We start from the raw sequence: 144,179 nt of genomic DNA, 5'->3' as shown, positions 1-144,179 counted from the left end.
AAGTGATTCTTCCCATGGGATAGGTGAGGAAATGAGAGTTTCAGAGGGCATCACATTTGCTATGATGCAGTCATAGCAAAGGCCTCATTGATGCTCTTGGTAGCCTTGGAGCTGGTGTGGCCCTGCAGAGATGTTCCTAACTGGAGTTAGGAATCCAGGCCTTTGTTTCACTGCCAGCATCAGCCATCAGATGTGGGCCACCCTTGGGAGGACGTGTCTGTGTGTGAAGGGTCTCATCAGCAGCTGAGTGCCTAGGGGCAGTTCTGCAGAGAGCAGAGTAGCAACTCCCAGCAACCGTTTGCAGAGTGCTTCTGCCCTGGGGTGCACCAGGGCGACCTCTAAGAGAGCTTGAGCATCCATCAGGTTGACTCCAGGCCAGAGTATCCCTTGCTCATTCATTGTGGCCTTGGGAGGTCAAGAGGACCAAGGACTTCTAACCCTGGGCCCTAAATCCTGGCAGAGTACCAGTTAGCTTTTCTCAACCCTTTTAACCTGAGAAGTCACAAGTCGGCAACACCAAGATGTGTGTCGTGTACACGCTATAACACTAAAATATCTTTAATTAGTTGCTGTCTTTCTAAAATAAGGAGATCTCACACAAAGTTCTGAATTTCTAGTTTTCATGGAAACACTGGGCCATCTTGCAGCTCTGGCACCTTCCCGCTGTGCCACTGGGGGCTGGTACTGGGCAGTGGGGGCGCGTTTACAGAGTGGGTGGTCTTGCGACTCTAGTGCCACATACTTGCCCATGAGCCCTGGTCACTCATCTGGGTCATGATTCTTATGCCCCACGCAGGCTGCTGTTGGAGCCGACTCCTGCATAAACTGACTTCTGGGTTTTTCTCTCCTTAGCCTCCTGCCCTTGCAGACTCATCCCTGGGTTTCTATGACCTCAGGGCCCTTCCCTTTGCCCATTTCCCACTGTGGCTTTAAAAATATCCCCCAAATCACAGAGAAAGCTTCGCAGTGAAAGCCAACAGGAACAAATCCGTCCTTTGTTCTGGGACAGCCCCGCCCTTCTGGCTGGCTTGCAGGCTGCAGGCAGGAAGCAGGTCCGTGCTTAATCACACCTCTGCCTGTTTGAGTACATTTTTGGTTTTCTTAGACTACTCCATTGTTATGAGCCAGCCCGACCATGGGGCGAGGACGGTTGACAGGTTTCTGAATGCGTTTGCGATCGTGCAAGGTAACAGCTTCATTACTCAGTGATGAGTGACCCATATTTCCTAACATGATTTCCCTGCTGTAACTCAAATTGAGTTCATGTTATTCTAATGATATCAGTTGACCTTGAGAATTAGACCAAGAAGCCTGGGGTTATTCTTCCAAGTTCCACTGCAGATTCTTGTGATGTGTTTGGAAACACAATCTGCTCCACATTGCCCTAAAGTGGGCAGGGGGAAAAAATAGAAAACAAAGATCCCGAACTGCTCTGATTTTTTGAAAATGCATCTGGGTAATTTCAGAGCATGGGAAGCTCCTCTCTTTGTCCTGCTCCTGCTGCAGCATGCAGCTGGTGTTTTCTCTGTGCCCATGTGCTGCCAGCTAAAGACCTGGCCTGGGCTCCCTCCACCCCTGCCTCTTTGCCAGGCCCCTGGATCTTCCCTCCCGGAAGAGCCCTCAGTTATGTCCTGTGGGGCCTCCTGTCCCAGCCTCTCCCCAGCCTGCCAGGTAATCTCCCAATATTAGAGTAGTGTCCTGCTTTCTCCAACTCCCTCACTAGCTCCCCACTGCCTGCTGGTAAAGCCCTAAATCCTTAGTCTGGCATTCGAGGCCCTTAATTCCAGCCCATCCACATCCCCCGTGCCTCCTGCCGGCCCTACCCTGAGGCACAGGACAGAATGTCTGTGCCTTGATATGCACTATGTTTTTATATTTGTGTCTTTGCTTAGCCACTCTCTCCTCCTGAAATGCTCCTGACCGTCTCTCTCATTAAATCCAAATCTCATTTTCTTTGCATTTACTTGTTTACACAATCTTTCTGGAGCTCTGACTCTGTTCTGGATATTGGGATTAAGCAGGGGAGGAAAGAGAATACAAATTAAAAAAATAGCAATGAAATTTCCAACATGAGAAGGAAGTAAAGAGCATGATGTCCTAGGGAACGTGGTGGTGGGCTCCTTTCCTGAAGGGAAGGCCTGAGAGCTGCCTCTGGGAGGGAAAGGGTGAGGTTGTTTTAGGAACTGACAAGGTCAGTTTTGGTGTCATCTTAGGTGGCGAGGGCTCTGCACGAGGCCACCTGTGTCCCTGAAGGTGGGCTGGAGGGCAGACCAGGGAATGGCAAGATGCAGAGCATAGTGTTTGTAGCCTGAACTCCGGGGTTGGATGATTGCCTTCATATCCTCCCTGGGTGGCTGTGTGACCTTGGCAAGTTGTCTAATTTCTCTGGGCCTCAATTTCCTCATCTGTAAAATGGGGATACATTATAAGGTGTAAATGAGTTAATATTTATAAAGTGTTCAGTATTTGTATGTATTCGTTCACCTGAGTAGTTGAGGAAGTTTTACCTATTTTATTTAGGTTTTCATTTTTTTGAACTGTAGCAGAGCAACATATAATTGGAAACCAGTAAACACTAGTTCTTAGACCAGAACAAAATAAAGATCACAGATTTGACCTTCCTGAGCCCTGGGCTTACTCTCTGGGTGTTGGAAGGGTGAGGGGCTTCCCTGGAATGCCCCGACCTTCCACTCCAAACATCCTTCACAGGTACAGGGAAACAGCTGAAAATGTGCCCCCTTCTCAGGGGAACAGCCCAGCCCCCATTTGGAAAGGAGAGGAGAGCAGCGGCCCCAGGGCTGGTGGGGAGCGTGTGACAGGACAGGACACAGTGTGGCTGGAGTCTTTGCCTTTGTTGAGCCGGAATGTGAAATTAAGCATTCAGACCAGGAAACCCCGCATCTCCGGAGGATTCCCCTCTTGTGGAAGACAGCACCTCTCCGGTGCAAAGGAGGGGGAGGCCGTTGATGGGGCTGGAAGAAAAGCCAGTCTGGGGATGAAGGAAGATGTGTAATTGTTAGGGGGAGAGACGAAGAGACAGATATATGGGGAGAGAGGGAAAAATGGAGTCCAGGAGTGAGGTAACAAGGGGAGACAGGGAGAGACAGGGACATGAAGAGAGACAAAGAGATGCAGAGACTGGGAGACAGAGAGTGAGACAGGGGAGACAGTGTGAGAGGGACAGAGAGCCAAAGCCTGAGAGAGAGAGAGAGAGAGAGACGGAGAAACTGTAAGAAACAAAGACAGACAAGCAGAAAGGAACTGAGAATAAAAGAGCATGAGACACAGAAAGGGACAGATGGGGGGAAACTAGAGACAGAGATGGGCAAAGGGGAAAAGGCCAAGGTGTGGCTGGGATAAAGCATGCATGCCCTTCCAAGGTTGTGTTTGGAAAAAGTTCCCCCTTTTGCTGCTACATTGGTACCCCCAGCATACACGTACACATATGTGCACACACACCCACAGACACACTTACCATGTCCTGAGTCACACCCCGGCCCCCCAAACCCAGTAGCATTTCCCCCTGGGTTTCATGTCCTCCTTTGCACCATCTGTATTTGAAACTGTTTCATTCGAGTCTGAGCAGTATGTGCAGCCTCCTGCACGAGGCTTTGCATTTCCTAGTTGGATTTTGACAAACAACAAGAACTTGGGTCCTGGAGTCTGTTTTGCCTTCGCTTAGGTTTGCATGCAGCTGCATGGCTAAGACTGTCCTCCTCAGCAGGGCCCGCAGGGGCAGGCTCAGCTGCTACCGTTGCCAACATTTCTCTCCCATTTCTGGCTCCTGGAATTATTGTGGCAGATTTAGCCCGAGGCTGGTTCCATGGGGAGCCCAGAATCAGGGGTAGCACAGTGAGGCTTGGCCAGTAGGATACAGTGGAGGTTCTCATTAAGGGAAAACCTTGGAATCAGCCCTTTTCTCCTGCTTTCTTGAAATAGTGCTTCCTGGGCTCCCTGTTACCCCTTACTCACCCCCACCCCCATTCCTGAAGCTGTTGCCTGTTACATTGGAATCCAAGGGCCAGGGTGCTTTGTTAACTCCAGACTGGCCTCTACCAGACTCAGAAATGTTAGATCTGGGGGAAACTGGCTCACAATCGTGATTACCAACATCAGTAGTCCTTACTGTATGCTAAACATCCCATGGGAGCAATTTATTTGATCCTTATCATGACCCCATGGGGTGGGTACTGCTACACCCTCATTCTACAGATTCAGAAACTGAGGTTCAGAGGGTAGGGTCATTTGCCCAAAGTTACTTTGCTCTGATCCTGAAATCTATGCTTCTTAATGGTCTTTGTTAAAATGATTTTTTTTTCCATAGGGACCTTCTTTCCTCAGTGAACACTAGTGGGAAGGCCTGGGGGCCCCTCACTGAAGCGCAGCGCAGCCTCCCTGTGCTCCTGGTGCCAGCTGCTGTTTGTAAATGATGAGCTCTTTCAAAGTACATTCATGCTATTACCTTATTCCATCCCCATAAAATGCCAGTGGAGTAGGTCAGGCTTCTCTGTCCATTTGAAAGATGGAAAGACTGAGGCCCAGAGAGGGTCACCCTGGGCCTGAAAAGGACCTTCTGTGCCCAAATCTCTGGGAGATGGTTTTCTCTGTGCTGTGGCAGCTATCTGCCCTAACAAGCCACCCCTCCCCTGCCTTCTTTTATTAAAGGAACATGTTTCTAAGAATCTCCACTGGCTCATGCTGAGGCCAGGCCTTGACCCCCAGGCCAGCCATGGGCCTCCATGTGGTGGTGGTATTGCAGGAAGCATGTGGCTTCTGTGTTTGGATTGAACTAGAGCTCATTTCCTTTTCCTGTTAGGCCGCAGGCTCCATGAGGGCAGGGAACATGTACGTCTTATTCAACAGATTCTTTCCTTGGGGTTTGGCACATACTATTCTGCTGGAATCTGCCCTCCCACCCCTCCTGTTTTACCTAGTTCATTCCCTTTCCTGAGCCTTGGTCTATATCGTTTCTGCATCACCCTGATATTTTCACTCTAATGAGGATTAAGTGAATCATGTGTGTGGTCATTTGTTCAGTGTCTGGCTCTCCTGCCCAAGTATGACCCTGTGAGGTCAGGGGCCATGGTGTGTCCTGTGCAGAAACCCCACACAGGGCCTGGCCACTGGGGGTGCTTAGTAAGGACTTGCTGACTGAATGAACTACAGTCCCTCCGGCCAGAACTGTGACCTATGATAGGAGGTGGGTGGTATCAGAGTCGGAGAGAGGAAAGAGCGGGAGCCATGTGCTGGGCCCCCAGGGAGGGTGGTGAGTGTGGGGTATCTGCAGGTCTTGAGAGAAGTGTCACAGATTTCTAGCTGTGGTGCCATTTTTAAGGAAGAAGATAAAGATATTTGGTGAACTAAACTTCCACTTCTACCTTATCTAGATCTCATTTTGGGGCTACACTCAACCCTGGGCCCAGTTCTAGGATGTTCTACTTCATAAAGACCCTGGCAAAGAAATCCTCCAATCCTGTTTTCTGTGTCCTAGAACAAAATCCAGGTCCTCACCAACATCTGCCCCAACTCTACTGACAGCATCTTATAGCCCCTGATCCATGTCACTCCAGCCAGGGAAGCCTGCTTTCCGTTACTCAAATCTGCAAAGCTTGTTCCTGCCTCGGTATCTTTGCACTTGCTATTCTATCTGTCCCCAGGTATTTTCTTGGCTGCTCCTCATGTTTAGGTATTAGCTTACCTTTTACTTCCTCAGAGGGGCTTTCTCTGACCATGCAAAGTGAAGTAGCCTGTATTCTAATATTCTACTCCCCACCATGCATCCTTCCATCTTGTTTCCCCAATTATTCTTTATGCTGCTCTCTGAAACTTGGCTTGCTCATTCATTCATTCATTCATTCATTCAATTTATTCATTGACTCTCTCTCCCATGAGAACACAAGCACCATGAAGGCAGGCCTCTATCTGTGCTGCTTGCTGCTGCCTTAGGGGAGCCTAGAAAAATGTCTGGCACATGGTAGTGCTCCAAGGACATTTATAGGATGAGAATAAATTAATGAACGAACAAGATCTGATAACACAGCAAAGTGGGGAGCAAGTTTGGCCTCAGATAAGATGAATTTCACCATTACCCTTTCCTGGGGGGACCTGAAGTTCCTTCTCTGTCACTTGGCATCCCTCTTTGAGCTTCCCTTATCACCTGTGAGAAATGAATCCCTCAAGAGAAGATGGTCAGGGGCTACCAGCCATTTAGCTCAACCATCTAGTGCCCATATGGGGTCAATCACAGAGCAGATGTCTGAGCTGTGGTCCCACTCACCAGCTGGTTGGTGAGATTTCCCTGGGGGAGCCCTTCTGGGGCACTGGTGCTCAGCAGGCTATTGGCAGACTCCTCACTGGGGTTACCAGCACAAGCTGCTGGAAATGAGCTCTTTCACAAGGGCTCTGGAGTCCCAAATGGGCAGTGAGCCTGGGCTTGAGAAGTTCCCAATCTTGCAAGCTCATGTCACTGGGAACAGCCACCCAGTGGTCTGTGAGCAGCTGCTGGACATGAGGTCCTGCAGGGTGTAAAGATGGGGTTGGGGGGCAGGATTCCTGCCCTTGAGAAGCAGTTAAAAAGCAACAGGACAAAAATAAAATATCCACAAGAACAAACATATTTATAGAGAAAGGACTGATGGGAAAGACATTAAGATGTTCACATTGACAGTGCCATTTTTGCCTACTTATGTATTATTAAGTAAATATGCATTGTTTAGGCTATCTGCAAGAGGTTTTGTTTTAATATAGCACAGCCTGTGGTACAGGTCAATTTACATCCCCTCCTAAAAGACTGGCCAGACCACGTGTGCTGTGAACCAAGAGCTGAGAGGAGGGAGATGTAGGTGGGCGGCCGGGGCCTGGGAAGGCTAGAGGGACATGGGCTTGAGCAGGCTCAGCATGGGGAGGCTTTGGGTAGATGAGGAGGAAGCATCAGGAGGGCAAAAAGCAGAGCCACAGAGTATGTCTGTGTTGGGGCTCAGTGTACGTGCCAGGCTGCTCAGAGCAGGCGGCTGGAGTCAGGCAAGGCTGGGAAGCATGTTTTCTGCTGTCCATGCATCAGCCAAATTTTTATTTGCTCCAATTTCCCACTGAATGGTGAGCTCCTTGGGGAAATAACCTTGTTTTATTTGACACTGAATCCATAGTGCCAGGCACAGAGTAGGGCTGATAAAATATCCTGCCCAGATGAATGTGAAAAATAACTGACTTCCATCGAACAGCTGCTTAGCAGCTGGTTACTGACTGAGATCAACTAGTGCAACCATACCTGACTCAGTTATGAGGAAAAAGACACAATTTGGCTGGTGGTTGGTGCTGGGCAGCCTGGCACCTGGTTTGATGGAACTGATCGGATATTTTGGCATCCAGTCTGGGTTGTCCTCATGATGCCAAAGCAATCAATCACTTCGGCCGAGACAGAAAACTGAATGGCACTGTCCATGTACAGGGCTGTGTGGACTGAACAACCGCTCACTGTTTTCCCATTTTGCCTTTTGCCCAGGTGAGGCAGGTATGCTTTGCCACTGTCTTTTCTCCAGTGGAAGAGCAGAGGAGATTTCTCCTAGAAGAACCTGAGTTGGGCTGTGGGGAGTCACAGGATGCTTCTGACACCTTCCTGAGAGTTCTCCCTACAGCCTCTGTAACTATAGCCCGTTGTGCAGGGAAGGAGCCAAGAGTCAGAGAGGCTGATTACCTGACGGTGCGGCCCAGATGAGACTTGGAGCTGGTTCTTCTGACTCCAAGTTCCAGCTCCTTCCATCACAACTCAAGTCTTGGGATGCCAAATATTTAGAAGGATGGTCTGGTCAGAAAATAGTTTAAAATGATCGGGCAAGTTAAGTCTAAATGCCAATCAGTATATTCCTGACCCAGTCTTCAGATATTTTCTGTGTTCGTGCCTATGCACAGTGAAGTGACTGCGAGCAAGCCCTCTGGAGGCTGACCGCCTGACTGGAGTTCAACCCACTTAGAAGATGAGCAGCCTGGGGAAGTTTACCTAACATCCCTGTGCTTTAGTTTCCTAGTGTGTAAAAGGAGACTATTCAGGGCCTATGCCATGGATCGTTGTCAGGATTAAATGGAACAAGTCACATAGTGCTGCCTCCGGGAAGCACTCAATACTTGTAGCTTCGACCTGGAGCCAGGTATGCATGGGGCATGCAGCACCAGGGGAGCGTTTGCCTGCAAAGAGCACACATTTGGATGGGAAGGAGGACGCACACATGTGATGAGCCTTCTCCAGCCACTTGTGTATGTGGTCATGGGTGCTGGTGGTCAAGTGAGGATGCCTGGAAGCACTGTGTTATACTAATTATGATGATTGAGAGGTTGTGAGTAGCTCACTAACTCACAGGAAAAATGACTTGAAGTATGGAAAGAGTGAGGGGGACCTGAATTCATATGCTGGCTGAAAACCGAATGTTGTAGAAAATATTTTTTTTATTCACTCAGTCAGACATATGTTTAACAAGCTCCATGTATTAGTTTCCTTGTAACAGACACATTGTAAATGCCAGGATGGCATGAGAAGTGCATCATCTGAAAGGAGAGAGGGGCATTAAGCATTTAAGTAGCTTTCAGTGGGGGTGAGTGCAATACTAGATATTTGCATAGGGAACTTGGAGTATGGGGGGTGTTCAATCCAGTGTGTATGTGTGTGTGTGTGTGTGCAAGTCTGATGGTAAGGTCTTTCTAGAGAAGATGATGTATGATATTTGGTTTGAATGTTAAAAAGAAGGTAGGACCCACCCAGGGCACAGGGGGAAGGGCATTGGTGAAAACAGTCCAGATGGAGGGGCCAGCAGCAGTGGAGGCAATGGGATAAGGGTCCTGGTGTGTGAGGATAAGTAAGGGGGGGCAAGTGAGGACAGGTAGAGGCCCCACCATGGAGGCCTGTGGATCTTGGTGAGGAGTTTGGACTACGTTGTGGGCAATGGTTTATCTTGGCAGGTTAAGCAGATCAACCTGGCCACAGATACATATTTTTGATAACTGATCTCACACCACTGCCAAAATGAGCTATGGTCTGGACTGGATGACAGAGGGTGGGAGTTGAGAAGTGAGACTGGAGGGAACAGTAAAGGTTATCAGAGGTTGTGGCCATCATCCAGGGAATATTGGTTGGTGGCTAGAACCAAGAAAGTGGCAGCAGACCAAATAGGAGGGGAGGAGGGAATGGATTTAGAACATTGAATGTCCTGACTGTGATGTTCAGTTGCTAATATACCAAGGAAGAGTGAGACATTAAGGACAACTGGGGAATTAAATGGGCAAAGGAGAAAGCATGGAGCTATAGAGTGTATGTGTTGGGGGGTTGGTTTAAGGGTACCTGTGAAATATCCAAAGGGGTACACCTAGCAGATGATTGAAGTTATGAGGCCAGAGCTTGAGGGATAGATCTGGGCTGAAGACATGGAGCTGGTAGTCTTTGGAGAGATAGTGAAGCCAGGGAGACAAAAAGTAGGGCAAACAGAATCAAGGGATTGAGGAAAAGGGGGGAAGAACCTACGAGGAGGACCATCAGGAGTGATAGGTAGGAAACAAGAAGAGTGTGGTGCTATGGAAGCTGTGAGAATTCTGTATTAGTCAGGATATGTCATGTTATCCTGGAATAACAAACATCTCCCAAGGCTCAGTGCCTTTCAAAACAGAGATTCATAGTGTAGGCTATGTAACTGTCTCAGGCCAGTTACTGCCTTCTGCCAGGATGGTGTAGACTGCCCTGCTGCCTTACCAGTCTCATAGCAGAGGTAGAAGGGGACGGTGTAACCAAGCACTACCTCTTGAAACTTTTGCTCTAAAGGATTGAACCAGCCCCAAACCAAGCCTGAGGTCAACACAGCAGATTAGTAAAGGCCTCCAAGAATGGAGGCACAGATACCTTGAGCAATTATACACTTAACTATAGACATAGAGATTCAAGATGAAAGGAGAGATCAAAGTTTAAAACCCAGCTGAGGTAGCCAGAGCGATAAACACTGAAGACCACTGCCCAGGCCAGACATGGCAGTTAGCCGATGCCCACTGCCCTCACTGAGGCAGGTGAGTGGCGTAGTGCCCCTACCACAGTGGGGACTGGCAAGCAACCAAAGCAAAGATAGCAAGTGTTAGCTGCTCTTCTGAGAAGTTTGCAAAGTGAAGAAGGATTGCAGATGGAAAGAAATGCTGAGCAGAGGAGAGGGGTTTCAGTGATTCTCCTGTTTCTGTGTTTGCTCTTAAACCAGACACACACATTGTGGCAGAGCACAAAAGTGGCCATAAGTTCTTCTGGTTTTGTATCCAGGCCCATCCAAAGTGATCTTGCAGTTCTTCCCACAAAGGGAGAGTCTTTCTGTCTCCTGAATCAGGCTGGCTCTGTGACTTGCTCTCATCAGGGGAATAGAACCAACCCTGACACAGACCTTGAAAAGGGCTTGCTCTCTCTCCCTGTTTCTGGGAAGCCGAGACTGCCCATGCACGAGCCTTGGCCAGCCTGCTGGGTGATAAAAGACTGGCAGTCTAGTTGCTTCTATCCCTGCTCCCCACTGCTCCAGCCAACAGCCAGCCAACCTCCAGGAGCAAAGCCACCCCGCCGACCTGCCGCTGACCACAGATGCATCAGGGAGCCCAGCCAAGATCAGAAGACCTGCCCAGCTGAGCCAGCCCAGAGTGCCAGCTTACAGAATCATGAGCTAAATAAATTGTTGTTTTAAGCCACTAAGTTTTGGGGGTAGTTTGTTATGCAAAAGGGCTAAGTGTATGTAGGTAATTGAGATTTCTAGAGACGAGCGGAATATCTGTATGTTTGTATTAAGAGGGTTGGGTTCATGAGATTTTCCTCTTGGGATGTCTATGATTGTCACTACTTTGGGTTAGAAATTGTGTATTTGTGTATGTTTCTTTAGTCTCTGAACTAGTGCTCAGCATGTAGTAGGTGCTGAGTGTTTGTTGAAAGAATAAGTGAGTGAATTCTGTTTAAAAACACACCACCTGACTATGGGCTTTGAGACATAATCATGTGTTAATGTAGGTTCATTGATTGTAAAAATGTACCCATCTGGGTGGGGTATGGACATTGAGGAGGCTGTGCTTGTGTGGTGTCTTGCCAATGGGTTTCAGCCCTGGGCAGGTTCACTATGGATTCAGTGGCACCGAGGAATGACAACAGAACATTCTGGGGGTAAAAGGGCTTATTACCTGGCTTTATTCTCCCAGCAATAGGCTGAGCACTAGAATCATGTCTGCATCCAGTGGTCCGCAGGTCTGTAATCCTCCTCCCTCTCTGCCTCCACCCAGAACACTGGGCAGAGCTCTTTATACAGTGGCTCAGTCAACAATAGCTTATTGCCTATGGGTGTGGAAGCAGTAGCCTAGCAGCAGCCAGTTACATCATTAAGTAGTTTAGGGTCAGGTGAGGATCCTGGCCATAGGAACTTCCATTTTCCCCACATGTGGGAAGAGCGGGTATTTGGGAACTCTGCATTTTTTGCTCAATTTTTCTGGGAACTTAAAATAGCTCTAAAAATAATGTTTATTAATTAGGCATGCGCACACACACTCACTCACTCACTCACTCCACGAGAGCTTCCAGCTGGGTTTTGGAGCTGGGTGGGGTAAGTTGGGAAGTAAGGCTCTGCGTTGTATGTGGGCAAAAACAGGACCAGACCCAGGTCTTCTGCCCTAGTGCAGAGTCCCAGTCAACCTCCATCTCCATCCCAATATACAGCTTCCATCCAGTCCTCTCTGCAAGAGCACCAAGGTGGCATGCAGTCCTGTTGAAGGGACGATGGGTATGAATATATTATCTTCTCTCCTTTCTTGTCAAAACCCACAACACTGCTTTCCATAAGTCAATTTCCTTCAAGCACTCTGTTCGAGGTATGGCATGCCTTTAGGTATTTAGTCTTTGATTTGGTTGCTGGCCTGCCCTTATGAACAGCCTCACTCTCAGAGACCCTTCAGAGCAGGGACATTCTGATGGTGAGAGGGCAGCTTCCTAACTTGAGCGACTTCTCATCAACTTCATTGCTTTTACATTAAAATAATAATTTCAGCTGGGGCAGCTGGAGGCTGGAACATTAGCTGCTTAATTGCATCCACCTTTTAGCCCCCTTCTTGAAGATTGATTCCAGTGCTTTCTTAGCATAATACATGCCAGGATCTGTAAAAGCAGAAAGTGGCAGCCCTCTTAACCAGAGCAGCAAAGCCAATTGATGCGTTTCTCCTGTTAAATTTACTGGCTTTATTGAAAGGTCTTTGGGGAGTTGCTTGCTCATTAAATACACCAAATACAAAATCTCTCTTAATACAGTATTATCTTGGTAATAGAGAAGGCTTCTCCAATGTGAGCTCAGAGAGATGGAATTGTCAAGCTTTTAGGAAGCCACACTCACAAAGGTTGCACGTCCCCTCACATGCAGTTTCTCAGCACCTCTGCAATTTGGGGTATCTTACTCTGCCTAGTCTAGTCCAATTCACCACCCTCGTTTTGTCTCACCTCAGCCCCACCAGGCCAAAGTACATCTCCAAGAATTGTAGAAAATTTAACGTCAGATCTCAATGACTTTAAAACTGAGCACTGACCAATGAGTTAGAAACACGGTCCTGCAGCCAGGTATCAGTTCTGGTTTGATGTAGTGGCAGGAGGATTAATTTGGCAGTGGGAGTGGGGAAGGGGACCATAGCTGGCTCTCCCTGGGACCCCCCCAAGCTTTGTGAGAATGTGGGGCGTGCTATCCTGAGTTAGGTCCTGGCCAGGGTCAGCTGAATTCTGCTTCCCACGGGACATGGTGAGGTTAAGTGAGGACCCCTTGCTGCCAGTCCAGAGGACAGTCAGCAGGAGTGGTGAGCTCAGAGGCCCTTACCTGATGTGAGATCCTTACAAGCCACTTTATAAACTCTGACAGTTAGTTTCTTTCTGAGTAAAATCAGGTTAAAAATGACTTTCCCTCTTTACAAATTTGGTTCAAAAAAAAAAAAAGATCCCATCACTTTCCTAAAAGGATATGGGTCAGCCAGCAGCACAGGAAGTCTGGGGTAATTTTAACAGAACAGAAATAGAAGGGAAAGCCCAGAGTGCAGGGGAGGAAAGGGCGCCTGGGCTCAGTCAGAGGAGGAGTATAAGCACGAGGAGATGTATGACGGAAGGCTGGCAGGGGCTGGCTTAGTGGGCTCACACAGGTCCCTGCTCTGCGTGCAGCGTGGGCTCCTTGCCTGCTCAACTCCAGTGACCTCCCCTCCTCCCCCTTTATTTCGGAAGCCAAGTTTTACATCAAGCCCTGTGTTAGGGGTGGGGTCCTAACCTCTATTGTGCTATGGACCCCTTTGCAGTCTCAGAATAATGCTTTTAAATGTACAAAAGATATAACATTGCAAAGGAGGCAAATTATATTGAAATGTTAAAATATTTTTAAATTGTGATTTACTGATAGGCGAGTTAGCACATCACATAATACTCACGGTAGGTCTACACTGACTGCCTTTCCAGTAATGAAAATGTTAAGTGCTCTTTTCAGGCATCTGCAACAATTGTGGTGTGACTGGACAAACATCTGCTTTCTCATGGAGACAGAGTCACAAGGACTGGTCATGCTATTGTAATTTGTTGTCTACATTTGTAATTTGACGTTTGGTAGAGTTTACCTAGAGTCAGTGAAAAATAAAGATGTCATTTTTTTCTACTGAAGTTCAAAGACTCTGTGAAACTGAGCCTTTTTTCTCAGACTGAAGTGTGGGTCATAATCCTGATCTCAAGGGATGTTATGAGATTATAGAACAAACCTGACCTGATGTCTCATCTCAAAAGTCTGATATAATCTGTCCACAGTGCAGGGACCAATTCCAGGTTAAGAACCCTGATGTGGAGTTTCCCAGAAGAGTCTAATTCCTCCCCTCCCTTCTGAAGCTTGTCTCTCCAAGTTGACCGTCCCCCCGGGGGCTTTCCAAGTCCCCGTGCTCACTGCTCGGCCACATGGGCACTGCCATTGACATTCTCTAAGCTGCTCACTACCCCAGGCATGCAAGGACCTGACAGAAGGTTCGCCAGTCCTTGTGATACATTATTTGTGCCTTTGGAGAATCCCTCTAGAGTGAGGAGCAGCTTCCTGGAATTTAAGGATTGGCAGAAAGGAAACCAAGTACACACCTGCTCCTGTCACCAGATCAAGCTTTCCAGGAAGTGGAAGTGGTGCCCCTACTCGCAGGCATCCCTTGGTGTAGATACACCTAGTGGGTGATCCCAGCCATTTCCACAGATGCTGATGGGGAGGCGGCAGGTGTGGTTCCAGTCTGGTCTCCGCTGCTGACCTGCTGTGTGGCCTTGAGCACTCACTCATGTCCCCTGAGCCTGTCTCTCTCCCTGTAGAATGGGTTCCCTGTGCATGCCTGCCACCTGCCTCCTAGGTTATCAGGAGCTTACAGAGCCGGTGGTTACGGTAACTCTAGCATGTGTCTGTCTGACCATGGTCTCCACTACTTGGAGCCTCCATTTCCTCATCCATGAAATGGGCTCATGATGCAGATTTTTCAAGGGTTGTTGTGTGAATTAGACACTTATCCTTAATGTCTAATGGGCATCCAAAACGTAACCTTTCCCAAGCAAAATTCTTGATATCCCCACCCTGCCTCCATCCTAATTATGGCCCTTCTCTGTTCAGAACCTTCCGGTGGTTCCCATATTGTTCAGCAACTCACAGCATCTTGTAAGGCACCTCTCTCCTCACTCACTACTTTCCCACCCACAGTCCCTCCAGTCACATTTTCCTGGAGCTCACGGAGCTCATACCGCACAGGGCCTTTGTCCCTGCTGTCCCCTCTATGTGGAGCACCACCCGTGTGTGCCTCATGCTTCTCCCCTTCTTTATTTTTCTTCCTGGTCCTTTTTGCTAACTGAAATTACAGTGTTTGTTTTTCTATCAGTGTGTGCCTGGCCTGTGCAGCTGTGGATGTGTGCCCCCCGCAAGGGCAGGGCCTCTGTCCCTTGTTTGCTGCTATCTCGGTGCCTGCCAGGGAGCCTTGCACATAGCTGGTACCCAAAAATATTTGTTGACTTTGAAAAGGCAGAGATAATTGAGAAGAATTGGACAAACACTGGATATTAGACAATAAATGATTGTTAATTTGGTTGAGTGTGATAATGGCATTGAAGTTAATGTGTAAATAAAGAGGCCTTAACTGTTGATAAAGCTGGAGTATTTGTAGATAATATGGCATGCATGAGATTTGCTTTCAAATAGTCCAGTTTAAGAAAAGAAATGGGAGTTGATGAATGGCCAAATGTCAATAACTGTTAAAATTAGGAAATGAACACATTGGAGTTAATTATATAATTTTCTTTCTTTTGGGTGGGTTTAAACATTTTCATAGTAAAGAGTTAGACGTATTTATTGAACTCATGGGTGGGTGAATGAATAGTGTATAAGATGCACTTAGCCTAAAGCCTTTGGTATAATATATATTTACTAATATTAGCTTGTAAGATTATCAATACAAATAGATGAGGGAGCAGATCAGAAAGCACACCGGAGACAGGTCCACCCTGAACTCAGAGGGGATTATAGATGCTGCGGATATTCTAAAAGCAGCTCTCTGATGGCACCACCCACACTAGGGCCTAGACAGGCCAGGGATCACTGCATGGTGAGCCTGTGGCCAGCTCACTCCTCAGTGGTGCCAGGAATATGTTAGCCCCATCGCTGGTGCTGGGCTGAGTCCCAGGCACAGCCGAGCAGGCTTAGAGGGTAGGAAGCTCAGGAAGCTTTCAGAATGCCTGCCCAGTAGCCCATGCCACATGGACTTGCAGGCCACACAGTGGTTGTGAGTGGCATGGGGTGACAGATGGCACTGGACAGGCCCCGTCCTGGATGGGACAGACAGGGGATGGCCATTGAGGCACATGCTCATGGTGGGCCTAGGAGAGGAGGTCGATGGGCCTGGAGCAATCTCTCTGCCCACCCAAAGAGTCAGGCACCTGGGAGGCTGGTGTGTGGTGCTTGTCTGTGGTCAGACGGGCAGTGGGAGCCCCTGTGGGTTCTCAGTGGGCTCAGGGAAACCAGTGAGGGAACCATGGCCACCTAAGACTTTCTTTCTTCTTGCATGTGGGAGCCTCAGGGGCAGGATTTGTGCTCCTGTTCTCCAAGGAAGCATTCACAAGGTCAAGGGGACAGCACTCCTGGGGTGGGCTTAAGGCACCGCCCTGCCAGCTCCGAGCCAAGGTACCACCCCTGCGTGGATGCTGCGTGGCGGCATAGCTCCGCTCTCATGTCCACCGGCCCTGGATCCCTGGATAGGGATGCCACTCTGCCATGTGTTGGCTCCTCGACCTTGGGCAAGCCAATTACCTTCTCCAAGCCTGTTTCCTAGCCTGAAAAATGGGGCTAATGATAGTCCCCACTTGATGGGGCAGTGTGGGGATGAAGTGAGGTAAAAGGGTGTGTGGTGCTGAGCTTAGTGACTGGCCCTTCCTAGGGGCTCAATAGACAGTAGTTACTTATTACTGGTGGCCTGGGGGGGCCCTTCACAAATATTTGCCAAATGACCCAATTTGTTTGGCCCATGGCTCATAGGCCCCTAGAATCACAGAGGGGTGGTTTTACTTACAAAATGGGGCACCATGAAAGGATGCTGGGGTGTTACTTCCCAGTGAGTTCATCATCCTACTTCCGGCTCTGTTTGGCCAACTCCCCCTCGTGATGGACACCTGCAACTCTGCTATGCGGAACAGCAGGGTCTTCTTCTAACGACACTGCTTTCTGAGTGCTTAATCCATGCTGGCACTGGGCTAAGCACTTTCTATGTGTGACCCTATTTAAATGCTATGAATTAGTATTTCTATTATCCACATTTTAGAAATGAGGAAACAGAGGTTGCTGGATATAATCACTTTTCCTGGTAGAACCGAGACTTGACCATGAGTCTGATGATCAAGCACTGGTTCTCTCTCATCTGGGCTGAGTTACAGGGACACCTCCCACCTGTGGGCATCAGTCCTGCAGGGGCTTGGAGAGGTGAAAGCATGCCATGCTTTAGGGGGCTGAAAGGGGAACTGTTTAAGAAGATAAAAGATCACTTGCCTCGCCCTGTGGAAAATTATGTTATCCTAAGATGTGGGGACCACGGCTGAAAGCATAAACTGGTTTGTGATTAAACAGCAGGTGATCTATTTTCCTGAAGTCCTAGTGAGAGCAGTCTTATCCTTGGCATGGTTAGAGTGAGAACGGCCCATCAGGAGTACTGCACTAGCGGTTCCATGCTCAGCAGCTAGGTCTGAAGCCTCTGGAGTTCCCAGAAGCCTGCACTGCCCTGGCCCAGGGGCACTGGCATTCAGTCTCCCTCCTGCTGGTCTCAGGACTACAAGCAGCTGTAGCCACCTTGCCATCCTGAGACAAGAACCCGCCAGAGAACAAAGCCCACCAAAGAAGGAGAGCTGAGGGGTGGGAAGAGACCAGCTGGGTCTTGATGACACCACTAAGCTCCTGGATCAAGGTGTATCTGAAGGCAAACTGGCCATGGACTAGTCAGGCAGCAAGAACTAACAGCTCACCCTTTTAGCTTACTCACTTCTGGTTCTGGTTTCTGTCACTCGCAACCAAAGGATCCCTCACTGCTACAACATATTAACCCCTTGGAAGTTTGAAAGCCTATCTGTGGGGGCCAAGGGAAGCCAGTTCTCAGTCCTGAGGTAAGCACTCAGCCTATCTCCAGGCAGTGTCCAGAGGGGCTTCTAGGAAGACCTGCACTTCTAGAACAAGCTTGCCTGCACTGCCCCTGGCCTGGCTCTGCTGCCTTGTCCCTCTGCCTGTTGCCCCCATCTGCTGTGGAGAGTGGTGCTCTGATCATCCACCCATCCTGACACTGGCTTCACTCACAAGCATCTTCTTGGTGAGAGAATGAGCTTCCTGTCAAAGAGGCACAGCAGCTCTCCTTAAACAAAACAGGCCCTCCCCTCCCCACTGCCTCGCAAAGGCAAGAAAGCTCACTTAGCCACCTGCAAGCTTCCTTTCATGGTCTCCTGTCCTCATGAGAATGCTCTGATGGGGGGCCGGGTAGGAGTTGGGGAGACGCATTCCACGTTACAGTTAACTTGTTAGACACAATGACTCCCAGCCAAGGCCCCTGCCTGCTTGGGGTGCAGGGTAGGTGTGATGAAAGCCTGGGTCCACGGTTGTGTTCTACTGTGTGGCCAGATCCTGGGCTTCTCTGGTGGAGACCATCTCGCTGACCCCTTGCAGGCCTTATGAACATGCCAGTAGTGTCTCAGTGAAAGGGGTGGCCCTGGCTGCCCCCTGCATATCACCAAACGCTGAATGCCATCTGCTTGCTGCAGCATGATGAGGAGGCTAAGAGCTTAGCATTTGGCATTGGACAGCTTCCCCAGTCTCCAGCTCATCAGCTCATGCCACTTTCCTGAGCCTGGTCTGTATCTGTAAAAAGGGGCTAAGGAGGCCCACAAAGGGGGTATAGCATGTCTGGCCCCTGTGTATTAATCACTAGTAACCAGGCTTCCACCCCAGGAGTCCCAGAACAGCGTGGCAGATATTGCCACTGAGATGGTCATGAAGAAGCTTAGGGTCCTAGGGTTGTGTAAGCCGTGGGCTTGGGCCCCTCCCCTCTGCAGAGCTGCCCCCACAGTTGGGGAGGGGGCAGTCACAGAGCTGCTTGCCCAGCGGTGGGAGTGGCTGTCCCAAGCCCACCTGTCCCAGAGCCTTTAACCCACACAGACTCAGGGGATCCTGGAACTTCAGTCCTGGGAAGCCGTGTCTTCAAGATTCCTCCTTCTCTTTCCCAGCCAATGCTAGCTCCTGGGATCACTCACCCACCTTGAGATACCCAGGTTGGAGCTCTGTAGAAAGTCAGGTCCCTATAATTCCTGAAAATCTGGGGCATGTGGGGCTGGTTATAGTTTTTCGGCTGCCCCAGGCAAGTCTTACCACGCCTCTGTCCTCTTCCCTGTCACCTCCTCCAGGCAGGCCCTGAGAGGGGAAGTCATGCCCTGCCTGCTCAGTGAGGCCCCTGCCTCTCCTTCTGCCAGCCCGAAGTGCCCAGGTGGGTCCTCTCCCTTAGCTCATGTGTCCAGCTCTCTTGGTAGCTTGTAGAGAGTTGGGGCAGCTTGTAGAGGGGAAGATTTGAGGCTTCCTGCATTTCTTAGTGTCTCCAAAAAGGCCTTCCTCACATATTGCTCTCCCTTCCTCCGCCCCTTTCTGCTCTACTCCTGCGAGGATCCTGCCTGGTCTCCTTGCTCCCAGCCTCGTTCTCTCCACATGGCCAACCTGGTAAACTGTAAAAGGTGCCAAATAGATGCCATCACTCCTCTGTGTAAACCTACTGAAGGGCTCCATTTCAGAGGCGCTGCTGTGTCTCCATGGCCCACCGAATCCAGTTCCAGCAGGGTCTCCCCATCATGCCTGGCTTCCCAGGCTCTCCAGCTCCATTTTTCAGTCCCTTCACCAGGGCCTTTGCACATGCTGCTCCCTCTGCCTGGAGCTTGCTTCCCCTCATGTATTCCTCTCCATCTAACTGTCTCTTCCGGGGTGGCTTTCCCTGGCTTCCCCACCCCAGGCCCAAAGCAGGGACCTTTCTCACCCACCCTCAGCACGCCTGAGGTATCCCTCACTGGTGTGGCCTCTCTTGCTACCTGCAGTTATGTCTCCTCTGCTGCCTCCCAGCTCCTGAAGCCCACAAGGGCAGAGTGCATGGGGTGGGTGGGGGATGGTGGCTGCTTGGCTGCTGCTTGAAGCCCTGGCTTCTAGGGTGGCCCCTGGCCCAGTATCTGGGTGAACCGCCCCACTCCTTGGCATCAAGCAGTAACACCTAATAATTAACTCTCCAATTAGGCCCACAATAGAAATTTAATCTAGGGCTCCTTGATAATGAGGGTTTTCCCGGAAAGCTTTTCATCCTGGGCCCCAGGCCCACAGCTCCTCCCACCCTGGCCCTGCCCTGGCTGCACATCAGAACCTCCCTCTGCTCCCTGGCGGCTCGCCCCTCGCCTCCACCTGGCCCCTGGCTCCCTCGGCCTCCACTTGCCTCAGAGGAAGCCCGGGGGGCAAACTGGTCTGCTGGGCCTCGCTGCCTCTCTAGGAGGCTCCCACAGGCTAGGGGGAAAGGCGCCTAGCAGAAGCCCCCGCGCAACGGAAATGCACCAGTTGGCTCAGTCTGTGGAAGCCTTCAGGTCTGCTAACGTGAAGACGTAATTGCCTTACGGACACTGGAAGAATGGAGGGGCTCCTCCAGGGAGTGGTTTCTCTCCCTGTGCTTTCTTTCTACCCAACTGGGTAATGACAAAACTGGTGACTGATCAAAGGAGGAAGACAAACCCTCCTCTTGGGGCCATGGCAGGTTCCACCTGCACTTAGATCGCGTCCCCGCCCCGGTTCCACTCCTCCTTCCATGGCTTCTAGGGTGATTCTTAGTTGCATTTTCCCAGCTGGAGAGGAGACTGGAGACAAGGAGTGGGCCAGGGCCTTTCTCCTTAGTGGTCAGCCTCAGCCACTGTACCCAGTGCCCCCTTCTTGCTGGGGCACACTTGTCTTGGGGGCCTCGGGTCCCCGGTCATTTGCAGATGAGGTCAGCATGAAGAGTAAACAGGCTCCTGCCTCCTGGGTGACCTCACCTCCCTCCTTTCACTGCCCTGCTCTGCCTCTAGCTCCTCTCTCCTCCAAACTCACCCGTTTCCGTCCTTGCAAAACCCAAGACCTTTGCATGACTCACGCCTGCCAGTTGTTCGATGTTGCTCCCAACAACGCCGACTGCCTGCCCTGTAGAGCATCATGTCCACCCTTCCGAGGACTTTCTCCTGAATTTCCCTCATGCTCTTAAACATATCTTACTTATTTGTGTATTTATCAAGTGTTCATCTCCCTTCCCTGGAACACAAGCTCCCAGAGAACTGGCCTGTCTGTTCACTGCGGTCTCCTGGTGCCTAGCGCAGTGCCTGGTACATAAATATTTGCGGAAAAATAGAATAGAATTTCTCCTTGACCTACAAATTCTCTTTTAGCCCTGCAGTTCCCGCCGAAAGCCTCACCTCACCCAGAATGCACCCCTCCTAGGACTTTTTGTTGACAGTGGTGCCTTCTTGAAGTCACCTCCATTTCCAAGCTGGCCCAGTGGGGCCAGGATAACGAAGCTGCTTTAACATAAATAATTTGCCTCTGAGGTGTAAGAAATGGGGAATATTTTTAGAAGGCCTGCCCTCCTAGGGGAAGTAAATGACTTATGAAAACGGGATTTTTCAAAGTGGCCTTCAAGAGAAAAGGGAGCCTTGTGTGATGGCCAAAATGGAATTCTGTGAAATCGTGCGACTCATTATTCAGACACACACACAGGCGCACACACTCACGTGCTCACTCACTTGTCCTCCTGCCTTCCATTTCATGGTCTTAGCTCGAATCTGAAATAAAACCACTGCAGCCCTCCTCCCCCGGCCCTCAGCGGCGGCCTGTCTGATTGGATGCCTCCCACAGCCCTGAGGACCAGAGCTTCAAGGAGGAAGCTGCCGGGGACACGCTGAGCCCTCGCTTCTTAAAGTATGCGCCGTAAGTTACCTTGAAATGTTATTTTAAAAAAAAGTATTTTAGGTTCAACAGACACTTGGGTTCCTGTTAACAACTCATTTAAGGAGAAAGTAGGGGGAAAGCATTCAGTTCAAGGCTTCTTTGACAACGTGAACCTCCTTACTTTGAATCCTTACAGTGTCGATGGGATGAAAGATTTCGTGGAGACGCAGATGGGTGAATGCGCAGGTGAGAAAGGACAGATGTCAGCTGCAACGGAGACGCAGCATCTTGGGATGGGCTTTGTCTGGCCAATAATGGAGAACAGCTATTGGAAAGGGGGGAGTAAGAGACCCAGAAAATCAAGACACAAAAACCACTTTTGTGGCCATTGTGTTTCCACCAGAGTCTTGATCTAGGGAAGATGTGCTGTTTGGAGAACTAATAAGGCGACTGGCTCCTTTGATGAGGCATATTCTGAAAACCAAGGTCTAGAGGAGTCATCCATTGCTGGCTCCCTGGGGCCTTTCTCCCCTTGTCTACAGAATCTGGCCTCCAAGGGGGCATGGACGTGTCTTCTGCCTGTGCCCTTGAAGCCCCAGACAACCAGCTCTGGGCAACTTGTCTGGAAAGGTCAGGGTGGCTTCCCATTGTCCATAAGCTCAACACAAACTCCCAGTCTAGCAACCAAGGTCCACCACAAATTGGTTCTACTATGCTTTTAATTCTCAGTCCCACACCTGCCTCAGACCTCTACTCCCACCACAACCTTCTTCTCCCTTATCCCATTTTATTCTTCCTTTCTCCATGGAAGGTCCATTTCTCCAAATAGTCTCCTTTCCACTTGTCCAAGGTCTACTCACCCTGGAAGACCTGACTCCCAGGAGCCTTCTGAGACTGGGCCATCCTCTCTGAACTCCTTTTGTGAGTTCTGATGCCCTAATTATGTGCATTTGACTCACTTCATGGATTGCCGGTCTAGTCTACTTTCCCCAAAGCACTGGTAGGTTCTTAGAGACAAGGATCCTACCTTATATGTGGCAGCACATGGCACAGGGCCAACAGAGTGGGTACTGCTAGAAGCATTGGCCTCTTCCAGGACAGAGGACCTGGACTCACCACCTTCTCCTGGGGACCTTCCACCCCGAGGCTGGGGAGCAGGACTTGAGGAGCTGCTGTCACTCCATCAACCATTTCAAAACCTGCAGGACCAGAGATCTCAGGGCAAGGCCAAGACTTTCAGCTTCTCAGTGTTGCCCAAACTCTCTGTTCTATAGCAGTTCACTCAATCAATAAACAACTGTTAAGAGGCTCACTATGTGCCAGGCAGGGGGATTTGGGGGCTGAATATGCCAGATACCATTCCCATTCTCTTGCGACTTGCAGACAATGAACCAAGAGCCGCGGGAGGGATTGATGATGGCTGTGACAAATGCAGGGAAGGGTACGTGCAGCCTCTAAGGGCATTAGACAGACCTAACAATTACTTCTCAAGGGCATGTTTTACATCTGATGGGTCTGAGCAGGCTGCACGGCTGCGGTGGCGATGGGGAGTTCTGAGTTGCCTCCAGGACAGCTTGGTGGGATGCTGAGGTAGGAAGTCAATGGAGGAAGGTCAATCTGACTGGGGGTCTGGCGGCAGATGCTCTGAGCACAGGTGGAGAAGGGTCTTCAGGCAGGCGTTGCACCTCTGCTTGTTATGAATGTGGAAGGGATCAGAGCAGGAATCGCTGTCCCTGAACCAGAGGCCATTAGTCAGAGAAGTTGCAACATTCTCTGATGCTAAGTGCCTTCTCCTCTTTAAAATGAGGGCCTTCTTTTCAGTGAGCTCCCAAATCCTGTCTGTCAAGGTACCACTGCAATGGCACCCCATCACTCCCTCACTGGTTCACCCTGACGGCTGTCCCCAACCCCAGAAAGAGGCAGGGCATGGTTAGGATGGCCAGGGTCCAGTGATGGGGGGAGCTGTAAATATACCCTCCAGCCCACCCCTTGGCTCTCAGCTTGGTTCTATTTCATTTCCTTGATTTTTCTGCTAAGGAATCTAGGTTGCTGTCATTCATTAGGGCTTCTGCAACTGTTCACCCACACTGTATCACAGTGACTTCCAGGAGAATTAGAATCACGTCCAGTGCTTTGGGTAGCAAGGATCCTAGGTGACGGCAAACCCGTGGCCATGGCAGACATTATTAACTGATCCCGACACTAACATCTGCTGTGCATGGACAGGGTTTAAAAGCACCTCCTCAGAAGCGTCTTCCCTGGTTATCCTCTGAAGGAGGTCACCCGTCCCCTAGTTGTTTCTATGACCACCCATTCTTTTCTTCACAGTGCTCATTACACTTAGTAATTATGTATCTTTAAACATATTTCAGGGCTGATTCCTAAGTAACCTGTAAGCTCCATGCAGTGGGATCATGTCTCTTTTCGCTCATCACAGTATCTCTGGGGCTGAGCTGTCTTTGCCACTTAGCAAGAGCTCAGTAAATATTTGCTGCAAGTTGACTAATGCTTCAGTTCATGAATGATTTAGAGAGAGAACCCAGGTCTCCTTGTCAAAATACCCAGGTTGAGTCCTGGCTCTGCAACTGCCTAACTGGTTGCGCTTAGGCAGGCCCTGCCTCTCCACACCGGTGCCTGGAGCTGAGTGAGCTAAGTGGAGGTTTTGCCCTCCTGCCTGGGAGGTTCAGCAGATCTAGGACAAAGCCTGTACTTCCCAGGTCGGTGGTTGGGGGAATTTTATTTTGGACATGACAGCTGGTTTACTTTGGAGCTAGTGGGCTGGGATTGAGTGTGAGCCTAAGAGATGGGTGCCAGAGTGGGAGAGCTGCAGGCCCCTCCTGCCCGGGTCCTGGGTGGCAGGACCTTGCAGAGAGGGACCTTCTGCTCCCAGGTACCAGGCTCTGCAGGCAGGAGGCATGGGCTTGACTTGGGCCCCTGACTGTTGAAGGCACAGCTGTCCTATCACAGTGCATCTCAATTTCCTCCCCCTACTCCTCTGTTCCTCCCCCCTTGCCTCCCTGCCTTCACCGCAGCGAGGGAGGGAGAGTGCTGTGTGAGCCCCTTTGCTGTTTCCACAGCTGGGGCCAGACAGCTCCCTCCCCTCTGGGGATTTGAGGCCCCTCTGAGCCTGCTTCTCCACAGACTGGCCCTGCTCTGATCAGTGAAGCCTGCCTAATGCATCCTGGGGGAGGCAGACGCCTTAGGCAAAGCAGCTCCCGGCCCTGCTGGAGCTCCCAGGAGCCAGTGGGAATTCGCATGTGTGTTTGCAGGGCAAGGGGAGCCTGGGGGCTTGGGATGGCCAAGTGCACTGGTGGGGCCCTGACGGCTGTCCCCAACCCCAGAAAGAGGCAGGGCATGGTTAGGATGGCCAGGGCCCAGTGACGCGGGGGGAGCTGTAAACATACTCTCCAGGGCACCCCTTGGCTCTCAGCTGGGGGGAAGGCAGAGCCCGCAGGAGTCAGGCCTTCTCCAGAAAGGGCAGCCCACATGACTTGTGCTCCTCGAAGGCCAGTTAGCTGGGGGACATGGGTCCTTCCAGTAGAGAAACTGAAGCCATTCTCCCTTTGCAGACAGATGCTCAGATCCTGGGGGCGGGAAGCAAAGGAAGGCCTGGCAGTAGGTCACTCCCAGGCAGGCAGTGCTTGGGTGCGTTTCAAAGGGTTTCTCTGCCTCTGTCTCCTGTTCTGCTCAACAGAACCCACTCCACCCACTCCCCTCCCCCTGCCTTTGCCTGCATGCCCTTCCTCCCATTGCTGCCTGGTGAACTTCTATTTACCCTTAAGGTCCAACTCAAATGTCACCTCCTCTGAAGGCCTCTCATGACTGTTCCAGCCCAGGTTATTTGCTGCCCCTTGGATTCCTACCCTCTTGGTCATTCTTTCCATTATTCTGTGTGTCCTCAGCGGAGTCATCATTATGACATTTGTACCTTCTGTCTTCCTCTAGGCTGAGCTCAAAGGCACCATTGCTGTGCTGACTGTTATTTCTGCTTGTCTTATGTCTCGTCCCCTTCTCCCAGTGGCTCCTGTGGCAGCTGGTCCCTATGGCCCCAGGGATCCTTGACTCCTCATCTCCACACCCTTGTGTTTCCCCCCTCCAGGATGAATCTTACTGAGCTGTGTGACCCCCAGGACACTGCACTAGTGACGTGCGTGTGACTCCCGAGGTGTGAGCATAAAGGGCCCTGACGCATCTGCCTTGCTCTCTTTCGGATCACTTGATCTGAGGAAGCCAGCTGCCATGACCTCAGGGCCCCCAAGCAGCCCTGTGGAGAGGCCATGGGGAGCTACTGAGGCCTCCTCCTCATGGCCGGCCGGCACCAACCTGTCACCCACTCGAGCGAGCTGCCTTAGAAGTAGGTCCTCCAGCCGTTGCTGAGCCTTTCCATGACTGACAGCTTGGCCACAGCCCCATGAGCAATCCTAAGCCGGGTCCACCCAGTCAAGTGGCTCCTGGACTCCTGGCCTGCAGAAACTACACAAGACAATCCATCTTCACTACTTTTTGGGAAAAATTCTTACCCAGTAGTAGATAACTAATAAGTACCTCTAGTTTCCCTGGGGGGAACTGCCCTTCTCCCCCTCTGTGTGGCTTTGGTGGAACTGTCTCTGTTGTGCTCTGTCCTCCCCAGGCTGAGAGGAAGATCAGATTCTCTCCCTGGAATTTGCATCTCAGGAATGCTAGACCAGTAGGTGGTTGGGCTGACCTTAGAAACTATTTGATAGTGCACATACACACACACACACACACACACACACACATGCTATTTGTATATACATGTACACATATACATGCATGTACAGACATACGCATGCATTATATATCATGTATACACACAGACATACATGTGTATACATATAGGCATACACACGTATATATATGTACACACAAACACACATATACATGCAAGTATATACACATGCACCCACACACAGTTTCCTTTTTTACCAGAGTTGACTGTTGTTGGCAACTAAGTGCCCTGAACTGGCACAGCCACCTTCCTACCATCATGACTTCACAGCACCATTGGCCATCACACCACTCATTGCAGGCCCCCCATGTGCCAGGAACACAGAGCATTCAGTAAGCTCAACCATTGTGTGCTGGAAAAAATAATAAGATGTGAAATGAAATATGTTAGGTCTATTCATTGTGATTGAGTTTGTGTTATGTTTGCACTCTTGGAGAAGAAGTTCAAAGCCCAAGAATTCTTTATGCTTGGTTCTCTGAACTTGTCCTGCCCTCCCCTGCCTTCCCTGAGGGGAGGGGCTCTGGCTCACCTGCCAGAGGATGTTTCTGTTGCAGGGCCCCAAGCAGAGGGCTGCAGACAGCCTGCCTGCCTTGGCCTGCTAGCCTGGGCCCTTTGAGACAAGTATTGCCACGAGAAGAAAGCACAAGCCATGGGAGAGGAGGAGACATGCTTTTATTAGCAGTGCTCTGGGGGTGAGGGATGGGCCTGGGGGTAAGAGATGACCCTGGAGGTGAGGGGTGGGCCTTTAGGTGAGGGATGGGCCTACAAGTGAGGGATGGGCCTGGAGGTGAGGGATGGGCCTGCAGGTGAGGGATGGGCCTGGAGGTGAGGGGTGGGCCTGGAGGTGAAAGATGGGCCTGGAGGCGAGGGATGGCCTGAAGGTGAGGGGCAGGTGTGGAGGTGAGGGGTGGGCCTGCAGGTAGGGGGTGGGCTTGGAGGTGAGGGGTGGGCCGGAGGTGAGGGATGGCCTGGAGGTAAGGGGTAGATGTGGAAGTGAGGGGTGGGCCTGGAGGTGAGGGGTGGGTTTGGAAGTGAGGGGTGGGCCTGCAGGTTGGAGGGGGTGGGCCTGTAGGTAAGGGATGGGTCTGGAGGTGAGGGATGACCCTGGAGGTGAGAGATGACCCTGGAGGTGAGGCGTGGGCCTTTAGGTGAGGGATGGCCCTGGAGGTGAGGGGTGGGCCTGGAGGTGACAGATGGTCCTGGAGGTGAGGGGTGGGCCTGGAGGTGAGGGGTAGATCTGGAGGTGAGGGGTGGGCCTAGAGGTGACAGATGGTCCTGGGGGTGAGGGGTGGGCCTGGAGGTGAGCGATGGCGATGTGGCCTATCTCAGGAGGCAGGATTTTCTCTACGGGGCATCCCAGCAGAAATTCTTGAACCTGGTAGGTACAGACTCAGTGATGCTGCCCATCTTCAGGAACCTTTTGTTTTTTGTGGGCTGTAACCCACAGATATCAGCAGTGATCCCTGTAGACTTGATGCCAGATTCTGGGAATCCTACACACCCCGATACTCCAGGCCTCTGGGGATGTAAGAGATGGAAACCCACTGGAAATTGAAATTTCCAGCAGTTCAGCAGGGCAGGGGCACAAAACTGGATATATTGTAATGTGATTTAGGAAAATTTGCCATTTCTTTCACACACGAGTTTATGGACCAGGCTCAAAGCTACTAAGATGTTAACTCCACAGTAGAGGGAATTCTTATTTTTGGTATATTTTGTTTATCATTGTCTTACAGAGCTTAGTACTTTCACACAGCAGGCAGTCACTAAATACTAATACATAAAGGTACAAGTAGACAATATATTGGGTGACTACTAAGAGCTAGAGACTCTATGAAAACTTCCCTTAAATTCGCCTTTTCACAACCACCCTAGAAACCTGGTCTTCTCATCTGCATTTTACTCCCCTTCCCTCCCTCCCTCCTTCCTTCCCCCTTCCTGATACCGTTCCAGCTGCCTTAGTGCAGTTATACAGGCTCATAGAAGTACCGTACTGTTGATATATATGTATTTTTAGTTTGTATGAAGGTTAGTGTGTCACATCTATTTTGCCATCCACCTGCCCAAGCGTGCATGGCCTCTAGTACCAGCTACCCCTGTCAACACTGAGCAAACACCCTCAAGTACATGGCTAGTGGCAGACATTTTTGGAACACATACCCAGGAGCGACTTGCTAGTCGCTGCGCTGTCTGTTCAGCCTCACCAAGAAGGCCTGCACCGGCCCACACTACCTACCAGCAGGCTTGACGCTGCTGCCTTCAGTTCTGTATCTGGGCCAGCACTGGTATTCCCCAGCCTACTAATATTTTCCAGTATAATTAGGTGTAAAGTGATACCTCACTGTTGTTTTAAATTGCATTTCTTGCCCTCATTTTGGGGGAAGAATTGAAACTTCAGGAAAGTAACGTGCCCAGGGACCCTCAGCCTGTGTGTGAGTAGCTGGACTTTGCCCACCCGCTCTGGGCTCAGACTGGAGTCCAGCTGGCGCCCAGCTGCCCCTCTCACGGGCTGCGCGCTCTGTCAGCAGCCGGTTCAGACTTGTGTGGGTGCAGGTCTTCCGCTGTGATGGAGCGCCATCTGGTGGGTGTAAGGAGTAACGGCCGCTGTTGAGAGGCGAGGAAGGACGGCGAGGGGAGGGGAGGAGATCGAAACCACTTCACTTTTGAGGTTCATTTTTTTAAAATGTATTTTTATTGAGATACAACTGACATATAGCATCATGTTGGTTTCAGGTGTACAGCACAATTGTTTTTCTTGTGATGAGAACTTTCAAGATCCACTCTCTTAGAAATCCCCAAATATACGTCACCCCGTTATCAGCCATAGTCTTGGTGCTGTATACTACACCGCCAGGACATTTTTATCTTATAACTGAAAGTGGGCACCCCATGGCCACCCTCACCTTCCAGCTGAAGGGAACTTGAACATCCTCACTTCGAGGCTACTATTGTTTTTAGCAAAAACAAACAAACAAACAGAAAAACAAACCCAGAACTCTGTTACAAAATCTTTTAGTATACTTTTAAAAATGTGCTTTTGAAGTACAGTATACCTGTTTAAAAGGCACACATTTCACGTGTACACTGAATTTTCGCAAGTGAACACCTGTATCAGCAGCACTCCAGGGCCCCCTCACCTCTTCCAGCCACTGCACACCTCCCTCAAGGGGCTGCCACATCCTGATTCCTAACGCTATAGATCCGTTTTGCCTGGTTGACTATTGCACACACGGGACTATCCAGCTGTTCTCTTGCCTCTTGTTACTTTTGCATGATATTGTTTGTGTGGCTCATTTATGTGTATTGTTCCTTCCTGTTTTTATACAGTATTCCATTTAAAGAATATATTTCAAGTTATTCTTTCTACTGTTGATGGATATTTGGGTTGATTCCAGTATTTGGCTATATGGGATAAAGCTGCTATCGACATTCTACTAGTCTTTTGGTGCACATATGCATACAGTTCTGTTAAGTATGTATCCAGGAAAGGAAATACTGGACCATAGGGTAGGTGTATATTCAACTTTGGTAGATTCTGCCAGTTTTTCAAAGCGGTTGTGCCAATCTACTGTCCCAATGGCTGAGAATACACTTATGGTCATTCTGCATTCTCACCTGCAACTGGTATTGTCACTCTAGCCATTCTGGTGGGTGTTAGAGGTACTGCTTTGTATTTTTAACTTGCGTTCCTGATGACTAACAAAATGTCTTATGTTTGCTGGGTCACTGGGGTAACCTCTTTTGTGAAATGCCCATATAAGACTTCTGCCCATTTTTTCATAGAGTTACCTGCCTTTTTCTTATTGATTTATAGGAGTTAAAAAATATGTCATCTGGATGTGTGCACTTTGTCAGATATCTTCTCCCACTTGGATTATTTGCCTTTTCCAGTCTCTTAATGATATCTTTGAAGTCCAAGTTCTTACTTCTAAGAATTTAATATAATTTAATTATATTAAATATTTTCTTACATTGTTGGGGCTTTTGTGTTCTGTTTATTTTTATTTTTTTGCTTACTCCAAGGTCATGGAAATTGTCTTCTATGTTTCTTCTAAAAGCTTTCACAATCTGCGCCCATCTGGAACTGATTTTTGCATATGGTGGGAGGCGAGGGTCGATGTTTTTTTCCATATGGACATTTAATTGACCAGCCTGATTTATTGAAAAGACCATCTTTTCCCCCACTGCACTGCAGTGTCACCTTTGCTATAAACCAAGGGATTGTACCTGTGTGAATCTGTTCCTGACATGTGTATCTGTTTCTGTATCTGGTGATAATGCTTTTAGAAAATACAATCAAACTGGACTAATTATGAGTTTATAAAATACCAGTGCACAGAGGGCTGCAGGTGGTGCTGTCTGCCAGTGGGCCCTGGCTTGTGGTTGCTGACAAACATGCCTTTCTCAACATTATGTGTGAGTCTTGGGGCTTATTGGGCCAGAACGTCTGGAAGCTGAAGCGCAGGCTCCTTGTGCCTCTCTAGATCCCAAGAGAGCCCCCATGGGGCCCCTTGTTGGGTGAGGCAAGGTCCCTTCCCTGCATTCATTCCTCCTCTCTTTTCCAGTCCATGATGAGCTTCAGGGAAACATACATCTGGGATCTTCAGGAGTGTCTCTGGTCTTAGAGGTGGGGTTCCCATAGCAGTGCCCCTACTGGGGTCTGAGAGCTCCACACAGCCCCTTGAGGATGTGGAATTTGGTTCTCCACAGAACCACGTCCTGTGTGGAATAGTTGCGGGGGTTTGGGGGGCAAGATCTTGGTGTGTGTGTGTCACCAACCAGCCGCGCAACACTTTGTTCCTTCTGGAGGACCTCTGGGGGCTCTGGGGTGCCATTTCATACTCCTTCTAAGACTTCCTTTCTAAGGAGTCTTCTAGTAGGGAGAAAGTCCTGTTTCTCCTAAGTTGGTTCTGACTTGAATGACAAGGACAAATGCTACATCTGCACCATGATCCATGCAGTTTAGACTTGTTATCTAATCACTACTGTCCAAAAGGGAGGCACCAGGTCTGGAGGGCCAGGTGTGGTATGCCAGAGACAGCACCTGGTGGCTAAGAGTCCAACAGCACAGAAACATGAGGTGGCCAGGAAGGGGAGGTATTTAGAGGGCGATGTTGGGGTTTTGGCCAAATACCTTCTCAGTGTCTATCTCTTCGACCATGTGGGGATGGATGTCCACGTTCATTCCTGCATCTTTGCACAGCTTAAGCAAGGTTCGAATGTTGTTCTTGGACAACCTCAGGTATCTGTGTGAGACAAGGCCAAAGAGGTCCGTTGAGGGTAGAGTCACTGTAGCTTCGAACTTTATTGAAAAGGGTTTAGATTTAAGCAGCCACCAGGATGGGACCTTTAAAAGGGGCTGGCTCTCTAGATGGTTTAGGAGCTGACAGAGATCTTGTAACAGAGTGGAACACCCCAGAGTTGGTGGGAGTTTCTATTGGTATTACTCTTCTGGAAATTAATTTGAGAACATATGTGCCTAACACCGCCCTTGTCCCACCCTACCCCAAAATGTTCATTATCTTTGACTCAGTAACTCTACTGAGCCCTTCAACTAATGTAAGAGGAGGAGTAAATGGGAAGAGAAGCTATATAAATAAAAGTGTTCATTTGGAAGTCACCAACAGCAGGAATATAGGAAATTCCATCAACAGAAGAATGGTTAAGCAAATAATGGCATATCCATTTCAAGGGCTCTTCTGCTAGCATTAAAATGTCACCGGGAAAAAGGTAAATATGGCTGCGACATTATGCTATGGAAAAACCCAGGTGCAAATCGTGAAGTGTTCCTCTCCTCACTGCTATGGGTATGTGATCTGAGTGACGCCAGGGGCTTGGGGGAATGCCAGGACAGTGGAGATAAAGGCTGAACAAAGTCGTGGGAAAGGCAATTATTTTCTTTAAAATATTCAAACAGTTAAAACATTAAGCCACTCACTTAAAATACTAGCTAGAGCCCCACAGTTCTTATACTGAAGAATGGAACCGATTCTGTCTGTACTTTGGGATCTAGAGAGTATCTCTACCATCACATCCCGAGAGCTCTTCATTCCAACATCAACCCTGCTCCCAGCTTTGGTATAAGGAGGTAGGCCCCCTACTCAGGTCACCTGCTGGCTGATTATTTTGCTACAGATGGTGAGGATGAGCTGCATACTCATATAAACTGGACTTTCTACCCACTGAGAATAGCATCCCTTCTCCAAGATCTTCCCAGAGCTAACAGCCAGCTCAGAGCCACTCACCAGCCCTGCACCTGGACTACCTTTCTCTGATGGCTCCAGCCACAGTCTCCCCTTCCCTCCCAGCCGAAGAGGGTTCCACACATGTATATGTGTGGTACATGGACTCATTTAGATCCCGTTTGGACAATTTCATCCTTCCCTTGGATGTTTTTCTAATGGCTGGTTGGATGCCATCTCTCCAAGTGTTCCCCTTCCTCCTTGGTAGGGGAGGGAGTCCTTTGGGCTCCTTCCTGTCAAGATCTCTTTTCTCCCCACCAAGGATCCCAGGTAAGCGGTCTGTGGGCTGGAGTCAACTGAACCACCCCATCAAACTTAAAGACATCGCCAACGTCATCCAACTGTGGAAGCATCAGGCATGCTTGAAGCCCCTTCCGGCAGGGAGGCTGCCTCTGGCCAGTCAGCCATTCTGCCCATCTATCTGTCAGCCAGTCAGTGAGCAGAACAGGACTTCCTGATGGGGCCACTGGATGCCAGGCATCTGAGGCCATCTTTAACCTGCAGATGAGTTTTCTGCTGTCAACTCTATAAGGACAACTACATTATTCTCTTGTCCTACTTTCTCCTCTACTGAAGTTTCTGAGCCCTGTCAGTCACATCTGTACTGTAAAGGAGAACACTGGGCTAGGGAGGGATACTTGAATTTTTGGGTGGAAATCAAGCTGTTTGGTGTTCCTAAAAACCAAATGGTAAATAACACAAAGAACAAGCCAGAAGGGAGACCTTTGGCAAGAAGACCAAATGGTTTCACACTCTGTTCATGGCCCCCTTGGGAGTCTAAAGCCCCAAACACACAGCAGGTAACCACTGCGGAGGGTGGCTGCTACCTCCAGCAATTCAACCCCGTTGTGTAAAGCCTGTCAGGGGAATTTCCTGTTAAAACAAGGCCACAGACAACTCATCCTTTCCTTTTTGAATAATATTCTTGGCTTCTAATTGTGAAACAAATGGAAATATTGGAAAGGTTGTGTAAGTGTTCAAAGGCACGGCATTACAATGGTGGCACCTAGATGTCATGTCCATCCAGGAGGTGGCCCCCTGGCTGGTGAGGCTGCTTGGAGACCCAGTAGCTTCAGTCCCAGGGCAGTCCTTTGGGACTCAAAGACAGCACAGTGATACTGCGGCTGCCCTCCTGCATCTCCAGGGTCAGCCCAGTCTGCGAACAAGAGGCTCCCAGGCGCTGAGCTCCCAGCCCTGAGCTCACCGGCACCTCAACACCTCTTCTGGCTTCGGCATGTTCACCATCTGCATCTTGGGCTCGGTGCCCTTCTCCATGAGGCTCTTCAGCTTGCGCTCGTGGCTGCTCTTTGATAACTTGCCTAACCAGTCTCTCAAGAGCGTGGACCTCCGCCGGGCAAAGGGGCTGTCCTGTAACGTGGGTTCTGTAATGCTTTGTCGCCGGTATGACGTTGGCCACTGGGTGGGCTCTAGAGTGACTGTGTCTATTTCTGAAATTTAGACAGACACCCCAGGGAGTTAGATCTTGCAACAGCTGAGAGGGAGGATTGGCAGGAAGGGGGTGAGGCCTGAAAGACTGCAATGGCTTCAAACAAACCAGTACTGAGGTATGAGGTCTTATCAAGGTTTGGGAAGGTTCTCCTTCTTCATTTGTTTAATCTTTATTCATCTTTTCCTCCCTCCTTCCTCCCTGCCTCCCCAACTCCCTCCCTTCCCTCCTTTCCTTTATCCCCTTCTCTCAATCTTGTCTCCTCGCCAGAGGAAGTTCATCTAAACAGAACTTTATCCATTTAGCCTAGAAGAGTGGGGGAAGGTATCAGAGGTCACTTTGAACTTGTTTTTTACAAGACAAATAGTTTAATGAATGAAAAAGGGAGACAAGTACTGCAGGCAGGAGGAACAGCATGAGCAGGCAGGAGGCCTGCACAAAGGCAAAAATATATGAAATTAAATGGTAAATGTCTGATGTTACAAAAATCAAATATGGGTTTTGTACTGAATGATATACTTGTTGGGGCTATAACTTGGAGACCTTAATTTTTTTCTTCTCATTAAATTTACTCGAGTATTTTGCAGATTTTTACTTATGAGAGTAGAATATTGTCCTCCCATTTCTGTTTCTAACTGGTGTGACTACTGCCAAAAAAAGGCTATTGTTTAAAAATATATGTATTTTTGCTCAGTACACCAACGACCAAACCAACTTTCATTAATTTTTGACTAGAATTTCTTGAATTTTATAGATATGCAATTATATCAGAGGAAAAATGAAATATCTGCCTTCTAATATTTATAGAAATTGTATACTCTTCTTGATATACTGCATTTGCTAGACTCTCCCCAACAAAGTCGCCAATGATGACAGCAGTCATGCCTCATTTTGTTCCTGATTTTAATTAAAATTATCCTAGCATTTCATCATTTCAAATGATATTTGCTGCTATTTTTGGTATATGTTTCCTAATTTCCAACTGTTAAATTGAGTATTTTTTATTTTAATTTTATTTCTAATTATTGCTGTAGGATAAAGTAGGTGGCTCTAAAATCTGTGCTTTTTTGAATGTTAATGCTTCCTTTGTGGTGAATGTACAGATGATTTTTGTAAATATCCTTTGGCCATATAAAAATATGTGTTCTCTATTCAAATATGAAGTTATCATTTCTAATTGCCTTTTTAGGTTCTTCTGTGTACTTCCTGTTTCTGTCTATTTGTTCCACCTACCTTGTTCTGAAAGAAGTATATTAAAATCTTCCTCTATAACTGTATTTTTATCAGCTTTTTTTTGCATTTATAAATATTTATCTACTTAGCTATTATGTTCTTTGGTGCATATAGGTTTATAGTTATTTTTATTCTTTTTAATATTTAAAAATATCCCTCTTTTACTCTAAATGTTTTTTTTAGCCTTAATCCCACATCATCCATTTGCATTTCTTGTTATTTACTTGCCTACCCCTTAATTTTCAATCTTTCTATATTACCTGGTTTTCAGTGTGTATCTAGATTTTGATTTTTAAATCAGTTATTTTCTGGTTTGGTGTCTTTGCTCTTTTCTAGAGCATTTTCTGCAGATGAAGGGATACATGGCTGAGAAAGTCCCTAAATATTTATAAATCTACAAATATCATTCATGCACCTCAACAGTAATTTATGTGTGCGTTGGGGATGGGGTATGGAGTTGTAGGTCTTTAAGATCAGTAATCTGTAGGTGCCACTTCACTTTCATGTTGATGCTAATCTGATTCTTTTTCCTTTGTAAGTAAATTGTTCTTCCCGTAAACTTGCAAGATTTCATCAATAAAGTTCAGGAATTTTACTCGGATATGTCTGGGGGAATGGGTCTAGACCTCTTGCAATCACATAAATGGAGGGACAGCAGCCTGGAGAGAGGCTGTGATTTTGTTATGGTCTTGTTATGCTATAAGGTCTTGTTATAAGTTTGTGGCTGAGTTGGGATTCTTTATGCACAGTATGGTACACTGGACTGACAGCTAATAGAGTGTTAGCATCAGGTGGCTTTAGCAGTTCCTGTTTGTACATGGTGGAAATTGGTGCTAAGTTACAGGAAAATTATGAGCTGCACATCCTTACTGACACACATGGGAAATCCCCTAGAGAAAGGTGATAGCCTTTCCTGAGATACCTGATCCTCTTCTGGTCATGATAGGTCGGAAAGGTAGGAAAGAATAGTAGTAATATAAATAGTGATGATAATTATACATATTAGCTAACATTTGTTGAATGACTTATGTACCAGGCAGTGTTCAAGTAGTTTTCTAGGAATGAGGGCACTATTGTCTCACAACCATATCATGCCCAGTTAACAAATGAGAAAGTTGAGGGTCAGAGAGTTTAAGTCATGTGCCCAAAATACTAAAGATAATTAGTGGTGGATCCAGGAAAATATGCCCTCAGTTATCAGTGCCTTTTTTTGGGCTCCTGTATCCTCTGGACATAAACGATCCATATCCTTGAGTGTGTGGCTAAACAGATAAGCTATGTTTCTAGTGGGCCATGTTTGGGATTCCAGGGGTTGACTCAGGACTCATCGAGACAGAGGGCAGTATTGCTCCCCAGCCTTCTGCATTATGAATGCACCCCTTCCCTGGCACCTATAGAATGATAGGTGCCCTGGGAAAGAAAGTCAAATGATTCCAATTTTCCTACTCTAGCTGCTTAGATTTTGCCAAGATTAATGTTGGAACTATACTCCAATTACTTTGGATCTTTTACTGGCCCATAGCTAGAGTTATCTTTAAAAAATTCAAATCCAAGTTTGTAGCTTCCTTCTTAAGATTTTTTAGAATGACTTCCCATTGCATTCAATCAGTTTTATGTTTTGGAAAGGACAATCTTGAGATTTCTACTTTCAGTCAAGATGGGGTAACAGGGACTATTTTTATCCTTTCATCTTAAGCAATGAAGAAACAGGGCCTGTTACATGAAACAACATCAGTTTTCAGACATAAGGCAACAAGCAACACAAGGCAGTGATCTTTGAAAGAGATGAAACAAGTGAGGTGAGCACCATAATGGAGCCAGCTGACCGGTGGAAGATGCCTTCAGTTTGCAGCATGGACAGATGGCAACCTAGACAGAGTCCAGTAGTTTTCCGAGTTGGGGAGAGAGAATAGACAATTTAGATGGGCAAGGCAGTTGAATTTACAGGGCAGAGAAACAGGAGAAAGTTTCATGGAAAGCTGGGAAGATCTGTAAAGGCTCCTTTCAGCTGAGGTTTAATCAGCACATGCAGAGAGGAAACCTCAAAGAACTGGTAGACAAGACCACTAAAACAGCTACTGTAAATACAGTCTGTATGTTCATCAACATTTGAGCATTCTACAGAAAGAGACATAATATTAAAAATGATCCAAATCGAAGTTCTAGAGATGGAAACTACAATGTCTGAAATGAAAAATACATTGGATGGGATTAACATCTGACTAGGCACTGCAGAAAAAAAATTAGTGAACTTGAAGACACAGCAACATAAACTAGAAAATTAAACAAAAAACACTGGGGAAAAAACTCCAGTGAGTTGTGAGGATTCAAGTATGTGTGATTGTAGCATCTGGGAAACAGGGAAGAAAGTGGAGTACTGAAAAAAATATTTGAAGAAATAATGGCCAAAGTTTTTCCAAATTTGATGGAAACTATAAACCAAGAATATCAATAACTTCCAAACACAAACACAAGAAACTTGAAGCAAATGACATCAAAGTGCATCATGATCAAATTGCTTAAAAAGTAAATCTTCAAAGAAGGCAGAGGAAAAATGTGCCTTACATAGGAACATAAATAAAGATGAAGGCCAACTGCTCATTGGAAATGGTCCAAGCTATATGACAGAACAGTGAATCTTTGAGGTACTGAAAGAAAATAAAAGTCTGTCAATCTATAGTTTTATACTCAGCAAAATTATTGTGCAGAAACAAAGATGAAATAAAGACATTTTCAGACATACAAAAGCTGAAAGGATATATCACTAACAAACCCACACCATAAGAAATGTTAAGGGAAGACCAGAAAATAGTTACAGGCTATTTGGACCTATGTAAAGAAATAAAGGGCACTGGAAATAATATGTGGGAAAACTTAAAAATCTCTTTAACAGATAGGTGCTTGAAGCAAAAACAATAATGACATATTGTGAGGTTTACAACATTTGGAGAAATAGAATGTGTGAATAATAGCATTAAGGCTAGGAGAGGAGAAATGGAATTATGGTTTTGTAAGTTCCTTATGTTTAACACAAAATGATATACACTACATGTAGAGATATAGGCCTCATGTAGTCTATGACGAGTGAAAGATGTAGATTGTAAACCCTAAGAAGCCAGTAAGATAACACAGCAAAAGGTTATATAGCACATAAGTCAAGAGAAGATAAAATGAAATCATAAAACATACTCAGCCCAAAAGAAAGCAGAAAAAAAAGGGGAACAAAGAATAGATGGAACAAACTTGGAACAAATACCAAGATGGTAAATTAAAACCCAACCATATCAATGGTCATATTCAGTATAAATGGTCTAAACATCCCAATGGGAAGATTGAAATTGCCAGATTGGATTTAAAAAAGTGGGACCCATTCATAGGCTGCCTATAAGAAACTTACTTTAAATGTAAAAACTCAAATAAGTTAGAAGGGCCAATGTGGTAGTCAGAGAAGGGGAAGCTGTTGGGAGGTTTTTGTAGTGGAAGAGCATCAAGGTTAAACTGGAATGACAGTAGTAGAAATGGGATGAGAGAAAATGTGAAAGAGGTGGAATCTCTCAAGACCCTGTATCTGGTCCTGAAGGGTGGCAGGGAGAAATGACTTCTGACTTGGGCCACTGTGCTGGGCCAGTGCTAGTCCCTGAGGTGGTTATCTTAACTAATCAGGTCATCTGGAACTCATGAGGTTTCTGTCACCAAATGGCTTCAGGAACCAAGGGTGGCTTCCTGAGAAGAGAGCACCGGGTGTGAGAGAAGCCTTGACATCCACTCGTCTCTTATCCAGGTCACACCCAGCTTTCAGTGTGATCCTTAAAGAGACTTGTGGGGCTCTTGTGCCCACAATGGTCAAATTGATGTGGATGCCGTCACCCGAAGAGTGGTGTGAGCTTTTAGTCCCTCTCAGAGGAGGGCAGGTGGGCAGGACAATCCCGGCCCCCAGGACAAAGGTGCCTCCCTTACCAGATTTCCTGTGGCCGTCCCTGGCATAGTTGCTGGGGACCATGCTGAGGCGTTTTCCCTTTGCCTCCACTCCATAGAGCATTTGGTATGTGACAGGGTCTCCGTCCCTCTGGTGGCTTTGCCCCAAGGCCTTGGAGGAGAGCAGGAGAGAAGTTACACGCGGGGGAACGGTATCTAGCTTGGCCTCTTCCACCTGTAAAAGGGGCCATTCCAAGGGTTTGCTGCAAGGTAGGCAAAGGGGCCAAAGGAGAGATGCGCCCTGGGCCCTGGGCAGGCTGGGGATGGGAGGGATGGTGCACCAGTGCCCGCTTGCCAGCTCCTCACCTCCATTCCCTGTGTCTCAGGGGCGCAGTGAATGGCCACAGAATCCACTGCCCTAGGGGCAGTTAGGGCTGGGAGTTCCCATCCTTCCAATGGCATTCCTGAGTGGCCTTGGCGAGGGGTGTGAGGAGGAGGGCCTGGCACCCGGGAAGCTGAAACGACTACAGGAGTGTGGGTGGGACGGTGTGATGGGCTGGAGCTGATGTGTGAACAGGCACACAGGGTGGGGCTCCTTGAGGTGGTAGTGTGGGGCAGTGGGTTTCAGAGTCTTAAATAAATAGCCAGGCACTGCAGGAGTGGAGTGGGTACCCCTTCTCAATGCGGGGAGCCTAGCGAGGTGGGCGTGGGGAGTGGTGGGGTTACCGGCTCAGTGAATGCCACCTGGCGGGTCCCTTCCTGCTGTTTCAGGATGCTTCTGGCTTTGGCTTTCTTTTCTTCCTTCCCAGTTGCTTTAGGGTCTGTCATCACTTTGGGTTTGCACTTCTGAAAGGAAGGGAGGAGAGCGCTGTGACCGCCCTGGTGGGCATGGATCACCCTGTGCCCGCAGGGGAACAGCTCTTTGTTGAGTGGGCCACACCTCCGCTCCCCTGGCTCCCGTGCTCCGTCCCTGCCTCCTGTCCTGCCTGCAGGCACGTCCTGGCATCCATGTCACCCTGCCCCCAGGACAGCCTTCTAAACCCCAAGTGTATGTGTCCCTGCCCACCTCAAAATTCAGCACTGGCTTTGTATCACTCAGCATGCAAGGGATGCCCTTTAGCCTTCCATCCCCCAATGGCCTTTCTAGCTGTGACTTCCCAACACAGCCTACAGTCTGGAACCACTGGAAGACCTCCCTGTCTTTCATCCAGCCAGGACTCTCCCTCTGTCCCCAGAGGCCCCCAACTTCTCACCCTACCCACCCCGTTTTCCCAGAGCTGTCATCACAATCCATCCCATCTTTCTCTTTTCCCAGGTGTTCCTCTTAACCCCTTGAGGGCCAAGCATATGGGCCTTGAGTGGACTTGCTTGTGCGTGCACCTGGCCTTCTACTCCTGCAGGGCAAGCAGGGAGCCCAGGGTCCAGCAGGGGAGGGGCCCACGGAGGCGCCTCCAGGCCAGTCTACAGGGAGTGGGAGGTGCTGAGGCATCTCAGGGAAAGCCGAGCCGACTGGGTCTCCTGTCGGTTGTGCTGTTTGTGGGTGTGGTGAGGCCGTGGCTGCATGCCAGCTCATCATCCGGGTTAGAGTCCTCCTTTGTTGCTGAGTGGCTGAGGGGCTTCTGTTATCTGTGTGGCTCAGTTCCCTTATCTGAAGATGGGGATGATTGTAGGCTCTACCTCCTAGAGTTGTGAGAAATAAATGAATCGCTGTGTGGACATATCAGGTCCTCTGTGAATGTTGGCACTGTTTTGTGGGATGGAAGGAGGGTTTTGATAAGCCAGCTGGGGATGTGGAAGGAGCTGTCCAAGGGCATGCTTAAGGCCATCTAACTAGGAGATTTAGTTGACTTCAGGGTTTTGTTTGGCACAGAGGGAGATGGGGTGTAAGTTAGGTCAAGGGCTAAATTTTCAGGTTGAGAGGGAAGGCTGAGGCCAGCTTCTCCAGAGGCGGCTCTGCTCCCACTCCCCCTGCGACCTGCAGTGTCTGCTCAGGAGTCACCGAGTAGCTCCCTGCCCTCATTCTGGGAGGAAGCTTAGTGGAATTGATGTGGTGATAACACAGACCAAACTAACTTCTGCTGACTCAGTGTCCCCTGTGGCTGACACCTCAGACCTCAGTCCCCTTTGACGACAAATGGATCAGCAGGGCACAATGCACTGGGCAGCGCCATAAGCTAGGCTTAAATGGAGCAAGGCCTGGACTGCCAGAAGAAGGGTGTGGACGCCGCAGACAACCTCCCTCCAGCCATCTTCACTAAAGGGTCCTCCCGCCATCTCTGCTGTCTGAGGCCTGCCACGGAAGCATCCCCCTTTTTCAGGAGCTTCTTTCAAACCCCAAATACTTTTGGGAAGGACAATGATGCTTGCAGATTTAATTGTTTTTTCAATTTAAATTTGTTCCCTCCCTGGGTCTAAAATTATTTCCAATTAAAGCCACATAAAGGGTAAATTGTGAACACATTATTAGAATATAATCTTTGTGAGGAGAGATGGGACCAAACACATTAATCCTAGCAGTGAATATAACTTCTGGGATTGACACTGAGTTCTGAGCAACCTGGGAGTTAAACTTCTACCACACCCTGAAATATGGGGGTGGGGAGTGGATAGGCCATCTGTAAATCATTAGCACCTCAATGTAAAATATGTTTTTCACTAATATGTTATCAGGTAAAATCAGTTATGTGTTAAAATGTCTGATGAAACTGGCACTCCAGAACTTTCTGACTATAAATGATTAGTAAGCACATAAACAGAATGGGAGCTTTCGTGAAAGGCAAAGGGTATTGAACTGTGTGAAGCAGAGAGAGTGGAAGGAGTGTGAAGGAGTTAGCCTGATGAAGCCCAGGAGCTTGGGAACTGGGTAAGTCTGAATTTGAGCCCCAGCTTGGCCCTTCATTATCTAAGTGAGCACAAGAAAATTACTTTCCACTTTTCTCAGCTTCCTTATGCTTCAGCTGGGGAGTAAGAGTGGTTTCTACTTTGTAGTCTTGTTGGGGACAGTTGACAAGATAACTCATGTGCATGCTAAGCACAGGGCCTGCCACATGAGAAATGCCTAACAAGTTAGCATTATCATTAGTAATGGCATTTTTTGCCCATTTTTCTCTGGAGGCTGGGAAATTCAAGATCAGGTGGCATCCTCTGCTGAGAAGAGCAATTTCCAAGGATATGGCTTGATTTTATGTAGATGATAGGCCCAGGGTGGGGCACTCGGGGGGTGGGGCAAAGAAACTGAAGCAAAACTAGCTGTTATAGTTCCTGGAGAAAGAGAGAAGATGGTGCTATAGACTGAGTGTTTCCCGCCAAATTCTTATTCTGAAATCCTAACTCCCAATGTGATGGTATAAGGAGGTAAGGCCTTTGGGAGATGGCTAGGTCATGAGGATGGAACCCTTGTGAATGGGACTAGCGCCTTATAAAAGCGGCCCCAGAATGATCCCTCACCCCTGCCACCACATGAGATACAGTGAGAAATCAGCCATCTGTGAGCCAGGAAGCAGGCTTTGCTCAGACACCAATCTGCTAGTGCCTGGATCTTGGATTTTCCAGTCTCTAGAACTGGGAGAAATTAATCTCTGTCATTTATAAACCACCCAGTGAATGGTATTCTGCTATAGCAACCCACATAGACTAAGATAGGAGGGTTAGAACTAGTTCTGATGCAGGCTAGAGAAGAGTTGTGTTAGTAGGAGTCTCGGCAGGGCATAGTGGCAGCAGAGCGCAAATGCCTTTTGACTCTGGAGCCACCACAAGGATGGAAGTGCTTGGGGACACTGGAAAGGATCCATTCTGCCAAGATCACAATCTATTGCCCTAAACCCTTCTCAAAACTGACCAAGACAGCTTGAATAGCCTTCTGTTCCCCTCACTTTGATGAATAGATGGGTTTCTTCCTGACTCACAGGCCAGACCTCCCTTTTTTCCTTTAGTTAACTTGCACTTGTAAATTCTTTCTCTCTCTCTTTGACATGAAAATCTTCTCCTGGCCTCTTGCCATTTTTCAATCCAGGAATGTTTTTCACAAGGTATAGGGGCTTTTGAAATGTCATTCTCAAGAAAAACAGCACCCCTGCCTTGCAGTCTCTGTGGAAGGGTAGGAGCCTAACTATGTGAGTGACACAGATGGTCTAATCACAGGGACAACCTTCCCCAGGCATCCTCTAGTGCTTTTCTGCTAATTCCGCACAGTGCTTAAAACTTTTAACTCTTGCCCTTTGTTTTTTGTAAGTTGAGTTCAGTCTCTCCCTATTGCAATTGTCTTAAGTCTTCCTTGCGATTTTTCTCTGACAGTACATACCTGGAATGGTGGCTTCTTCTTGCCTTGCCTCCGCTCCTGCCACTGCAACACCCACGTGAGGTCAGACATTCGCCTCTCCTCTGCAGTCCTCCATGTGGACTTCCTTTCTGTGGGCATCAAACCCTTCAGGTCCTCTGATTTCTCTGACATTATGGTTGTGCTTTGGGTGGGAAGGTGGTACCCTCTCATTTCACTGGTCCCTCTGTGTCTAGCTGCTGGAGTCGATGACTCAGACTGTAAGGTATAGTCTCTGCATGGGAACATATAGGGCAGAGTTAGGCCAGCAGCTGGGATATTGGTCTTAAGAGGTGGGATGTCTAGAGGGTGATTATGAGGTCACTGTGAGGCTGGCCCCTAGGGTCATAGTAGAGAGGGGTGCTGGCTTCTCTATGTGGCCACTGCCCCTCTTAAGTCAAGTTCTTCCCCTTGATTCCAACATGGTTTTCTTTATGGCCTCTCCACTCCACTTCCATAGAGATCTTACTAAAACAAAGGTCAGTTCATGTGTCTTCCTTTCTCAAAAAACTTCATTGTCTCCCTGTAGCCTATAAAAAATTTTAATTCCTTGGTTTGGCATTGACTTTCCACACTGTACTCTAATTTGAACAAAAAATTTTATAGGCTCAATTACTGTCATATTCATTGAACAGATAGTTACCAGGTTCCTACTGTGTGCCAGGAGTGGTGCTGGGAATATAATGCAAGATGAAAACATAATCAGACATCCTGAAACACATGGGCTAGTGGGAAAGACAAGACAGCAGTTAAATATTCTCTGAATCCATACTGACAAATGAAGATGATGTTCTGAAGGAAAGGAATATAATTCTATGAACTAGACAAAAGAACTAGACTTGGTTGGGTGGTAGGTGGGTCACCACTCTCCCGAGCTTCTAGCCATAGGGTAAGTAGGCCTCAAAGGGCTCTGGGTCAGAGGGATGAATGTGAGGAAGGCCCTGTGACAGGATGGAAGCAGGGCACACCTGAAGGCCAAAGTGGCAAGAGTAACAGGAAATGAGAAGTGATGCTGGCAGAGCCCAGATCAAGACTTTAGAGGTCACAGTTTTGCTCAGACTGGGAAGGAAAGGGAAAACAATAAAGGGATTTAAACAGAGGGGAGGGAATGACATGATCAAGCTTCCTTTTTGTTTTAGTAAACTTTTATGGAAGAAAATTTTATTTATAGAAATGTGCCAGAACCACAAATGAAGACTCTGTGGAATTAGTACCCCAGAATTCCCCTTTCTGGCCCCTGCTAGTCACTACTTCCCTTCAAGGGTAAACACTTTCCTAATTTCATAGATTTGTTCTGTCTGTTTGAGCTTTCTATAAATGGAATCATACATATGTAGTCTCTTGTATCTGGCTTTATTCATTTTATAATGCATTTGCAGGATGTTAGCAATGAATGCTTTTAGTCTTCGTGTGTGTGGCAATGTCTTTACGTTCATTTTTTGAAGAAAGATTTGATGGATAATAGAATTCTTGATTAACAGTTTTTTCAGCACTTTGTATATATCATTTCACTGCTTTCTGTGCTCTATTGTTTTACATGGAAATCAGCTGTTAATCATATTGTTGCTCCCCTGTACATATGAGTCATTTTTCTCTTGCTGATTTTTCTGTTTTTGTCTTTCAAACATTTGCTATATATGTCTAGTGTGGATCTCTTTGTATTTATTCTACTCCTGGTTTGTTGAACTTTTAGGATACATATTTAATATTGTTCATCAGAGTCTCAAAGATCTTAGCCATTGTTTCTTCCATTATTTTTTCTGTCCCTTTCTCTTTCTATTTCTGGGACTCCCATTATACATCTGTTGACATATTTCAAGTTGTCCCACTGGTCGCTAAAACTTAGTTGATTTTTCTTTGATCATTGTTTTCTCTGTTCTTCAGATTGGATGATTTCTATCAATCTATCTTCAAATGTACTGATTCTTTCCCCTGCCACGCTGAGGCCACCCTCGGCTCCCTGTAACATGTGCCTCTCCATAAGGAAGATCACGACATGACAGATGCTTCATCAGAAGAGCAAGACAGAACCAGCAAGAGAATGAGATATAATCTGCTGTTGAGTCTTTCTAGTAGAATTTTAATTTCAATTTTACTTTTCAACCATGGAATTTTCCTTTTTTTAAAAAAAAATTTCCATCTTCTTACTTAGAATCTTTTCTAATAAGAGATTCATTGTCATATTTTCACTTAAAATTTTGAACATGATTCAAAATTTTAGTTCTTTGACCGTATTTATAATAATCATTTGAAGGTTTTATCTGCTAAGTCCAACATCTGGGAATACTGAGACACTTTTTATTGATAGCTGTTTTCCTGAGTATGTGCCACATTTTCCCATTTCTTTGCATGCCTGGTAATTTTGTGTTGAAAACTGAACATTAAAGACATATTGTAACAGCTTTGGATTCAGATCCCTCCCCAGGAGTTATTGTTGCTGTTTTTTTCATGGTTTTATTGTTTAATAACTTATCCAGGCTCTATGAATCAGAGAATCCTTATCTGGGAATCCTATCTTCACAATGGTGTGAAGATGCTGAAGTTTCTGATTAAATTTTTGTATTCTTGTTTTTATATTTAATTCTAACTTCCTAAGCATTGTCTCTGTGTCTGCATGTCAGATTGTACAGAGACTGTGCTCAAACACCTCAAACCCATAAATTATCTTTCATCCACTGATGAATCTGTTTGTGGATAGGGGTGCTGTGTCCATTATCTTATTGCTACATGAAAAATCATTCCAAAGGAAAAATGGCTTACAACAACAAAACATTATTGTCACACAGTTTCTGTGGGTCAGCATTCTGGGTGTGCTTTAGCTGGGCCCTTAGACTCAGGCTAAGATCAGGGTGTTGGGGCGGTTACAGTCACCTGAAGGCTTGACTGGGGAAGGATCTGCTTCAAAGCCCCTCATCTGGTTGTTGGCAGGATTGGGATCTTGGTAGGTCACTGAACCGAGTTCTTTCTTTGCTGAATGTTGGCAGAAGGCAACCTTCAGTTCCTTATAACATGTACTTCTCCATAGGAAAGCTCATAACATGGCAGCTTGCTTCATAAGAGTAGCAGGGAAGAAACCAGAGACAGAATGAGAGCAAGGCGGAGGTCAGTCTCTTATAACCTAACCTAATAACCATGTTCTATTTATTAGAGGCAATTCACTGAATGCAGCCTGCACCCAAAGGGAGATTATAAGGCACTAATCCTAAGAGGTGAGGATCATTGGGGGCCATTTTAGAAGCAAACAATCTCAGGAGAACATTTAAAGTTTCCAGGCCATTTTCATGTGTTCCCTTTTATTTTCATCTGAGCTCTTTCTTGTCTCCTTTGCACACATGCACAGCCTCAGGGTTGGCCAGGAGTGTGTGGCTAGATTGGGGTTTTTCTAGTTTCTGCAGTGCATGCATGCAGCATTAGCCAGAAATGTGTTTGCCCCAACTGCAACTGCAACCTCAATCTTGTGGAGTTATTGGTTCTCCTGCATTCCTGCTTTAGAGATTTTCACTTAGGCCAACAAGGCTGCTGAGAGTGCGTGCTGCTCTCTGCTCCAAATCCAGTGATCCCCTTTTAACCAGAACAGAGAAATTGTCCCCCACTGGTGGAATTCCCTGCTGACTGAGCTGGGAGGAGGGGATGGGAGCAATCTCAGGCTAGAATGCCACAGATTCTCAATGTTGTTTTCCAAATTTCCACAGTTTTCAAGCACAAATGTTGCTCCAATTGTTGTATCACTTTGGTTGAGGTCTAGAGTGCTGTAGGGTTGTTTTGATCAATTTTGTCCAGCTCTATAAATTCTTTTTGGGGAGAGGATTTAGATAGCTACTCACTTAGCCAAAGGTGTAAGTCTCCTGCCATTGCACTCTTTATATAATGCATTTTGTAAGACCCCCTTTGCTATCTTGAAATAATATTCATATATAACTTAACCTATTTGCATACACATATTTAAAAAATTTTCATAATCCTTCAAGCAAATATAAAGGAGAAAAAATTTAAAATATATTCTCCCTTTGGATATATTTCAATATTTTAATGCTTGGTCACCACTAAACTAGAAGGCAGGCCCCCAGATTTTCCAAACACCTCTTAAGGATTGGAATAACCTCACTGAGAACCAATGAAGTAATCAATTATAATCAATCAAGCATGGTTGGGGTGGGTGGAGGCAGACAGTGTACAGTTGGTGGTCTGTCCATATTCATCACTAAGCAGGTGTTGTGAGTTGGAGAGGCAATGATCCAGGGGCATCAATACAGCAAGCAGGTGAGTGAATGGACAATACATAAGGCTCTCAGGCCTCTTCACCCCAGGTTTCTCTTCTCCAGATCTGCAGTAAGATCTGTAGCCACATGTTTTTAGAAGCCTTATCTGGGTGGGTGGGTTGAGGGGAGGGATTGGATTGCTAGAACTCTACTTTGTGAACATGAGCATTAGTGCTTTCCTAAAGTTGACAGCCATCATTATCGTTTTGAAAGAGACAAGAGGCCAGGCTACCTAGGCTCTTGAGGCTCATCTTGAGGGACAGGAGGGAATTCATGTTAAGGAACATTTATGGATGTATCTTGATGTCAAGTACCATGCTGAGCACTGAGGGAAGAGGATACAGAGATTAAGTAGTGTCGTGCTCATGGAGTTTACTATTTCCCTGGGGAGACACCTATGAAGCCTGTTGGGCACTGTCCTGTTGAGACATTCCCATGCTCCAACTGCCCCCCTTTGTGGTTTGGGTGAGTAACCACCAATTCTATTTGAGAGAAGGAACCAGGTTGGTCTAAGTAATCAATACACAGTCCTTCCCAGACTACTTTGGTGCAAGAGGGACACAATCAGCATGCAGCTGGGAGCTTTTGCTAGGAATGTGAGGAAACAGACTCCCACCTGTTGAATGGTGGGGCATGTGGTTGTAAAGTCTGGAATGGTGTTATTCATTTCACTCTGGTAAGGAAGAGAAGCTGCCATCAGTATGAACTCCATTCAAAGAGCAGGGTGGAACCAAGAGACTCACTGAACAACAGAGCCAGTGTCTGAGCTTTTCATACTTTTAATGTGTAACTCAGCCTGACTTGTGTTTTCTGTTACCTGCAACTGAAATCTTTGTGATACAATAACTAATACAGGGGAGATGGTAACAGTGCAATAATAATGTTACATAAAAGGGCTGTGGAACACAACAGAGAGCATGGTGAAGTCTGGTTGGGGGGATCAGAGAAGACTCCACCAAGAAGTATTTGAGCTAGGTCTTCAAGGATGCAGAGAACTTTGACAACAGGAGAATTACGTCCCAGCTGGAGGGAGCACCGGCCAAGGCATGTCAGTGTGCAGAGAGGAGGAAGTGATCTGTATCTAAAGAGTGGAGGCCTGGGGACAGGAAGTGGAGACTTAGTTCGGAGCCAGAGAATGAAGGTGCTGGGATGCTTTGCTACTCTAGAAAGCTCATTCTTTCTTTCAAAACCCAGCTCTGGAATGCTTCAGATGAGCCAGGTACCTCTAAGTGATGTGGGCAGAAATGGGAGCAGAAGGGGAGGAGAGTGGGCAGGCTGAGCTGGAGAAAGCCAGAAAGACACTGTGCATACATATAAACAGTACCAAATAGATCACCTTTGCTGGCAAGTCCAGAATTGGTATCCTAAGTCCAGAATTGGACCTATGATTAAATTGAGGATTGGGGGAAAGGAATGAAATTGGGAGATACTGGGGTGGCATGGAGGATAATGTTTCACCCACCCCCACCACCAAATGGTATTTACTGAAACAAATTGCAAGGCATGATGTTTATTATAGCTTTGATAAAAAGATGTTAGGAGTAATGGTGCAAAAAAAAAGAAATAGAAAGTGTGATTGGGGAAGGTGGATTTTTCCATGCTTTTCTGTCACCAGGGCCGACATGCAGCCCTACTCCTGGCTGGCCCACCCCCAGACTTGCTTCTCTTGGCTCTAGAGCCTGGCTCTGTCATGGGATCGTGGGGTAGGTGGGTTAGAGAGATGGAGACTCGGTGAACCATCTGTATACCGGGAACCTTGAGCAGCTTCCCTCCTCCTTTCCTTAACAAATATGATGGCAGAACTGAGGCAGCCAAGAGGCTTTCGGCCACTGAAGAGTCCACACTGCAAGACCAGACCACGGAGGCATTCTCAGGCTCAGAGCCGGAAATGGAGGCCCCTTACTCATCCTCGTTTCACAGATGGGGAGGACAACAAAGCCCAGAGAGTCCAAGAGACCTCAGAGCTAAATAGTGGGGCCCAGAAATTCCATTAATAATAATGGGGTCTGGAATCTGTACACTACCCCCCAAAGACTTTTTATATCTATTGCACTAAATCAGGGGTCTTGAAATCAAGTGCAAGGCAGGTAACATAAAGGAGTGGAGCTGAGTACAAGGCAGTGGGAATGTGTGGAGTGGGGTGACCTGGCAAGTGTCACTCAGCTTCAGCCAATTGTGGCCATGTGGGAAGGTCAGCTCCGTGTAGCCAGATCTTCTGATTTTTCAAATGATGCTAGAAATCAGATGTTTATGTGAAATTAGAATCAAACTTAAAAAGGAATGCTGACTGGACACAACCCATGTGGCCTTGCTCAGGCCTAGGAATATCCGTTTGTTGTTTCTGTCTCATTGAGCCCTCATGACAGCTGGGAGGGATGTCAGGCCAAGTGACAGCAGAAGACATTGAGGTAGAGTGGGCAGGTGGCTTGCAAAAGTCCACTTGGCTGAGAATAAGTACATCCAGGACTGGAAACCCGGTCTTCTGACCGCCAGCCCATGAGAATGCAGTGGGGTTCCAAGAGAGAAGAGTCTGAGAAACAGGGCCCAAGCAGCAGCCAGCCCTCAGTAGTGGAGAAGGCCTCAAGTATTGGGAAAGGTTTGAGCCACCTCCAGTGGTCCTGGCTCAGGCTGGAGGATATGAGGGCAGACCCACTGGGGTTTTTCACATGGTGCTGTGTGGTTCCTGAAGAGCCTGTTGAAGTATCCTTTATGCTTCGTCCTCCTTTCTGGCATTTTAATAACCAGGATCATTTCAATACTCAAAGGCCATTTAAAATATATATAGTCTTACTAGTAAAGGCTGTTTGCATATGGCTGGTCCAAGTTCCAGAGAACAGCCACCAGTCCCCAGACCCAGCAGGGGATCCGTGGCAGGCGGCTCTGACTCTCAGAACGCCACATCTGCCCTAGTTTTCCAGGACACTCCAAGCAAATGTCCCAATTAGGCTGCAGAATGGATGTGCTGTGGAGTGGGCTGTGATTTACATATTCAGGTCCCTGTATTCTCCTCTGTTCCTGGAACTGTCCTCTTACTCTGCAGGGCTTCGGTAAGCTGCCAGCTTTCCACAGGCACAGGCTTCGGGCTGGAGGGCTCTGAGGGTGAGGCAAAACATACAGCGGCATGGAGCTGGGTCGAGCGGGCTGACCCGGGAGCCAGAGGCCTAGTATGAGGCGTGCCTGGCTCCGCCCCCTTTGGCTGTGTGACCTGGGACTTGCTCTCTGGCCTCGTTAGTTTTGCAGTGAACAGGACTCAGGTGTTGCAAACCAGTGCAAGTGATATTTGGCCCACAGATGTATTTTGTTCAGCCTGTGAAGTGTTTAGAAATCAGGCTTTTTCATTAAAACAAATTCAGATTTCTGATTTATTTAATAAACGAGTGATCTGGTATGACTGGGCTGGCATCTTCCCTCTTGAGAATTCCCACTTGCCCATCTAGTGTAGCCACAGCCCCTACCTGGCCCACTTTACCCATCTGTGTGACCTGCATGTCCCCTGAAGACATTTGAGTTCAAGACCTCCAGACTGGGCAATAATTGTAACCACTTTAAAAGTTACAAGGACAGTTATGTCCTCCTATCTTTACTTTGGAGAAGTGGAGATTCTTACCCCATTTTATAGGTTTGGAGCTCAAGGTTCAAACACATGGAGTCAGCCAGGCCATAGGGTATCTGGTTACTGTGTGGCAGGGCTGGACTCACACCTGTCTGACCCCCAAGCCCACCCTCCTTCCCGGTCTACATCAAGCAGGGGATTAATCCCCAAGGCCTACCAGGGCTGACTGAGCCTAAGGATCCTCCCAGGCCTTATTGCCAATGCAGCCTGGGCATCTTATGCTCTTCCACTGGGAGGAGAGAAGGGAAGGCTGAGGGATTTGGAGCACGTGGCAAGTTCTCCGACACACTGTTCTTGCCTTCCCCTGGGGACTAGAAGGGAGTGGAGACCTCTGTGATGACATATTTACGGAGAGGCACTATCTCAGTGTTCACGTGTATTTTCTCATCTAATTCTCCCAATGAACCAGCAACAGAGATATCATTACCCCATGTTATAGTTGGAGAAATCCAGGCCCCAAGAACTCAAGTTGCTTTTGAAGTCCCCACCCCTTGCAGGCAGTGGAGCACATGTCCCTCCTGCTGCTCAGGAAAGTGGGACCTGCTCTCAGTTAGGAGAGATGAGGGACCGAGGCTAACGGAGGCAGGCCACAGTCCCACAGTGAGGCGCTGGCTGGTCAGGACTTGAGCAAGCCCTTAGCCTGGGAGTCCACTGCCTTTTTCCAGTGAGCAGAGCCGGGAGAGGTTCATGGTGGAACCTCTGGCCCCTCCTTGAAAAGCTTCCCATGACTGCCCCCTCCATTTCCTGTTCCCGGAAGCAGCTCCTGCAAGGCAGCCCCACAAGGGGCTCTGGCAGGAGCCTGTGGGTGGAACAGGCAGGAGTCTGGACTCAGGGAACAGACCACTGTGGTATGAATCCTGGCTCTGCCATTTTGGCATCTTCGGCAAGTAAACAAACAACAAAACCCGCCAGTGCCTCTCTGTCCTCATCTGTAAAATGGGACAAAATCATACTATGCATCTCATAAATTCCTGTGAAGAGTTTTTAAATCTGGCCATACACTTGAAGTGCTTACCTCAGTGCCTGGCACAGGGAAGTGTCAGCTGCTATTATTCTGGTGCACATAAGCAGCTACGTGGGACGGCGGGTTGAACACGGGGCTGGCACTCACCCTGGAGCCCCTTCCCTCTCTGGGTCTGGTTTCCTTGCCTTTGTCCAGTTTCTTAACACTATTCATGTCTGGTTCCAAGCCCTGGATTTGGGGGTGCCAGAGGAGACCCTCGGCAGCCCAACCCCTCACGTGCAGCAGTGAACACACCAATGCACGAGTCTCCTGCTGTCGCACATGGAGCCTGTATCCGTCGGCTCCTCCCTGCATCCTCATGGCCCCACTTCCTTCCTTCCTCACCCTTGCTTCTGCCCTCAAAGCATCACGGGAATCTCACCAGGTTTTGGACCCTGTACCAGGGGACATGACACTCCCCATGCCTCAACATCTATCTCAGGGGCTCTCGCGGGGGTGGCTTTTGCCCCTGCAGTAGACATTTAGCAATGTCTGGAGATGTTTTTGATTATAACACCTGGGGGAAGGGTTAATACTGACATCAAGGGAGTGGAGGCCACTGAGGCTGCTCAGTACCTACAACACACATGTCACCCCACTGTGAGGAACTACCCAGCTCCAAATGTCAATACTGCTAGAGCTGGAAATCTTGGTCTATTGGACAACATGGGCATGTGGCCAAATGGTTAAAATTAAGTGTGATAAGGCTGTAGTAGGAGTAGGGTAAGGATTACTTGGAGGTCCAAGGGTGAAAGAGAATAACTGAACCACACAGAAGCCAGGGAAGTCCCTTTTTGGAGAAGTAACAGCATCACTATCTCATCTAAGTTTCATATAAGCTCCCTGTATGCAATTGACTGGCTCAGGATGCAAGTGTTGGTCTTCGGGTAGGTCAGGGCCCATTTGCTCTGGCAATTTCATTTGTATCCCTGGATCCAGCCATGCCTGAGATCTCATACTCTCTGGTTATGTGACACCTATAGGTTTCTTTATTTCTTACACTTGCTTGAGTTGAGTTACTTCTAATAGATGGATAAACATCCCAGCCACGTTTGCACACCCACAGACCTTGTGCAGACCTCTCCTCTTATTCTTACACACCTAATGGCCCCCAACTGATCCTGCCTTCTTTTCTCCTTCCTGTGGCTGGCGGCTTCAGTCAACTGCTATAGTGGCAGCTGTCACCCCACAGCATCATAATATCCAAGCATCAATTGAGTGATTGAAATGCTATCAGCCCAGATTTGGGGAGCTGTGATCAGATATGGTTCATGGAACAGCTGCCTGTGCAGGGCTGGCAGTTAATTAAAAGCCCGTGAACTTAGTGATTAACTAATCACAGCACGAGGGCAGTCGGCGACGACGCGACGCGGTAACTCCTCTGCTGCAGTGAGCTGGGAGCTCCCAGCGTCTGCCTTTGGGCTGCAGTGGCAGCAGGAGGCGGGGGTGGCCCCAGGGCAGCGTCCCAAGCAGTCTGCAGGCAGACTCCCAGCTGTTTCTCCTGCTTGAGGCTTCCAGGAGAAAGAGTGAAAGGCTGCCCGGGTGAGGGTGGAGACAAACACTGGGGCATGGGGTCAGAAGGGCTGGAGAGGAAGGGAGGAAAGGCTGTCAGGATCTGGGAACCACTGAGGCAGGAACCTGACGGGCTGTCGGGGAAGGCAGGGTGGGAGAGGGCCACAGGGTCTGGGCAGAGTCCTGGGGTAGCTGGGTGGGGGGAGAGGTGATGCACCCCTCTTCACCTCAGGGCTGCTTGGTACAAGGTTAAGTACAGTTAAGACTGCCATTAAGTCAAGGCTCTGCCACTTACTGCCTACGTGGTTGTGGACATGATTTCAATCTCTCTGCCTAGTTTCCTTACCTATAAAATCTGGGATTAAAAAACCTTCTGGGGTTTTGGAGACGATTGATCCATGTGAAAAGATTCTAACACGATAAGCACATGAAAAATATTAACTAAAACCATTAGCTTGCAAAGCAGAGGGCCACTTTCTCCTAGGAAAGAAGTGAAGGGCCATAAAAGTGAAAAGGGACTTTGGTTCCTATTTACCACGTCTCCCCCCTCCCCAGGGCCTTTTCCTGGGAAGAAGCCTGGGGGCTTTGAAAGCCACAGGGCCTTGTGGCAGAGAGGGCTGAGGTGGCACTAAGACAGGTTGGCACTGCATCCACCCTGCTTAAGTGGCACTGGGAGAGGCAGCTCCAGGGACTGTGGTTTCCTGGAGAACTTCACCACTTTATCACCTCCGTCAAGCTTTCAGGCTTAATGCCCTTGCTCCTGATTCTGATCCTCCCCATTGGGCTGACCTTACATGACTGTGAGTTGCTGCAATTTTGACATCTTAACTGTTGGCCCTCAGATTCCCTATTACCCAATGGGAAAAGCTCTGACTTCTGCCCCTGGCACTCCGCGTCCCCTGCAATCTGTTCCAGCTCATCTTTCCAGTTCTCTCTTTCTTTACCTTTGCACTGCCTGAGGTCTCTGAAGCTGCCACGCTCTTGGCTGACTGTGCTTCTGCCATGGAGTGCTTTCTCCTGGGGGTGTCCAAGTTCTTGCCTTCTTTCAAGGCCAGGTTCAAGGGTGTCGTCTGCAGGGACCATCTGCTCCCACCCCACAGTCTCTCTCATTGCACTGCTTCCAGCAGGCCTGCAAGTGGCTTGGTAGAGGTAGAGTTCCAGCTCACAGTGGTCCTGGAGGGCCTCACTGAGGAGGGGCGTTGCTGGAGCTGAGACCTAAACGATGGACAAGAGAAGCCTTGTGCGAATCTGGGAAGAGGTCCTAGGTGGTGTTGGGGAGGAAGACATTTCCTCTACCCTTCAAGGTTCTTCCAGCTGTTCTAACAATCAGATTGACAGGAGAAAAAAGTAAAGCTTTATTCCATACACTTAATTATGTGAGTACGGGGGATCCATGGACACGACATTCCAAAGACAGTGAGGGCAGTGAGGTATATACGTGCTCCTGGACAGAGGAGATGGCTTAGAGAAGGAAGGCACAGCAATGTGAAAGAGTAAATGTTTGGTAAACAAATGTTTGCTGGGTCACAGAAACAATGGGACATAACTAGACACACTGCCACGTCCCTTCTGTCTACCAGCCCCAGCTCACATTATCATGTAGTTATCTATGCTGAGACCTGCCCTCCTTAAGCAGTTCCTCCATCTAAATCCTTTTATGCAGTGAGGGGAGAAGGTCAAATTTCCTTCTGAGTTTTGGACCTTGATTGTTTTCAGCTGACATAATCTGCATGTCAAAGTGGCACATTTTGGGGCTGCCTGCCCTTGCCCCCTACAATGGGAAGGGCTGGGGTGCCTGTGGAGCAGCAGCGGGTCCACAATGCTGGAGTGCAAGGGGGTAACATGAAACAGGGCAGAGAAAGGGCAGCAATGGATCAAAGTAAGTGGTGGTCATCTCTCGCTGGTGGGAGAAGGGGACCTCACCTGCCTCAGGGCCAACAGGGCTGCTGCCCAGCCAGACATCACAGCAGTCTGTGGAAGTCCAAGTGGTCAGTCGGGGTTTCCAGAAATAGACTCTGCATCCAGGACTGGTGTGGAAGTGATTCATTAGGAAGTGTCCCAGCAAAGAGATGGAGGCAGACGCAGATGCTGTCTGCCTGCTAAGCTTTGCCATCTGTGTGTCCCTCTGTGTGGGATTCCAGAGGAACATAGCTGACTGGCTGGGCTGCTCTCACATGATCACCCCCCTGCAGGGGGAAGCGGGTAGGACCCTTGACTGAGGACTCAGAGTGTATCCCATGAAGAGGGCTGGTTGCCCGAAGTAATACTGGGGTGCTAGTATCAGAAGAGGGGAGTGAGTAATGAGTAGACAAAACCACCAGATACATCCCCTCCACCCAACGAGGCCCAGGTTCTGGGAGAGGCATGTACTGTCCATGTGTGTGAGGGGAGCCAGGCCAGAGCCCCAGGATGAGGGCCCCCTCACCCCCAACCTCTGCCCAATCCCTTCCCTAAAGGACCAGGTTATAGCTGGGAAACAGCAGGTGAGGGCCCCATCAGTGTTGCTCCCAGGTCTATCCCTGAGGGTTTGAGTGTCTGGGATGGTCTCCAAATTCTGAGGAAGATGGGCCGAGCCCGTATCTCTGGCTGCTGTGTGACGCTGGGCAAGCTCTCTGCCTTCTCCAAACCTTTGTCTCCTCACTTAGAATAAGGAGATACAGTAGGTGGGAAAGCACTTTAGAAACTGTAAAGTGCCTGGACAAACCACGCATGACTGCTTTAATCTCTGGTTGCCTGGTTCTGCCTGGTCCCCATCGTTGGCACTGCACCCTCACATCCCCACGCCTCCCTCCAGCGTCCTCTCTCCTGCCTTCCCTGGGCCCTCACCCTTGGGGCTGGACCTGTGCCTGCATTCATGCAGAGGGTGCCGCTTGGGGGGCCTTTCCAATGCCTTGTAACTCCTTCACCTGGAGAGGAGATGTGACTGCAACCAGCAGAACCAGTGGATGCAGGAAGTCAGGGAGGCGAAGGGCCATGGTGGCCTCAGGTGGGGCTGGCAGTATGTGACGACAGCTGTGGAGGGCGGGAACAAGTCCTCAGCCACTTCCAGACAAGCCAGTCCCTACAGCCTTGCTCTGAAAGAGAACTTTCAGGTCACATTCCCTACAGCAAAGTCTGAGGGACCCAGTTTCTCAGCCAGAACTGCTGGAAATGAAGTCAACATCTAGAGCTTGGAGATCGTCATTGATCTTTGGGGAGCTCTTGGTTTAATGGGACTGGTCATTCACCAGACAATACTAATAGGTACCTTGTCTCAGCTCAGGCTGCATAGACTGGGTTGCTAAGACATCAGAAATTTATTTCTCATGGTTCTGGGTGCTGGGAAGTCAGAGATCAGGGTGCCAGCTTTGTGGAGTCCCAGGGAAAGCCCTCGTCCTGGTTTGCAGATCACCCTCTCCTTGCGTTGCCCTCACGTGGCAGAGGCAGAGAGAGGAAGCAAGCTTTCTGGTGTTCTTAGGAGGCCGCAATCCCATCATGACTTAATTACCTCCCTGAAGGCTTCACCTCCTAATCCATCACATTGCGGGTTAGGATTTCAACATATGAATTTGGGGTGGGACACGAACATTCTATCTGTGTCATACCTCTTATAGTTGCCAACATGTATTCATGTCTATCTTCTCATTTGGCTTTATCTGCATTTGCAGAGGAAAAACTTAAACTCAGAGAGGCCAAGAGGTTGCCCAAATTCACACAGTAGTGACTTAGCTTGATAGAAGTTTCTCTTCACAGAAGTGTGTGGGTGGGTGGTCCAGGGCTGGCCTTCAGGCCCGAATGTACTGTAGCCTGACTGGACATCATACAAATAGTGCTAGACCAAGTCAGAGGGAGTAGGGTTGGGGTTCTAGAAATAGTCCCTGCATCCAGGGCTCCTGTGAAAGTAAGTCATCAGCAAATGTTTCAGAAATGATCAGTGTGGGCTGGGGAGTGATCTAAATAGAGAGGCCTTGCCCTGTTGGAAGGAAAGCTGGGTCAGCTCATTTGTTCCATGGCTTGTGGCCTGTGGCCTCCAGGAACCTGAACCTCTCTCAGAAGCATGCAGGTGGGTGGCCCAGGGCTGCCTCAGCCCTGCCTGTGCCAGGGACCTAGCCCCTTTCTATCCTGTGCACCACTATTCTCCAGCACAGCAGCACAAGTGTCAGCCATCACACCTGCCTTTCCAGGCAAGAGGAAGGTGAGAACGAGAAAAAAGGGGTGCCACTCTGCCTAAGGTCACATCTTAAAAGCTGCACATAATGCTTCAACTTCCAGATTTGGGGCCAGATCTAAAGTCTGTTGGCACCCCTAGCTAGCAAGGGAAGCTAGGTTAGCCCGTGCCCAGCTAAATTTGGGTTCTGAGGAAGGGGAGGAGAAGATGCTGTGGGCAAGTAGCAGCCACTGTTAATAGCTAGAGTATGAACATGAACTTGACCCCAATTTGTCTACCCCACTGCCCAACAGCCCTGCCCTCTGCCTTGAGACTTCTCTGCAAGGGCAGTAGACAGCTGCAGCTGTTGGAGAGGGGTCTTCTTAAGGAGAAGGATGAGTTGGGGCTGGACCCCAGGGTCTCTGGGTCCATTGAGGTCCTTATTTGTGGGTTAAGTCTCTACCCAAGGACAGCTGACTGCAGAAGCTGACCACAGGGAGAGCTGGACCTGACTGAGTCCTTCGCTGGGACCTGGGAGCTGGGAGCTTGGCTTTTGAGTTCCTGGCTCACCTATAATTCTATAGGTGACCTGTTAACCTTTAACATCCCTCAGGCTCAGTTCCATCATCCGTAAGATGGAGACAATGGGAAGAATTCAAAGTCAGACAAGGGTGTGGTGAGAGGTACTCAACTTGGGCATGAAATTTAAGAGGGCACCAAAAAGCTCAGCCATTAAGATCAATAAAATTTTAATGCAGTATTTCTTAGTTATGGTAAAATACACAAGACATTTACCATTGTAAATATTTTGAAGTATTCAGCTCAGTGGCATTAAGAACACTCACACTGTTGTGCGACCATCACCATCCGTCTTCAGAACTTTTTCATTTCCCCCAACTGAAACTCTGTACCCAGTAAAAAAAGGTTCCTATTTCCTGCCCACCCCCTACCCCTCAGTCCCTGGTGATTTCTCTTCTACTTTCTGTCTCTTTGAATTTGACTACTCTAGGCTTCATGTAAGTGGAATTATATAATATGTGTCTTTTTGTGTCTGACATTCACTTAGCATAGTGTCCTCAAGAATCCTCCATGTTGTAGCATGTGTCAGAATTTCCTTCCTTTTTAAGGTTGAATAATTTTCCACTGCATGAATACACCACATTTTGTTTATCCATTCATCTGTCACTGGACACATGTGTTGCTGTCTTCCTTTTGGCTACCGTGAATAATGCTATTATGAAACTGGATGTACAGATGTCTGTTTAGGTCCCCACTTTCATTAAGGCAATTTTAAAAAAAATCAAAATTCATGCAAAAATGTCTATGATGAATAAACTATCAAAATATTTAATGAAGACAGGATGAGGAATAGCACTGTGCTGACTGCCTGAGAGCCTGAGGCAGAAAGGAAGGAAAGGCAGTGCTCACCTGGCACGGTCCCATTTGTGGCCCGGGTGAGCGTCTCACTGCTCAGCCTAGTCCTGGCTCTGAGGAGGACAGCATGCGCCTGGCTAAGTGCTGGGCTGGGCGCGCCCTCTGCCCTGGCCCCTCAGGGCTGATTTAGGAACTGCAGTGATGGAGCAGTCTCTAGGCTGGAAAGCTGAACCTGGAATTTCCTCTCCCCTCAGACAGATCCATCTTAATTAGCTCTTTCAGGTAACAGTCCCTTCTGAGCCGGAGGAAGCTGAATGATGGGGACAGCCACCACGTCTTCCTTCTCTGCCAAGTGACAAGCTAAGAGATGCATGTCCCTGCTCAGGGTCGGCTTGCAGAGCTGGGATCGAGGCCACTCTACTGAGACAGGAGGCGATGCTCCTGATTTATTAGCTCTTAGCCATGTGGCAGGCACCTGGCGCTGTGTGCAGGGGCTGAGATTGGGCATGAGTGTGGGCATACAGGCATGACAGCGTGCGTGTGGTGGGAGCTCTCCGGGAGGAAAAGCCATTCCTGTTCCTGGGCTCTGAGCCCCCCCAAGGATGAAGGCCCATGAAATCGCCCAAAAGGAGTATCTTCCCTTACTCACTCAAGGAACATTTAAGCACCTGCTGTGTGCTGGGCAATGAGGGATTAGGTGGAAATGAGAGTTGATAAAGAAATGGGACAGTTGTGGCCCTGACCTTAAGGAGCTTATAACTGAAAATAATTGTTTTTCATGTGTCAGCAATTGAGGTATACGGGGTTATTTGGCATATAGGAGGGCCAGGGAAGGAGTGGTGAGAGGCCATCTCAGCTCTCATCGTCAGCTGAGAGAGAGAGAGAGAGAGAGAGAGAGAGAGAGAGAGAGAGAGAGAGAGAGAGAGAGAGAGAGAGAGAGAGAGAGAGAATGTGTGTGTGTGTGTGTGTGTGTGTCTGTGTGTGTGTCTGTGACTGAGAGGGAGCAGCTCTGGCTCTGGCTGCCCCAGAGGAGGCAGAACCTCTCCGAGGCCAGGACCTTGCCTGCTATCCTGAGACTGACCAGCAGATGGCGGGGATGCTACGGGAAAGTCAGATGGCAGGGGAGGAAGAGGGGAGCGAGGGAGAGGAGAGAGACGGAGACAGAGACACAGACACTATATTAGTCTTCTCTGGCTGCCGTAACAAAATACCACAGACTGGTGGCTTGAACAGCAGAAACTTCCTTCTTACAGCTCTGGAGGCTGCGAGTCCAAGCAAGGTGGGCATACAGGCATGACAGCAAGGTAAGTTTCATTCTGAGGCCTCCTCTCTTGGCTTGTAGGCTACTGCCATCAGTGTGTGCTCCTGGCCTTTCCGTAGTGTGTGCATGTGTGCGGTGGAGGGGTGGGGAGAGGGAGAGCGTGGTCTCCCTTTTCATATAAGGCAACCCTGTAGGACTGGGACCTTAGCTTTAGGACTTCATTTAACCTTAATTAGCTCTTTAAATCTAAATAATATCTATCTCCAAATTCAGTCACATTGAGGGGTTAGGGCTTCAACATAGGAATTTTAGGGTGGCAGTTCAGAGCTTCAGTCAGTTGCAGAGAGAGAGAAGGGGAGAGGGAGAGAATGACAGAGACAAGGACAGGGGTGGGGCTGGTGGAGGCAGGAAGGGCCTGTGGCACTGGGTGGAGATCGGGATTCCTGGTGCTGGGCCAGCTTTGCCGTTCACTTTACTGTGACCCCGAGCAGGTCACTTGTCCCTGTGAGCAGCCACACCCTCCCCTCCAAAGGAGGTAGTAGCACACCCCGTCCTCCCCCACCCCTAGTACCCACTGAAGTGATGACAAACTCATAGAAGGCAGCTCTCAAGAGCTTCTCCCCCATATGCTCAGTAACTCAGGAATTCTATGAGATAGGCATTAACATTATCTCCACCTTTCAGATGAAGAGACTGAAGGTCAAGGAATGTAAGTGGCCTGCCCAAGGTCACACAGCTGGAACTCAGCTCATGTCTTCTGACCCCATGGCTACGCTAGTAGGGAGAGTGCTCTGAGGGGGGCAGAGATGCAGTACCGATATGAAGGAGACTCAGAGCTCCTCAGCTCAAGTAGACCAGTCAGTTTCCCACTGAGGTGTCTTCAGGATTCTGGAGCCTCCACAAAACTTGGGGGAAAGGACAAGCTTGGTAGAGCCCCTGCAGGAAACCAGGATCCCCAGCTAACGGCCTGGAAGCCCAGAGACCTGGGAATCCAGAAGACACTCCCTGGACACAGGTGATCAAGCAAAGCTGTCCAAGAGGTGGCTTCTGTCCTGCCTTGGTTCGCTGGATGGTGAAGCCCGTCCAGCTCTTGGCTTCCTCTGTGTGGCTCGTGCAGGGCTGTCTGCAGAGAGGAGAATCCACTCTTTTTCTCTCAGAAACTCATGAGGGATGCCTAAATCTAATAAATTAATCTGGACTCCTAGAAACAAGATTAGATTTTCAAATAAAGGCAGGCTCTGACAGCTAAGGCATAAATCTTTTATTTAAAATAGAGACTAAACCCATTCAAATGCAATCAGTGATGACAGATGCAGATAGAAACAAGCTCTGATAGAACAGACTTGGTGTGGATTTGTTCGCTCATGGTGACATATCACAAAGCGTGACCTGAAAGACAGTCTGTGAGTGTCAGCAAATAGTGGGGCCTGAGCATTTATTTCCTTGTGGTTTATTGGCCCAAGGTGGTGCCAGGTCAATGCTGAAGCAAGTGATAGTCAGCCAGCCTCAGAAGTCATGGCCCAAGTGCCATCATCCCAGCCTCCACAAGAGGACATGGAAGAGGGTCAGCGGTGTTTGGAGGTATCTGGAGCATCAGCAGGGCAGCCTGAGGAGGAGAGAATGGGGAGCTGTCAGGAGCAGGTGGGAGATGGTTGAGGCAAGAAGTAAAGGTTGGTAAGAACAGTGGGATTATTTCCTGGAGCTTCCAGAGCAAAGGGTGAAGCTCTGCAGACCCCAAACCCAGACAGAATACTGCCTTGGCTGCAAAGGGTGGGATCTGAATGCCACATACTGCTCATTCTCTACATGATCTCATTTGATCCTCACATCAAACTCTTGTCCATGTAACAGGTTGAGACTAAGAGGAGTTAAGTCCTTGCCCGAATTACACAGCCAGTTAGTGGCAGTCACATGTCTACCCAAGGCGTGCTGACTCCAGCCCCTTGCTTTTTCCACCGGACACTCCACAGCTCACAGAGATGCAGGGGGACCTTGCAAACATACTGACATCTCATTTGTCCTAATTCAGGCAAAAAAAAAAGAGACTGTTTCTCCTTAAATGCCACTCCCTTTTAAAATCTTTTAGATGCTTGCTGCCTCTTCACAGTAGCACAAAGTCACCACCACAAATATACATCCTCTGAGGACAAGGGAGTTCCCAAATGGATAATCCATGAGTCCACCTTCAAGGAAATGTTTAATATGATGCTGCAAACAAAGCAAACCCCCCTACAAGACACTGCTTGTGTTAGGCAAGCATGGGAAACATTGCCTACCAGTCACTTCTCCTGGGGAGTCATGAAACACATTTGAGTACTACAGGCTCTGAGAAGTACTGCAGAAAAGAAGCCTGTTCAATCTTGTTTAACTCAGCATTTCCCCAACTTTTTTGAATATGAAAATATTTTAGTTTGGACATCAGATCATATCAATCCATCTTCCAAGGAATCCATTTTGGAAAACTTTGATCTAAGAATATAATTTCAAATTGGTCCATATAGCTTTCTCCAGAATGTGTATTATGGTACATGAAATTTCATCATTAAATATTTGAAGCGTATGTCCAGAGAAGCACAATTGTTCTTCATCTTTTTTAGGACAGGTTCCCTTGGTAACCTGATGAAAGCTGTGGGTGTTTTTCCTGGGTAGAGAGGAGAAGCACTCACACATGTGATGTATGTGCACACAGAACGGTGAATCCAGATGTAAGAGCCCTTTGTGATAGGCTTCAGGACACGATTCATGCATGAGTTTGTCTTAAGTCACCATCAGCTAAAGTCCTTGGTGCTATTGGCAGCCAAGCAGTAGGCCCCAGGAGAGGGGCCAAACCTGCTGCGGGCAGGGACACTGGGTGGGCAGGAGTGAAGGAGCTGAGCACACTCTGGGACTTCTGACAGGAGGAGCCGGGGGTCGTGCCAGTTTCACGGGCTCCAGGGCTGGTGCCCTCCACAGAGGCCCACGGCGGGGCAGGAGTGCCAGGCAGCTTGGTGAGCAGAGACCCCTCTGCAGCTCTGAGGGATTGCTCCTTCCCACAGCCTGCAGGCAGACTCAGATCCAGGGCTCCCACACCTCTGGGGCGCCCCACGGCCTAGTGTATGAGGACCCTGTTGCTGCTTGCTCAGTGCCGCTTCCCTGTCTGGGACTGTCACTTCTTCTGGGACTAGCACCCTGGTTGTCCTGGGGGAGCCACTCCAGCCACACATTTGTGTGGTATGGATCAGACCTCACTTATATGTGTGTCTGATCAGACTTCACCCCAGATTCAGGGGGGGGCGGCTCATGGCCCAGATGTGGATGATCGGAAGATACAATCTTTTTGGTCACTGATTGGTTCAGGGATCCGCACGGGACCCAAGCCAGGAAAATCAGTGCCCAAGGGACACATCATGTGATTTTTATGGAGAGAGCAGTTCTCTTAGGGTTGCTGATAAGAAAGGATGCCTGGAGCCACCAGTGTCTACCTAACCCCCGAGGGAAGATGGCCTGAGAAACGGGTCCCCTTGTGAGGAGATCAGGTGAGAGGTGGAGAGCCGGTGTGGCCCGGTGGGCGGGGGAGCTGTTGGAGCCGGGATCCACCAGTGCCCAAAAGCCATTCCGCCCCAGCACAGTCACACAAAGACCCAAAACATTTCTTTCTTGCTGAAGACCGTGTGAGTGAATTTCTTTCACTGGCAACTCAAAGAGTTCTGACCAATTCCTCTGTGTTAAAAACACATTCCCTGGCCCTCCCTAGTTAGCTGAGTGAGAATCTCCAGGTATGTGGAGACTTCATGCTATATAGATACAGATATATCATATATAATATGGACATACCTCTATATATTACATATAATGTAAATATATATGACATATATAAAAAATATATATATTATATATGTGTTTTTCTATATTCTGGAGAATCTAATGACCTAACAGATTTACTTTGTGATAATTTCCCCTGATTTTGTACCATGGAGTATGCAAGATGCCCAGATAGTGAATCTAAGATTATCTACATGTGAAATGCATTCAGGGCAAGCCCAGGAGTTGATATTTTACACCGTTCATCCTTAGTTTATTCCCACTCTCAAGATCTCAAATGGGGCTAAGAATCAGGTGATTATGACAACTTCTCAACTTTGTACAGGAGCAAGAGACTGCTCTGTGTTCATCAAAGCTCATTTCCATATCTCTGGTACCCACACCTAGATTATACTTCCCAGCCCTGCTTGTAGGTAGGTGTGGCCATGAGCTGGGTTATAGCCAGTAGAACATGAGGAGAGGTGCTGTGCCGCCTCCAGGCCTGGCTTAGAGAAACCACCTTGGGTATTCTTAAAGATTTTTCCACCTCCGGCTTGAAGTTGATAAACACAAGGACCTTAGAAGTTATGTTGGAGGGTGGCAGAGCCACAAGGACGAGGGATCATGGATACCAGAATCACTCTTGGAGGCATGCTTTGTGACAATCAGGAATCCCTGTTTGGGGCTTTACACAAGAGAGAAATAAATGTTAAGCCACTGGGATTTGGGGGTGGTCTGTTACAATTTTTCCTTAGCAGTGAATTTTCATGAACTTCAAATAGCTTTTCTATGTACCAATTCATCTTTGCCTCACAAAAACTCTGGGTGGCAGTCTGGGAATGGCATTTAACAGATGACAATGCTTGTCCTAGCTTAAGTAGTTGGTGGGAATAGAAAATGGTCTCAAAAGATCAGTTTGAATCTGATGTGAACCAATTATGGTGATGTGCCCCTCACTGGCCCTAGCCCCCTTCCTATTAGTTCAGGCATTTCTGTAAGGAGAGCTCTCCCTGGAACTCAGCACCTATCTTCCCATTCTCTTTGCCTCCAACCCTTTCCTAGTGAAGACACTAGGGACTCCGCCTCTGTCCATGGTTCTGAATCCAGTGGTGTTTACAGAGTGGTGTAGTGTGATTCATGAACCTGGACTTAAACATTAAACAGAACTGGGTTTTAGTTCTAAACGTATGTTCCCCTGGAAAGTCTTTTAACTCCACCAGATGTTAACTTTATTATCTGCAGAATGGGAAAGTTATACTTTCTTCATGAGATTGTTGTGGAGATTACGTGGAGAAACTACTGGTGTAGTAGATGGGCCCTTTTATGTCCCCTCCCTATCAAGAGCAGCAGGTGGACTGATAATTTCATACTTATGAGTAATAGTGACTTCTAGGGCCAGACCTTTTGTTCACTGACCTTTGAGTGAATTGAAAGAAAAAATCAAACACAGTCTAGAGAGATTATCCCTCATGATTCTAGCTGCTATAAACTAGGGGGGTTAGCGAGTTTAAGGGAAATTTGAAGCTTGAGGAAATTATGGGTTTTTGTTCCCCTCATCTCTTCCTTTGGGTAGGGGGGTGGCAGACCCATGGTTTCTAATACAGCAGAACAAGGACACCCTTTTAGAATTCTTACCACTCATTGATCCTTATCTTTGCAAAGATTTTGTCAACTAAACACACTGCACTTATTAAGGAATAACAAATTCATTTCCCCAATTTTATTAATAAAAGACATTTAGAAGTGATTGTGCAATAAAAACAGTATTAAGCCTATCAGTTTAATGAGGTGGCTGATGCTTTAGTTAGTCTGTGTGGTCTCATTATCGGCTAATGTGTGGATTCCCTTAGGTTTTCTGAATTTTTGCCAAGAATTCACAGAACGCAGTGCTACTTCTGTTAACCTCAGAGCAGGAGTCATTGGTTTCAATGGGCTCTCAGGGTCCTTCCAGCTCTGACCTTATTCTGTTGAGCTCTGATGTCCCAAGAGGGGTGGGGTGGGCACAGGAGAAGAGAAAAGAAAACAGGGTTATTGTGAAGAAGCAACATTTATCTTGGGCTTTGGAACCATACAGGCATCCCCTGGTGTTTGGTTCAGTCCACCCTGTGGGATGGAATTCTTAATCTCCACCATTCCCTTCATGGTGAATGTAGCAGGAGGCATTTTGAGTGTGTGTGTGAATGAGTGTGTAACTGGAAGGTTGGTTTAAAAACAAAAAACATGCCTGCTAAAGGAAAAAGTGAGTTGGCCCCCATTCTGTCAACACACGATCTTTCAGTTGCACATGCAATGGGGAGTTAATTGAGGCTGGAAGAATGCTTGGTGGACATAAAATTAGTTAGGATGTTCATTGGATAGTTTTAATGACATTGTTTTCCAACTATGATGGCTGTTGAGGTATAACTTCCTAAAGGTTGTATTCAGGCTCTTTCCGGAATGAAGACCCTACTCTGTCTCAGACAAAGCTGGAAGCTTTACCTTTGGGCTCTGCCTGAGACTTGTGCTTGTTAGCAGGGGATGAACCTGAGATGCTAAGCTGTTTCACTTCTTACCTGCTTTCTTTGGGGCTCAAAGACAGCTGAGAGTCTATTCCTTAGTCTGTGAAAAACTTGGGTCAGCCCTCTAGCATTGGAACAGGAAAACAGCCCCTTCCTCAGACTTCTGGCTTCCTTTTGTAATACCTTATTGGTTTCAGCCCCAATGGTGCCACCCTCAAGTTAGGATGACAGCCAGACTGAATTTGAGCTGATGTCATTATTAGTGCGGAGCCCATTCTCTTGACCGCAGCCCTATAGTGCCCTTCTAAAGTGCCTTGCCCTAGAACTCTAGAGGCACAGTTTCTCCTATCCCACTCTGTTCAGAAAGCTGGTCCAGGAGCTGGGGCAGGAGGAGCCATCCCCCGAGAATCCAGCTCTGTAGGATCTCAGCACCAGAGGATTTACCCCCTTCCTGAAGCTTCGGTACTCAGCCTCTCCTGGATTATGAGCTGAGTGGGAGAAGGGCATGTTTGACCTTTTCAGTTACTTTCCCCTGTTCATCCTGTAGCTGCTACAGAGAAATGAACTTCTTTCATGTTTTTCCAACTGCCAAAAAATACAGCAGCTGCTGCTGAAAATGAGACATGTGGTCTGCTGTAAGCCGGGACCTCACCCTTCCTGATGGCTGCCACAGCCCAGAGGCTAAGGTAAGACCCTCCCCCACCCCACCCTGGGCCCAGGACTGAGGCTCCTAAGGAGAGTAGAAGCTGATGGGGCCATGGGAGGTACACAACAGCCCTGCAACTTTAAATCTCCTCCGACCCCCAGCCCACCTCCCCTCTCAACTCCAAACCCTACCCCTGGTCTTTCTGGCCAACTAGCCACACCCCATCCTATGCTGCATCCCCCCAGAGCAGGCACATCTCTCCCAGCTCTGGGCTGGCGTCAATGTCCTCACATCCTTGTGGGCCAGCCTCCACCTTCTCAAGTCCCTTTGCTCTGGATGAACTGTTCTTTGACTGGATCTGTGTTTATTTGCGGGTTTTCTTCATTAAAAAATAAAAGGTACCATTGTTCATATCTTAAGAAGTTGTAGAAATCTCTTCATCCTGTTTTTGCATTGCTGGGTGTATTTCTTGTTTCTACCCAAATGATCTGCTAAGGTGAGAGTGTTAATTTATCCAAGTGGGAGTATGTCAACATCGCCCTGAAATAAAGGTGCTGGCACTTAGAATAAAACCCACAGTCCTCATGAGTGGGCCCCACTCACCCTGACCTCACCTCCCATCTCTCCCCCGCACTCACTAAGCGCTGGCCACACAGCCTTGATTCTGATCTTCAGGTGTGCCCAGCCCACTCCTGCTTAAGCCTTTGCACACACCATCCCCTCTGCTTTGAGCATACTGTGCCTGCATCTCTGCAGGCTGGCCCTCTCCTATCAGTTGTGTCTCAGGTCAGCCTTCCCTGACCTCTCTGCCCTGCTCGATGCTCCCCAGTGCCTATCTACTGGGATATATTTTCCTTGTTGTACTTGTCAATATCAGAAATCATTTTTAAATTACAGTTTTTATTTTTGTTACATTTTTATGTTTATTTGTACTTACATTTATTTATTTTTATTACAGTTTTACTTTATTATATTTGCTCCACGTGAACTGTGATCTTGCTCATCTTGCTGGCTGCTGTATCCTTAATGCCTGAAAGAGTGCTGACTGCACAGGAAACATTTACTTCACATTTGCTGAATGAATAATGGTGAATAGTCACACATAAAGTACTCACATGTGAATGTTTGTCTTCCCCGTTCTGGGAGTTTCCACCCCAGTCCCCAGTATCTTGCCTTCAACATGAATACATGTGAATAAAATGCGTAAGGGCCCCTCACCCACTCAACAATCTGCCTTTTAAGGGGACAGAACAAATCATGTGTTCCTTTTCCTTCCCAGCACCTTGGAGAGCAGCTGCTCAGAGTGCCTGCTGAATTGAATAAAATCCTTTGAAAGTGTTGTGTCGGCAACTTTGGTAACTGAAGAAGAAGGATCTGTCTAGTCCTTCGAATGTGACTTGTTGGGAAAGCTAACACCTGGAGTACTCTCTCTCAGTCGTGGGTTCCGGATCATGCAAGTGCAAAGGCCACACCTCACACAGTAGATGTGTTGATAGAAAATGGGGAGACTGCCTAAGATGCTTAATGTCAGAGGAGTGGCACAATATCCTTCTGACACTTGAAAATTGCAAATTTGAGTTTCTTTCTCACCTGTCAGCTTTCCAGGACTACCTTGCACAGATGGAATCTGGGCTTTGCCCCCCGGCCCCCCATCCCCGGATAGATTTCCCACTGTTCCAGAGCCAGGCAGCCCCTGTCTTAGAGATTCATCACGGGCACAGCAACACAAGTGTCTTAAGCATTGGAGTTTCAGAGTGTTTCGTCAGGAACACAGTTACAAGTGATTTAAAAAAGGGAATATTTTGGCTCAAGAACTGAAAAGATGTGGGGCAGAAGTTGCTTCAGGCATGGCTAGATCCAGGGGACTCTGTTTGTCCCTGCTTAGCTTATTTTTCATACAGGCTCTCCCCAGGGGGTGGTTTTTGGGGGCAAGATGGCCCCTGGATGCCTCAGAATCATTCATTTAATTGTCCAAACATTCCACTCACTGCATTCCAGCCACTCATTTTTTTTTCTGTTTCCTAAATAAATGAGGCATACTCCTGTCATAGGATATTTGCACTCTTCCAAGTGCCAGGAAAACCCTACCTCCTGTCTGTAGCTAGAATCTCACTCCCCAACCTACAAAAGCTTTGTTCAAATTCACCTTCTCAGTGAGGCTGATTTAAAATAGGAATTCATCTTCCCAGCATCCCGGCCTTCTTGCTTTGCTGACTTCACCTCCAGAGCAATTATTACCTTCAAATTTATTCTGCTTGGTACTTACTTATCACCTGTATTGCCGTGTAGCCCACAGGAATGTCTGTTTTGTTCACTGGTGTATCCCAAGAACCCAGTAGAGTGCTATCACATAGTAGCTGCTCAATTTTTCAGATGAATGAATGAAGTGGAAAGAAATTAATTCAACATTGGAAAAATAGCAGTCAAGAAAACAAAGAAAAAAAACCCTCTGTCCCTTTGGATCTTACTTTCTGGTGAGGAAGGCAGCCAATCAATGAGTATTTAAAGAAGTATTAAATATATGGATTTTCAGGTGGCAGTAAGGGCCGGGCAGGCAAACAGAGCAGATGACCCCAGTCAAGATGAGATCTAGTTCCTTCCTGTTATGGTAAGCACCTAACAAGAATGGAGGTGATTCTTACTTCTTCTGCTCTTTTAATTTTACTCTTTTTGAAATCGAGAGAGGACAAGCACACTGCTATGACAGTAGTAAAGTTTCTCCCAGAATTTCTTTATAGGTTGGGTTTACTTTATTTTCATCCCCTTCTTGATTCAGGAGCGGACGTGGGCAGCCATCTGCCAGTCCACGTTCCCCTGTCATTTCCCACTCACATGATGTAAATGAAGAAATATGCAAACTGGCTGGAGCTGCTGATGTTTGGAAGCCCGTCTTGGAGCCAGCTTGACCCAAACCAATAAACAGGCTTTGACTTGCATTGGCATTAATGTCTTTTTGTATTGATGTAAGTATTTTATCAACACTTGCCTGGGGGGACCATCCATCTTCATATTGAGTTGAAATAGAAGATATTATAGGGTGGTTGTTCTGTCTACATAGTATAGACTTCTGCATAGAAATATAGATGTGTAATCAATATTTCATCATCAAATTATGATCTGATTTTCAATGTTTTGCAAAAAGAACCTCAAGGTGAATATTGAAGTGCAATGATAATTTTGAAATGCAAATATTTATTTACATTTTAATAAGAGTTGCAGGGCTCCTGTTGGCTACACTGTGTGGGCAGTAGGAAAAGACTCCTTTGGCAACAGGAGGGATATGGTGGAATCACTTGCAGACCAGAAGGCTGTCTTGGCTTTGCTGTTTGTTTGAGAGCTAATTGTGGGCACATGCAGGGCTGTTCATTTATCTACTTGATGGCCCACACTGCTGGCCCACACCCTGCCCTTTTTTGATCCCTTCTATTGCTTGTGTGCACCCTGCTGCTAGCTTCATTCCACTTTGCCCCCAGTGGTCAGGAGGTGCCTCTCTTGGGCTCCTGCAAGAGCTGAGAGCTTGAAGGGGTCTGGGTTTCTATAAGCCCATGGGGTGGCCCTTAGGCAGAGCTGAGGAGTGGGTTTTGAAGGCCCATCTGAGATGGGCCAATTCAGGAGCAGCAGCTTATGCTCCAGAGCTCCCTCTAGGGGATCAGGTGAAAGCTGTCCCTGGTGTGTGTTGAGGAGGCTTTGTTTAACCTTGCTCCTGTGCTTGGCTCCTCAACCCCCAACTTCCTTGCCTACTTCCATTTCCCCCTTATGAGACCCCCTGGGAGCATTTCCATAACACAACACTGGCACATGGAGCCTTGTCTCAGGTCTGCTTCTGGGAAATCTGACTTAAGACATACCATTCATTCCACTGGTAGGAGTCAGGGGTAGAGCAGTGAGAGTAGATATGGCCCATGTATCTGTATTTGGTGCTTTGGGTGAGCTACAAGACAAGGGAAATTAAACAATGACTCATGATCTCACATGGATGGGAAGGCAGAGGGCTCCAGGGCTCGCAGGTACAGCAGCTCACAGGGGTCATCAGCGCCCTGGTTCTTCCATCGCTCTGCTCAGCCGGGCATGGGGTTCGCTCCACCCTCAGGCTGGGAGCAAGTGGCTGCAGCAGTTCCAGCCATCCCCTCATGACATGACAACATTCAGAGGAAGAAGAGAGACCATCTCCACCTGTGGTTTCCTCTTTAAGACAAAGGCACTTTCCCTAGAGGCCCCTACCTCCCCAGCAGAACTGCCTTTGACTCATTAGTATGAAATGGCCCCATGCTCCTTTCTGAGCTCATCACTGGCAAGGGGTTGGGGTTACCCTTGGGACAACCAGGTCACCCCACAGGCTGGGGGTTGAGGCAGTCTCTCCTGAGGCCCAGGGTATATTTGAGACAGTGGACAACTGAATGCAATTCAGGTTCTATTAGGAAGGAATGGGGGGGCTTGGTGCTGAACGGGCCAATCCACTGCTTCCTCCATCACTCTGCCACTTGGTTTCCTCACAGCCCTTCCCTCCAGTTACTGTCCAACATGCTTTGATCTGTTTTATGAGATTTGGTCAGTCTCCTCACCACATGGAGGGCAGCAGCCTGTCTGTTGGGCTCACTGTTGTATGCCTATGGATAGCACAATAACACACATACATTTATGCTCAATCAGTATCTGACGAATAGGTGAATGGTCATAGCGAAAGAAATGAACAGGTGGATGGATGGCACGTGCAGTTTGAGGAGCAGACACGAAGAGAAGGTTAGGATGGAGTGTCCCACTCCTCTCCTGTAGGTAGTGTTCTGTGGCAATGGCAGGCACAAGGGGACCTCTCCTGCATGAAGGAGCCCAAAGATAAAAGACCTAGGCTTGTGTCTTGGCCCTGATACTGACCAGCTGTGTGACTTCAGTGTTGTCCTCTGAGTCTTATTACTTTCTCCAGTTACACACTAAAGGTTCAGTCACTGGAAAATTTGTTGAGCATCTATTATGTGAAGATGCTGAGCATGCACTCAGGAAATGTACAGGGTGCAAGGCAAGCATTTATGGGGACCCAGTTTTGGGGTTCAAGGCTGGGTCCTCAAGCTGAGGTGTGAATGAGGGGGTATAAACAGGTAACTGGGAGTGGAAATGGGGGTTGAAGCATTGCAGGCAAAGAACAAAGCAGGGTGAGAGGCCCTGAGGTGGGGCTCAGGCTTGTTTGAGGAAGACAAAGCTGGTATAGCTTAAACTTGAGATGGGGAGGGGAGCATGGCATGAAATGAGGCAGCGAGGTCAGAGGGGGCCAGCATGAGGGGGTGGCACAGTTCTGCATACTTCATTCAAGGCAGCAGGCATCACTGATGGGTTTTGGCTATTGAGTGCAGAGAGAACAGAGGGCAGGTGACCATCTGGGATGAGGTGAGGGCCTGCTGCAGTTTCCCAGCAAGAGCCAAGGTGGCTTGGACTGGTGCAGTGACAGTGGCAAAGGAGAGAAAGGTCCTTGAGAGGCAGATCTGGCAGCTAGAGTCTGAGATTCTGCCCTGGCTCGGCTTCAAGGGCATTTGTTCTCACCTGCCTCTGGAACACTGCAAACCAGGTTCTCCCCTCTAGGAGGAAGAAATCCAAGGGTATGCAGAGGGAAGCCTTCTTTCACTCTGTTACTGGGGAATGAAGGGAAGAATCAAGCATAATGCAGTTAAGAAACACTATGTCATCAATCATGCTAGTGTAAATTAAATGCAATCTCCAAACCTGTTGCCTAGCATTTTCCCACACCAAATAGAGACTGAGGTGGTTAACCAGCATATCCATATCATCACTTTTTGAAGCTGGAGAAAAGAATCCTCATTTTTTGGTGGATAGGAAGGTTGGAAAGGAAAAATAAGGCAAATACTTAGGGGTATAATTATAGAAAAACTAATGCGCTGGCCCAAATGGGATGTAATGTCACAGAAAGTGTGTGAAATTTGGAGTTGGGAGGTATGCCTTCAAATTCCAGTCATGCTACCGATTAGCTGTGTGACCTTGGCTGGGTCACTTAGCCTCTTATTCTTACTTATCTATTAGGTGGGAATGATAACAATGGCTTCAGAAGGGGACTGTGTGTATGATACGAAATAATGTTGGTGAAAATGCTTTATCAGCTACAAAGCACTAATCAGTTGTCAGCGAATATCAAGAAAGTATTTTTAAGCCAAAAAAAAAATCAAATTGTTGATATTACTGAACTGGTGTTAATTTTGAGGCTTTATGTAGGAGAATTCTTTTATACTTAAGAGATACTGAAGTGTTTATGATTGAAATGTCAAGACAACTGAAATATTCAAATGGCTCAGCAAGGTGAAAATTGTACAGCTCCATGAATTATATGTCTATTTATCTCCCTGTCTGTCTCTATCATCTATCTATCTACCTACCTATCTATCTATCTACCTATCTATCTCTATCTATCTATCTATCTATCTATCATCTATCTATCTATCTATCTATCTATCTATCTATCTATCTATCTATCTATCTATCATCTATATCTATCTATCTATCATCTATCTATCTATCATCTATCTATCTATCTATCAATCATCTATCTATCTATCTATCTATCTATCTATCTATCTATCTATCTATCTATCATCATCATCATCTATCTATAGATACATATATTGAGAAACATAAAGCAAATGCGACAAAATATTAACCACTTGGGATTCTAGCTGAAGGATATAAATGTTTATTATATTGTTTTAAACTTTTCAGTGGTTTGAAAACTTTCAAAATAAAAAGCAGCAGGGAGAAAAAATTACAGGTATACTGTAGACCTAAGTAGGGAAGGTAAAACACCTCAGAGGTAACAAAAAGCAGTATCTTCCGGACCTTGGCCTTCAGAGGGGCGCTGCAGTCACTGATAAACTGTGGCCTGGCAGGAATGAAGCAGAGGAAGAAATGGCCCGACTTCTCTCCGGCTCCCTCCCATCTCCTCCTGCGCCTCCAATGGGCTGAACCCAATCAGAAGCCAAAAGTCAAAGCGCAGTGATGAAACCCACAGAAGTCAGCCTGCAGGAGTATGAGCAGAAGCAGGGCAGAGAAGGGCAGAGGTTAGGCCTGAAGGGGTGGCCAAGAATAACCAGCAGAAAGAAGCTAAAGAGCGAGATATTAATTTTCCCATCTTCCTTAAAGCTAAGCAATAGGAAAGCGAGGCCATCCTGGCCCACCCTTCACCTGTAAAGTGGAGTCTGTGCCTGGATCTGGAAAATACTTTCCTTTTTGGCTGGAGAACAGTGTGTGAAGGGAAAGCAGTCCCTCCCTCCCTGATTTGGAAATTATTGTCTGAAGACATGAGAAAGGGACTGGTGCGGCCATGCTGCCGTGGAGGGAACACCAAGGGGACAGCAGAGAAGCCTTCTGTAATTCCGCACCCAAGTCCAGTGTTGGGTTTCTTACATTAACACGTAATTCCGTACACCAGCTGGGCGTCCTACCATTCTCAATTCTCACACTACGTCCCTGGAGACGGCAGCAGGTCCCACGCGGTAAGGCTCAGTCCTACGCACTGCCCTCCCCCACACCCACCGAAAGTCCAGGTCGTCACCTGTGCTTCTGAGCAACGCCAGAGATTGGAGGTTCCAGTGACTCCCTACTTGGGTTCTATCAATTTACTAGACATTACTTTATTAGAGTGGCTCACAGAACTCAGGAACATTTTACTTATCAGATTACTGGTTTATCGTAAAAGGAACAGCCAGCTGAAGAGCTGCAAAGGGCAAGGTAAGAACAAAGGGCAAGGAGCTTCCATGCTCTCTCCTAGTGGGCCAGGCTCCTCAATCTCCACGTGTTCACCATCCTAGAAGCTCTCTGAACCCCATCCTCTTGGGGTTTTATGGAGGCTTCATTATACAGACCTGATTGATTAAGTTATTGGCTATTGGCAGTTGAACTCAACCCCTCGCCCTTGTCCCTTCTCTGGGGGCGGGGGGCTTGGACTTTAGTCTCTGATCACATGGCTAGTTCTCCTGGAGACAAGTCCCCATCTTTAGGTGGGATCCAAAAGTCACCTTCACTTAGGAGATTTCAAGGGTGTTGGGAGCTCTGCCCAGGACAGGGGACAAAGACCCACTGCGTATTTCTTATTATAAATCACATTATCACACCCTTACTAAGAGTCCTGACATTGGTGAGCAACTGAGTCAAACCTGGACCACCTGCTGCCAGACTTCTTCTGAGGACAAGTCTCCCATTATGAGGGCCCCCTCAGTTGGGGATCTTGTCTCATGCTGTCACCAGCATTTAACTGGCATACAGATGAAAGTGGCCTCCTCATCTCATTTCCCTTCATCACACCCTCCTCCAGACTTCCTGATGGTCACAAGAAACAAAAAACAATGAACACAAGAAATGGGCAGTAAGGAAGAGAAAGGTTTTGAGAGGGAATCTATTGAATCAGAAGAGGAAATGTTGAAATAGGCTGTATGACTTGTCAATAGAAATGCAGGATGTTAAGCTAACAGAATGAGCAGAAATGCCTTGGCCTGGGTAGGAAATACTGTCAGTGCCCTGCCCAGACACGCTGGGTCCCCTTATCAGTTTGAGCACCCACCTCCCAGCTTCTGTATGCTACGCTGCTACCAGCTTCCACCTGTGACCTTCAAGGGGCGCTCCTTGCCGAGGAACTGGAGCCAAATCCAACTAGGGAGCCTGAAGTGCCTTGAGTGACCTATAGGCAGTGCCTAACCCAAGTGGGAGTACACACCCCTTGCCCTCCTCCGTCGAAAGGCTGGACAAATTCCGGGCTGTGGTTTATGCCCAAACCCCCGTGGGACCAGGCTGCGTCAGGGATTTCACCTCAGCTGCACCCGTTTGGCTTCCTCTTCCCTGTCCTGCACCGCCCCTCTCTCATCTGTCCTGGGAGCAGCACGCTGGCCAGCTGCCGGTGGGCCCCGCATAAACCTCCCTCCCGCCTGCCCTCCTTTAAAGCAGAGCTCACCAGCGCCACTACCGCCGGTCCTCTGCTTCTTTCTCAAGTGTTTACTTCATCGGCAAGGGACTTTTTTCACCATAATTTTATTAACTTGAGGAAGGACATGAACGCCAGGCGTTGATATAAAATGGATGTCTGTTCTGCTCAGTGTGGTTTCTTCAGGGCAAGAAGCAGCTAGAAAAACAGAGGAAAGGGACCTTTGCCCTAGTACAGACTTATTTTCCCACTAAAGCTTTTCCCTTCACAGTGAATCCTTGCCCTTTGCTGACCCCCAGACATGCCAAGACCTCAAGTTCGGTGAAGTGTGCCACCAGGGTTACTTTCTTGATTACCCATTTCGGTCACTAATGTGGGACTACACCCGTGGTTCCTAATCCTGGCTGAACATTAGACTCCCTTGGGAACTCCTACAAAATGCAGCTATGCCCAGCCCTCCCCACCCCCCAGGAATCTGGACAAGCGGCTCAGACGTCAGTATTTTCCAAACATCCCAGGTGACCCCAGTGTGCAGCCGGGGCTGAGAACTGCTGCTTCCCAGGAAGGAGTGTCTTTCGGGAGCCACCTGTGTGGTGCTGGCCTTCTTGAGGCCTGGTCTTGCTGGTCACCTTTGTTTCCTGATGAGAGGCTGCTGGATCCTCATACCTTTCCTCTTATTTTCTCGGGTCACCCCTTTATTTTGTAAAATATTACTTTCTTTAAATATTCAAGTAATTGGTTTCTCTGAAATGGTGAGCCTTTCTAAAGATCATCCTCTGTTGGTAACTATAAAATCCAAGGGTACAAAATTGGCAGGACAGATACCTGGAGATGCCAGTGGCCTCTCTTCCTAGCGTCAAAGGCATTCATCGGAATTTATGCTGTAGATGGAAACTTCTGACTTCCTGGCAAGGAACAAATAGTGTGCTAGAGTAAGGGAAGCCGAAGTGTGAGAATTAGACACTTGCTTGCAGACTTTCTTAGAACATGCTAGTTTCTCTTGGGAAGTGCCTATTGGATTGCAGACACTGCTTTTTAAAAAAATCACAGTTCATCACTAGACAAGAGACAGGAATATTTTACCAAGGCACTCAGAAGTGCCACTCTGAACAATTTAGTCCTTTTATAAAAGCATTCTCACTTTCCTGTTCTTTTCACCTGATTCAAGGGGAAAAAAAGCAAAGTTTGATCTTCAATTGAATAACATAAACCTCAATTAATTACCCGGAATGATTTGCTTTTTTTCAGTCTAAACACCTCAACACCCACTATCAAAGGCACAGAGAGCCTGAAGGAGAGAGTTTCAGATAACCTTCACCATCACACCTAAGAAATTCTGACCCTTTAAATAACTGTAGAGGACATGGTAATTCCTTCCCTTTGATGGTTACCCTGTGGATTCTCCTGTTTCCCTTTCTCTCATGTCTGCCAGTTAGGACAGACACTATGTTTTAATTAAAATTCTTTGACTAAGTATCCAATGCCAGGCTTATATGGAAAAATAAAGTCATTTGTTTGGTCCCATGTAGGAAAAATAATCATTTAATGATGGTATTTGGCACTTCTTATCAGTTTTTCTTTTAAGAGGTAGGGAGGTGATAAATAGATGCAACATTTATCTCCTGCAGAACACCAGGTCATCTAGCCTTCTGATCTAAAAAACATTTTTTTTTTCTGAGCTGTAGTTAACACACTGGAGAGAAATACTGCCATTTCTCATGCACACCCACTGGCTGTTATCATAGCCCTGTTTCATTGTTTGTGGTTCGCTCTTTATACATCCCTCCTTCTACTAGACCAGTGGGTTTCAGCCCTGGTTGCTCATGAACAGCTTTAAAAATATGGATGTGTAAGCCCCTGGCCCAGAGATTTTGATTCGGTTGGCTTGGGAGGAGGCCCAGGTTTAGATATATACAGTGGGCCCCTAGGTGATTGTAGTGTGCAGATGGGTTTCAGAACTACTGTCGTTGACTGTCAGGTCTTCCTGGAGCCTGGGAGCAGCACTGCCTCCTCCACCTGGAACTCCAGCACCTGCCATGGAGTCTGGTCCATGGGAGATACTCACAAGTCGGCTATGAATCATTTCTTGGAATGAGCTTGGAATCCTGGTACCATCACACCACAATGTGTATTTCTCTTCTGATATATTTCCCGGATGCTATCTATTAAGCAAGGAGTCTTAGATCATCAATCCTAAACAAGCAGGATTACTATAATTCTAATTTGTCATGGTTCATCATCCATATTCCATTACTTGCAAATTCTCAAAGACAATAACATAGCATGTAGCCCATAAAAAAGAGTCAATACACTGAAAATAAATATTGTTATTTAAAAATGCATAGCAATAGGTCCTAGACACATGAAGCAAAATAGCACAAATATCAATGTTACCTAATTACTTTAATTTGCCCCAAACTGTACTGAACATTGCTCAAAATACACACTCATATCTTCCATGTGGTTTTCAGGCAAAAATTTAAAAGAGCTACTTACATACAAAAGCAGAAACTAACCTGTCAATTTTGCTGTATTTTGGTTGGTTAGCTGATTGGCTGACAGCCTGAGTGACTCATTTCTTCATTGGCCTTGGGTCTTTGAAACCTTTCTTTATGTCAGGCACAGTTCTAGGCACTGGGGTACAGCAGTGAATGCAGGTGACTTGTCTGACCTCATGTCACTCAGATGTGCGAGCTAGACAAGAAACAAGCAAGCAATTACTTGCATGCAATTCAAGTAACAGCAAGCACTGTAATGAAAAAGCAGGAGGACCTAATAGCCAAAGACCAGGGTGACTTTGGCCTGGTGGCCAGGGAGGGCTTCTCTGAGGAGGTGACTTGGGAACTGAAGTGTGAGTTTCTGAGGGCTGACTGTGGTAGGCAGAAAGAGAGCAAATGCCTAGGTCCAGAGGCAGGAAGGCACTGGCAGTCTGAGCAATAGAAACACCAAGACTAGAACTTACAGAGCTCGGGGAGAGTGGTATGACAGCGAGGCAGGGTCCTGATCATGTGGGGCCTCATGTGCGTGCCATGATGAGTCTGGTTGCATGCCATTCACAAAGCAAATGGTACCATCAGTGTTCACTTTAGCAGAAATGGCTGAAGTGGGGAGATTGGTGAGTGAATTTTCTGGCTCTGGGGAAGCAGTTCCATTGGGTCAAGCCAAAAGAAATAACTACAAGAACTTTTTTTCCTTCTTGGGTGTTAGAATAGGAGTTGGAGTGTTGGGCCAATTCATATGAATGAAACACTCTTCTCCAGATACCACATGGCTTGTCTTCTCCTTGCATTTCAACCTCTGCAAATGTCTCTTCCCAAAGAGGCCTGCCTTTCACCACACATCACTCTCTGTAAGCCTCCTCTTGTTCTTGTGGTCTCTGTGGATCTTCCCACTACCAGATGTTAACTTATATCTGTATCTGTTATCTCATGTATTACATTTCATACCTCCCCCTTCTCTGTTGAATGTAAGCTGCCAAGGTCAAAGTCATCATTTATTTTGCTTTCTGCTGTATTCACACCATACAGCACAATCCCTGGCACACAGCGTGTGTTCAAAGAGCACTTGTTGAATAAATTTGTTGAGGTAAATGCCACTGGAGTTTGCTGAATTTATCTGTGTGTGAGGGACTTGGGAGAACCCTAGTGTTCCTGGGCTTCTATTTCTCTATCACATTCCTGTTCCTTCTAATCTTTCTGCCTTAATCACTTTAAATGTAGTGACAAGCACAATTGACCAATTAATAGCGCTTATGCTCTTGTTACATCATTTGTAATCCATGATGCTCTTTCTATTTGTAACGGCCTTTCAATTTTTCATGACTCAAAATGGAGGACATACATAATGAATACAAATAGCAAATTGATTATATGTAATGCATATTCTACTGCTTGCTGAGTTTATGCCTGTTATTAATGACAGAAATCCAGCAAATTCTCATGAAAACACTGATGACATACAACCTTGAATGCAGGATGTTGGAGCGCTAGGGGTCCTAAATTTTCCTAATTACTGAGCAACAGCAGACACTAATTTCCCAGATGGCAACCTTTGTAAATAAGAACATCAGCATGGCTGCTTTGTCCAAGATCTTTTTGCTAAGCATAAAACCTATCACACAACCCATTTTTACTTCACCAGACTATTTGCGTTGTGTTTCAAAAAAAAAGATACACTTAAGAGATTGTCTTATGAGCGAAGAATAAAGGACGCCACTTGTGCAAAATCAAATTTATTGTCTGCTCAGAGATTGCATGTATTTTGGAATGTTAATATACTGTGATACAGATTCCACATGGCTTCAGCTGGTGTGCGGAGTAATAAGGCATCACAGAGGTGATAAAGAAAAACAAGAAAGAAGATAGGGATAAGAGTCTGAAATGGAGAATACAGTAAAGGAGATGCTTTTGAGAGATCCACCTGGATAAATCTACAGTCTTGCTCTCAGACTGCAAAAGGATGAGCAGGTTTGCAATAAGAGGCCATGTGAACCAATCTTTTTTCCCCACTAGCTAGAAAACCTTACAGGAAATAGGTATTTTCTTTGACATGCTGGCGGGTATGGTGACTGGCTTAGCTAGCTTGGTACTGGATAAACAGTAAAGCACTTGTCTAATAGGTCTATAAAGAGAGTGGATCAAGTGGATAGGATCATTTATTGAGGCCTACTCATGCTTAGAAACCAGCATTGTCCCAGCATGCTGGGTGCTAGAAGCCTGGTCAGATACTAAAATCTTCCTCCTCCAACATAAATTGGTTCTCCTGCAGAAGAAAGGCTGAGTGGGTAGATGGTGGCTGTGGTCCTTGCCTACTTTCCCAACAGTGTAAACCTTGACAGGTCTGTGGCCATGATGAGTTGGACTCTGGTGTAGAATTCTAAATCCATGGGAAAGAGTGGTCTTCAAAAGTGTCCCTGCCAATTTGGGCCCAGAGTGGTTTTGGCAAAACCTAATCTAGGCTTAGCAGATTCCCTTCTGCTTTTATAGTGTGCATTTTAGGTTAGAAACCCCTAAGAGACCAAGAGCCAAGAACCAAGTGGCTTATCAGGAGGCAGATGGAGCCAGGGAGGGAGGGAAGAAGTGAGGCAGGGAAGGGAGGGTGGCCCGAGAAAGGGTTTTATTAAGTCAGCTCCCTAGGGGGGTGACTGAGGTAGGACCTCAGAGAGAAACTCTGGAAACTGCAAAATACATGCCTTGGAATCACCTCAGCCAAAGGGGCAAGGGAGCTGGGTATTTCTACCCATTTACCCAGCAGTCATTGGTTAAGGATGCCTCCAGAAAGATGTGAATTCCCAGGTATTTTCAGCCTCCCTGCTTACAGGCAAAGTGGGTTCCAACAGCCCAAGGCAGTCAGTCTGTAAAAGATGCAGTAGATATGGGTAGAACCCCGACAGAGATCACTTCAAAAGTCACCCCAGTGACACTCTCTAGTATATACAAAACCTACACCCCCAGCCCAGACTTCTTTAGGCTTCACTGTTACTTAGGATCAAAACATCTGATGAACGTACACTGTGCCTCACGTTAGCTGTTGAATGGGATTTGAAAGGGGAATGAAACTACCAGATTTCCTTGCTGAATTTTCCACTCTACAGAGATGGCAGGACAGATTTCTTGCTAAAATTTAGGAAATGCACATGCCCTCCTCCCCCACTGTCATATGTCTATGTGAGAGAATGAAGAATTCACAACTAGTTCTAAAATAAGAGCCAAACTCAGAAAAGAAATACATTCACAGACCATAGAGTAAGAGAGAGTGCTAAAGGAGGGAAGGGTGGAGGGGATTATAATGATTTGAAGAAAAACACAAAATAATTTTTGGCACCTTGGAACATTTTCCCCAGATGAAGCCTGAGGTCCACATGTCTTCGGCTGGATCATTGATTGTCCTATGGGATCTGGTTGTCAGATATGGCCTCATTTCCTACTGGAATTCATCTTTTAAAGTGAAAGAATTCCACAGTATGTCCACTTCTTTTGATATCTTAGTGGTGAAAATCCTTTCTTCATACATACTAATAAAAATCACACTTATTATAAAATAGCATTTATTTAATGCTTATTATTTCTGAATTATTTTGCATTCATTCACTTATTAGTCAGAAAAAAACTATGGTTAGCTACTATTTTTCATGTTTAATCCATGAAGAATCTGAGGCTCAGAGAGGTTAAGTTACTGGCCTAAGATCACTCAGCAAGTGCAGCTTGGATTTGAAACCAGGTTGTCTGACTCCAGAACCCACATATCTGCATTATCTTTCTCCCATGTGCCCTGATTACTTAACTTGATGATCAAATCTTTTTACAAACATAGAACCTGTCCTAATTGTTTATGTCCTAAGAATGTGACGGTTTGACATTTTGTTCCATGGTAAGTATAACACCTACACATGAAGAACATCTTAGAACAGCATCATTCAAGGAGGGGAGAGGCCTCAACTTCCCAAAGGCTGCATTCGGTTCCTCCACCAGCATGCCCACATCACTGTACTAGCAAAGCCTTTCCAGTTTTATCCCACATTGAGAAACATCTGCTCTCTAAATCTACAAACATTCACTGTGGAACACAGGAAATCAATGTTGTTTGCCTCTCTTGGCTCCCAGATGAGACCATTCAACCACTGGACTCCATATTGAGTAAAAATGTGAAACATGCAAATGGAACTGCTTTCTTATTAGTTTTTATTGGCATTTACTAAATAAAAGAAGGATGCGTATGTGACTATAGATGAAACCATTGCTTAGAAAGCACTTGAGTGATTGCTTAGATTCACATTTATTATCATGTGATTGTGAGTCTAAAAAAGAATTGACATTTTTTTCTAGTGAGGCTTATAAATGCAGAGCCAGAGAAGCCTCTCATTCTTCTAACTGTCTCTTTAGCAGAAGATAAGAGGGAAAAAACTCATGCCTGACTGTTAAAAGCTTAGAGTTTGCTTTTCCACTGTATTTCTATTATAGTGTAAGTGTGTAGATGGCATAAGCACATATGCACATAAATGCTATTTGCTAAATTTAAAAGAAAGATGGTTTTCCTACTTCTAACACTTAGGGAATTATAAAAGATAATGCTTTAAAAGCCAGCAAAAGCCACTACTACATCACATAAAAGACCCTCTTATTTCTCTAAATATTTACAGAATTGGTCTAGAGAAGGACCACAGTAGAAACTACCGAAGTTAGATTGAATAAAATGGTAAAAGTGCACCTAGGGAACAGTTTATGTATGCAAGTGGATGCGGATGTGGGGTGTGTGTGTGTCCATATACACATTCAAGACAAAAAGAATTTTAAGCAAAAGCGTTTAAGAATTTCATCATTCTGTCTTGGCTTGTCCTTTCCATATGTTCGTGTTCAGAAATAACAGCAGCTTCGATGTGTCAGGCCCAAATCAGTTTGGAGGATTTATTTAGAAATTGTAACCAGTGACAATGTGCCTTTATTTAATCTATACCTTATCCAACCCTGCTAACAAGTAATTGTTATTACACAGTGCTGCTGAGTGATGAAGTGCGGCCTGCCTAACTGAGGCTCTCTAGTTGGACACCCACAGAGCCCTTGCCAGCTATACTGAGAACAGTGACTGCCCCGATGTGGGGGAGGCAGGCAGAGGTATGCACCCTGTGTGTTTTAGATGCCCTTTTAATGGCTGTGAAGTCTGATATTGGGTAGGACTGGGCTGTACTAAACATAACTTCAATTAGGAGATTTGGATTTTAGACTCATCTTTATTTCTGTAAACTTGTCTCAAATCCCCAGCTAGAAGCAAATATAAGGATATACCAGGCACAGAAGTCCCCAAAGATGCCATTATATAGGCTGAAACCAGCAGAAGAAAATGTCAGTAAAAATTTCAAAAAGCCATTAACTGAGATATACTTACAATATATTTATATATATATTTACAGTCATTTGCTGCTGATTGAGCTTTCTTAACAACTTCTTAATAATCTGGATGATGAGATGCTAGCACAATAATGAACTAGACAGATGATGCTAAGTAATAAAACTATATTAAGTATCATATTAAAATAATAAAACAATATACTATATATCATTATGCAACTACATAATATAAATATACAAATATAATTATAATTATACATTATAAAAAATGATAGATAAACAAACAAAAATAGAGAATAGTGAATCAAAAGTATGTCTTTGACAACTTGAAGTAGTTCTACAAGCCTGCAAAATTGGAACACTATAGAAAATAAGGATGTTAAATCAGGAAGGAACTCAGTGATAGAGGAAAACATAGTTATGGTGTTAAAGCATCCCAGGTAATAGCTACATAACAAAGATGAGAGTAGTCTTGGACATTGGGATGGGAAATCCCTAGAAACAACTTAGTAGTGAGGAGGGGAAAGCTCAGAGGCAGAATTTAAAGTAGAATTGAGGAAAACTGAAGGTGTCGACTTACAAAGAAGATGAAGTTTCTAAGGAAAAAAATCTTGTTAAAAATGACCCAGTGAAATAAGTAGGGAGACAGGAATTGCTGCTGCATAAAAGATCTAGAAAAGGAAATTAGGAAAGTTTCTTTTCTCCTCAATAGTCAATTGATTTCCAAAAATTCAGCCAGTTATATATATGGTAGCAAATATTTTGATAAAACATAGAGTGGAGTTTTTACTCACTGGGAAAGGCAGAACAGATAGAACGTGGAGAGATGGAATAAAGCTTTATTTTTATTTTATTCTATTTCACTTCATTGATCTTTTTTATTTGCTAATGCTTAGATTGTACTTAACATGTATAGGCACCATTTGATTTCATAAGCAATAACCAATTTAATTTTCACAACAACCAGAGAAATTCCTATTATTACTCCATTTACCAATGAGAAAACTGAGGCTTGGAGAGGCTGAGTGATTTTCCCAAGGTCATATGGTTAGTAAGAGGTGGAGTTGTACACAGCAAGCAGGCTCCACAGTACCTGAGATCATTGTGCTACATTGCCTTTATAAGTCAAACAATTAGTGGCATATTTTGGTTATCTCACTCTGATGTCTCAGCTTCTGAATCTTTGAGAGATTTAATGAGTATATGATATACTTAGGAAAGGAAAAACTTGAGAAAACTTTCCTTAAAATATACCAGTTGTCTCTACAATTATACATGGAACCTTGAGGATTCTTTAAAGGATCAAATTGATACTATACAAAATAAAATGAGAGTTGATGGATTAGAAAGCTATATACGTTCCATTATTCCACAATAATTTTCACACTGAGCTCAGATTAGAAAATTCAGGATAAATGGCCAAGAATAAAATTCTGCCCTGCAGACACATTTTACCAGAACAATGTGTATGACAGCATTTTTAAGATGTGTTTCCTGCGACAAAGGCAGAAGTCAGTGTTAATGTTAACATCTCCCAAAAAGCTGCAGCCTAAAATAATTATGTCCTGAAGGGTAAACTGCATTTCCCTACAAGGTTTTAACTAAAAACATCCTCACCTTCAGTCTTGGCTCCTTATGTTTGCAAACATACCAATAACTCATTTATTCAACAAACATATATTGAGCTCCAATTTAGCACTGAGATAATCCCAAAATGAGTGAGACAGTTTCCACTCATTCAAAGATTACAAATTTGAATAAATAATTAGAAGGCTATGAGCTTGTCTTAACAGATCCTTCAATACTGAAAGCTGCAGCATCTTTTTAAAAATATGCAATGTGCTTCTGGTTTAATGCTTAAATGAGCACATACATTATTTCCTCACTTGACTAAAACCCCATGAAAGCGAGAGTAAAAGCCAAATTTCTACTTCTAGCCAAAATGGAGTAATAGGAACTTGTTTTACCCTCCCATCTAAAACAAACAAACAAAAATGGACAAAATATAGGAAACAATAGGATGCAAGACATTGGGTATCAGTCAGAAAAGCCAATGACCTTAAGAGCAGAGAAACAAATAAGGTGCGCCTGTGATTCCCCACACTTATTGCCTGGAGGGAGGTTCCGGGTCACAGCACAAGGAGAGTGAACACATGTGGAGTACACATGCTGTGCCCCAGCTGACTGGTACATGCAGACAAAACCAGCTCCAAGAGGATGTTCAGTACCCTGGTGCCTGCCCAGAGCAGGAATCTACGGGAAAATCTCTGGCTGTTAATAAGACAGTTACTTTAATGAAGCTTCCTCACAGAATTCTCAGATTCAGAAATATTTTATCTTGAAGGAAATGAACATATGCCACTGCAGTCAACAGCGCCAAAGCAGGCAGTACCAAATCAGGGGTTTCACATGCAAAATGGCAATTACGCCAGATTGGCATATATATCCTCATACATGAAAATTCACATATTTAAGACCCTAGTCTTCACCATGCAGAGTACATTTAAGGAATGGATTCCAAAATTTGTTCAGTTTTTTTCAAGTGAGTATTCAGGATCCAATAAGACTAGCAGTACGTATCATTTATGTGTGATCAGTATGTAGCAAGCTCTGTTCAAAAAGCTTCACATATCATTTAATCCTCACAATAAAATATTCTATGAAGTAGATTCTATTATTGCCCTTATTTTATATATGGGGAAACTAAGACATGGGTTGGTTAAGCTACCTGTCCAAAGATACTTAGTTTTTAAGTGGCAGAGTCAGGACTTGAACCCTGACAGTGTGATTCCAGAATCCATGGGCTTAACCACTATGTTAAGTAGTATATATAACTACTATAAATAAAAAAAGCTATTATGTATACTGCTTTACTCAGGTTCTAAAAAAAGATTGTTAATTTTTTTAGTAGTTTTAGGTACAGAAAAATTGAGCTAAGGTTAGAGAGCTCCACATATCCTCCTGCTCCTCACCCCCGTTTACCCTACTGTTCACATCTTGCATTACTGTGGTACGTTTGCTACAACTGATGAACCATTGTTGATACATTATAATCAAGCCAGCAATTTGCTGTAGAGTTCATTCTTTGTGTTGTACATTCTATGGATTCTGACAAAGGCATAATGACATGTGTCTGCCATTACAGAATAGCTTTGCTGTTTAAATCCTCTGTGCTCTGCCTAGTCACCCCTCCCTTTCTCCTAATCCCTGGAAACCACTGATCTTTTTACTGCCTCCATAGCTTTGCCATTCCCAGAATGTCATCTAGTTTGACTTATATAGTAGGTAGTCTGTTTAGATAGACTTCTTTCATTTAGCAATATACATCTAAGGCTCCTTCCTATCTTTTCATGGCTTGATAGCTCACTTCTTTTTATTGTTGAACAATAGTCCATCATTGACTGTACTAGTTTATCTGTTTACTACTGAGGGACATCTTGGTTGCTCCCATATTTTGGCAATTATGAATAAACTGCTATAAACATTCATGTACAGGGTTTTGTGTGAACATATGTTTTCAATTCATTTGGACAACTCACTCAGTTTTACAGCATCACAATTAGACACTATAAAAACATGTTAAGGTAAATACTTTTCCTGACATGCAAAAGCAAAAAAAAAATCCATCAGCTGACTGTACTATAAGAAATGATAAGAAAATTCTCTAAAGAAAAGGAAAATAAATGATAGCAGATGGAAATGGGAATTAACACAAAGGAATGAAGAACAATGGAAATGGGTAAACATAAATTTTGCCCCTAATTTTAAAAAATCTTTAAAAATAACTGTTTAAACAAAAATAATACCATACTGTGGAGTTTGTAACATCTGTAAAGGTTAATATAATATGATAATGGCAAAAAAGGTTGAGAGGGGAGAAACAGAAATATATTATTGTAAGATTGTTACACTATACGTGAAGGGGCATAAAATCACTTGAAGGTAGACTGTGATAAGTTAAATATATATACTTATAAACCCTAAAGTAACAACTAAAAAACAAGGAGTTATAGATGATAAGCCAACAACAAAGGACATAAAATGCAACTGTAAAAAAATATTCAGATAATCCAAAGTAAGGTAGGAAAAAAGGAGGAACTAAAGAGAGGATGGAACAAATAGAAAACAAACAGCATTTAAACCTAACACATCACATATCACACTAAATATAAATAGTTTAATGCCACAATTAAAAGACAGAGATTGCCAGATTGAATTAAAAAGGCAAGACCTGATTATATGTTGCCTATAAGCAACACACTCCAAATACAATGGCATAAATAGGTTAAAAGTAAAAGGATGGAACAAACAAACCACGCTAAGAACAATTAAAAGAGCTGCATTAACATCAGATAAAAATTGCAGAGCAAACAGTATTACTTGGGATAAAGAATGTCATTTTTAATGATAAGGGGGTCAATTCATCAAATCACAAATCATAAATGTCTATGCATCTAAGAGCAGAGCTTCAAAATATGACACCAAACTAGTATAATTACAAGAAGAAATAAACGGGTCCATAAATATAATCAGAAAGTTCAACACCTGTCTCAATGATATAGAACAAGGAGAAAGGAGACAGAAAATCAATAAGGATATAGAAGCACTGAACAACACTATCAAACAACTTAATTAATTGACATTTGTAGAATATTTCACCTAACAACAGTTCTTTTCATGAGCATATGGACATTTACAATGATAGACCATAGCGTGGGCTATAAAATGAGTCTTGGTAAATTCAAAAAGATTCCAGTCATCCAAAGCATATTCTCTGACCATAATGGAATTAAATTAAAAATGAGCAACAGAAAGATCTACGGAAAATCCTCAAATATTTGGAAACAAATGACAAACTTTTAAATAACTTATGGTTCAGTATGAAGTTCAAAGTGGAATTTAGAAAGTATTTTTAATTGACTGAAAATTAAAATAACATATTAGGATTTGGAGGATGCCACTAAAGCAGTACATAGGGGGAAATTTATAGTCCCAGTTGTGTTACAAAAAGAAAGAAGAAAACTGTTTCCCCCATAAAAAAACTAAAAAAGAAAAGCAAGTTTAAACTTCAGGTATGTAGAAGGAAGGAAATAATACAGGAACAGAAAACAGTGATATATAGACAACAGAAAAACAATAGATAAAAGAATCAATGAGACCAAGATCTAGTTATTTGAAGAGACCAGTAAAATGGGTAAACATATAGTTAGTCTTATCAGGAAAAAGGGAAAATAAAAGAGAAGACAGCCAATATTAAGACTGAGAGAAATGATATCACTATATACTCCACAGAGGCTAAAAAGATAACAAGGGGCTATTGTGAAAAACTTTATCCCAATAAATTCAACATCTTAAATGACATGGATAAATTCCTTGAAAGACACAAATTTCCAAAGCTTACTCAAGAAGAAATGTACCACCACACTGACAGTCTTTTAATTACTAAAGATATTTTTAGTAAACATATCTTCCCACAGAGAAAAACTCCAGGCCAGATGACTTCACTGTTGAATTCTATCAAATACTAAGAAGAAATAGTAACAATTCTACACAACTCTTCCAGGAAATTGGAAATGAGAAACTATTTTCCAGTTTATTCTATGAGGTCAGCAGTATTGTCCTAATACCAAAACTAGACAAACATTACAAGAAAACAAAAAAGACTGATATCCTTCATGAACCTAGAAAAATTCTAAACAGAATTTTAGCAACAGTATATAGAGAGTATAACATCATGGCAAAGCAGAGCTTATTCCAGGAATGCAAAGTTGGTTTAACATTTAAAAATAAATGTAACTTATCATATTAACAAGTTATAAAGAAAAAAACCCAAATGGTCATCTTAATCGATACAGAAAAGGCTTTGACAAAATTTAATATACGTAACTGGTAAGAGCTCTCAATGAAGTAGAAATTAAAGGGAACATCCTCAATATAATAAAGGGCAACTATAAAAAAAAGTATATGTTAACATCATACTTACTGGTAATGGACTGAATGTTTCCCCACAAGACCAGAAACAAGACAATGATGTCTACCCTCAACACTTCTATTCAATAGTGCACTGAGGTTTCTGGCTAATGGAAGGAGTTAAGCAAAATAAATAAGGGTTAGACAGGAAAGGAAGCAGTAAAACTCTCTTTATGTGCAGGTGACATGATTGTCTATGTAGAAAATCCAACAGAATGTAAAAAACACTACTATAATTTGTGAGTTCAACAAATTTGCAGAATATGCTGATAATGAATAATCAGACATTCACCTTTAAAAAAGATACCATTTGTAACAGCATCAAAAGATATGAAATACTAGTAAATTACTGGAGAAAACTGAATTGACATCTTTATAAAAGTCTGAAAAGCTTATGCATAAAATTGTGTGTATCACTGAGAAATTTCAGAACCATAAAAATAAAGAAAGGACCTGACAGTTCCCACAGGGATAAACAGTTCATCTATAAAGGACCTGAGAATCAGACTGGCATCAGACATCTCAACAGCCAAAATAGAATCAAACAAGAGTTAAAGGAAAGGAGTAATATTAAATTCTCATCTAACACAGCTAGAAGTTGATGAACATTGCTCAAAGGTGATAAATTACCAAACAAAAGTATGACATATTCTATAGAAATATGGAGCTTACCCCTAGAAAGCCTGTAGACAGAATGGGTTAAAGCTGGCTGCCCCAGGAGTATGGTTAGAAGAAGAGGAAGTGGGGTAGAAAATACCTGACTCTTCAATGATAAAAGCAATCATTAAAAAACCCATTTGTATTACGTAATTTTTTAAACTACTTGCATGATTTCAAAATATCTTAAAAATATAATGGGTACATGTTGACATCAGAGTTCAAAGCAGGGCAAGTAGACTATAGGGTAACCTAGATGTACTTCTTAAAATATGGCTGCGGCATCCTATGTTACTGCCAGTAGCCAGTTGTTTTCTTCCTAAAATAGGCATTGATTCCACTGAATATATTCACCTTTTCCTTTCTCTTTCTCTGTCCCTTCCATTTCCTCTGCAGCTCCCTCTCGCCTTCTCTCTTTCTATGTCTCTGTCTCTCATGTTTACCTTGGGAAACAGCCTTTGCTGGGTGTGGTTCTGGTGCAATAGCGCTTATATGTTAGGTAAGCGATCTGGGACCATGCCAGCAGGGTATCTGGTCTCCATGCACAGAGCAATGACCTCACACCAGAAGCAGTACGTAGGCACTCAGGTCTGTACAATCAGTTCATTCTCAGGTGATGCATTCAGTCATTTGCACTCTTAGGGGAGATGTGACAAAGCATGTGCTTTGGAGGAAGAGGCGACTTGACCTCATGATTACTGGGCAATTACCAGGGAATTGCCACGGTCTCTCCTGAACTAAGGATATACTCTGTTTCACTGGGACACTCTAACCCATTGCCCATACCAATATTTTTCTGTATGTGGGTGATTTCCAACACAATGTTAGGCAGTATTTCAATTCTCTATCAATTTTGTGTAAGGAGAAAATCTTAGTTTGGTGCCATTATGTATTAAACACATCTCTCTCTCTGTAATAGTGACTAAATCTCTCTTTTAAACAAGAGATGTCGGACCTCAGGTTCAGAATATCTCACTACTACATAATTACTGTATTTGTAGTTAGTTACATGGTTCTATTTTATATACGACAAGTTAAACATTTGTGGTAGTGATAAAGGTTAAATTTATTCTTTCAAATAAATTTATGATTAAAAATTAGGTGATTTAAAAAGAATATTAAATAACTGATAGCATAGGAGGAACCTTATTATGCTAGTAAGTGTAAAGGTGAGTGTCAAATCACTGAAGCTTGGGGAACACCAGTCTAGTCATAGTCTGTCCTAGTTTACCTGCTTTATACAGCTCCTTGCAGGACAGTAAACATGAAGGGAATAATAGCAGCATTTAGGTTACACCCAACAGTACTTTCTGGGTGAGAAACTCTGAATTTGTTCAGGCTTTTTAATAATCTCCCAATTAAATGCAACTGTTTTGAGATATATCCCAATTTGAAGTGCACAATAAAACCTAGACTACAGCCATGGGAATTCTGGGCTGTACAGTATATGGCAGATAAACTGCTGAGCTGTTTTTTTTCCTTCCCAATTATATCTTTAAAAAATCCCACCTCCCACATATAATTGCACTCACCATCTCCACATACACATTTCCTCAAACTTTAAGCCCTCAACTCAAAATAAATACGTGGAAGAAAAGTTTCACATCAAAACTAGGTTGCTACACATGGGTTTCAATAGCAGTTACTATTCCCTCCCCATAAGTGCCTCTCCTACAGCTGTGAATGGTAGACAGCAACAAGGACATCAAGGAAGTCTCAGCCTCAGACCTCCCCTACGTATGATTATTTGAAAAATAACGAGGATATAAGAAGCTCAGGATGATAACTGCAGCATGTTTTAAAGAAATTTGGGGGAAAAGAAGAATAAGATAAAAAATACACATCAGGTTAAAAACTATGGTGACAAAAAGATACCATAAACAAATTTAAAAGATAGGTAAACACACACACACACACACACACACACACACACACACACAAACTCCTATAAATCCATAAAATAAATAATCCGTTAGAAAAATTGTCAAAGTGAATACACAAATCATAGGGAGGAAATGTCAATAGCCAAGAAACATATAATAAGGGGATCAATTCATTAGTAATAAAAGAAATGTACATTAAATAAAGAGACACTATTTTGCACACATTCAAGTACCACAGATTTAAATGTCTGATAATATTAAGAGTTGGTGAGTATGCAGGGAAACATGAACCCTCATATCCTGCTGGTCAGAGTATAAATTGGTGCCTCCAATTTGGAGAGTAATTTGGCCTTATCTATTAAACTGTAAGATTTGGATATTCTGTGGCCCAGCAATTCCACCTGTACAGACAAAGCTAAATAACTACGGCAGAGGCACACCATGAAATATAGTGAAGCAGTTAAAACAAATGAAGTAGATGTATATGGATTAACATGGAGAGATCTCCAAGATATATTCATGAGTAGAAAAGCAAGTTGCAGGAAGATACATATAATATTGTACCAATTGTAAGGAGAAAAACACATTCAAGAAACAGTGCTATCTAGTTGCTTAGGGCTATTGATTTTCAGCCACTGTGTTACATGTATAAAAAGCATTTTATAAGATACAGACTAAACTGAACATAGTTACTGGGGGGTGCAGGCGTGGAGGGAAAACAGGAGCTTGTATGGGTAGTAGGAGGTGAATTTAACTTAACTGTAATGTTTCAATTTTTTCAAGAAGTTGGTATTTATGTATTACATGACTAATTTAGAGAATACAAAAAATATAAAGAATAACAGTAATGCTCTAAGAAAGGACTGAGAGAAGGGATCAGAGAAGTTAGCCCAGCAGTTCAGGGAATATGTATTATTGCACTGAAATGCACAAGAAAACCAAGTGTTTTAAATTCAACAGGCTGTTTACATGGAGCCCTCCTCCCTTTGTAAAGTAATTCTCTCTGTGACCTTTTAAGGGTCCCAAGCCCCAGGGGCCCAAGTCCCCCTCACTCTTTATGACAAAAGGCCGAAGCCTCCCTAGAAAGACCCCAAACCACAATCTAAGAACCCTTGATTGGAGGAAATTCAAAAAGAAAACACAATGTATAAAGGAATCTTTCTCTGTTCCTTTATTAAGTTGTTATACCCTCATACAGCACTTGAACAGTCAAAATAAAGTCCCCTAACGTGGTCTCTTGGTAATAATACTGCAAAACAATACAAAACGGCAATAACTCTATGGTTTGTTAAAGTGGGCATCTAAATCTGCAGGGCTTTTCCCAAGAACCACAACTTGGTCAAATGCAGAGCTATTAGAAAGCAGGTCTTCCTAAATGTCTTGAAATTCACATCCTTTTTAATTGCCCAGAATTCATGTCACTTGTGTGAAGAAGCTATAAACATACACCATCATAAAAACACATTTAGACACCCTGAACAAAATCAATGCCATATTATTTTATTTTATTATTCCTTGTAGAGCTCACACTAGTCTTCCTACTTTGATATTTATTTATACCAAAGAAGCAAAAGAACATAAATGCCACACTTGGGATAACGCTAATGCTAGAATTGAGTAGAATACATATAGCTTCTGCCTTAATTTAAAAAACTAAAGCAGTCTTTACAAATCAACCTCACATAATATAAGACAAAACTGAAGGTCACTGTATTATTCATTTAAAAAGGCACTGATAAGGATTAAAATGAAGGTTCATGAGATTTGGAGAAGTGTTAGCTTGCATAAGTGGCTTCTTCCTTCTTAATAGGCCATGATTGGGGAGGGGGAATGATAAGTAGTATAAGAATAGATTTTTTTTCCCCCTGGAGCTTTGTTATTTTTCTCTTTGGAACCTCTAAGCTCTTTATTCAAGAGGTCCTCTGCTATTCACAACTTTGCTGCTCTTATGAAAAATTAATGATTGCTTTCTCTTCGACAGAAAACCGCCTTATTTTGCAGAAGATTAACAAAGAGGTCTTCGTGCAGAAGTGAGTCCCTCAGCGGGAGAAGCTTCTCTCACATAACCCATTTATGGCTGGGGGAGAATACTCCCTGTTAGTTCAAGGACAGCAAGTAAATAGATGGTGTGCAGCCTGGTACAGACTATACAACAAGGACTGCATCCTTCACAAAAGGAACGTGCCAACAAAAACAGCCTGCCCCCAATGGCAGGCTGACCCCATGCCCTGCCCACTGTCTCCTTTATGCCACATACACCCAGTGCCACGCTGTGTTTGCAAGCTATTGTGTGGCAGATGAATCTTCTGCTAGGGGGTTAACAGGTGACAGCAGTTATCCCACATGCAATAGCAAGAAAAAGAAAATAGAGAGGATGCTTTTAGTTAAGCTGCCAGTGCTCAGAAAGCACTTCTGAAAACATCATAGCTCAGTACTGCATCATTCTTGAATGGAGGAGCTGGAGAGGTGGGTCCAATCATTGTTTCAAAATGATTTTCCAAGGTAAGGAGAGAGTGTGGATTGCAAAAATAAAATATTTCAAGCTTATATCCTATCACATGTATATATCAGTCTTTATTTTAATATCCAGTTGTTGTCAAAGGAATTTTTGGTGAAATTTCACTTCCACCATTTAAAAGCCTACATTTTTACATCATTGCACATGTTAATTTCAGTCTTTAATGACTGCATCTTTCTTACAGTTGAAGAAACTGAGGTGTAGGGAGGTTATGTCACTTGGTCTATTAAGGGCCAGGTCTCAAACTCAGCTCTTCTCACTCTAAACCTAGTGCTCTTTGGTAAGCTGATGGAGGGGCTAATGTACTGATCGACTGATCAGCATCCAGCCAGCCAGGAACTGTGGGCAAAACAAATTTAAAAAATGTTTAATAAGAATGAAAGGTCCACCAATCTGGGTCCAAATACATATTAATGGGTGAATTCACCCAATATGCATTTGGCATCTATGTTGCCTTGGCCTTTATGAAGCTTACTGCCTAATGGAGGAGGAAGATGCGAACAAATATTTACACAGATAACTGGACAATTTACTTGTGAAGGGCCAGAATTTTGGAGATGTGGCTCAGGGTACAACTTTTGTGAGGTCTTTTTTTTTTTTTTGGTTTTTAAATAGTTGATTTTTAAGTGCTTGGATTAGGCAAGCACTGAGTTTGGGGAGTTAAAAGTAAGTGTGTGTCATGGAGAATTTATAAAACATACTTATTGATTGATCAGATGCTCTCAGCAGTGTTTGTATATGTCCATTTTTTGGTACCACTAATGGCATATAACATGACAATTAGAGGAACTGGCTGTTCATTAACTTGAATATTCCTTTCAGAGAGCACTAAATCTACTATATTTTTCCTTATTTATAAGAACCTTAAAATATATGATGGACAATGACTGCCAGCATCTATAGTATGTTTTCTCTTTGTCAATCACTGCTGTAAGATGTTCTGATGTATTAGGACTCACTTAATCTTCACACTGGTCCCATCTATTATTGTTACCCCAATTTTACAGTTGAGGAAACTGAGAAACAAGGAATGAAAGTGGCTTGCTTAAGGTTTTAGTTAATAGCAGGTAGAGCTGGGATTCAATGCTTACGATTTCTATCTGCAAGGTATGTTATTTAAAATATTTTTTAAACACTGAAATTATTTTCAGCATAGTTATAGATAACAGATCCAAACAACTAGAAAACTCCAGGAAAAAGAGGCCTGAATAAACACTTTCAAAACAGTATATACTAAAAGGTAAAATCAATTCTTGCTATAAAATCTATTACAAGGATTTTACCATTTATGGTAAATGTCAACATTTTATTATGAGATATCAAAAAATCATTACCACAACATTCACAACAACATAAAAATGAAGTTTATTTCTTAGAGAAACTGCTATAAATATGCACAAGAAACTATTTTTTTCCCAGAAGTGGCAATCAGCTGCTAAGTCACCAGGGCACATATATCCTTTTTCCTAGAACTTAATATGTGAGGATTCAGAAAGATTTGTAATCAGTTCAACAAGAATGAGAGAAGCCTGTTAGAAGTTACCATTAGAGTCTAAGACTTAAACCTTTGTATGACAAAATAAATCATAAAAGGGTTACAAGACATGTTATAAATGGAGAGCTTATACTTGCAACATTTCTAGTAAACAGAAAATCATCAACCAAAAATTATAAAGAATTCCTATAAATCAGTAAGATAAACATCTCAACAGAAAAAAGTGTACTAAACTCTGGTATGTTCATACGGTATAGTTGCAGATATTAGAAGGAAGGGCATGCCAAACTACACTAATGTAGTTTTAAATGTAGCAAAAAATGCACAAAGTTCAAACACAATGATAAGTGAAAAAAGCTGCAGGACAAAATACACTGTGATATTATTTATATTAATATCAAAAAACCCACACAAATAATATTGTGCTTCCAAAAATACACATCTGTATCTTCCCCCATGTAAAAGTATGTAAAATGCCTGGAAGGATATAAACACCAAGTTCCGAATAGTGTTTACCTCTGGAGGGTAAGGTAAGGGGTTTGTGATTGGAAGGATATTCAAAAGGAGATTTAACTCAATAAGGTGTTTTTTTTTTAAGGCAGAATTCACTGTTAGTCATTTGCATAATTTAAAAATATTATATACATAAAAAGAGACTGAATCAAATACGCCAGTGGTTAATTCCAGGTGGTGGAAATATGTCTGCTTGCTCTTTTCTTTTAAAAAATATTTTTATATTTTTTTCAGTCTTCCAAAATAAAAAAAGAAAATTAAAAATCAACAGAAATGTAACTTGGGATTTTCAGCGGAACTTGCAGTGCCACACTCTACCTTTTGTTCTTACTTTTTCTTTATTTTTATCTTACACAATTATGCGCTTAAATAAGGACAAATTAGAGTCAGAACACTTGGATCCTCCATTTCTTTCAAAAAAGGAACATAGTGTATTTGGACAACATGCTTTTTTTTTTTGTTTGAGAGAGCTGTGAAATCAGAAAGGCATCTCTCATAAGTTATGGATGGCACTGTTTGGAAGACATCAAATTCATAGGTTGCAGAGTTTTATGGAATCCCGCAAAGACGGTGCAACTTTGGATTTAAGTAACAGTTACAAAAATGAGCTAAGTAACTCTTTGCAACTCTGCCAGTCAGATCTAAGGCATTATAGTCCACTAGTTTGGAGCTGAGCTATTCAAGAGCAACATGCTCTTATTTAAATTAAAATTAATTAAAAGTAAACACAATTAAAAATGTAGTTCTTCAGTCATACTACCACATTTCAAATGCTCACTAGCCACATGTGGCTAGAGCTATATATTTTTTGGCTAGCTATAATATGTTTTGCATCACAGAAAGTTCTATTGAATGGCACTGGTTTAGAGCATGGATTCTAGAAACAAACTCCCTGGATCCTGGCCCCATCTCTACGACTTATGAACTACCAGGCTTTAAGCAAATTTCTTTACTTATTTAATAGTGTCTCTGGCCTCATATCTAAAATGAGAAAAATCATAAAACCTTGGACATTGGATTGTTGTAAGGATTAAATGATTTAATATATGTAAAGCTAATATTAACATAATAAGCATCATGTAAATAGCAAGTTATTATTATTATCTTTCAGCCCTCTCACTGATGATAGGAAAATGCCACATGGACCACATCATCTCTCACTTCCAGAGCATCAGGACATGGTAGAGGAGGAAACAATGCCCTGGACACTGGGAGAAGATACTTGTTCACCTGTAGGCCGGATGGTCAGTGCAGCTCTGAATGTTTAAATAATTTTGGGTCATAGTTTGAAAACTTTTTCCTCTGAAATTGAGAGAATATTCATTAATTCAACAAACATTTATTGAGTTACTGTTATGTGTCAAGGACTATTCTAGGCACTAGGGATATATCAGTGACAAAAAAAATAAAGATCCCTACCCCTGTAGAACTTATATTCGAGTGGAGAACACAAGCAATAAGCATGATATGTAAGTAAATTATATAGCATGATAGAAAGTGATAAGTACAGTGGAATAAATGGAGGAGCTACAGGAAATCTGAAGTTGGGGAGGGGTCTGATTACAATTTTAAAAGGGGGTGGCGAAGCGCTCACTGAGAAGATGCCATTTGAGCAATTACTTGAAGGAGGTGAGAGAGGGGCATTGCAGATATTAGAAGGAAGGGCATGCCAAGCAGAGGTAACAGCCAGTGTAAGGGCCCTGAAGCAAGAGCACAGCAGAGGCCAGGTGGAGCGAGTGAGGATGGGAGGGGGAGCAGAGAGCTCAGAGCCAGGAGGGACGAGGAGGGTGGGTGGTGAGTGCACGGAGACCAGCTGGCCCTTGTAAGGACTTGGCTTCCACTCAGACTGATGGGATCTTCTGGGTGGTTGTGAGCACAGGGGTGCCAGGATCTGACTTCTGTTTCAAAGGCTCATGATGGCTACTGTACTGAGAACAGACCAGAGCTGAGGGAGGGCAGAAGTAAGGACAACATGAGGTGGCCATTGAGATAATCTCTGTCACGGGTGACAGTCTTTGGGACATGGTAATGGCAGCAGGAGTGGTGAGAAGAGGTCAGATTTTGGATTTTGAAATTATATTCTGGCAGATTAGGTAGGGCACATGAGAGAGAGCAATGAGAATCTGCTGACATCTATATAAAACCTATTTGCTGTCCTAATTTAATGCTTTGAACCAGAAGCCCAATCCAAAGGCTTGTATTTGTTACCATGAAGTAATCTTCAGGATATAATAAGCATGAACAACAAGGAAGAGAAAAGTGTTTACTGTATGTCCCTGTTTATCTAATGGAGACAGAAGGAATATAAGTATGTAGACATTGTCTCATATTAAAAAGTGAATGGAGGGCGGAGCCAAGATGGCGGCGTGAGTAGAGCAGTGGAAATCTCCTCCCAAAAACACATAGAGCTATGAAAATATAACAAAGAAAAATCTTCCTAAAATAGAGACCACAGGACACAGGACAACATCCAGACCACATCCACACCTGCAAGAACCCAGCGCCTTGTGAAGGGGGTAAGATACAAGCCCCAGCCCGGCGGGACCCGAGCGCCCCTCCCCCCGGCTCCCGGCGGGTGGAGAGAAACCGGAGCGGTTTTTTTTTTTTTTTTTTTTTGGCGAGCGCTTTTTGGAAGCCTTAGAGGGACGGGCCCCCGTTGCTGGGGAGGCAGGGTGGCGGGACCGGTGAGGAGGTGCCTGGGAACGGCGCCGGAGGACAAAGAATATCCTGCGTTTCTCCCTGCGAGACCTGGGGGCGGGTGCCTGAGACCGGTGCCTGAGGACGGAGGAGGTCGCGCATTTTTCCCCTTTTTTTTTTTTTTCTCTTTTTGGCGAGCGCTTTTTGGAAGCCTTGAAGGGACGGGGACCCCAGTGCTAGGGAGGCACGGTGGCGGGACTGGTGAGCGGGTGGCTGGGACCGGCGCCTGAGGACAAAGAATATCCCCCGTTTTTCCCTGCGGGACCGGTGGGCGGGTGCCTGAGACCGGCACTTGAGAACAGAGGAAATCGCGCGTTTTTCCCCTTTTTTTTTTCTCTTTTCTGTGAGTGCTTTTTGGAAGCCTAAAAGGGACAGGGACCCCGGTGCTAGGGAGGCAGGGCGGCGGGACTGGTGAGCGGGTGCCTGGGACCGGCACCTGAGGACAAAGAATATCCCGCATTTTTCCCTGTGGGACCGGTGGGTGGGTGCCTGAGACCAGCACCTGAGGACGGAAGAAATCGCGCGTTTTTCCCCTTTTTTTTCTCTCTTTTTGCCAAGTGCTTTTTGGAAGCCTTGAAGGGACAGGGACCCCGGTGCTAGGGAGGCAGGGCGGCGGGACTGGTGAGCGGGTGCGTGGGACCAGTGCCTGAGGACAAAGAATATTGAGCGTTCCTTCCCTGAGGGACCGGTGGGTGGGTGCTTTTTGGAAGCCTTGAAAGGACAGGGACCCTGGTGCTAGGGAGACAGGGCAGCAGGACCAGTGAGCGGGTGCCTGGGACCGGCACCTGAGGAAAAAAAAAAAAAAAAAAAAATCGCTTGTTTTTCCCCTTTTTTTCCTTTTTTTTTTTCTCTTTCTTTCTGTTCCCTCTCTCATTGTTGCTGCTGTTGTTTTGGTTTGGAGAGTGCTTTTTGGAAATCTTAAAGGGGCAGGACAGGTCACTTAGACCAGAAGCAGGGAATCTGGGGATCTCTGGGCACTCTAACCCCCTGGGCAGCAGGGAGCACAGAGGCCCCTTACGGAGATAAATAGTCTCCTGGCTGCTCCCCCTCCAACGGGGCTCCACCATTTTGGAGGAACAGCCCCAGCCAGGCCAAGCCCACAGCAACAGCGGAGATAAACCCCAAAGCAACTGGGCAGGAAGCAGAAGCCCTGTCTGCGCGCAGCTGCCCAGCACAAGCCACTAGAGGTCGCTATTCTCCCAGGAAAAGGCTACAAACCAACAAGAAGGGAAGCTCTTCCAGCGGTCACTTGTACCAGCTCTGCAAACTATCTCTATCACCATGAAAAGGCAAAACTACAGGCAGACAAAGATCACAGAGACAACACCTGAGAAGGAGACAGACCTAACTAGTCTTCCTGAAAAAGAATTCAAAATAAAAATCATGAACATGCTGACAGAGATGCAGAGAAAAATGCAAGAGCAATGGGATGAGATGCAGAGAAAAATGCAAGAGCAGTGGGATGAGATGCAGAGAAAAATGCAAGAGCAGTGGGATGAAGTCCGGAAGGAGATCACAGATGTCAGGAAAGAGATCACAGAAGTGAAACAATCCCTGGAAGGATTTATAAGCAGAATGGATAAGATGCAAGAGGCCATTGAAGGAATAGAAGCCAGAGAACAGGAACGTATAGAAGCTGACATAGAGAGAGATAAAAGGATCTCCAGGAATGAAACAACACTAAGAGAAATATGTGACCAATACAAAAGGAAAAACATTCGTATTATAGGGATACCAGAAGAGGAAGAAAGAGGAAAAGGGATAGAAAGTGTCTTTGAAGAAATAATTGCTGAAAACTTCCCCAAACTGGGGGAGGAAATAATCGAACAGACCATGGAATTATACAGAACCCCCAACAGAAAGGATCCAAGGAGGACAACACCAAGACACATAATAATTAAAATGGCAAAGATCAAGGACAAGGAAAGAGTTTTAAAGGCAGCTAGAGAGAAAAAGGTCACCTATAAAGGAAAACCAATCAGGCTAACATCAGACTTCTCAACAGAAACCCTACAGGCCAGAAGAGAATGGCATGATATACTTAATGCAATGAAACAGAAGGGCCTTGAACCAAGGATACTGTATCCAGCACGACTATCATTTAAATATGATGGTGGGATCAAACAATTCCCAGACAAGCAAAAGCTGAGGGAATTTGCTTCCCACAAACCACCTCTACAGGGCATCCTACAGGGACTGCTCTAGATGGGAGCACCCCTAAAAAGAGCACAGAACAAAACACACAACATATGAAGAATGGAGGAGGAGGAATAAGAAGGGAGAGAAGAAAAGACTCTCCAGACAGTGTATATAACAGCTCAATAAGCGAGCTAAGTTAGGCAGTAAGATACTAAAGAAGCTAACCTTGAACCTTTGGTAACCACGAATCTAAAGCCTGCAATGGCAATAAGTACATATCTTTCAATAGTCACCCTAAATGTAAATGGACTTAATGCACCAATCAAAAGACATAGAGTAATAGAATGGATAAAAAAGCAAGACCCATCTATATGCTGCTTACAAGAAACTCACCTTAAACCCAAAGATAAGCATAGACTAAAAGTCAAGGGATGGAAAAACATATTTCAGGCAAACAACAGTGAGAAGAAAGCAGGGGTTGCAGTACTAATATCAGACAAAATAGACTTCAAAACAAAGAAAGTAACAAGAGATAAAGAAGGCCACTACATAATGATAAAGGGCTTAGTCCAACAAGAGGATATAACCATTCTAAATATATATGCACCCAATACAGGAGCACCAGCATATGTGAAGCAAATACTAACAGAACTAAAGAGGGAAATAGACTGCAATGCATTCATTGTAGGAGACTTCAACACACCACTCACCGCAAAGGATAGATCCACCGGGCAGAAAATAAGTAAAGACACACAGGCACTGAACAACACACTAGAACAGATGGACCTAATAGACATCTATAGAACTTTACATCCAAAAGCAACAGGATATACATTCTTCTCAAGTGCACATGGAACATTCTCCAGAATAGACCACATACTAGCTCACAAAAAGAGCCTCAGTAAATTCCACAATATTGAAATTCTACCAACCAATTTTTCAGACCACAAAGGTATGAAAGTAGAAATAAATTCTACAAAGAAAACAAAAAGGCTCACAAACACATGGAGGCTTAACAACATGCTACTAAATAATCAATGGATCAATGAACAAATCAAAATAGAGATCAAGGAATATATAGAAACAAATGACAACAACAACACTAAGCCCCAACTTCTGTGGGATGCAGCGAAAGCAGTCTTAAGAGGAAAGTATATAGCAATCCAGGCACACTTGAAGAAGGAAGAACAATCCCAAATGAATAGTCTAACATCACAATTATTAAAACTGGAAAAAGAAGAACAAATGAGGCCTAAAGTCAGCAGAAGGAGGGACATAATAAAGATCAGAGAAGAAATAAACAAAATTGAGAAGAATAAAACAATAGCAAAAATCAACGAAACCAAGAGCTGGTTCTTTGAGAAAATAAACAAAATAGATAAGCCTCTAGCCCAACTTATTAAGAGAAAAAGAGAGTCAACACAAATCAACATAATCAGAAATGAGAATGGAAAAATCACGACAGACTCCACAGAAATACAAAGAATTATTAAAGACTACTATGAAAACCTATATGCCAACAAGCTGGAAAACCTAGAAGAAATGGACAACTTCCTAGAAAAATACAACCTTCCAAGACTGACCAAGGAAGAAACACAAAAGTTAAACAAACCAATTACAAGCAAAGAAATTGAAACAGTAATCAAAAAACTACCCAAGAACAAAACCCCGGGGCCGGACGGATTTACCTCGGAATTTTATCAGACACACAGAGAAGACATAATACCCATTCTCCTTAAAGTGTTCCAAAAAATAGAAGAAGAGGGAATACTCCCAAACTCATTCTATGAAGCCAACATCACCCTAATACCAAAACCAGGAAAAGACCCCACCAAAAAAGAAAATTACAGACCAATATCCCTGATGAATGTAGATGCAAAAATACTCAATAAAATATTAGCAAACAGAATTCAACAGTATATCAAAAGGATCATACACCATGACCAAGTGGGGTTCATCCCAGGGATGCAAGGATGGTACAACATTCGAAAATCCATCAACATCATCCACCACATCAACAAAAAGAAAGACAAAAACCACATGATCATCTCCATAGATGCTGAAAAAGCATTTGACAAAATTCAACATCCATTCATGATAAAAACTCTCAGCAAAATGGGAATAGAGGGCAAGTACCTCAACATAATAAAGGCCATATATGATAAACCCACAGCCAGCATTATACTGAACAGCGAGAAGCTGAAAGCATTTCCACTGAGATCGGGAACCAGACAGGGATGCCCACTCTCCCCACTGTTATTTAACATAGTACTGGAGGTCCTAGCCACGGCAATCAGACAAAACAAAGAAATACAAGGAATCCAGATTGGTAAAGAAGAAGTTAAACTGTCACTATTTGCAGATGATATGATACTGTACATAAAAAACCCTAAAGACTCCACTCCAAAACTACTAGAACTGATATCGGAATACAGCAAAGTTGCAGGATACAAAATCAACACACAGAAATCTGTAGCTTTCCTATACACTAACAACGAATCAATAGAAAGAGAAATCAGGAAAACAATTCCATTCACCATTGCATCAAAAAGAATAAAATACCTAGGAATAAACCTAACCAAGGAAGTGAAAGACTTATACTCTGAAAACTACAAGTCACTCTTAAGAGAAATTAAAGGGGACACTAATAAATGGAAACTCATCCCATGCTCATGGCTAGGAAGAATTAATATCGTCAAAATGGCCATCCTGCCGAAAGCAATATACAAATTTGATGCAATCCCTCTCAAATTACCAGCAACATTCTTCAATGAATTGGAACAAATAATTCAAAAATTCATATGGAAACACCAAAGACCCCGAATAGCCAAAGCAATCCTGAAAAAGAAGTATAAAGTAGGGGGGATCTCACTCCCCAACTTCAAGCTCTACTACAAAGCCATAGTAATCAAGACAATTTGGTACTGGCACAAGAACAGAGCCACAGACCAGTGGAACAGATTAGAGACCCCAGAAATTAACCCAAACATATATGGTCAATTAATATTTGATAAAGGAGCCATGGACATACAATGGCAAAATGACAGTCTCTTCAACAGATGGTGCTGGCAAAACTGGACAGCTACATGTAGGAGAATGAAACTGGACCATTGTCTAACACCATATACAAAGGTAAACTCAAAATGGATCAAAGACCTGAATGTAAGTCACGAAACCATTAAACTCTTGGAAAAAAACATAGGCAAAAACCTCTTAGACATAAACATGAGTGATCTCTTCTTGAACATATCTCCCCGGGCAAGGAAAACAACAGCAAAAATGAGCAAGTGGGACTACATTAAGCTGAAAAGCTTCTGTACAGCGAAAGACACCATCAATAGAACAAAAAGGAACCCTACAGTATGGGAGAATATATTTGAAAATGACAGATCTGATAAAGGCTTGACGTCCAGAATATATAAAGAGCTCACACGCCTCAACAAACAAAAAACAAATAACCCAATTAAAAAATGGGCAGAGGAACTGAACAGACAGTTCTCCAAAAAAGAAATACAGATGGCCAAGAGACACATGAAAAGATGCTCCACATCGCTAATTATCAGAGAAATGCAAATTAAAACTACAATGAGGTATCACCTCACACCAGTAAGGATAGCTGCCATCCAAAAGACAAACAACAACAAATGTTGGCGAGGCTGTGGAGAAAGGGGAACCCTCCTACACTGCTGGTGGGAATGTAAATTAGTTCAACCATTGTGGAAAGCAGTATGGAGGTGCATCAAAATGCTCAAAACAGACCTACCATTTGACCCAGGAATTCCACTCCTAGGAATTTACCCTAAGAACACAGCAATCAAGTTTGAGAAAGACAGATGCACTCCTATGTTTATCGCAGCACTATTTACAATAGCCAAGAATTGGAAGCAACCTAAATGTCCATCTGTAGATGAATGGATAAAGAAGATGTGGTACATATACACAATGGAATACTACTCAGCCATAAGAAGTGGAAAAATCCAACCATTTGCAGCAACATGGATGGAGCTGGAGAGTATTATGCTCAGTGAAATAAGCCAAGCGGAGAAAGAGAAATACCAAATGATTTCACTCATCTGAGGAGTATAGGAACAAAGGAAAAACTGAAGGAACAAAACAGCAGCAGAATTACAGAACCCAAAAATGGACTAACAGGTACCAAAGGGAAAGGAACTGGGGAGGATGGGTGGGCAGGGAGGGATAAGGGGGGGGAAGAAGAAGGGGGGTATTAAGATTAGCATGCATGGGGGGGAGGGAGAAAGGGGAGGGTGGGCTGCACAACACAGAGAGGACAAGTAGTGACTCTACCACATTTTGCTAAGCTGATGGACAGTAACCGTAATGTGGTTGTTAGGGGGGACCTGATATAGGGGAGAGCATAGTAAACATAGTATTCTTCAGGTAAGTGTAGATTAAAAATTTAAAAAAAAAAAAGAAAGAAAGAAAGAAAAGGGGGATTACTCCTTAACAGGATAAAACTATTGGTAAATCAAAGATCAACGCATGCTTTAAATATCCTTAATGTTGATCACTTAAAGGGTGTCAGATGATCAGCTATGGAGGTACTCTTTTCTGATAATATTCCTTTCTCTTAATTAAAAAAAAAAAAAAAAAAGCAGTTACTGTGTGCTGACCTCCAATGAGTTCTGCACAGTGGTATAGAGGGCATATCAAAGTGTGGGCAAAGGGTCTGTTTGTTTCTAGGCAGAAGATCAAGGCCTAGCTTGGATACCCAGAAAATGAACTAAGATACGATATGAGGAGGAGCTTCCGGCATCAGCACTCTCTGGAGGACTCGTGCCGGGGGATGATCATCAAAAAGCCTCCACAGGGATCCGGACGATGCTGCGGTTGTGGCTGCATCCAGCCCACCGTCTCCTGGACTTGCCATAAGAAGGAGGAGGGAGATGTCTAGGCTGGCATGTGCATACAGTGAGACAACGAATTTGACTGGATCTGTACTGTTGGAACTCAACCAGGAGTTGGGAGGGGTGCAAGTTGTAGCACCCCAAAATCTCATGACTATAGACTATCTATGGTTAAAAGAACATATGGGATGTGAACAGATCCCAGAAATGGGCTGCTTTAATTTGTCTGATGGTTCAAGTACAGTTCGAAAATATCCATCATATCATAGATAAATTTTCACAAATGCCTAGGGTGCCTAAATGGTTTTCTTGGCTTCACTGGAGATGGCTGGTAATTATAGATTTGCTTTGTTTATGTCACCGTATTCCTATTATGTTAATATGTGTGTGCAAATTAGTTAGTAGTTTAAAACCTGTACATACTTAAGGTACTATACAAGAAGATATGTCAAAGAAATAATCAATCCTCCCAAGTTTCCTTCATATGCTACATCTATAGCTTTTCTTCTTCCTTCCTAATTACAAACCTTAAATAGAATTCGTGCCTCATATCGAATTTACCGAGTATCATAATTCCTCCAGGTGGTAAAGATACCTCGAGACAAGTGCTGGGCATAGAAGCCACAGGGCATAAATCTGCAAAGAAGTTAAAAGCTAACCTTTGCAAACAATATGGCTTCTCTCTCACTTACCAACTTTACATTTCCCTGTATGGCCCCGGAAGATGACTGGTTAGCCAGAGACGGGTAAGATTCCTCAAGGGAGGAACAACCTAAGACAGGCACAGTCGCAGGGGGGCCATCAGGTGAGAATTTGGGGATCAACAGAGGTGAGGCTCAGAACCTCACCCCCCCTGCTTTGAGAGAAATCTTCTGCATCCGTGGATGTCTTGCTGCCCTTGTCTAGCCTGGATTAATACTTAGTCCATAGGCACACACCTGATCATCTGATCATCTACATTTGCCTTCTTACAGCACTAAACTATGTTTTCTACCTTTATCTTGCATCTACCTACCACTTCAGCATTTTATTAAAAATAAAAATAATAATAATAATAGGAGAAATGTGGGATCAACATATAAATCAAGTACAAAAATCAAATGAATATTCATATTTGACCTGATGGTTTATAGGTCATATTGCATGATCAAAACCGAAAGTTTCTGTGATGAATGCCCTTGTACTGTTCACCATGTAAGAATTTATTCACTCTGTAAGAATTCGTTCACCATGTAAGAACTTGTTCGTTATGCTTCAGAAGATTGGAGACTGACGAGAATTAGGCTTGAGATGGATTAATGATTGTACATTGAGCATTGACCCCCCTATACTGAATTTTATTGTTGTTAACAACCATTTGATCAATAAATATGAGAGATGCCCTCTTAAAAAAAAAAAAAAAAAAAAAAAAAAAAAAGACATGCACACAGCTAAAAACATGTGGAGAAAGAAAGTACCACTTGATATGTAAAAGAAAATAAAATTTTAATTATCAAAAAAAAAAAAAAAAAAAAAAGTGAATGGATAAATCATATTTAAAAAATGATTGTATATAGGAAGAGGGAGGAAAATGAACATAGGAAAGCTAGACTTTGAATATACCTTGTTTTATAGATTTTTACTTTGCAGCCATGTGAATATTTTTATAATTATAAAATAAAAATTTTAAATGAACTACTAAAAACTTGAAGCAAAGTAAAACAAGTAACCTAACTATGTGCAGTATAACCACACAGATAGAAACTATTCTAAGTGACTCTAAAATACAATAATTTGATTTTATGTCCCTGGTGGGATATACCCTAAGGACAAAGAGAAAAAAACCTTAATTGTTTTTGTTAATCATATTGTAGATTGTAGTTTTTGTATAATTACTCTGAGGCTGATTGTGTGTAGTATGGGATATAGCAAATTCGTAATTACATTAGGATTATTTAGAATTGGGATTTTCAGTGTAAGAGAAAGGAGATACCTCATGGGGGTAAGATTCATAAAGTAAAGTGAAAACAATGTTGTCCTGAATTTGAATTGGATGTATCAGAATGGATTAATCATTTCATTTTTAAGAAAACACATACATTTTCTACCTCTGTCCACCATAAGTAGTAATTAACTCAGAAGTGATGAATACACCACCCAGACTGTGGTCTTTAAATAACACTTCCCACTGAAAGGAACGCAAGAGAAATGTGTGATTCCAGGTCAGGGGAAGGACATATACAAGATAAGCCTGGAACATACCAGAAAGAGGTTATCAAAGAGAATTCAGGTCATGTCAAATTTCAGAGCCAACTTGAATAGGTTTCCATTGGTCAAAGATAGAACAATCGAAACATCAATAAATACAATATATTTGGTTGACACACAAAACATATTTAACCTGTAAACTATTAATAACATTAACAATAAAACAATAATAGCAACACAAATGTTCATTGGTCACCTTTGAGAGATGCTAGGGAAACAACTCATTATTTTGACAAGTAAAAAGAAGAATAAAGCATTTACCTTTTCCCTACTTGTACTATACCCCAAGGTAGCCAAAAGAGTGAAGAGGGGGATTTTCTCTTTAGAGAACATTTTAATTAAAAATAAGGAAATAATAGAATTAGAATATTGCCTTCTTTTGCAGCCCTAATAAATGAATGGATATAGGCAATAAACATCAATGGCTGTGAACATCACAAAATAGGTATAGACATTATAAACTTCCCAAAGGACAATAACAAATAGAACATCTGTTGTTAAAAAAGCAAGACAATCAGGAAAATGTGAACATTAAATGTATATCTGATGATATGAAGACATACTATTGACTTTTTGTTGCATTATTTCTTTGTTAATGTTTTTTAGGAGTGATAATGGTATTGCAATTATGTGTTTTTCAATGGATCCTTTTATTTTAGAGATACAGGCTAGAATATTTACAGATGAAATTATAAGTTGTCTGGATTTGCTTCAAAATTATTGAATGCATGTGTTGTGGGGGTGGGAAGTGGTGAGGAGAAAGTGAATGGAGGTATGAGGAGGTATAAAGAGGATTGAGTTAGGAGTTAATTATTAAAGTTGTATGATGGGCATGGGAGTGATTTTTCCTTGTAATTTTGTTCCTGCTCTTGTAGCCACCTCCTCTAGTTAGAGGCTATTTCCTCCTGTATTTCTCCCTTTTATCATTCCCACATTCAATCTGCCTGCAGTTCAGTAAAAAAAACTCCACACCTAGTTCAGTAAAACTCTGTACTTAGAGTAAATCCTAGACCATCTTCACTCCATCCTCCCAGCTCTCACCCTACTCTCAATCACCACCACTTCTTGCTGGACCATTTCTGTAGCCTCCAACCAGATCTCATGCCCATTCTTGTCCAAGGAACACAGCAAGTATGGAGGGAGTGACTATGTTTGTATGTTTGGCTGGGCCTTCACAGAGGGGTTGACCAAATGGGACTTTGTGAGTGAGAAGTTTACCAGACAGATGGGGAGAGGGCATTCCAGGCCAAGGGAACAGTATGTGCAAAAGCATGAGGGTGTCCATCAGCACCATGTGAGTGGTGCAGGGATCCTGAGCAGCTCAGCGTGATTGTAGTCAAGAGGTAATGAGACATAAGACTGGCAAGACAAGAGAGGAGTGATAAAAGGCCTTGAATGCCAGGTTACGTTTTCCTGTTAACCCAAGAGTGATGGCCAGTCATTGAGGAATTTTATACAGAAAGTGACATTAAAAAAAATAAGATTTGTATGTTGATATAGAACTGTAGGAGTAATACACAGGAGGATGGGTTGGAGGTGCCTGAACCTGGGGCTGCAAGGCCAATTAAGAGGTTATTGTAACCCTTCAGGTGAGAGAAAATAAGTGACTGCACTAGGAAGGTGGCAGTGGAATGAACAGTGGGCAAGGTATGTGCAAGACCAATCAGTAGGATTGTGTGGTTGACTGGATGTGGAGTAAGTGAGCAAGGAATCTAGGTACCTCATGGGATATAGAGCCATTAATTCGAGTCATAAGTTCAGAAGGAGGATCAAGGCTTTTGTGGGGCAGGTATAGGGGGTACAATAAGTTAAGCATTACACAAACTGGTTTTGAAATGCACATGTAAATATTGCACATGTTGGCTGGTGGAGGTTCCAGGCTGAGGTATCCAGCAGGCATTAGGGTATTTGAGGCAGGCTAAGTAAGAGGATCCTGATGACAAAAATTTACTTTTATACATGACATGTAGCCCTAAGGAAAATATTAAAAGAAACTGGTTTTAGCAAATTCCACAGTAAAATAGTAACAGCAAGAAAGCAATTTTAGGTAGTAAGTGTGGATGCCCCTGAATAATTTTAGAAGTAAGCAGCCCAAGCTAGCTTTTCAACAACCTTTCAACTTCCTATTTGCTTACTCTGTTCACTCCTTTCTGTTCACTCTTCTGTTCTTTTCACTTCTGTTTTTCTTTCTGCTCATGCCTTTCTTTTCCTTCTTACTTCTTTTTAAAAATAAATATTTATGAAGAGTTTATAATATGCCAGATGTGGTGCTGGGGTGACAATCATGAATAAAAGTGGAGCTGATGCCTGGCCTCATGGTCCTAATTGTCTAGTAGAGAAGACAGAGACAGAGAACTGATGAAAGGGCTTCCGAGGGGATGAAGGGAGCCACCTAGAAGGCTTCCTAGTAATCTAGGTGAGACAGAATGGTGATTTGATAAAGAAGGTCTAAGAAAGTGGATGGATTTCAGAGATGATTTTAGGAAGTAAAATCTGTAGGTTTGGGTGGCAATAAACTATGGGCAATAAAGACAGCTGCCAGGGGTGAGTGTTGGTCAAATAGCATTGATACTTTGTCACAGTTGTGAATAAAAGACAAGTTTCAGACCTTGTAGGGCAGCTATGGAAGGGAAGAACAAGGAACTCAGTTGAATAGCTGTCTCAGCCTGAAACAACTTGTCCTCCAGGAATTTAGAACCTGATAAGATGAGCCTAATACCCAAGAGTCAGCCCATTTACAGGGCTTGGGATCAGATGAGTATGGGCTATAATAAGAGATACTGACACCACGTGATCTAGAAGTCAAAAGAAGAGAAGGGCCAGGGCGGGATAGGTCAGGAAGTTCCTCCTGCAGGATGAAGTGCATGAGCAGCTTTCAAAATCTTTGTTAACACATTCTTAAAATACATGTAAAACACTCAATATGTATGCTATAAGACTTGAAACAAGTATTTCTTATATTTACATTAAATATCACCATAGTAATTTCCTGGACACCTTTTTTTAACAAAAGTGTACATATTCTGCTTTTGGCAAGCAAATACTCTTGGCATTTGATGTCTATAAATGCCAGAAATCATACCTAGGAATTTAAAATATTCATTAGTGGTAAAATCCTTCATCCAAACTTTTAAGAAAATAATGAAGCAAATATCTATTTTGGTAGGAAACTGGCAAATCAGAAACATACAATTAGCACTTAAAATAAGTAAATGAATGGAAGGAGCTCAGGAACTCCTTGTAAGGGGCTGCATGTGACACAGCCAAAGTTTGCAGCTTTACAAATGGCTTCTCTTCTTACAAAGTGAGAGGCAGCAGTGTGCAGAAACCCAAGGGCTTCTGGGCTTTGAAAGAGCAGCAGAGCAAGTGATGTTTCAAGACCCCACCCTCAACACACCCTGTGGACAGAGCCTGTGATAACATGTTGGAAAAAAATCTTTTTCTGACATGCTGTGTTAATGCTATTACGTTAACACAAAGGAGGAAGTGAACACAGAGAAAGGGTGACTTGTGGTCTTTGCTCTATTTAAAAGTAAGAATTCTATTATTGTAATTTTTTAAGTGAAAAATAAATATTTTTCTCTTACCTAAATACCTTATGATATACCTTAATTCCCCTAGAGGTTTCTGGGAGGATGGAAAACAATTGCTTTCCATAATTCTGCAAAGGAACCCATAATACAGTTGAAAACAATGATAAAGCTATCCCCATGGTAGCCAGCAACTGGTTATTTTGCACAAGTTACCACATACTTTGAAAGGTTATATTGTATGAATCCATGGGAGGCTTATAACTGCTGATAATGACATGATGCTCATTTTAATGACAATCCTAAACCTGGTTTCTTTAGTAGGTTAGGTCTTAATGAGAAGGAAGCAGAGATGAGCAGCAGGAAATCTCATGTGCTGAGACAATACATAGAGAGGATATCTGCATGGATTTGAAAAGGGAGAATCTTTATGTGTGTGCTCAAGTCACATGTCCCGTCCTTTTATCTCAAGCCTGTGTAGGAAAAATAATGTACTGGTTGGCATTTGCTAACCTCTAATGGTGCAGACTGTTGAACCATACAATAGAGCATTTCTAAATAGCAAACGGGGGAAATAGAATCTCGTTAAACTCAATATGAGGAGGACACTTTAAGATCATCGATCTTGTAGGCTGGGGTGCTGGAAATGTAAAGTGACATCCTCAAAGGAGATATTGAATAAAACAAAAAGAAAAATGTTGGTGACATATTGATTAAGCCTCATGTGCTGTGTATCTTCTATTTGTTCCTCCAAATCCATTCTCTCCCCTCTTCCTGACATGCTCTGTGTTCCAGGAGACTGACAGTGTGAACAGTCTAACACTCCCTGGCACTCTGGCTTCTAGTTGTGACGTGGGAGTCTCAGCAAGGGTTCAGAGGAGGGAAGGAAGAGAGTAGGGCATTTACAACTCTTGTTCTCTCCTTGAGGGCTTGCCTGGGGCTGGCTCTGTCTCTTTTACATAGTCTTGGCTCCTGTCTCGTGACTCTTTCTCCAGGTTTGGTAATGACTTCCTGCCCTTGTAACGAGTCCTGGAGTATTGCACTGTCCTTGTGCTTTCCCTCTGACACCCTGCCCATCTTTTGTAGATCCCCTTTACTCAATTCTCCAATCACCCAATTTGAGCATGCTGGCTTCTGTATTTTTTCTGTTAAGACTCAGATATGCCATCAAAGGAAGCTCTTAATTAGGTTCCTGGCATCCTGAAAGTTCTAGTGTACATCTGTCATTCTTTTTGCACCTTTCTTAACACCTATCCCTTCCCCCCAGCCCCCAAACATGTGGGCTTTCTTGTGTGGGGATTTCCCTGCCTCATGGCTTCTGATGGGAGACAGAGACCAACCATCCCAAGAAAGCCACATGCTCACTCTCCTAGCCTCCCTTGCAGCTAGGGCCCAGACATGTGATACAAGCTCAACTACAGGGATGGAGTCTGACTCTTGACACAACATGGGAAAGCAGGGACTGCAGAGAATGCATTTCACTGGGGTGGCAGCAGCACTAGGAGCTACACTGGTTTCCGGGGGGAGCAGCAACGTCTAGTGCAAGGTTTGGGGTGTGGGTGGTGCATCTGGTGGAACCTGCACTCCACAGTGGCAGCAAGCTGGCTCCCTACAGAGATTTTATGTTTTGTTCCTGCTGCTGGGGTCCCCAAGGACCTCCCAGAAAGTCTGTAAGTAACAAAACAGCCTTCAGTTAATCTCTTTCCTGCTTGAATGAGCCAGCATTGTTTCTATAACTTGAAACTAAAACTGTGCATGATATAAAAATTAAGCTAATCTTTTTGACCCAAAGATTCTGGCATCCTAAAGCCATCATCTCATTTAAAGTTAAAAATAAATTCATGTTTGAGCATCTACTGTTTATATTACTGTGCTAGGTGTTACAAAGCTAATTAACATCAACAATAACCAGAATCAATATGATAAACACTATAATGGAACCTTAGCTTTTGGAGTACAGATGCAGAAGTGATTCATTCTGCCTGGGAGGGTTTTGGAAAGTTTCAGAAGAATAGTGAGTTGGGTAGAGGGACAAGTATAAGTAAGGAATGGTAGTGTAAAATTGTTTGGCATGTCCAGAGAATGAAGGTGAGCTCAGAGGGATGGAGTAGGACAGAGCAAAGGGACATTGGAGATGAAGCTGGGAAAGTGATCCAAGGACCAGTTGCGACTGCCTGAACTTCATTCTCTAGATAAGCAGAGAAGGCACTGCCATGGGCTCTGGGTGATGAGTTGAGAGGAGGAAGAATAGAAGAGACATATTTGTTCTCACAAAGGGCTATGATCACAGCAGAGACTATGATGTTAAGAAGGGCAGAGACTTGAGAGACATTTAAAGACTTGCAAGTGAGGAGGTGCTCCCCTGATGAGTGTGGAGGCCAAGGAGGTTCCAAGATCATCTTGAAGTTTTACCATGAGGAAGTGGGCTAGGAGGCAAAATTTCCTACTAATATAGGGACTTCATCAAGTAGACAGGTTGGTGTGCAGGGAGAAAGGGGCATGCCCAGATCCTATCTTATCTTAAGGATGTATCAATACATTCATTTTACTATACACTGGGATCTTGTCTCAAATCACTGCTTAAGAAAGGATGGAGTTGTTTCAAACCTGGTTGCTATCATTTGGTTTCCCTGATATTCATGAGGCTATCCTACTTGCTATGGGTAAGAATAGCTTTAAATTGCATGATCATCTAGGATGTTCCTAGGTTGCAGTTAGGAAAATGAATTATTTTGGAGAGTGAAAAGCAAGCTATCTAAATTCCTTCCATACTAACCTCTTTCTCATTTTAGGGTATAAATGGTAGGAATGTGGTGTAGACTACTTATCGAGTCCACTACCAGACCCACACTAGGACCTTGGGAGGTCACTGGAACCCAGAACTAACACTAGCCTTCTCCCTGACCCTTTTTCTTTTGGTATTATTAACATACAGTTACATGAGCAACATTATAGACTCCCCCCATTATCAACTCCCTACCACATACTCCATTACAGTCACTGTCCATCAGCATAGTAAGATGCTATAGAGTCACTACTTGTCTTCTCTGTGCTATACTGCCTTCCCCGTGCTCCTCCCCCTACATTATGTGTGCTAATCATAATGCCCCTTTTCCCCCCTTATCCCTCCCTTCCCATCCACCCTCCCCAGACCCTTTCCCTTTGGTAACTGTTAGTCCACTCTTGGGTTCTGTGAATCTGCTGCTGTTTTGTTCCTTCAGTTTTTGCTTTGTTTTTATACTCCACAGAAGAGTGAAATCATTTCGTACTTGTCTTTCTCCACCTTGCTTATTTCACTGAGCATAATACCCTCTAGCTTCATCCATGTTGTTGCAAATGGCAGGATTTGTTTTCTTCTTATGGCTGAATAATATTCCATTGTGTATATGTACCACATCTTCTTTATCCATTCATCTACTGATGGACCCTAAGGCTGCTTCCATTTCTTGGCTATTGTAAATAGTGCTGCAATAAACATAGGGGTGCATATGTCTTTTTGAAACTGGGCTCCTGTATTCTTAGGGTAAATTCCTAGGAGTGGAATTCCTGGGTCAAATGGTATTTCTATTTTGAGTTTTTTGAGGAACCTCCATACTGCTTTCCACAATGGTTGAACTAGTTTACATTCCCACCAGTAGTGTAGGAAGGTTCCCCTTCCTCCACATCCTCTGCAACATTTGTTGCTTTTGTCTTTTGGATGTTGGCCATCCTAACTGGTGTGAGGTGATATCTCATTGTGGTTTTAATTTTCATTTCTCTGATGATTAGCAATGTGGAGCATCTTTTCATGTGCCTGTTGGCCATCTGAATTTCTTCTTTGGAGAAGTTCCTGTTCAGATCCTCTGCCCATTTTTTAATTGGACTATTTGCTTTTTTGTTTGTTGAGGTGCATGAGCTCTTTATATATTTTGGATGTCAGCCCCTTATCAGATCTGTCATTTATGAATATATTCTCCCATACTGCAGGCTGCCTTTTTGTTCTACTGATGGTGTCCCCTGGCCCTTTTTCTGCTGACTTTTTCCACTCCCATCTCTGACCCTGATTTCTTCTGCCAAATGTAATTCTGAGAGATGACAATAACAAGTTTAGCTAACTGAAACATTTTATTTATGTAAACTTATAAATTTCAAGAACATATTTGGCTATGCCCCCCATGATACTAGGCCCCATTCTTAGTATCATTCTGTCTTTGTTGCATAAAGTTCTTCTGGTTGGCTTTTTGTTAAAATGTGGGTGGACCTGGGTTTGACGACATCTTTAGACTTGGGTTCTAAAAAGGTGCTATCACTGGGCACTTGGCTAAAGGAAACTTACATTTTACCAGTGAATGGCTTTCATTTATGAAATTCTCAGCCAGCACAAAAAGAAGGCCGTGCATGGAGTACTAACCTATAACGCTACTCATTGCTGAAAGCACAAAATGATGACTGTTAGATATAGGATGGTTTCTGGAAACCGAATACAGGAACAGCTTTATAATTCCACACCTAGGGAGACAGAAGATGCCTATTTCTTTATTCATTTTTGCTCCCTTCTTGAACAATCATCTATAAAGTGGTATGATTCTCTACTAGACCATGCGCTCTTTGAGGACAGAATCAGGTTCTAATCCATACCTAAACCACACCATCTGGCACAATGAATGTTACATGATAGGGTCAAATAAAGGTTGAATTAATCAATATTAAATGACAAAAGAACTCACAGCAAGAAGAGTGTGATCCTCTCAGCCACAATAACTGGGTAAGTGAAACTGCTTTGCTATTGGCAGCGCTAGAGGCAGAGTTAGAGACTATTACCATGTAACATGGACATTCCCGCTGAATGAAGAAACTAGACACAATCATAGACAATGTAGTCATCAAACCAACAGTATCCTGGAGGTTTCTTTTTAAGTCTTAACCATTTTACATAAGCAATAAATTATGAAAGCTGAGTATGTGAATGAAACTTAATACTGTCATAAATTTTATGACAAAGTTAATCAGATGTATATTTAATGAATGCATAATCATTATTATTCAGCATTGTAATCAGACATTCATAATGAGCAGTCTATATCAATGACAAGTAAAGCAAGAGTATTTGATGTTCAGCCAAACCAGCTGCTTGGCATTTTTTCCCTTTAGTTATTAATTCTCCCTACCTACTATAACCATTAGGGGTGATGGGCTTCTCTGACGAAATGAATAATTTAATCCTCAATGCAGTTACAGAAATCCTTACTGAAGACAGTTTCAAGCAGGTAGGCTCTCTGCACTCCCTCTACCACCTGAACATCTGAAACAGAAGCATATGGGTGCTCTGCCCACAGCCCTTGGACCACTTCAATGTATTCTAACTCTAATAGGTGGGCCTCTGCCTGAAGGATTTTTTTGAAAGTAGAGAAAGCTACTATGACCCAAAGGAGTACATTTAAATTGTTGGAAAATTAACAACCTCCACCCCAAAGTTCTCACCAATGACTAAAGGGAATTGGTAATAAATCTTCACCCTTGACTCCCTAGAGCAAGAGCAGTGACGCTGAGGCTCGTATTGCACCCTAACTCCCAGTTCCTCAATGGGCTGTCCACAGTGCTAAATGGCTTATGAATGGATCCTTTGCCAGTATTCCTTTCCTTACCTCACTTTTCCATTCTTCCACAGAACTCCATGGAGTCACCTCCCAAATAAGCCATTTGCACTTGCATCCTTGTCTCCACATCAGCTTCTGGAGGAATTGAAAATAAGGCACTGCTCCAGTGATGGGGCTGAAAGTCTGATGCATTCCCTTCTACCTCTTTGGGCCTTCCTACTACTACTACTACTACTACTACTACTACTACTACACACACACACACACACACACACACACACACACACACACACACACACACACACAACACACTGAAATCCTGGATGCCAGCAGAAAAGCTGTGCTATAATCCTGTGTTGCTGCTGAGGGCAGCTCAGTCACCATGTCCTGGCCTCAGGAAGATGAAAGGACATGTGATCATATTACCCACAGCCAGAAGGATAGCCTCATGAATAGCAGGGAAATCAAATGATAGCAACCAGATTTGAAACAACTTTATCCTTTCTTTGTCAGGAGCAGTGATTTGAGGCAAGATCCCAGCGAATACTAAAATGAATGTATTAATACATCCTTAAGATAAGATAGGATCTGGGTATCCTTGGAAGGATGAAGAATGTTCTGTGGATTCCGGACTAGTTGGAAGGGGGTGGAGGGCAAGGAGTTCACCTCGATCAAGCAGAAAGGGGAAAAGTGAGTGAGCATGGGTTACAACCTCATTGTTTAGGAGAAGCTGCACCTAATGCCTGATCTGCAATAATTCCACAGTTCAACTATCTCTGGTGAATGGGTCTCTGGGGGTCTTCTGATGTCTAGACCAATGTCCAGCTCATTCTTGTCATGGGGGAAGTGAAGTTAGTCCAGAGACTTTCATTCTGCAGTTAGAGAAAAAGAGTTAGACTTAAGCAGACTTGATAAAAAGCAAGCACATTCATGCTAAAGTGTAAATGACTCATAGCCCCTATTCTATTTTTATAGTGGGGAGGTACTTAAGAACATAAGGGCACTAATGAACTAAGTGGGAAAGTATATCCCTGTCAAATAAAAGCCGGAAATGAGAGAAGGTAGTGGTGACCAAGATGAAACACCTCTTTTATGTTTGGCCGGCTGTACCTACTGTAGCTCTGAGGGTGGGGTGAGAACAAAGAGATTCCATGTTTAAAGGTAACTTATGCTATTCCTGTGGCAGGGGTAGGGGAGGGCTGGAAGGAGCAGTTTAAAGGGGCCACTGATCATGAGAGAGATCTACAGAGTGTTTCATTCCAAACCAGAAACACAATGTATACAATAGACCCTCCCTAGTGTCAAAATGTGAGTGTCTGTACAGGTATAGGAAAGACCATGTGATGTAGAGCCAGCAGTCCAGTCCACTGCTCACTACCCTGTAACTTGGAATAGGTCACCTGAAGTCTCTGGACCTCAGTTCTGCCATCTGTGAAACAGTAGTAATTCTATCCATCATGCACACATCATAAAGTTGGTTATGACATTCAGATAACACACGCCTGGGAAAGATGTGTTGCATAATAGTTAAGAGCAAAACCTCTGGAGTCTGACTGAATAGGATGAACTCCCTGCTCAACACATTCCAGTGGGGCCCCAGGGCAACCTATTAACCCTTGTTTTCCTCATCTGTAAAATGAGATTAAAAAAATTATTAAGATCATACCAGTGATTAAGTGAAACAATGCATGGAGAGAATTTAGCATGGTCCTTAGTACTACTACATTGGCTATTAAAAGCAATATCTAAAGTGTAGAGTATTACATGGATGTTTAAGGCATTTAAAATAAACTCTGCTTCCTGTAATACTCCTAAACCCTTTCAGAGGGCTAAGGTCAGAACATAAAAGGTTAATGATTTGGATATGTAAACAGGTATGCTTCTCTTTGCCCTGGATATAGTGGGCTTACCCTATTATTAAAACTTGCTTAGTGGAGCAGATTGAAAATGGCAGCATGAGAGGTGAGATAGAGGCTTCTTCCTAAAACTGCATGTAATATGAAAATATAATTAATACAACTAATCCTGAGTGAGCAACAGGAAAGAGGACTGCGCCAGAATGCATAACCTGGAGAAAAGAGCAGACCTCATGGAACAGGGTAACGTACCAAAGGTGTGGCCTGGTGGGACCCAAGCCCTTCCCCCACCCCAGCTCACTGGAGGGAGGAAGAGAAACTGAGCAGGGAGGGACTGGAGGCCTGGGACTGCTGAACACCTAACTCCAGAGATCTGCTCTGAGAGCACAAACCTACATTTCATGGTGCTTTCATGATACTCTTGTGATTGTGGGGTTGGAAAGTGAAGACAGGCAGAATTCCTGGAGAGACTAATATTACAGCCACTTGTGGAAAGTAGGAATCCATATCCGGCTGCTCTGGGACAAAAGCTTATACCTGTGTACTCAGCCCACTGGTTCAGGCAGTGGAGACAGGCATAGCAGCCGGAAGCAGGAAACAGCTCTTTCCTCCCCCCAGGAACCAATACCGCTCGCTCCCTTATGACCTCTAACATTGCTTCAGGGGCTGAGCAGCTCCAGAGAGTAGAGCTTCTGGACACTAGGGGGCACCATACACAAATATGAAACGCCAAAGGAACCTGGTACAGAGTAAAATTATTATAACCCCTGAGAAAGATGACATGGACCTCATGACTCTTCCTGAAAGGGAGTTCAAAATAAAAATCATTAACATGCTAATGGAAATACGGAAAGATACTCAAGAACTCAGGAATGAATTCCGGTCAGAGATCCAACCATTGAAGAGCACAATGGAGGATATTAAAAGCAGATGGGATATGATGGAGGAGATGATAAATGAAATAGAAACTAGAGAAGAGGAACACAAAGAAGTTGAGGCACAGAGAGAAAAAAGAATATCTAAGAATGAAAGAATATTGAGAGAAATGTGTGACCAATCCAAACAGAACAATATTCACATTTTAGGGGTACCAGAAGAAGAAGAGAGAAAGGGATAGAAAGTGTCTTTGAGGAGGTAATTGCTGAAAACTTCCCCAATCTGGGGAAGGAGATAGTCTTTCAGGCCATGGAGATCCACAAATCTCCCAGTACAAGGGACCCAAGAAAGACAACACCAAGACATACAGTAATTAAAATGGCAAAGATCAAGGATAAGGACAGACTGTTAAAAGCATCCAGAGAGAGAAATAATATCATAAACAAAGGAAAGCCCATCAGGCTAACATCAGACTTCTCAGCAGAAAACTTACAGGCCAGAAGGGAGTGGCATGATGTATTTAATGCAATGAAGCAGAAGAGCCTGAAACCAGGATTACTTTATCTGGCAAGATTATCATTTAAATTTGAAGGAGGGATTAAACAATTTCCAGATAAGCAAAAGCTGAGAGAATTTATTTCCCATAAACCATCTCTACAGTCTATTTTGGAGGGAGTGCTAGAGATGGAAGTGTTCCTAAGTCTGAATAGCTGTCGCCAGAGGTAATAAAACCACAGTAAAGAAAGTAGAACAGCTAATTACTAAGCAAATGCAAAAAATTAACTATCCCCAAAGTCAACCAAGGGATAGACAAAGAGTACAGAATATGATACCTAATATATAAAGAATGGAGGAGGAAGAAAAAGGAGAAAAAGAAAAGAATCTTTAGATTGTGTTTGTAATAGCATATTAAGTGAGTTAAGTTAGACTCTTAGATAGTAAGGAAGTTAACCTTGAAACTTTGGTAACCATGAATCTAAAGTCTGCAAAGGCAATAAGTACAAATGTATCAATAATCACCCTAAATGTAAATGGACTGCACCAATCAAAAGACATAGAGTCACTGAATGGATAAAAAAACAAGACCCATATATATGCTGCCTACAAGAGACTCACTTCAAACCCAAAGACATACACAGACTAAAAGTGAAGGGATGGAAAGAGATATTTCATGCAACTAAAAGACAGAAAAAAGCAGGAGTTGCACTACTTGTATCAGACAAAATAGACTTCAAAACAAAGAAAGTCACAAGAGACAAAGAAGAACATTACATAATGATAAAGGGGTCAATCCAACAAGAAGATATAACCATTATAAATATCTATGCTCCCAACACAGAAGCACCTACATATGTGAAACAAATACTAACTGAACTAAAAGGGGAAATAGAATGCAATGCATTCATTCTAGGAGACTTCAACACTCCACTCACTCTGAATGACAGATCAACCAGACAGAAAATAAGTAAGGACACAGAGGCACTGAACAACACATTAGAACAGACAGACCTAACAGACATTTACAGAACTCTACACCCCAAAGCAGCAGAATACACATTCTTCTCAAGTGGAACATTTTCGAGAATAGATCATATATTAGGCCACAAAAAGAGCCTCAGTAAATTCAAAAAGATTGAAATTCTACCAACCAGTTTCTCAGACCACAAAGGTATGAAACAAGAAATAAATTACGCAAAGAAAATGAAAAATCCCACAAACACATGGAGGCTTCACAACATGCTCCTAAATAAACAATAGATCAATGACCAAATAAAAACAGAGATCAAGTAATATATGGAGACAAATGACAGCAATAATTCAATACCACAAAAAATCTGTGGGACACAGCCAAGGCCGTGCTAAGAGGAAAGTATATTACAATACAGGCCTACCTCAGGAAAGAAGAGAAATCCCATATGAGCAGTCTAAATTTACAATTAATGAAACTAGAAGAACAAATGAGGGCCAAAGTCAGTAGAAGGAGGGACATAATAAAGATTAGAGCAGAAATAAATAAAATTGAGAAGAATAAAACAATAGAATCAATGAAAGCAAGAGCTGGTTCTTCGAGAAAATAAACAAAATAGATAAACCCCTAGCCAGACTTATAAAGAAAAAAAGAGAGTCTACACACATAAACAAAATCAGACATGAGAAAGGAAAAATCACTGACACCACAGAAATACACAGAGAATACTATGAAAAATTATATCCTAACAAACTGGATAACCTAGAAGAAATGGACAACTTTCTAGAAAAATACAACCTTCCAAAGCTGACCAAGGAAGAAACAGAAAATCTGAACAGAGCATTTACCAGCAACAAAATCAAACTGGTAATCAAAAAACTACCTAAGAACAAAACCCCTGGACCAGATGGCTTCACCGCTGAATTTTATCAAACATTTAGTGAAGACCTAATACCCATCCTCCTGAAAGTTTTTCAAAGAGTAGAAGAAGAGGGAATACTTCCAAATTCATTTTATGAGGCCAGCATCACTCTAATACCAAAACCAGGCAAAGACACCACAAAAAAAGAAAATTACCTTCCAATATCCCTGATGAACATAGATGCAAAAATATTCAACAAAATGTTAGCAAACTGAATTCAAAAATACACAAAATGATTATCCATCATGATCGAGTAGGATTTATTCCAGGGATGCAAGGATGGTACATTCGAAAATCCATCAACATCATCCACCACACCAACAAAAAGAAGGACAAAAACCACATGATCATCTCCATAGATGCTGAAAAAGCATTTGACAAAATTCAACAGCCATTCATGATAAAAATTCTCAACAAAATGGGTATAGAGGCCAAGTACCTCAACATAATGAAGGCCATGTATGACAAACCCACAGACAACATCATACTTAGCAGTGAGAAGCTGAAAGCTTTTCCTTTAAGATCAGAAACAAGACAAGGATGCCCACTTTCCCCACTTCTATTCAACATAGTACTGGAGGTCCTAGCCACAGCAACCAGACAACACAAAGAAACAAAAGGCATCCAGATTGACAAGGAAGAAGTTAAACTGTTCCTGTTTGCAGATGACAGGATATTGTACATAAAAAGCCCTAAAGACTCCACTCCAAAACTACTATATCTAATATCTGTATTCAGCAAAGTTGCAGGACACAAAATTAATATGCAGAAATCTGTGGCATTCCTATACACTAACAATGAACTAGCAGAGAGAGAAATCAGGAAAATAATTCCATTCACAGTTGCATCAAAAAGAATAAAATACCTAGGAATAAACCTAACCAAGGAAGTGAAAGACCTATACACCGAAAACTACAAGACACTCTTAAGAGAAATTAGATACCAATAAATGGAAACTCATCCCATGCTCACGGATAGGAAGAATTAATATTGTCAAAATGGCCATCCTGCCTAAAGCAGTCTATAGATTCAATGCAATTCCTATCAAAATACCAACAGCATTCTTCAACAAACTAGACAAAATTGTTCTAAAATTCATATGGAACCACCAAAGACCCCGAATAGCCAAAGCAATCCTGAGAAGGAAGAATAAAGCAGGGGGAATTACGCTCCCCAACTTCAAGCTCTACTACAAAGCCATAGTAATCAAGACAATTTAGTACTGGCACAAGAACAGACCCATAGAACAATGGAACAGACTAGAGAGCCTTGATATAAACTCAACCACATATGGTCAATTAATATACAATAAAGGAGCCATGGACATACAATGGGGAAATGACAGCCTCTTCAACAGCTGGTGTTGGCAAAACTGGACAGCTACATGCAAGAGAATGGAACTGGATTATTGTTTAACCCCATACACAAAAGTAAACTTGAAATGGATTAAAGACTTGAATGTAAGTCATGAAACCATAAAACTCTTAGAAGACAACATAGGCAAACATCTCCTGAATATAAGCAAGAGCAACTTCTTCCTGAATGCATCTCCCAGAGCAAGGGAAACAAAAGTAAAAATGAACTCATGGGACTACATCAAACTAAAACGTTTCTGTACAGCAAAGGACACCATCAACAGAACAAAAAGGCATCCTAGAGTATGGGAGAATATATTTGTAAATGACATATCCGACAAGAGATTAACTTCCAAAATACATAAAGAACTTACATGCCTTAACACCCAAAAAGCAAATAACCCGATTAACAAATGGGTAGAGGATATGAAGAGACAGTTCTCCAAAGAAGAAATTCAGATGGCCAACAGACACATGAAAAGATGCTCCACATCACTAATCATCAGGGAAATGCAAATTAAAACACAATGAGATATCACCTCATACCAGTAAGGATGGCCAGCATCAAAAAGACTAAGAACAACAAATGCTGGTGAGGATGCGGAGAAAGTGGAACCCTCCTATACTGCTGGTGGGAATGTAAGCTAGTTCACCCATTGTGGAAAGCAATATGGAGGTTCCTCAAAAAACTAAAAATAGAAATACCATTTGACCCAGGAATCCCACTCCTTGGAATTTACCCAAAGAATACAACTTCTCAGATTTCAAAAGACACACACACCCCTACGTTTATCATAGCACTTTTTAGAATAGCCAAGATATGGAAGCAACCTAAGTGTCCATCAGTAGATGAATGGATAAAGAAGATGTGGTACATATATGCAATAGAATACTATTCAGCCATAATAAAGAAACAAATCGTACCATTTGCAACAACATGGATGGAGTTGAAGGAGGACATTATGCTCAGTGAAATAAGCCAGGCAGAGAAAGACAAATGCCAAATGATTTCCCTCATTTATGGGGTATAATGGTGAAGCAAAACTGAAGTAATAAAATAGCAGCAGACTCAGAGACTCCAAGAATGAACTAGTGGTTACCAAAGGGGAGGGGTGTGGGAGAGTGGGTGGGGAGGGAGGGAGATGGGGATTGAGGGGTAATATGTTTAGCACACATGGTGTGGGGGATCACAGGGAGAACATTGTAGCAGAGAGAAGGCACATAGTGGATCTGCGGCATCTTACTACACTGATGGACAGTGACTACATTGGGGTATGGGTGGGGACTTGATAATATGGGTAAATGTAGTAACCACATTGTTTTTTCATGTGAAACCTTCATAAGAGTGTATATCAATCATCCTTTAATTTAAAAAAAACCTTGCTTAGTGGAAGCTGAGCTGCCATGAGGCCTAACATTTAGTTCTAGTTACTAGATTAAGTATTTCCTTGGATTTTTGGATTACCATGTACTAGATTTTTATGGTTGGTAAGGTCTCCTTTCTGTTTTGTTAAGAGACTAAATTTGGTATACTGACTACACAACAGATGTGCCATTCTTCAAAGTATATTAAAACCATGGCTCACTATAACACTGTGCCTTTTGTCAGAGAATTCAAAAAATAAGCTGAAATTTATTTGGTGAAGAAACATTGGGTGGAAGAGAGAGGACATTGTTTTAGGTATCTTTCATTACCAAGTTGTTCTGGTTTAAACATGAAAGACATTGTTGCCATTTTCTTTCCTCTCTGCTTTCAATCTGTTAAAAAAAATGGCTGAGTATATTTCTAAGTGACAGAATTTGTCAACAAGTAATTTTATAGCTGAATAAATATTAAGAATTATAAACAAAAAATGTATAAAAATTAAAAACTAAACACACAAATGTGACTACAGTGACTTTTGTTAAAGAATGCTTTCCTATGCTCTCCTCTCAAGCACATTCTTTCATGCTAAGGTTCTAACATAATATGAATACAAAGCAGATGCATTTTGGAGAACAAGAATAAAACAAAAACAGTTTAAGCAATGTCTTACACATTTCAAATTCATTATTAACTGTTAAAATTCATTAAGTTCATTAGGTTAAAAGTTTGGGTGTCTAGGTGTTTCTCCAACAAAACATGATCTTTGAGGGACTTCATGTCTATATGATATAATAATCAATGACACTTTCCAAAATTACTAATCTGAACACACCACTTGAGGAAAGGTCATATTTTATCTTTTCAAAACATCTAGGAAAATGAGCTTGGTATTTATAGGATGAAGAGCTTCTAGTGGTGTCTTAGATGTGTCAAGCCAATCAGTTTGCAATTGTGAAAAGAATACTGGTAGGTACAAAAGGGGGGTGGAAAGGGGGCAACAGAATAAAGGACTTCTTAAGTAATGAGAAAGAAACATTAACAGCATGTGTGATATACTTAAAATCTCAAAAATGAGATTTAAAAACTTTTGAAACTTATATCTTTGAAATGACAAAGAAATGGTTCATCATAAACTCACTAGGTCATCAAATCCTGTTAAATCTCCAACTGGTAAGAGCAGTGAATATAATCTTTACATTTAAGCTAACTGACTCACTTTGCACAGTGTCAATTTACTTCTCAGTTTTGCAAAAGGACATATTGATAAATTGTACATATCTACATCATTATGTAACTTGGTACAAAGTAACCATTCTTCCTATAGCTAAAAAATTTGGGTAGTGTAAGTTAGAAAAATAAATGCCTGTATCATTATCTGGTGACCAGGTTTAAGGCATGTGAATTTTCCCTTCATCCAGTGAAAGGTTAAAACCTTGCTATTAAAAAGAAGAACAGTATCAGTATAAGGTTTTACTCTTCAGTTCGCAAAATTTCAGGTCAAAAAAGTATCGCTTACGTAATTGCTTGTAGTTTATTCATTTGCTTTTCTCTTTTCTCTCTGAATCTTTGTAGCAATTTTTGAAAAGTGGAAATATAATTGTTGTCAAAAGAACAGCTGTAAAAATGATGAAAAGGCATGGAAAAGCAAACCATGAATGCCAATAATCTGTTTCTGGCAGTAATATATATGGAACACTATTTAGGGACAAAAGAGGAAAATGAAGAAAAAAGGGAGAGAGAAAGGTTTATAATCTTTGAAAAATTTGAAACTAAACTTCATTGCTTAATAGGAAAAAAATGTTCATATTTAAAATGAATTAATGCTAGAAACACCACATCAACATCACCGGATTCAGCAGGAGTATCTTTGAAGCTGGGCAACGTTGCAGGACAAAGTGGTTAGGATTTTAGAGCTGAGGGACAGGAAATAATCCCGCCTCTGCCAGGTGAATGACTTTCCGCACATTGGTTTACCTCTGCCGGGCTATATTTTGACAAAGAAAAATATGAAAGCCTCATATTCAGGTGAATATATATCTGTCTATGAAAAGTTTATTGGTTTTTAAATAGATAGCTCTGTGCAAATGTGGGCTATTGTATTGTACTGCCAATTGTCAAATATACTACTTAATTCCAGCCAGCTATACAGATTGGTATAGGCTCCTAATGGTCTTTTTAATGATTATGGCTTACGAAAAGGTAATTTTCCTAATGGGATTAACCTGATGCTTTTCTTAAACATGTAAATGTAACCTTGAATCCACTCCACAAAACAGTGCTTTGATTAGAGAAATGCACATAATAAAGGTTAGCCTAGTTTCTAAGACGTCAAGCATCATTCACAAAAGAGAACTACTTTTGAAAGAGAGGTGTTTGTGCCGGGAAGAAAAGAATTCTATTTCTAATCATGGATGATTTATTGATGAATGCAAATCATAGCTGTCTGAGAGGCACTTCCCTAAGCATGGTCATGTGTGGTTTGCAAGGTTAAGGAAGAGCGAAAAGTGCCTTGATAGCACGAATGAACATTATGTGGATTTTAATATTGTTAAAGGGAAATTCTTTTTAGGTATTTAAGAAAAATGTATTAAAATATGTTCATTAAAGTTTAGGAGTGGAGGAACACCAAAACTACAAAGAGGATAAAAAAAATCATAATCTGAACCAAACAATAATCAATTAACATATTGACATATACTCTACCTGTCATCTTCTATAAATATATCTTCTAAATAGAGTTTTGCATCTTACTTTCTTCCCATTTAATATCAAATAGACTTTTAAAGGGCACTCATTTGGGAATTGTCTCAAATACATGAGGAAATGTGTTTCAGTAGAAATAGTTCAGTCAGTGCACAATGGAAATATCATAAAGAGCCCCCAATTTTTCTCATCTCATTGAATAGAAAGAAATGTTCTCATTTCAAAGGACTGAGAATGACCGAATTGTTGTAGACCTCTATTAGTCCCATCTAGCAACAATATTACGGGAATAAAAAAAAAGCTGTCTAAATTTGCAGGAGGGTCATTTCTTCAGACTACCAAAGCCCATCTATTTACCAGCTCTATGCTTCAGGCTTAAAATGGATCTCGCTGAAGCAATGACAGAATTTTTGCCAAGTGACTAGGATATAAACACCCTTTTGGTTGCACAGTGAGACATATGCTCTGAAGAAAAGTGGTTCAAAATAGGCAAGTGGGTTTCTCTGGAACAAATGAGAGCCCTTGCAAACAGCTTCATCTTCAGAGCTCACGTCTGCACTTCTGTGGCGGCTCTTAGTTTCCTCCACAGGTAATGGCAGCTCTGTTTTTGTGATTCTTACTCTAATGAATGGCTATAAATTTGTTTTCCATATTTCAGAGAGCCTTCACTTCAGCCTTAGGCACTGCTGAGGATGCACCCTATATTCTAGGCTCACCTTTTGCAAGGTGTACTCTCAGCATTGTGGACGATTTCCTTGGAAGAATATTCTATTTAAAGAATTACTGTCCCAGCATAATACAAAGAATCACTTATGAAGACACAAGAGACATGGAAAGCTCTCAGTTATGTTTACACAAGGACAGTGTCAGAGCTTTCCTTCCCTGTTCCCCAAGGGGGTGGGGAGGAGAGTACTCAGTTGTAAGGAAAGACATACAAAAAATATTAATGCAGTCATAGGAGTGGGAAAATTGAATTTCCTCCAGAGGGGACGTGCACATACACTTCTTGAACCCAAGGGCGCGCCTTAGGGTCAGACAGACATTGACCTAAAGGAGCGGGAAAGGAAGGCACAGGCAAAACAACAGTCTCTATGGACCCTAATTTTGACCTCACCCACAGATAGAAAATTCTTCTCTCAGCATGTTTTAATGTGAAATATCTTTAAAACAAAGAATATTTAAAAGGCACGTTAAAATTTATTTTAAAAACTTTTCATAGACTAAAAGCAAGCAAACCACTCTCAGCTGACGCAATGTGGCAATGTGGTGTAATCACCTTCACCTTTCATTTACAGGCAGCCATATTCACAGTCCTTGAGGTCACTTACATTTAAAAATGGAAATGATCACAGAAAAATTTAAATGTTGCTGTTTTTCCAATAAAATTCGAAGATAAAAATGACAAAAAATTTTTTAATGTCATTAAAAAGAGAAAAAAAAAGCCAACTTCTGAGTTGTGAGGTATCTTTTTAAGGATGTTTCAGCAAAAAAAAAAAACTATAGTCTCTTAATTGTGTGCATCAGTAAAATGAGGATGATTTAACTTAATACTACAGTGGTAAAATTCATAATGAGAAGAACATCATTGCCCAAAAACCAAATCAGATGTCTTCCATAGGGAAGCTTTGTTGGCTTTGTTCACTGATGTATCCCCGGTCCTCACAACAAATACCTGTCACATAGTAGGTAGTTGATACACATTAGTTGAATGAATATTGAAAAAAGGGTGCATGATGTGTTTGTGAAGCTGTGCCAGTGGTATGTATATTGCTATTGAGGTACATAAATATCTGTTTTAAATTTATATTAAAGCATGAGGACTTTCAATGGAATGTATCTACTAAAGTCAAACAAAGACGTTACTGACTGAACTGTGTGGCAGGAGAAGAAAATCCACCAGCCGAGAGCAAGGTGAGTACCTCGTCAACCTCAAGATGCGTCTGGACCAAGCATGGGGCAGGGGAGGTTGCACCCAGGGTTCTGATTCTGGGCACTCAGGAGCAGGAGAGCAGCAGCTCTCATGGATGGAAGAGCACAGGCCAGGTTCAGACTGATCACAAGGATTACCTCATTCCGTCCTTAGAATCAGCCTTTAATTATTATTCTTACTTTGCTGATGAGAAAGACTGAACACAGACTTATACAGTGTATCAAAGGGCTCACTTAGGCACAGGTGCAGGCACAGGATTTTAACCCTCGCACTCGGATTTTAGAGCCTACACAGAGCCACTATGGTGCACGGACTGTTTCAGAGGAACTTACCTCCTTGGGCCTCAGTCTGTAAGCTGTAGGCACTTAAGTTTAAGAATTAAGGTTCAAGACACCCCAGAGTGGGCAGCAGTGTAGGCAAAATGGGTAAAGATATCAAAAGGTACAAACTTCCAGTTATAAAATAAATAACTCACAGGGATGTAATGTACAGTGTGGTGACTACAGTTAATAATACTATATTGTAAATTTAGTTACTGCCAATACAGTAGTTCTCAAAAGTCCTCATCACACACAAAAAATGTGTAACCATATAGGGTAATGGATATCAACTAGAATTATTGTGGTGATTTCTCAATATATATGAATATTGAATCATTATTTTGTACATCTAAAACTAAAATGTTATATGTCATTTGTATCTCAATTAAAAAAAGACACTGTAGGTTAAAGATCCAAACTTCTGATCTTTATTTTTCTAAAAAGCCCACAGTAGTCTCTTCAATGAAGCCCTATCATCTTGATACTCCTGGTACATTAAATATTGAGACCAAATTTCAGAGTGAGCACAGAAGAAAGTCTCCAAGAAATTGTATAACACGGTGACAAAACCATAGATATATTTCAGTACATTTATAATTACTTAACTGATTACAATATGCACTGTGATACCACAATAGCCAGAATAGGAATTCAAACCAGCTTGTTCCTTTAGACCAGAGGCTGACTTACCCAGGCTGAATAAATATTTTTATTGAATTTATCCTAACTTTGCTTGCCACTTACAGAGAGCCTACCTGTCAAAGATTACTTTCTAATTGCTTTATGTTTTCTAAAAAGCCCTTAGTACTGTTTTGGTAAGGATCTCAAACAATACTAGGCAGGCAGAGAGAAATGGGTGGTTAAATTGAATAAACAAGAAGATGCCCTCATTAGTACCTATGTATTGAAATATACTTTATTGTGGCTGGCTTTCAATCTGTTATTTTAAAATCTAAAACATTATGTATTTTATATAATAACAATAAAATCCTTATATGTTGAGAACATGAACAAATAAAACGCTTACAAGCTTAAAAAAATTGAATAGCAGTAATTATCATGTTTCCCCAATAACACATTTTAGCAAGGTTTTCATATTTTAAAAACTGAAAATAGCTTTATGAGTTCACAAAATAATACTGTATTTTTCTCAAGATATTAATATATTCTTGTGCTGCAAGTGTATAGGAAGCAATTTACTTGGAAATTTAACATTTGCTACTTTAAAAAATACTTATATTTCACTTTAACCTTCTGAAAACAGTATAAGTATATTTAACAGTAGTTAATTTTTAAAACTTTCGATAAACAGTTTTGTTTGAAATATATCTTTGGTAATGCCATGCAGTCAATCTGAATTTGTAATTAGTGTTTAATCCATAGTGATTTTTTCTATGATACAATCAATCACTAGTTTCCACATGAGGATTAAATTGATCAAATCTGTTGGTTCTGAAGGTAAAGCAAGATTTTGTACTGATATCAGTATATCACTGAGATCCCAGAAGGAAACAGCATTAAATTCAGATCATTCAAATGAAGAGATTTTAATGAAGGGACAACCTACAGAGGTGTTGGCAGGGTCAGGGGAATCAACATGAGATGCTGAGAACAGACCAGCAAACCTCCCATTCTCAGAGGGAAGCCTCAAAGGGGGGAAAGAGTGTTACTGGAGTGAGAGCTGGAGCCTAGAAGGGGCCACTGTGTAGGAACTAGAATCCTGCAAAGGGAAGCCACTGCCAGAGATTTCTCAGGTTTATTGCTTCACACTATGTGCACTGAAGCAGGGCAGGAGGAGGAAGAAGTAAATATCCCAGCTTCTCTCTTCCCGCTCTCTCTGATCCCCTGCTGGTACCCTCCACTGGCCAAAACCAGAAGCTTGTTAGGAGTCAGCTTTCAGGGTCAAAAACAGGGAAGAGGAAAGTAGAGAATGGCTCAGTTGGGAGGGGTGTGGGGCAGCAAACGCATTAGGGAACTCAATCATGTAACTGTCACTAAGGCTTTTTCCCAGGGGGGGTGTGGGGTGGGGTAAAGATCAACATGCTCCTCTGAACTAATTTCTAAGAAGTCTACCAGAAAATATCATTTGGGGAAAATAATGTTTTAAAAATACAAAAAACCCCTTTTCTTCTGTGTTTCCCCCCTTCAAATTCTATTTAAATTCTTCCTTTTGTTTGCCTTCTGGTAACACAGAAATCTGTAGTTCAACAAGGACTCCAGTTAAGCAGACTTCAAGACCCTATTCTGAGAGTGGTCAGAACTGTGGGAAGTCTACACAATTGCCAGTAAATGCAAGATCCAGGAAATGTCCCCAAGTTCCCTATTAAATTTAGTGATAACTTTCCCCAAATGTTAAATCCAGGCCCCCACAGATGATGACAACACTCACCATTTCTTTGATGTCAAATGCATTTGAAGTATATACCAGAAATATTTGTTTGAATGTTCTCTAATCCATTAATTTTATATGTGTGTGCAATTTTCATATGTCTTCTGATTACAGGGTAAATGTAAACAAATACAGAGTATCATCAAATCTACCATGTAAGAATTTAGGTAGTACCACTACTAAGAAGCCTTCTAAGTAGAACTAGAAGAGCTGTCAGTGAACGTTCTCCAGGCAGGCATCTCTGATTACTGCTAAACAGATTCCTGGAGGGCAGGAATTTATCTTCGCAGTAGCCACAGGCCCTAAAACAGTATCTTTCACATTGCAGGCACTCAATAAATGTTTGCTGAATTGGCCAAACCTTGGTTTCTCCCCATAATTAACCATTCCAAAGGCACACAGATAATGATTTCTTGGAAAAATTCCAACTAGTGTTTGATGTTACCTATGTGGTTTTCTCTCAAGAGCGGCTCTGTATGGTTATTTTGTTTTTTCCCCTTTGACCTTAATATCATCTACTTGAATAACAGCTTCATATAAAATTCCTAGCAGCACATACCATAGCAGATTCAAGGATTGTTTTAAAAATGATGCCAGCATCCCTCAATTTAGAAGACAAAGAGTTTCTCCTTCTGAACAGAGGCTAAGAAAATGCATGATGAGATTAACAGAGAGCTAAAGATATTTTGAATATATCTTTTTTTAAGATCAAAGTTTTTTTTAAGAATTAAAGAAAACCACAAACGTGGCCTTCATTAAAAAGTAATCCTGCATTTAATAAAAGTGTCCAATTACAAAGTTCATTTTGTAATGTAGCTTTTTAAACAAGCAGCAAAAATGCTGCATTTAAAATGGGCAAGTGCAAAAAAAAAAAATAACATGCCCAGGATGACCAATGTTTGGGCAACAGTTAAAATATTATTCTATATTTTGCACAACTTAGAATCATTCCCATATTGTATAGTCTAGATCCAAGCATTAATTTCAAATGACCTTGGCCCTTGAAATCTTAAATTTAAGTCTTCAGAACAAAACAGCTTTTCTGCTTTATGGGCAAATGAACTAAATACTAGGGAATGGTACTGTCTAGGCCTTTGATGAAATACTATTTGATGTGTATAAATATTAGAGAATCCATTTTGTTTTAATAAAAGGATGGCTTTATTTCATATCCTGTGACAAAATATTCCCATTTCCTGAACATGCTCTCTTATTCCAACAATAGGGGGTTGTTGTTGTTTTTCCCAGGGTCAGGGGTGGAGGGATCACGATCACTGTTAAATTCATTTCTCAAAATGCAATGTGGTGGGAAATTCAGAATGCAGTGAGGGGAAATAAACGACTGACTTCACCAAAACATAAGGCTGCATTTAGGGCAGCAGGTAAAGGCTATAACAACAACAGTATAACTTCATTACTTGCAATCTTGTAGTTCCCTAAATCTCGATAGCACATTACTTTAGAAGCTTCAGACAGATGGTTTTATAATACTTTATCAGTATTTTAACACCTGAAAAAGCCTTAAAGTCTTAAATTTCAGAAATGAACTAACTCAATCCTTTTATTTTTCACACTTTATCAAATTTTTCATGTTTTCATTAATTGATGAATAATGAAGATTTTTAGGTACCTATTCACCAAGAAATGAAATTTTTACCTTTCTAAGATCCTGAAAAATGAAGAGAAAAAAATCAATTAAAAAATATTGTCAAAGAAATCTTTCAGAATAGAATCTTACACTTAACAATTTATACTTACCTAGTTCTACTATTTGAAATGCATTCAGACTTTAAAGCTAACTTGCCTGAAAATGAAGCTGAAATCAGAAAACAGATCTTGATAACCTTGACTGATGGATTCAGCCATACAACTGGCAAGACCTACTCCATAGGCTTTTTGCATTAACCAAATAAAGTCCTTTATACTTAAGCCACTTTGAATTAGTTTTGTTACTTGCAGCTAAAGGAATCCTGAGTCTAACAATGTGACAACACTAAAAATAAACATGACTGCTTTTGAGATTTCTAATGGATTTTCCTCCTCATATATACCCTTAAGTAACACCAGCGTTTGGTTGTATCTGATTTCATGTTTAGCTGAGGTCTTGAAGATCCCAAAGGACCAAGACAGAAAACATCTGTTGTTTTAGCTACTGTATTAGTCTTCATCAGCATTCTTTTTGGGTGAAATATAATGCAACTGACCCTTTAAGTAGAACTAAGGTAGAATGTGCTGTTCCTGCCTGCTCAGCATCCCTTCTCCAATTTTCCTTTGGACAACTTCACTAACCTAGACAATTTGGAGCTAACACCAAACCCTTTTCCACAGGAAGACACCTGAACCAAGCTTAACCATCAGAACAGCCCATTCTCCATGCTTAGAGAGGGGCAAGTGACTCAGACTGCTCCTGTAAGAAGAGTCCTGAGACTTTTGCTGCAAATACTGCAAAAAAAAAAAAGTACTTTCTTTTTCTTTCTTGCTAGGACTAAGTTGGTGGGAGCTTTTAAAGGGCTTACATGTGGAAATAACTTGTCTGAAAATGAAGCTGAAACCAGAAAACAGATCCTGATAACCTTGACTGATGGATCCAGCCATACAACTGGCAAAACCTACTCCATAGGCTTTTTGCATTAACCAAATAAAGTCCTTTATACTTAAGCCACTTTGAATTAGTTTTGTTACTTGCAGCTAAAGGAATCCTGAGTCTAACAATGTGACAACACTAAAAATAAACATGACTGCTTTTTTATGGATTCCTAATGGATTTTCCTCCTCATATATATCATCTCATTTAATCCTCACAATTCAGGAAACACCTATCTGTTAATATTAAATTAACATTATTTTAGGAATACTTACTATGTAGAAGAGGGATGGGGAATGCTAGGGGAGTGATCAGTATGAAATATGGCGGCCACAGAACTCTCACTTACATTGGAGAAAAGCTGAAGACACGTATCTCAGGGCACCCAATAGATATTCATCAGTTGAACAAAAATAGACAGTATATAGCAGAGCCAGAGGTAATCCTTGTACTAATCCTGGAATGATAAATTAGGAGTCTCCGGCAGTAGCCCCAGCCAGAGATGATGAACCCTAAACTCATTCTCACAGGGCTGCCTATGAGAATGCCTCAAACATAGGACATAAAGATGGAGTCAAGTTAGGTGTGGGAGCCCCTAGGTAGATGTGGCTCTTGTCGGGATAGGAAAAGAATGAAGGGCAGAGATTGGGAGGCAAGGAAGGAAACAAAATATGGGTCTATGCCTGCAGGACATTTTAGCAAAGAGATCCAGCTAGCCCTCAGAATGACAGGTCTGGGCTGCAGAGAGGGTGAGAATGGAAATCTAAGATGGAGAATCACTGGCATACAAATTGCTATTCAGGCTTGGGCATTGCTGGCCACAGCCTCACATGAAGAAAAGAGGAAGTGGCTGGCAACCATGTTTCTTTAGGTAATCTCAGTGCTGCTTGTGAGCTCCATGAAAACAGGTTTTCCCCAGATAGGTCCAGCAGTCAATAAATAGTTGGGGATGACTGACTGTGTACAGTATGCCATTGGTTCTACATGGTGTTTCTCCTGGGACCCTCCACGGCTGGAGCTGGCAGTCCTGGCCATTATACTGGGTGCAGTCTCATTATTCAGCTCTCACCTCTTAAATTAGTTCATGCTCTCACATTAGGTGTAATCACAGCTGGCAACGCTTTCTGGGGAATGTCTCAAAAAAATCTGAGTTGAAAAAATATTTTTGTGTTATTTTAATTTAAAGTAAAATTGTTGTCTCTTTCTAACCCTTTCTCCTGCTGAATCCAGTGACCCTGGCAGGCCTCTGAAAAGAGGAAGGAGTCAGAGTTAGGTTGCTCCCGGGTAATTCTTTAAATGGTTATCAGTTTCAAAGAAACAAAGGATGTTGAAAAGCTGAAAGACATGGCTGTTGGCAGCTTTCCAAGGCAGGTTTCCCCGCGGCTTGAAGAGGGTACCCTGGGGGAGACCGACCCCGTTGGCAGCGAACCCGGAGGCCGAATGGAGGTGCTGTAGGTCCGCGCCCTTCCTCTCTCCAGATTCCCCAGCTCGAGCAGGCCGCCACCGGCTGCACATCTACTCTGGTTCCGCTAAGCACGCAGTTTCAAGGTCGCCTGGTAGTGACCAGAGCGTCAGGTGCCCGGGTGAGCCTCATCCCGACCAGCTTCTTGTTTCGGGTCCCAAGCCGGCGCTTTTGCTTTGGACTTGATGGAGAGGTCCGCTCGCCCTGTTACCTCCGCTTGGTTAACTGCCCATATTCATCCTGCAGGTCTCAACCTTTCGATATCCAGGGCTGGAAAGCGCCCTTCCTCTTGCCATCTCCGCAGCATCTCTCTGCCACTGAGCAGGGCTGTTTTCTCTTTTCACGTTTGTGACTACATGTATGTGTGAAGTTCTAAGCGCATGAAGGGTAAATTCGTTTACGGTCAACATTCCCCATGAAAAATCGCCCATAAATAACAAGATTTGGTGTCTCCACTAAAGGCAATGATATGCAGGTAGACGTGGATAAAACTCAGAGTAAAGGTGCACAGTAAATAAAAAAGTACGCATGCAAAATACAAAGTGTAATTGCAAAAGAGAAAAATGGCATCAGGGATGTGAGCCTGCCCTGAGACGCCGTTTTACTGCAGGAGGCACCACGGCAGGCTTTGTTTTTGCTCACTACGGCACCCTCTGCGCCTGGTCTAGTGCCGTGCATGCAAAGATCTATGCAGAATAAATTAACAAATGAACAAATGAATGAATACACGCTCAATCCGACTCCGCGGACTGCAGAGCGCGCGGTTCGAGAGACAGGCGAGGGCGGCTCTCCTAGGTTGGTCCTGGTGGCCGTGACCCGGGAAAGCGGGCGCGGACACACCGACCCAGAGCCCGGCGGGGCTGGCTCCCGGCTGCTGCACGTGCACCTCCAGCGGAGGCCGCGGTGCACACCCCGCCCCGTCCCGCTGCTCACGCACGCGCCCTGAAGCTGGGCCGCCCGGCTAGCTCTTAGGCCCAGGCTCACCCGCGCAACTGCTGTCCCTTGCGCCTGCGCCCGCTGGGGGGCGCTCCTCTCCCACCCCCGCGCGCCCACTCGCGGACGCCTCAAGGTGCCCTGCGATTCTGGTCCGACTCTTGGCGCACGCGCCGCCTCCTACCTGAGGGCCGGCGAGGGAGGCGGGCGGAAGGGCTGACGGGGCTGAACAAGACCGTGGCAGGAGGCGGGAAGCAAGAGAGCCGCGGCGGACAGTCCGGGCGTGGGGACGCGCGCGCGCGCGCTCCCGGCCCTCACTCCCTTAGTCGACTCCCAGCCAGAGCCCAACCCTGCTGCCGCGCGCCTCCCGCCTCACCGCGCCTAATAACAACTGCGCCCGGGGTCAGGTGGCCGCGCGCGGACAGCGCCGCCATTGGCCCGATGGGGAGCGCGGCGCACCAGGATTGGATGGGAGGCGGAGCCTCGCCGGTGCGGGGGCGGGGCTGTGAAGGGAGGCGGTTAGGGAGGCGACGGGGGTGGGGCCAGGCCGCGATCCGCGCCTTTGTGCCCGGCGCGCGCTCTTCGCCCGTTCCGGCTGCAGCGCCGGCTGCATCAATAATTCAGAGCAGCGGCGGCGGCGGCGGCGGGTACGGGCAGGAGGCAGCTGGACAAGCGGGGACGGTGCGGTAGCGGTTATGCATCCAAGTGCGGCTAAGCAACCTCGGTACCCCTGAGGCCCGGGCGGGGCTCCGGGAGCATCGCGCGGGGGGCACGATTGCCCAGGAGTGCAAGGAAGAGCAGTAGTGTTCAGAGCGGCGTCGGCAGAGCTGCGCACGGAACTGAGGAGGGGGCTTTGGAGTGGGGCTGGGGAGGGGGGGGCCGGCTGGCGCAGGCAGCCCCCGGGGTGGGGGGCGGGGTGGGCGCCGGTGCCGCGATGCTGGGCGTCGTGGAGCTGCTGCTGTTGGGGGCTGCGTGGCTGGCGGGCCCAGTCCGCGGGCAGAATGAGACGGAGCCCATCGTGCTGGAGGGCAAGTGCCTGGTGGTGTGTGACTCCAACCCCACGTCTGATCCCACGGGCACAGCTCTGGGCATCTCTGTGCGCTCCGGCAGCGCCAAGGTGGCTTTCTCTGCCATCAGAAGCACCAACCACGAGCCGTCCGAGATGAGTAATCGCACCATGATCATCTACTTCGACCAGGTGAGTGGTCCATGCAGATTGGGTTGGTGGGGGGTGGGCGTGGATGAGAAGTGGAGGACAGATGTTACTTCCTCTCCAAGGTCTCTCTGCGGAGGCGTGGGGACAAGAGTTCGGGACTGACTCTTGCTTACTCCCCTTCGTTCCCGTCTCGCTATAGGTACTAGTGAACATCGGGAACAACTTTGATTCAGAACGCAGCACTTTCATCGCCCCGCGTAAAGGGATCTACAGTTTTAACTTCCACGTGGTAAAAGTCTACAACAGACAGACAATCCAGGTCAGCCGCCGTCTCAGCGCCAGGCCCCGGCCCCAGTAGGGGGCTACTAGCTGCAGGAGTGAGCTGCCCTGTGGGCGTGGGAGATAGAAGGGGCAGCTGCATGTGCCCGGGGCTGCTGGGAGGGGCAGGTAGCCGGGCCTCACGGTTCTATGGTTTGGGCTTTCCCTGTCGCCCGCTCTCGGAACCTGATCCGCTTCCCAGACACGGAGTTTCCTGCCTCCGCCTTCTTGTCCCTCCAAAGAGGTTCTCTCGCTTTCTTACGGGACTCCAGGGATTTCCCTTAGCGGCTGAGGTTAGCATCACAGGCAGTTGTCGCTTCCAGAAGCTTTCCGCAACCCTCGCCTTCAGAATCACGGACAGTATATCCCATCCCTTGTCCCATCTCTCAAGCCTTGAAGACGTCCGTGCGTTTGCCTTCAGCACCACAGGCAGCGGGCCTCCAGGCCGTCCCTGAAGGGACCGACTCGAGGGTTTTTGAACTAGCAGCGCCGAGCCCAAGCTGTGAATGGGTGGGAAGAGAAGGGAGGAGGCGTAGTGCTGCTCCCTTAGGGCTCCAGCCCTGTCAAGGCCAGCACTCACCGTCTCTCCTAGTTTCTAAGGGTGTCCAGGTTCCTCTGGGCGGAGACAAAAGGTGGAAAGCGCCGCTGGGGAGAGGGCGCTGGGCCTTTGGCCCTGATGCCACCGCGAGGGCAAAACCAGGCGGTGGCAGCGCGGCTGGATCTTGGACAGGAATTGAACCTGGGGTTTGGGGAGGAAACACAGAGTGCAGCTTTGGCGAGATTTCTCATCAGCTGGAAGCCTTGCCCGGTTTCTCCACTGTGTCTCTGCTGTGTTCAGACAGTTAGGACCCCGAAGAGCCAGGGTTTTTGTTTATTTGTCTTCCAGAAGCTCCATTTGCCAGAGTTTCCCTTGGAGACTGGTGGGGGGCGGGGGAGGGGAAGCCGAAGGTCTCAGGTAACTTGAGCCACCTACGGGTTCATTAAACTGGATAAAAAAAAGAATGCAGTCGGAATTCACTTGGGAGCGCTCCGGGAAAAAGTGTCTCCCATTTGGGGGGCAGACCCTGCCTATCGTTCAGATGGGCCATTTTGCGCCCCACTGGACCCTCTGCAGTAAGCTGCAAAGCCCCTTTTCCTCTCGCTCACTCTCCAGTCACAATGCTTCCAGGCCTTTATCACTGTTAGTCCAGCCGCGAACGTTCGCGTCTCCGCCGCCGCTTTGGTACCCGCCCACGTAGCGCCTCTGAAGCGGGCCTTTCTGTTTCCTAGGTGAGCCTCATGTTAAACGGATGGCCGGTGATTTCAGCCTTTGCTGGTGACCAGGACGTGACCCGGGAGGCCGCCAGCAACGGAGTTCTTATCCAGATGGAGAAAGGCGACCGAGCATACCTCAAGCTGGAGCGGGGAAACTTAATGGGAGGCTGGAAATACTCGACGTTTTCCGGATTCCTCGTATTCCCCCTCTGACTGACTCATCGCCGGGATGCAGGCAGGGAGAGGGCGAAGGCAGGAGGAAGGCAGGAAGGGGAATGAGAAAGAGGCCGAAATTTAGAGGACGAGAAAGCGGCACGACTTGAAACTTCCTACTTGTTCCCCAGCCCAGCTGTATCCGGGTAAACGTTGTGCGCCGGCGGTGGGAAAACTTTGTCCGATTCCTCATTAGGAGAAGTAAATTCCGCTTAGCTCTGCGCACTCTCCTTTCCAAAAATAAACTCGCCTCCCCCATTCCAGTTGCGGTAACCAAGAAAGAGAGACTGCATTGTCATTGTTTCTTACCCACTTTCATGTTCCCTTACAATTTATATAAAGGAAACTTTGTATTTCACTGTATAATGTGAAATATCTTCCTCTTCAGTCCCCCTCTGAATCTTTACATCTGCTGAAATCTAATATGCCCCTCCCACCTCCCCATGTTTAATTTGGAGAGGGGATAAGGTGTTTTTGTTTTTGTTTTGGATGGGGGAGGTAGTTTTAATTTGGCAAGTATTGCTCTTAAAACACTGCTCAAGGGTTAATTAGCTGAAGATACTTTGTATCCATGGCTGCTTGTTAGCAGAGAAAGAACTCAACCTTAGTGGTGACTGGTTTAAAAAAATATATGTATAAATATATATCATTTGTACACGAAGAACTGTTCCCAGTGAAAACTGGCTGTATTTCCGTATTTCTATGTCCTATTCGGAGTGATCGTGAAATCTAAGGCTGCTTGATATTCTGATGCTTGTCAATGCCCTCGTGTTCTGTGGCTCCACTAAACGCCAGGAGGTTCTTCCGGATGCTTCCTTGTCCTCTGTAACATACGTGTGAATAGCTAAAATTTAATTTTGCTTCAATTGAATAAAATTGAAGTGGGACTTTTATTTTTCTGAAACAGCTTTCTAAACTCCACATCTTCCCCAGCTACGAGGTTTGGGGGCGGGGTGCGGAAGGGTGAGGTGCTGAGGTGCAGAAGACTTGGTAAATTGCAACCCGAGAAAGGCCAGGGCGGGAGGGATTCTTTGCGAAGTCGGCCTGCGCTCCTTCCTGCTCCAGGCTTAGAGCCAGCCCGGCATTCGCCTGTGCTCCCCGTTTTGGCGCAAACGGTAAGGAATTTGGCCGATATCTTTCCAGGCCAGGCGCGGCTCCCGGCATGGAAGTCAAGTTTGGGTGTTCCGAAATTCAAATGCATTAGGAATAATCTCAGTTCGAGGAGCCGGAATGAGCTTGCCCTGAGCGGCAAGCTTCCCACGCCCCTGCCCCGGATTTCTCCAATCGTCCGCTCCACAGTCCCCGAAGCAGCGTGTTTTGTACCACCGCCTCCGAAGCCAGAGTCCGCCCGCGGTATTACTCAGGCTCTCTGTGATTGCGCTCATCCCAGGACTTTTATTCAAGAGGATCGTCCAGGAGTTTTGATTGTATCGGAACATAATGTGAAAGCAAAATTGAAATAAACGACTTCTTTAAGTCTGGAAGTCTGACCCTGTAGTGTTGGCAGCAGGAGGTCGGGCCCAAGAAGGAGGGTGGGCTGCCGAAGGCTTGGGGCGAGAACCGAGGCCTGGGTGTCGCCTCTGGCTCCCGTCCTTTTACAAGCTTTTTCCTGGCTCGAGAATCAGGGATGAATTTAATAAGGTCCTGAAGAGTTGAGGAAAGCGGGGAGGGGGGCGGGAATTAACAATAAGACGATAATAAACGGTTCTCGTTATTTCTGCGGCTTGTCTGATTTAGAGATTCACTGAACACGCGGCTTTGGTTGAAACTCGGGCTCTGATTCTCCTCCGAGTACAATCTAGGGGCCGCGTCTCTGCCAGACCTTCTTTGCAACCCCAGCGGGGTTCCGCAGAGGACAGGTAGGGACCTTCAAGGATAAGAACTGGGCCCGACTGCTTTAAGGTTCCTGCCCCACGGTTCATTCCCCTACCCTGACCCCAGTCCCCAGGGAAATGGAGATGGGGTGTAATAGGGAGCTCTGGAGGAACTTAAAAAGAAAAACTAGTCTTTCAAAAAATTCAGCATTCTTCTGGTTGGGAGGCAGAGGTTAGGGAGAGCTGGATGGAGCCTTTGGCAGCCAGTGGAACTAGCTCTGTCCAACTGCTCTGCAGGCGCAGAGCAAGCCCAATAGGCTTGCAGGCCCGGCGCGTCCAGCACTCTGCTCCTAGGTGAGGGCTGTGGGCCCTGCGGATCCTGTAGCCACCACCTAAGGAAGCCGCACCGGGAACAAACTGGGAGCTCACTCGTTTGGGGGTGGATGGTCACCCTTCTCCCTGAGAAAGGGAACACCAGGGTGGCTGCCCAGGCTGTGGGACCACCAGGCTATGCTCCAGCCAGGTGACTTTGGCAAGTACCCTCTCTGGGCCTCAGTTTGCCCATCTGTATAAAGGCAGAGAGGAATCTAAACATATCCAGGAGTTCCTCCTGCTCTGAGGTTCCAGCCGTTCTCTGTCCTTTGACCAGCGGCCCACAGTTCTTATGCCTGGATTTAGTGAGTCTTGGTTGTGGCCTGTGCTTATCTGGCTCCCGAGGGCGGTCTCTTGAATGCTAGATTTGAGGCTGGGGGGAAGGGGAAGGGGAAGCTTGTGCATCCAGGAACTTGGGCTCTCTCTGAGCCTCTGCTCTGGGGCCTGGAAAGGGAATACAGAGGGGAGCAAATGAGCCCCAAATGGGACACACGGGAGAAAGTTATCCCTTGATTCTGTTCTAGCTCCAGCTGGCCCCTTCCTGGGGGTAGACCCCTGCCTCCCTAACTCTGACTTTGGCATTGAAGATCCTTCTC

At 44.4% G+C, this 144,179-nt stretch overlaps 2 protein-coding genes and 2 long non-coding RNA genes across 11 annotated transcripts; 2 read left to right on the top strand and 2 right to left on the bottom strand.

Moving 5' to 3' along the window:
• Window positions 1–30,273: 30,273 nt before the first annotated feature.
• Window positions 30,274–43,673, bottom strand: C17H16orf78 (chromosome 17 C16orf78 homolog). 4 transcript variants are annotated; one of them, XM_073225889.1, is made up of 5 exons: window positions 43,361–43,673; window positions 39,787–39,906; window positions 39,103–39,232; window positions 33,676–33,913; window positions 30,274–31,469 (listed from the first exon to the last, which is right to left on the bottom strand). In XM_073225889.1, the coding sequence occupies exons 1-5, from the start codon at window positions 43,622–43,624 to the stop codon at window positions 31,325–31,327; spliced, it is 897 nt and encodes a 298-aa protein (XP_073081990.1). In that variant the 5' UTR covers window positions 43,625–43,673; the 3' UTR covers window positions 30,274–31,324. The 4 variants fall into 4 exon arrangements, with proteins under 4 accessions (XP_073081990.1, XP_073081991.1, XP_073081989.1 ...); XM_073225890.1 differs by having other exon boundaries at window positions 33,670–33,913; window positions 39,805–39,906; XM_073225888.1 differs by having other exon boundaries at window positions 33,670–33,913; window positions 39,787–39,903.
• Window positions 43,674–60,369: 16,696 nt separating this feature from the next.
• On the top strand, window positions 60,370–70,389 carry LOC108402034 (uncharacterized). 2 transcript variants are annotated; one of them, XR_001854333.3, is made up of 4 exons: window positions 60,370–60,566; window positions 67,403–67,487; window positions 68,406–68,535; window positions 68,727–70,389. It is a non-coding gene; the product is annotated as an uncharacterized lncRNA (long non-coding RNA). The 2 variants fall into 2 exon arrangements; XR_001854332.3 differs by having other exon boundaries at window positions 60,371–60,566; window positions 68,406–70,389.
• A 51-nt stretch (window positions 70,390–70,440) lies between these two features.
• Window positions 70,441–138,930, bottom strand: LOC108402042 (uncharacterized). 4 transcript variants are annotated; one of them, XR_005056015.2, is made up of 6 exons: window positions 138,641–138,927; window positions 78,875–79,052; window positions 77,184–77,285; window positions 76,389–76,556; window positions 74,282–74,461; window positions 70,441–73,068 (listed from the first exon to the last, which is right to left on the bottom strand). It is a non-coding gene; the product is annotated as an uncharacterized lncRNA (long non-coding RNA). The 4 variants fall into 4 exon arrangements; XR_005056016.2 differs by lacking the exon at window positions 70,441–73,068 and adding an exon at window positions 78,424–78,520 and having other exon boundaries at window positions 73,907–74,461; window positions 77,184–77,263; window positions 138,641–138,930; XR_005056010.2 differs by lacking the exon at window positions 70,441–73,068 and adding an exon at window positions 78,424–78,520 and having other exon boundaries at window positions 73,909–74,461; window positions 138,641–138,928.
• Window positions 138,931–139,353: 423 nt separating this feature from the next.
• Window positions 139,354–142,881, top strand: CBLN1 (cerebellin 1 precursor). Its single transcript, XM_017671243.3, has 3 exons — window positions 139,354–139,654; window positions 139,812–139,931; window positions 141,200–142,881. Exons 1-3 carry the CDS (start codon window positions 139,391–139,393, stop codon window positions 141,395–141,397), a joined length of 582 nt encoding a protein of 193 aa, XP_017526732.2. The 5' UTR covers window positions 139,354–139,390; the 3' UTR covers window positions 141,398–142,881.
• The last annotated feature ends 1,298 nt before the right edge of the window (window positions 142,882–144,179 follow it).

The sequence above is a fragment of the Manis javanica genome, chromosome 17, assembly GCF_040802235.1.
Source record: "Manis javanica isolate MJ-LG chromosome 17, MJ_LKY, whole genome shotgun sequence".
NCBI classification, from domain to species: Eukaryota; Metazoa; Chordata; class Mammalia; order Pholidota; family Manidae; genus Manis; species Manis javanica.
The sequence above is the reverse complement of the archived record's forward strand: the minus strand, read 5'-3'. Positions and strand labels throughout refer to the sequence as shown.

Excerpts from the sequence above, each read along its gene's own strand:
- C17H16orf78 (XM_073225887.1), bottom strand. The coding sequence starts at position 43,624 with ATGTTCCCATGCAGAGACTATACCTTACAGTCTGAGTCATCGACTCCA. Across the intron at positions 39,907-43,360 it reads AGAAGAAGCCACCATTCCAG|AAGTGCAAACCCAAAGTGAT; the intron begins GTATGTACTGTC and ends CCTTCCTTTCAG. Across the intron at positions 31,470-33,669 it reads GAAGAGGTGTTGAGGTGCCG|ATACCTGAGGTTGTCCAAGA; the intron begins GTGAGCTCAGGG and ends TGTCTCACACAG.
- CBLN1 (XM_017671243.3), top strand. The coding sequence starts at position 139,391 with ATGCTGGGCGTCGTGGAGCTGCTGCTGTTGGGGGCTGCGTGGCTGGCG. Across the intron at positions 139,655-139,811 it reads TGATCATCTACTTCGACCAG|GTACTAGTGAACATCGGGAA; the intron begins GTGAGTGGTCCA and ends GTCTCGCTATAG. Across the intron at positions 139,932-141,199 it reads ACAACAGACAGACAATCCAG|GTGAGCCTCATGTTAAACGG; the intron begins GTCAGCCGCCGT and ends TCTGTTTCCTAG.